Below are 144,179 nucleotides of genomic sequence, written 5' to 3'. Positions count from 1 at the left end.
TCTCTCTCTCTCCACTGTCTGTCTCTATCTCTCTCTCTCCACTGTCTGTCTCTCTCCCTCTCTCTCCACTGTCTGTCTCTCTCTCTCTCTCTCCACTGTCTGTCTCTCTCTCTCTCTCTCCACTGTCTGTCTCTCTCCCTCTCTCTCCACAATCTGTCTCTCTCTCTCTCTCAACTGTCTGTCTCTCTCTCCCTCTCTCCACAGTTTGTCTCTCCCTCTCTCTCCACAGTCTGTCTCTCTCCCTCTCTCTCCACAGTCTGTCTCTGTCCCTCTCTCTCCTCAGTCTGTCTCTCTCCCTCTCTCTCCACAGTCTGTCTCTCTCTCTCTCTCTCCACAGTCTGTCTCTCTCCCTCTCTCTCCACAGTCTGTCTCTCTCCCTCTGTCTCCACAGTCTGTCTCTCTCCCTCTCTCTCCACAGTCTGTCTCTCTCCCTCTATCTCCACAGTCTGTCTCTCTCGCTCTCTCTCCACAGTCTGTCTCTCTCCCTCTCTCTCCACAATCTGTCTCGCTCCCTCTCTCCACAGTCTGTCTCTCTCCCTCTCTCTCCACAGTCTGTCTCTCTCCCTCTCTCTCCACAGTCTGTCTCTCTCCATCTCTCTCCACAGTCTGTCTCTCTCCCTCTCTCTCCACACTCTGTCTCTCTCCCTCTCTCTCCACAGTCTGTCTCTCTCCCTCTCTCTCCACAGTCTGTCTCTCTCCCTCTCTCTCCACAGTCTGTCTCTCTCCCACTCTCTCCACAGTCTGTCTCTCTCCCTTTCTCTCCACAGTCTGTCTCTCTCCCTCTCTCTCCACAGTCTTTCTCTCTCCCTTTCTCTCCACAGTCTGTCTCTCTCCCTCTCTCTCCACTGTCTGTCTCTCTCCCTCTCTCTCCACAGTCTTTCTCTCTCCCCCTCTCTCCACAGTCTGCCTTTCTCCCTTTCTCTCCACAGTCTGTCTCTCTCCACCTCTCTCCACAGTCTGTCTCTCTCCCTCTCTCTCCACAGTCTGTCTCTCTCCCTCTCTCACCACAGTCTGTCTCTCTCCTTCTCTCTCCACAGTCTGTCTCTCTCCCTCTCTCTCCACAGTCTGCCTCTCTCCCTCTCTCCACAGTCTGTCTCTCTCCCTCTCTCTCCACAGTCTGTCTCTCTCCCTCTCTCTCCACAGTCTGTCTCTCTCCCTCTCTCTCCACAGTCTGTCTCTCTCCCTCTCTCTCCACAGTCTGTCTCTCTCCCTCTCTCTCCACATTCTGTCTCTCTCCCTCTCTCCACAGTCTGTCTCTCTCCCTCTCTCTCCACAGTCTGTCTCTCTCCCTCCCTCCACAGTCTGTCTCTCTCCCTCTCTCCACAGTCTGTCTCCCCCTCTCTCTCCACAGTCTGTCTCTCTCCCTCCCTCCACAGTCTGTCTCTCTCCCTCTCTCTCCACAGTCTGTCTCTCTCCGTCTCTCACCACAGTCTGTCTCTCTCCCTCTCTCTCCACAGTCTGTCTGTCTCCTTCTCCCTCCACAGTCTATCTCTCTCCCTCTCTCTCCACAGTCTGTCTCTCTCCCTCTCCCTCCACAGTCTGTCTCTCTCCCGCTCTCTCCACAGCCTGTCTCTCTCCCTCTCTCTCCACAGTCTGTCTCTCTCCCTCTCTCTCTTTTCCGCCTGAGTCTTTTCCGATGGACACTTTTCCGCCTGTCACTTTTCCGCCTGACACTTTTCCGCCTGACACTTTTCCGAATGACACGTTTCTGCCTGACAATTTTCCGACTGAAACTTTTTTGCCTGACACTTGCGACTGACACTTTTTTCTCTGACACTTTTCCACCTGACAATTTTCCACCTGTCAATGTTCCACCTGACACTATTCCGACTGACACTTTTCCACCTGACACTTTTCCGACTCACTTTTCCACCTGACAATTTTCCGCTTGTCACTATTCCACCTGACACTATTCCAACTGAAACGTTTCCGCCTGAAACCTTTCCAACTGACACTTTTCCACGTGACTCTTTTCCGACTGACACTTTTCTGACTGTCCCTTTTCTGACTGACACTTTTCCGACTGACACTATTCCGCCTGGCACTTTTCCACCTGACACTTTTCTGGCTGACACTTTGTCACCTGACACTTTTCCGCCTGACACTTTTCCACCTGACACTTTTCTGACGGACACTTTTCCGCCTGACAGTTTTCTGACTGACAATTTTGCTACTGACACTTGTCTGACTGACACTTTTCTGACTGACACTTAACCGCCTAACACTTTTCCGATTGACACTTTTCTGCCTGACATTTTCCCGCCTGACACGTTTCCACCTGACACTTTTCCGCCTGACAATTTCCCGCCTGACACTTTTCCGCCTGACACTTGTCCGACTGACACTCTTCCGCCTGACACTTTTCTGACTGACACATTTCCACCTGACACTTTCCCAACTGAAAAGTTCCGCCTGACACTTTTGCGCCTGTCACTTTTCCACCTGACACTTCCGCCTGACACTTTTCTGCCTGACACTTTTCCGCCTGACACTTTTCCGACTGACACATTTCCACCTGACACTTTCCCGAATGAAACTTTCCGCCTGACACTTTTCCACCTGACACTTTTCCGCCTGACACTTTTCCATCTGACAGTTTTAAGACTGACACTTTTCCGACTGACAATCTACCGCCTGACACTTTTCTGCCGGCCAATTGTCCGCCTGGCACTTTTCCGCCTGACACTTTTCCAACTGACTCTTTTCCACCTGTCACTATTCCGACTGACACGTTCCCACCTAACACTTTTCCACCTGACTCTTTTCCGCCTGACTCTTATCCGACTGACACTTTTCTGCCTGTCACTTTTCCGCCTGACACTTTTCCGCCTGACACTTTTCCGAATGACACATTTCTACCTGACAATTTTCTGACTGGCTCTTTTTTGCCTGACACTTCTGACTCAAACATTCTGTCTGACACATTTCCACCTGATTCTTTTCTGCCTGATGCTTCCGACTGACACTTTTCCGACTGACACTTTTCTGCCTGAAACTGTTGCGCCTGACACTTTCTGCCTGACACTTTTCCACATGACTCTTTTCCGACAGCACTTGTCCACCTGACACTTGTCTGACTGACAGTTTTCCGCCTTACACTTTTCTGACTGACACTTTTCCGCCTGTCACTTTTCCGACTGACACTTTTCCACCTGTCACTTTTCTGACTGTCAATTTTCCACCTGACACTTTTCCAACTGGCACATTTCCACCTGACCCTTTTCCGAATGAATCGTTTCCACCTGAAACTTTTCAGACTGAAACTTTTCCGACTGACAATTTTCTGCATGACACTTCCCACTGACACTTTTCCGACTGACACTTTTCCGCCTGACAAATTTAAGACTGACACATTTCCGACTGACAATCTTGCGCCTGACACTTTTCCGCCGGACAATTTTCCGCCTGGCACTTTTCATCCTGACACTTTTCCGCCTGACACTTCCGACTGACACTTTTCCGCCTGTCACTATTCCGACTGACACGTTCCCACCTGACACTTTTCCGCCTGACTCTTTTCCGCCTGAGTCTTTTCTGGCCGACAATTTTCCACCTGTCACTTTTCCGCCTGACACTTTTCCGCCTGACACTTTTCCGAATGACATGTTTCTGCCTAACAATTTTCCGACTGAAACTTTTTTGCCTGACACTTCCGTCTGACACTATTTTCTCTGACACTTTTCCACCTGACAATTTTCCACCTGTCAATATTCCGCCTGACAATATTCCGACTGACACTTTTCCACCTGACACTTTTCCGACTCACTTTTCCGCCTGACTCTTTTCCACTTGTCACTATTCCGCCTGACACTATTCCGACTGAAGCGTTTCTGCCTGACACCTTTCCAACTGACACTTTTCCGCATGACTCTTTTCTGACTGACACTTTTCTGACTGACACTATTCCGCCTGGCACTTTTCCACCTGACACTTTTCTGGCTGACACTTTGTCACCTGACACTTTTCCGCCTGACACTTTTCCACCTGACACTTTTCTGCCTGATGCTTCTATCTGACACTTTTCTGACTGACACTTGTCTGCCTGACACTGTTGCGCCTGACACTTTTCCACCTGTCACTTTTCCGACTGACACTTTTCTGCCTGACACTTTTCCACCTGAAACTTGTCCGACTGACACTTTTCCGACTGACACTTTTCCACCTGACACTTTTCTGACTGTCACTTTTCAGCCAGACACTTCTCCGCCTGACACTATTCCGCCTGACACTTTTCCGCCTGACACTATTCTGACGGTCACTTTTCCGCCTGACACTTTTCCGCTTGTCACTATTCCGCAAGACACTATTCCGACTGACATGTTTCCACCTGACACCTTTCCGACTGACACATTTCCGCATGACTCTTTTCCGACTGACACTTTTCCGACTGTCCCTTTTCTGACTGACACTTTTCTGACTGACACTATTCTGCCTGACACTTTGCTGCCTGATGCCATTCCGACTGACACTTGGTCACCTGTCACTTTTCCGCCTGACACTTTTCCACCTGACTCTTTTCTGCCTGATGCTTCCGACTGACACTTTTCTGACTGACACTTTTCGCCTGACACTGTTGCGCCTAACACTTTTCTGCCTGACACTTTTCGGCATGACCCTTTTCTGCCTGACACTTGTCCGCCTGACACTTGTCCGACTGACACTTTTCCGCCTGACACTTTACTGACTGACACTTTTCGCCTGTCACTTTTCCACCAGACACTTTTCCATCTGACACTTTTCCGTCTGACAAATTTAAGACTGGCACTTTTCCGAATGACAATCTTTCACCTGGCACTTTTCCGCCGGCCAATTTTCCACCTGGCACTTTTCCTCCTGACACTTTTCCGCCTGACACTTTTCCAACTGACACTTTTCCGCCTGACACTTTTCCGCCTGTCACTCTTCCGACTGACTCTTCTCCGACTGACACTTTTCCGACTGACACTTTTCCGCCTGTCACTTTTCTGCCTGACAACTTTCCGCCTGACACTTTTCTGAATGACACGTTTCTGCCTGACACTTTTCCGTCTGACAAATTTAAGACAGACACTTTTCCGAATGACAATCTTTCGCCTGACACTTTTCCGCCGGCCAATTTTCCGCCTGGCACTTTTCCTCCTGACACTTTTCCGACTGACACTTTTCCGCCTGACACTTTTCGGCCTGACTCTTTTCCGCCTGACTCTTTTCCTACTGACACATTTCCGCCTGTCACTTTTCAGCCTGACACCTTTCTGCCTGACACTTTTCTGACTGATACATTTCTGCCTGACAATTATCCGACTGACACTTTTTTGCCTGACACTTCCGACTGACACTATTCCGAATGACACTTTTCCGCCTGACACTTTTCCGACTCACTTTTCCGCCTGACACTTTTCCGAATGATTCGTTTCCACGTGACACTTTTCCGCCTGACACGTTTCTGACTGACACTTTTCCCCTATCACTTTTCCGTCTGACACTTTTATGCCTGACACTTCTCCGTCTGACACTTTTCCGCTTGTCACTATTCCGTCTGACAATATTCCGACTGACATGTTTGCGCCTGACACTTTTCCGCCTGACACATTGCCGACTGATACATTTCCGCCTGACACTTTCCCAACTGAAACTTTCCGCCTGACACTTTTCCGCCTGTCACTTTTCCACCTGACACTTCCGCCTGACACCTTTCCGCATGACACTTTTCCGCCTGACACTTTTCTAGCTGACACTTTTCCGCTTGTCACTATTCCATCTGACAATATTCCGACTGACACGTTTCCGCCTGACAACTATCCGACTGACATTTTTCCGCATGACTCTTTTCCGACTGTCACTTTTCAGACTGAAACTTTTCCGGCTGACACTATTCCGCCTGACCCTTTTCCACCTGACACTTTTCCGACTGACACTTTGCTGCCTGATACTTTTCCGACTGACACTTTTCCGCCTGTCACTTTGCCGACTGATACATTCCTGCCTGACACTTTCCCAACTGAAACTTTCCGCCTGACACTTATCCGCCTGTCACTTTTCCACCTGACACTTTTCCGCTTGACACTTTTCCGCCTGACACTTTTCCGACTGACACTTTTCCACTTGTCACTATTCCGTCTGACAATATTCCAACTGACACGTTTCCGCCTGACACCTATCCGACTGATACTTTTCCGCATGACTCTTTACCGACTGTCACTTTTCAGACTGAAACTTTTCCGGCTGACACTATTCCGCCTGACACTTGTCCGACTGACACTTTTCCGCCTGTCACTTTCCCACCTGACACTTTTCCGACTGACACTTTTCCGCCTGACAGTTTTCTTACTGACAATTTTCCGACTGACACTTGTCTGACTGACACTTGTCCGGCTGACACTTTTCCGCCTGACACATTTCCGACTGATGCATTTCTGCCTGACACTTTCCCAACTGAAACTTTCCGCCTGACACTTATCCGCCTGTCACTTTTCCACCTGACACTTTTCCGCTTGACACTTTTCCGCCTGACACTTTTCTGACTGACACTTTTCCACTTGTCACTATTCCGTCTGACAATATTCCAACTGACACGTTTCCGCCTGACACCTATCCGACTGATACCTTTCTGCATGACTCTTTACCGACTGTCACTTTGCAGACTGAAACTTTTCCGGCTGACACTCTTCCGCCTGACACTTGTCCGACTGACACTTTTCCGCCTGTCACTTTCCCACCTGACACTTTTCCGACTGACACTTTTCCGCCAGACTGTTTTCTTACTGACAATTTTCCGACTGACACTTGTCTGACTGACACTTTTCCGACTGACACTTAACCACCTGACACTTTTCCGACTGACACTTTTCTGCCTGACACTTTTCTGCCTGACACTATTCCACCTGACACTTTTCCACCTGACAATTCCCCGACTGAAACTTTTCCGCCTGACACTTGTCCGGCTGACACTTTTCCGCCTGACACATTTCCGACTGATGCATTTCTGCCTGACACTTTCCCAACTGAAACTTTCCGCCTGACACTTATCCTCCTGTCACTTTTCCACCTGACACTTTTCCGCTTGACACTTTTCCGCCTGACACTTTTCTGACTGACACTTTTCCACTTGTCACTATTCCGTCTGACAATATTCCAACTGACACGTTTCCGCCTGACACCTATCCGACTGATACTTTTCCGCATGACTCTTTACCGACTGTCACTTTTCAGACTGAAACTTTTCCGGCTGACACTATTCCGCCTGACACTTGTCCGACTGACACTTTTCCGCCTGTCACTTTCCCACCTGACACTTTTCCGACAGACACTTTTCCACCTGACAGTTTTCTTACTGATAATTTTCTGACTGACACTTGTCTGACTGACACTTTTCCGACTGACACTTAACCGCCTGACACTTTTCCGACTGACACTTTTCTGCCTGAAACTTTTCTGCGTGACACTATTCCACCTGACACTTTTCCACCTGACAATTTCCCGACGGAAACTTTTCCGCCTGACACTTGTCCGGCTGACACTTTTCCGCCTCTCACATTTCCGACTGATGCATTTCTGCCTGACACTTTCTCAACTGAAAAGTTCCGCCTGACACCTTTCCGCCTGTCACTTTACCACCGGACACTTCCAACTGACACTTTTCCGCCTGACACTTTGCCGACTGACACTTTGCCGACTGATACATTTCCGCCTGACACTTTCCCAACTGAAACTTTCCGCCTGACACTTTTCCGCCTTTCACTTTTCCACCTGACACTTCCGCCTGACACTTTTCCGCCTGACACTTTTCCACCTGACACTTTTCTGGCTGACACTTTTCCGCCTCTCACTTTTCCGCCTGACACTTTTCCGTCTGACAAATTTAAGACTGACACTTTTCCGACTGACAATCTTCTGCCTGACACTTTTCCGCCAGCCAATTTTCTGCCTGGCACTTTTCTTCGTGACACTTTTCCGCCTGGCACTTTTCCGACTGACACTTTTCCGCCTAACACTTTTCCGACTGACACTTTTCTGCCTGTCACTATTCCGACTGACACGTTCCCACCTGACACTTTTCCACCTGACTCTTTTCTGCCTGACTCTTTTCCGACTGACACTTTTCCGCCTGTCATTTTTCCACCTGGCACTTTTCCGCCTGACACTTTTCCGAATGACACGTTTCTGCCTGACAATTTTCCGACTGGCACTTTTTTGCCTGACACTTCCGACTCACTTTTCTGTCTGACACTTTTCCACCTGACGCTTATCTGCCTGTCACTATTCTGCCTGACACTATTCCGACTGACACTTTTCTGCCTGACACTTTTCTGCCTGACACTATTCCACCTGACACTTTTCCACCTGACAATTCCCCGACTGAAACTTTTCCGCCTGACACTTGTCCGGCTGACACTTTTCCGCCTGACACATTTCCGACTGATGCATTTCTGCCTGACACTTTCCCAACTGAAACTTTCCGCCTGACACTTATCCTCCTGTCACTTTTCCACCTGACACTTTTCCGCTTGACACTTTTCCGCCTGACACTTTTCTGACTGACACTTTTCCACTTGTCACTATTCCGTCTGACAATATTCCAACTGACACGTTTCCGCCTGACACCTATCCGACTGATACTTTTCCGCATGACTCTTTACCGACTGTCACTTTTCAGACTGAAACTTTTCCGGCTGACACTATTCCGCCTGACACTTGTCCGACTGACACTTTTCCGCCTGTCACTTTCCCACCTGACACTTTTCCGACAGACACTTTTCCACCTGACAGTTTTCTTACTGATAATTTTCTGACTGACACTTGTCTGACTGACACTTTTCCGACTGACACTTAACCGCCTGACACTTTTCCGACTGACACTTTTCTGCCTGAAACTTTTCTGCGTGACACTATTCCACCTGACACTTTTCCACCTGACAATTTCCCGACGGAAACTTTTCCGCCTGACACTTGTCCGGCTGACACTTTTCCGCCTCTCACATTTCCGACTGATGCATTTCTGCCTGACACTTTCTCAACTGAAAAGTTCCGCCTGACACCTTTCCGCCTGTCACTTTACCACCGGACACTTCCAACTGACACTTTTCCGCCTGACACTTTGCCGACTGACACTTTGCCGACTGATACATTTCCGCCTGACACTTTCCCAACTGAAACTTTCCGCCTGACACTTTTCCGCCTTTCACTTTTCCACCTGACACTTCCGCCTGACACTTTTCCGCCTGACACTTTTCCACCTGACACTTTTCTGGCTGACACTTTTCCGCCTCTCACTTTTCCGCCTGACACTTTTCCGTCTGACAAATTTAAGACTGACACTTTTCCGACTGACAATCTTCTGCCTGACACTTTTCCGCCAGCCAATTTTCTGCCTGGCACTTTTCTTCGTGACACTTTTCCGCCTGGCACTTTTCCGACTGACACTTTTCCGCCTAACACTTTTCCGACTGACACTTTTCTGCCTGTCACTATTCCGACTGACACGTTCCCACCTGACACTTTTCCACCTGACTCTTTTCTGCCTGACTCTTTTCCGACTGACACTTTTCCGCCTGTCATTTTTCCACCTGGCACTTTTCCGCCTGACACTTTTCCGAATGACACGTTTCTGCCTGACAATTTTCCGACTGGCACTTTTTTGCCTGACACTTCCGACTCACTTTTCTGTCTGACACTTTTCCACCTGACGCTTATCTGCCTGTCACTATTCTGCCTGACACTATTCCGACTGACACTTTTCCACCTGCCACTTTTCCGACAGTCACTTTTCCTCCTGACACTTTTCCGCTTGTCGCTATTCCGCCTGACACTATTCCGACTGACACGTTTCCGCCTGACACCTTTCCGACTGACAGTTTTCCGCATGACTCTTTCCTGACTGACACTTTTCCGCCTGCCACTATTCCGACTGACGAAACTTTTCCGCCTGTCACTATTCCGCCTGATACTATTCCGACTGACACATTCCCACCTGACACTTTTCCAACAGTCACTTTTCCGCCTGACACTTTTCTGCTTGTCGCTATTCCGCCTGACACTATTCCGACTGACATGTTTCCACCTGACACCTTTCCGACTGGCACTTTTCCGCATGACTCTTTTCCGACTGACACTTTTCTGACTGTCCCTTTTCTGACTGATACTTTTCTGACTGACACTATTCCGCCTGACAGTTTTCTGCCTGACATTTTTCCGACTGACAATTTCCCGCCTGACACTTTTCCGTCTGACACTTTTCCACCTGACACTTTTCTGCCTGATGCTTCCGACTGGCACTTTTCCGACTGACACTTTTCTGCCTGACACTGTTGCGCCTGACACTTTTCTGCCTGACACTTTTCCGCATGACCCTTTTCCGCCTGACACTTGTTCGACTGACACATTTCCGCTTGTAACTATTCCGCCTGATACTATTCCGACTGACATGTTGCCGCCTGACCCCTTTCTGACTGACACTTTTCCGCCTGACTCTTTCCTGACTGACACTTTTCCGATGGTCACTTTCCCAACTGACAGTTTTCCGACTAACAATTTTCTGCCTGACACTTTTCTGACTGACACTTTGTCGCCTGACACTTTTCCACCTGACAATTTTCCGACTGACACTTTTCCGCCTGACACTTTTCCGACTGACACATTTCCGAATGACAATCTTCCACCTGACACTTTTCCGCCTGACCCTTTTCAGAATGACATGTTTCCATCTGACACTTTTCTGAATGACTCTTTTCTGCCTGATGCTTTTCTGCCTGTCACGTATCTGCCTGACAATTGTCCGACTGACACTTTTCCAACTGTCACTTTTCCACCTGACACTTTTCTGACTGACACTTTTCCACCTGACACTTTTCCATCTGTCACTTTTCCGCCTGACACTTTTCCACCTGACACTTTTCCACCTGACAATTTCCCGCCTGACACTTTTCCGCCTGACACTTGTCCGACTGACATTTTTCCGCCTGACACTTTTCCGACTGATGCACTTCCGCCTGACAATTTTCCGCCTGACACTTTTCAGCCTGACACTTTTCTGCCTGACACTCTTCTGCCTGACACTCTTCTGCCTGACACTTGTCCAGCTGACACTTTACCACCTGCCACTTTTCCACCTGACACTTCCGCCTGACACTTTTCTGCCTGACACTTTTCCGCCTGACACTTTTCTGACTGACACTTTTCCGCCTGTCACTTTTCCGCCTGACACTTTTCTTCCTGACACTTTTCCATCTGACACTTTTCCGCTTGTCACTATTCCGCCTGACAATATTCTGACTGACACGTTTCCACCTGTCACCTATCCGACTGACACTTCTCCGCATAACTCTTTTCCGACTGACACTTTTCCGACTGTCACTTTTCAGACTGACACTTTTCCGACTGACACAATTACACCTGACACTTTTCCGCCTGAAACTTTTCCGACTGACACTTTCTTGCCTGACACTTTTCCACCTGACACTTTAATGCCTGACACTTTTCTGCCTGACACTTTTCCGACTGACACTTTTCCGCCTGACACTTTTCCACCTGCCACTTCCGCCTGACACTTTTCCACCTGATACATTTCTGCCTGACACTTTCCTAACAGAAACTTTCTGCCTGAAACTTTTCTGCCTGTCGCTTTTCCACCTGTCACTTCCACCTGACACTTTTCCGCCTGACACTTTTCGGCCTGACACTTTTCTGCCTGACAATCTTCTGCCTGACACTTGTCCAGCTGACACTTTACCGCCTGTCGCTTTTCCACCTGTCACTTCCGCCTGACACTTTTCCGCCTGACACCTTTCCGCCTGACACTTTTCTGCCCGACACTCTTCTGCCTGACACTTGTCTGACTGACACTTTTCCGCCTGCCACTTTTCCACCTGACACTTCCACCTGACACATTTCTGACTGACACATTTCCGCCTGACCCTTTCCCGAATGAATCGTTTCCACCTGACACTTTTCCGCCTGACACTTTTCTGACTGACACTTTTCCGCCTGTCACTTTTCCGCCTGACACTTTTCTGCCTGACACTTTTCCGTCTGACACTTTTCCGCTTGTCACTATTCCGCCTGACACTTTTCCGCCTGAAACATTTCCGACTGACACTTTTTTGCCTGACACTTTTCCACCTGACACTTTTCTGCCTGACACTTTTCTGCCTGACACTCTTCCGCCTGACACTTTTCCACCTGCCACTTCCGCCTGACACTTTTCTGCCTGATACATTTCCGCCTGACACTTTCCTAACTGAAACTTTCCGCCTGAAACTTTTCTGCCTGTCGCTTTTCCACCTGACACTTCCGCCTGACACATTTCCGCCTGACACTTTTCCGCCTGAAACTTTTCTTCCCGACACTCTTCTGCCTGACACTTGTCCGACTGACACTTTTCCGCCTGCCACTTTTCCACCTGACACTTCCACCTGACACATTTCTGACTGACACATTTCCGCCTGACCCTTATCCGAATGAATCGTTTCCACCTGACACTTTTCCGCCTGACACTTTTCCGCCTGACACTTTTCCGTCTGTCACTTTTCCGCCTGACCCTTTTCCACCGGACACTTTTCCACCTGACAATTTCCCGCCTGACACTTTTCCACCTGACACTTGTTCAACTGACATTTTTCCACCTGACACTTTTCCGACTGATGCATTTCCACCTGACACTTTCCCAAATGAAAAGTTCCGCCTGACACTTTTCCGCCTGTCACTTTTCCACCTGACACTTCCGCCTGACACTGTTCCGCCTGACACTGTTCTGCCTGACACTTTGCCGACTGATACATTTCTGCCTGACATGTTCCCAACGGAAACTTTCCGCCGGACACCTTTCCACCTGTCACTTTACCACCTGACACTTCCGCCTGACACTTTTCCGCCTGACACTTTTCGGCCTGACACTTTTCTGCCTGACACTTGTCCAGCTGACACTTTACCGCCTGTCACCTTTCCACCTGACACTTCCGCCTGACACTTTCCTGCCTGACACTTTTCCGCCTGACACTTTTCTGACTGACACTTTTCCGCCTGTCACTTTTCCGCCTGACACTATTCTGCCTGACACTTTTCCGCCTGACACTTTTCTGCTTGTCACTATTCCGCCTGACAATATTCTGACTGACACGTTTCCGCCTGTCACCTATCCGACTGACACTTCTCCGCATAACTCTTTTCCGACTGACACTTTTCCGACTGTCACTTTTCAGACTGACACTTTTCCGACTGACACAATTCCGCCTGACACTTTTCCGCCTGAAACTTTTCCGACTGACACTTTGTTGCCTGACAATTTTCCACCTGACACTTTTCTGCCTGACACTTTTCTGCCTGACACTTTTCCGACTGACACTTTTCCGCCTGACACTTTTCCACCTGCCACTTCCGCCTGACACTTTTCCGCCTGATACATTTCTGCCTGACACTTTCCTAACTGAAACTTTCCGCCTGAAACTTTCCTGCCTGTCGCTTTTCCACCTGTCACTTCCGCCTGACACTTTTCCACCTGACTCTTCTCCGCCTGACACTTTTCTGCCCGACACTCTTCTGCCTGACACTTGTCTGACTGACACTTTTCCGCCTGCCACTTTTCCACCTGACACTTCCACCTGACACATTTCTGACTGACACATTTCCGCCTGACCCTTTTCCGAATGAATCGTTTCCACCTGACACTTTTCCGCCTGACACTTTTCTGACTGACACTTTTCGCCTGTCACTTTTCCGCCTGACACTTTTCTGCCTGACTCTTTTCCGTCTGACACTTTTCCGCTTGTCACTATTCCACCTGACACTTTTCCGACTGACACAATTCCGCCTGACACTTTTCCGCCTGAAACATTTCCGACTGAAACTTTGTTGACTGACACTTTTCCACCTGACACTTTTCTGCCTGACACTTTTCTGCCAGACACTCTTCCGACTGACACGTTTCCGCCTGACGCTTTTCCACCTGCCACTTCCGCCTGTCACTTTGCCGCCTGATACATTTCCGCCTGACTCTTTCCTAACTGAAACTTTCCGCCTGAAACTTTTCTGCCTGTCGCTTTTCCACCTGACACTTCCGCATGACACATTTCCACCTGACACTTTTCCACCTGACACTTTTCTGCCCGACACTCTTCTGCCTGACACTTGTCCGACTGACACTTTACCGCCTGCCATTTTTCCACCTGACACTTCCACCTGACACATTTCTGACTGACACATTTCCGCCTGACCCTTTTCCGAATGAATCGTTTCCACCTGACACTTTTCCGCCTGACACTTTTCCACCTGACACTTTTCCGTCTGACACTTTTCCGCTTGTCACTATTCCGCCTGACACTTTTCCGCCTGACACTATTCCGACTGTCACTTTTCCGCCTGACACATTTCCGCTTGACACTATTCCGCGTGACACTATTCTGACTGACATGTTTCCGCCTGACACCTTTCCGACTGACACTTTTCCGCATGACTCTTTTCAGCCTGACACTTGTCCGCCTGACACTTGTCCGACTGACACTTTTCCACCTGACACTTTACTGACTGACACTTTTCCGCCTGTCACTTTTCCGCCAGACACGTTTCCGCCTGACACTTTTCCGTCTGACAAATTTAAGACTGACACTTTTCCGACTGACAATCTTTCACCTGACACTTTTCGCTGGGCAATTTTTCGCCTGGCACTTTTCCTCCTGACACTTCCGCCTGACACTTTTCCGACTGACACTTTCCCGCCTGACACTTTTCCGACAGACACTTTTCTGCCGGTCACTATTCCGACTTACATGTTCCCACCTGACACATTTCCAATTAATTTTTTCCGCCTGACTCTTTTCTGACTGACACTTTTCCACCTGCAACTTTTCTGCCTGACAATTTTCCGACTGACACTTTTTTGCCTGACACTTCCGACTTACACTATTCCGAATCACACGTTTCCGCCTGACACATTTCCGACTGACACTTTTCCGCATGACTCTTTTCCGACTGACACTTTTCCGAATGTCCCTTTTCTGACTGACACTTTTCCGACTGTCACTATTCCGCCTGACACTTATCCGCCTGACACCTTTCCGACTGACACTTTGTCACCTGACACTTTTCCGCCTGACACTTTTCCACCTGACACTTTTCTGCCTGATGCTTCTGACTGACACTTATCTGACTGACACATTTCTGCCTGACACTGTTGTGCCTGACACTTTTCTGCCTGACACTTTTCCGCATGACCCTTTTCCGCCTGACACTTGTCTGCCTGAAACTTGTCCGACTGACACCTTTCTGACTGACACTTTTCCACCTGTCACTTTTCTGACTGACAATTTTCTGCCTGACTCTTGTCTGACTGACACTTTTCCGACTGACACTTTTCCACCTGACACTTTTCTGCCTGACACTGTTCTGCCTGACACTTGTCCAACTGACACTTTTCTGCCTGTCACTTTTCCACCTGACACTTCCGCCTGACACTTTTCTGCCTGACACTTTTCCGCCTGACACTTTTCTGACTGACACATTTCCGCCTGTCACTTTTCCGACTGACACTTTTCCACCTGACACTTCTCTGCCTGACACAGTTCTGCCTGACACTTGTCCGACTGACACTTTTCTGCCTGTCACTTTTCCACCTGACACTTCCGCCTGACACTTTTCTGCCTGACACTTTTCCGCCTGACACTATTCTGACTGACACATTTCCGCCTGTCACTTTTCCGCCTGACACTTTTCTGCCTGACACTTTTCCGACTGACACTTTTCCGCTTGACACCTATCCGACTGACACTTTTCCGCATGACTCTTTTCCGACTGACACTTTACCAACTGTCACTTTTCCGCCTGACACTTTACCAACTGTCACTTTTCCGCCTGACACTTTTCCAACTGTCACTTTTCCGCCTGACACTTTTCTGCTTGTCGCTATTCCGCCTGACACTATTCCGACTGGCACTTTTCCGCATGACTCTTTTCCGACTGACACTTTTCTGACTGTCCCTTTTCTGACTGACACTTTTCCGACTGACACTATTCCGCCTGACAGTTTTCTGCCTGACATTTTTCCGACTGACAATTTCCCGCCTGACACTTTTCCGCCTGACACTTTTCCACCTGACACTTTTCTACCTGATGCTTCCGACTGGCACTTTTCCGACTGACACTTTTCTGCCTGACACTGTTGCGCCTGACACTTTTCTGCCTGACACTTTTCCGCATGACCCTTTTCCGCCTGACACTTGTCCGACTGACACATTTCCGCTTTTAATTATTCCGCCTGATACTATTCCGACTGACATGTTGCCACCTGACCCCTTTCTGACTGACACTTTTCCGCCTGACTCTTTTCTGACTGACACTTTTCCGATGGTTACTTTCCCAACTGACAGTTTTCCGACTAACAATTTTCTGCCTGACACTTTTCTGACTGACACTTTGTCGCCTGACACTTTTCCGACTGACACATTTCCGAATGACAATCTTCCACCTGACACTTTTCCGCCTGACCCTTTTCAGAATGACATGTTTCCATCTGACACTTTTCTGACTGACTCTTTTCTGCCTGATGCTTTTCTGCCTGTCACGTATCTGCCTGACACTTGTCCGACTGTCACTTTTCCAACTGTCACTTTTCCACCTGACACTTTTCTGACTGACACTTTTCCACCTGACAATTTCCCACCTGACACTTTTCCGTCTGACACTTGTCCGACTGACATTTTTCCATCTGTCACTTTTCCACCTGACACTTTTCCACCTGACACTTTTCCACCTGAAAATTTCCCGCCTGACACTTTTCCGCCTGACACTTGTCCGACTGACATTTTTCCGCCTGACACTTTTCCGACTGATGCACTTCCGCCTGACAATTTTCCGTATGACACTTTTCGGCCTGACACTTTTCTGCCTGACACTCTTCTGCCTGACACTTGTCCAGCTGACACTTTACCGCCTGTCACTTTTCCACCTGACACTTCCGCCTGACACTTTTCTGCCTGACACTTGTCCGCCTGAAACTTGTCCGACTGACACCTTTCTGACTGACACTTTTCCACCTGTCACTTTTCTGACTGACAATTTTCCACCTGACACTTTTCCGACTGACACATTTCCGCCTGACCCTTTTCCGAATGAATCGTTTCCACCTGAAACTTTTCAGACTGACACTTTTCCAAATGACAATTTTCTGCCTGACACTTCCCACTGACACTTTCCCGCCTGTCACTTTTCATCCTGAAACTTTTCAGACTGACACTTTTGAGCCTGACTCTTTTCCGTCTGACACTTTTCCGACTGACACCTTTCCGCTTGTCACATTTCCGTCTGACACTTCTCCGCCTGACACCTTTCCGCCTGACACTTTTCCCACTGATCCGTTTCCGACTGTCATTTTTCTGCCTGACTCTTGTCTGACTGACACTTTTCCGACTGACACTTTTCCACCTGACACTTTTCTGCCTGACACTGTTCTGCCTGACACTTGTCCGACTGACACTTTTCTGCCTGTCACTTTTCCACCTGACACTTCCGCCTGACACTTTTCTGCCTGACACTTTTCCGCCTGACACTTTTCTGACTGACACATTTCCGCCTGTCACTTTTCCGACTGACACTTTTCCACCTGACACTTTTCTGCCTGACACAGTTCTGCCTGACACTTGTCCGACTGACACTTTTCTGCCTGTCACTTTTCCACCTGACACTTCCGCCTGACACTTTTCTGCCTGACACTTTTCCGCCTGACACTATTCTGACTGACACATTTCCGCCTGTCACTTTTCCGCCTGACACTTTTCTGCCTGACACTTTTCCGACTGACACTTTTCCGCATGACTCTTTTCCGACTGACACTTTACCAACTGTCACTTTTCCGCCTGACACTTTACCAACTGTCACTTTTCCGCCTGACACTTTTCCAACTGTCACTTTTCCGCCTGCCACTTTTCTGCTTGTCGCTATTCCGCCTGACACTATTCCGACTGGCACTTTTCCGCATGACTCTTTTCCGACTGACACTTTTCTGACTGTCCCTTTTCTGACTGACACTATTCCGCCTGACAGTTTTCCGCCTGACATTTTTCCGACTGACAATTTCCCACCTGACACTTTTCCGCCTGACACTTTTCCACCTGACACTTTTCTACCTGATGCTTCCGACTGGCACTTTTCCGACTGACACTTTTCTGCCTGACACTGTTGCGCCTGACACTTTTCTGCCTGACACTTTTCCGCATGACCCTTTTCCGCCTGACACTTGTCCGACTGACACATTTCCGCTTTTAATTATTCCGCCTGATACTATTCCGACTGACATGTTGCCGCCTGACCCCTTTCTGACTGACACTTTTCCGCCTGACTCTTTTCTGACTGACACTTTTCCGATGGTTACTTTCCCAACTGACAGTTTTCCGACTAACAATTTTCTGCCTGACACTTTTCTGACTGACACTTTGTCGCCTGACACTTTTCCGACTGACACATTTCCGAATGACAATCTTCCACCTGACACTTTTCCGCCTGACCCTTTTCAGAATGACATGTTTCCATCTGACACTTTTCTGACTGACTCTTTTCTGCCTGATGCTTTTCTGCCTGTCACGTATCTGTCTGACACTTGTCCGACTGACACTTTTCCAACTGTCACTTTTCCACCTGACACTTTTCTGACTGACACTTTTCCACCTGACAATTTCCCACCTGACACTTTTCCGTCTGACACTTTTCCACCTGACACTTTTCCATCTGTCACTTTTCCGCCTGACACTTTTCCACCTGACACTTTTCCACCTGACAATTTCCCGCCTGACACTTTTCCGCCTGACACTTGTCCGACTGACATTTTTCCGCCTGACACTTTTCCGACTGATGCACTTCCGCCTGACAATTTTCCGCCTGACACTTTTCAGCCTGACACTTTTCTGCCTGACACTCTTCTGCCTGACACTCTTCTGCCTGACACTTGTCCAGCTGACACTTTACCACCTGCCACTTTTCCACCTGACACTTCCGCCTGACACTTTTCTGCCTGACACTTTTCCGCCTGACACTTTTCTGACTGACACTTTTCCGCCTGTCACTTTTCCGCCTGACACTTTTCTTCCTGACACTTTTCCATCTGACACTTTTCCGCTTGTCACTATTCCGCCTGACAATATTCTGACTGACACGTTTCCACCTGTCACCTATCCGACTGACACTTCTCCGCATAACTCTTTTCCGACTGACACTTTTCCGACTGTCACTTTTCAGACTGACACTTTTCCGACTGACACAATTACACCTGACACTTTTCCGCCTGAAACTTTTCCGACTGACACTTTCTTGCCTGACACTTTTCCACCTGACACTTTAATGCCTGACACTTTTCTGCCTGACACTTTTCCGACTGACACTTTTCCGCCTGACACTTTTCCACCTGCCACTTCCGCCTGACACTTTTCCACCTGATACATTTCTGCCTGACACTTTCCTAACAGAAACTTTCTGCCTGAAACTTTTCTGCCTGTCGCTTTTCCACCTGTCACTTCCACCTGACACTTTTCCGCCTGACACTTTTCGGCCTGACATTTTTCTGCCTGACAATCTTCTGCCTGACACTTGTCCAGCTGACACTTTACCGCCTGTCGCTTTTCCACCTGTCACTTCCGCCTGACACTTTTCCGCCTGACACCTTTCCGCCTGACACTTTTCTGCCCGACACTCTTCTGCCTGACACTTGTCTGACTGACACTTTTCCGCCTGCCACTTTTCCACCTGACACTTCCACCTGACACATTTCTGACTGACACATTTCCGCCTGACCCTTTCCCGAATGAATCGTTTCCACCTGACACTTTTCCGCCTGACACTTTTCTGACTGACACTTTTCCGCCTGTCACTTTTCCGCCTGACACTTTTCTGCCTGACACTTTTCCGTCTGACACTTTTCCGCTTGTCACTATTCCGCCTGACACTTTTCCGCCTGAAACATTTCCGACTGACACTTTTTTGCCTGACACTTTTCCACCTGACACTTTTCTGCCTGACACTTTTCTGCCTGACACTCTTCCGCCTGACACTTTTCCACCTGCCACTTCCGCCTGACACTTTTCTGCCTGATACATTTCTGCCTGACACTTTCCTAACTGAAACTTTCCGCCTGAAACTTTTCTGCCTGTCGCTTTTCCACCTGACACTTCCGCCTGACACATTTCCGCCTGACACTTTTCCGCCTGAAACTTTTCTTCCCGACACTCTTCTGCCTGACACTTGTCCGACTGACACTTTTCCGCCTGCCACTTTTCCACCTGACACTTCCACCTGACACATTTCTGACTGACACATTTCCGCCTGACCCTTATCCGAATGAATCGTTTCCACCTGACACTTTTCCGCCTGACACTTTTCCGCCTGACACTTTTCCGTCTGTCACTTTTCCGCCTGACCCTTTTCCACCGGACACTTTTCCACCTGACAATTTCCCGCCTGACACTTTTCCACCTGACACTTGTTCAACTGACATTTTTCCACCTGACACTTTTCCGACTGATGCATTTCCACCTGACACTTTCCCAAATGAAAAGTTCCGCCTGACACTTTTCCGCCTGTCACTTTTCCACCTGACACTTCCGCCTGACACTGTTCCGCCTGACACTGTTCTGCCTGACACTTTGCCGACTGATACATTTCTGCCTGACATGTTCCCAACGGAAACTTTCCGCCGGACACCTTTCCACCTGTCACTTTACCACCTGACACTTCCGCCTGACACTTTTCCGCCTGACACTTTTCCGCCTGACACTTTTCTGCCTGACACTTTTCCGTCTGACACTTTTCCGCTTGTCACTATTCCGCCTGACACTTTTCCGCCTGAAACATTTCCGACTGACACTTTTTTGCCTGACACTTTTCCACCTGACACTTTTCTGCCTGACACTTTTCTGCCTGACACTCTTCCGCCTGACACTTTTCCACCTGCCACTTCCGCCTGACACTTTTCTGCCTGATACATTTCCGCCTGACACTTTCCTAACTGAAACTTTCCGCCTGAAACTTTTCTGCCTGTCGCTTTTCCACCTGACACTTCCGCCTGACACATTTCCGCCTGACACTTTTCCGCCTGAAACTTTTCTTCCCGACACTCTTCTGCCTGACACTTGTCCGACTGACACTTTTCCGCCTGCCACTTTTCCACCTGACACTTCCACCTGACACATTTCTGACTGACACATTTCCGCCTGACCCTTATCCGAATGAATCGTTTCCACCTGACACTTTTCCGCCTGACACTTTTCCGCCTGACACTTTTCCGTCTGTCACTTTTCCGCCTGACCCTTTTCCACCGGACACTTTTCCACCTGACAATTTCCCGCCTGACACTTTTCCACCTGACACTTGTTCAACTGACATTTTTCCACCTGACACTTTTCCGACTGATGCATTTCCACCTGACACTTTCCCAAATGAAAAGTTCCGCCTGACACTTTTCCGCCTGTCACTTTTCCACCTGACACTTCCGCCTGACACTGTTCCGCCTGACACTGTTCTGCCTGACACTTTGCCGACTGATACATTTCTGCCTGACATGTTCCCAACGGAAACTTTCCGCCGGACACCTTTCCACCTGTCACTTTACCACCTGACACTTCCGCCTGACACTTTTCCGCCTGACACTTTTCGGCCTGACACTTTTCTGCCTGACACTTGTCCAGCTGACACTTTACCGCCTGTCACCTTTCCACCTGACACTTCCGCCTGACACTTTCCTGCCTGACACTTTTCCGCCTGACACTTTTCTGACTGACACTTTTCCGCCTGTCACTTTTCCGCCTGACACTATTCTGCCTGACACTTTTCCGCCTGACACTTTTCTGCTTGTCACTATTCCGCCTGACAATATTCTGACTGACACGTTTCCGCCTGTCACCTATCCGACTGACACTTCTCCGCATAACTCTTTTCCGACTGACACTTTTCCGACTGTCACTTTTCAGACTGACACTTTTCCGACTGACACAATTCCGCCTGACACTTTTCCGCCTGAAACTTTTCCGACTGACACTTTGTTGCCTGACAATTTTCCACCTGACACTTTTCTGCCTGACACTTTTCTGCCTGACACTTTTCCGACTGACACTTTTCCGCCTGACACTTTTCCACCTGCCACTTCCGCCTGACACTTTTCCGCCTGATACATTTCTGCCTGACACTTTCCTAACTGAAACTTTCCGCCTGAAACTTTCCTGCCTGTCGCTTTTCCACCTGTCACTTCCACCTGACACTTTTCCACCTGACTCTTCTCCGCCTGACACTTTTCTGCCCGACACTCTTCTGCCTGACACTTGTCTGACTGACACTTTTCCGCCTGCCACTTTTCCACCTGACACTTCCACCTGACACATTTCTGACTGACACATTTCCGCCTGACCCTTTTCCGAATGAATCGTTTCCACCTGACACTTTTCCGCCTGACACTTTTCTGACTGACACTTTTCGCCTGTCACTTTTCCGCCTGACACTTTTCTGCCTGACTCTTTTCCGTCTGACACTTTTCCGCTTGTCACTATTCCACCTGACACTTTTCCGACTGACACAATTCCGCCTGACACTTTTCCGCCTGAAACATTTCCGACTGAAACTTTGTTGACTGACACTTTTCCACCTGACACTTTTCTGCCTGACACTTTTCTGCCAGACACTCTTCCGACTGACACGTTTCCGCCTGACGCTTTTCCACCTGCCACTTCCGCCTGTCACTTTGCCGCCTGATACATTTCCGCCTGACTCTTTCCTAACTGAAACTTTCCGCCTGAAACTTTTCTGCCTGTCGCTTTTCCACCTGACACTTCCGCATGACCCATTTCCACCTGACACTTTTCCACCTGACACTTTTCTGCCCGACACTCTTCTGCCTGACACTTGTCCGACTGACACTTTACCGCCTGCCATTTTTCCACCTGACACTTCCACCTGACACATTTCTGACTGACACATTTCCGCCTGACCCTTTTCCGAATGAATCGTTTCCACCTGACACTTTTCCGCCTGACACTTTTCCACCTGACACTTTTCCGTCTGACACTTTTCCGCTTGTCACTATTCCGCCTGACACTTTTCCGCCTGACACTATTCCGACTGTCACTTTTCCGCCTGACACATTTCCGCTTGACACTATTCCGCGTGACACTATTCTGACTGACATGTTTCCGCCTGACACCTTTCCGACTGACACTTTTCCGCATGACTCTTTTCAGCCTGACACTTGTCCGCCTGACACTTGTCCGACTGACACTTTTCCACCTGACACTTTACTGACTGACACTTTTCCGCCTGTCACTTTTCCGCCAGACACGTTTCCGCCTGACACTTTTCCGTCTGACAAATTTAAGACTGACACTTTTCCGACTGACAATCTTTCACCTGACACTTTTCGCTGGGCAATTTTCCGCCTGGCACTTTTCCTCCTGACACTTCCGCCTGACACTTTTCCGACTGACACTTTCCCGCCTGACACTTTTCTGACAGACACTTTTCTGCCGGTCACTATTCCGACTTACATGTTCCCACCTGACACATTTCCAATTAATTTTTTCCGCCTGACTCTTTTCTGACTGACACTTTTCCACCTGCAACTTTTCTGCCTGACAATTTTCCGACTGACACTTTTTTGCCTGACACTTCCGACTTACACTATTCCGAATGACACGTTTCCGCCTGACACATTTCCGACTGACACTTTTCCGCATGACTCTTTTCCGACTGACACTTTTCCGAATGTCCCTTTTCTGACTGACACTTTTCCGACTGTCACTATTCCGCCTGACACTTATCCGCCTGACACCTTTCCGACTGACACTTTGTCACCTGACACTTTTCCGCCTGACACTTTTCCACCTGACACTTTTCTGCCTGATGCTTCTGACTGACACTTATCTGACTGACACATTTCTGCCTGACACTGTTGTGCCTGACACTTTTCTGCCTGACACTTTTCCGCATGACCCTTTTCCGCCTGACACTTGTCTGCCTGAAACTTGTCCGACTGACACCTTTCTGACTGACACTTTTCCACCTGTCACTTTTCTGACTGACAATTTTCTGCCTGACTCTTGTCTGACTGACACTTTTCCGACTGACACTTTTCCACCTGACACTTTTCTGCCTGACACTGTTCTGCCTGACACTTGTCCAACTGACACTTTTCTGCCTGTCACTTTTCCACCTGACACTTCCGCCTGACACTTTTCTGCCTGACACTTTTCCGCCTGACACTTTTCTGACTGACACATTTCCGCCTGTCACTTTTCCGACTGACACTTTTCCACCTGACACTTCTCTGCCTGACACAGTTCTGCCTGACACTTGTCCGACTGACACTTTTCTGCCTGTCACTTTTCCACCTGACACTTCCGCCTGACACTTTTCTGCCTGACACTTTTCCGCCTGACACTATTCTGACTGACACATTTCCGCCTGTCACTTTTCCGCCTGACACTTTTCTGCCTGACACTTTTCCGACTGACACTTTTCCGCTTGACACCTATCCGACTGACACTTTTCCGCATGACTCTTTTCCGACTGACACTTTACCAACTGTCACTTTTCCGCCTGACACTTTACCAACTGTCACTTTTCCGCCTGACACTTTTCCAACTGTCACTTTTCCGCCTGACACTTTTCTGCTTGTCGCTATTCCGCCTGACACTATTCCGACTGGCACTTTTCCGCATGACTCTTTTCCGACTGACACTTTTCTGACTGTCCCTTTTCTGACTGACACTTTTCCGACTGACACTATTCCGCCTGACAGTTTTCTGCCTGACATTTTTCCGACTGACAATTTCCCGCCTGACACTTTTCCGCCTGACACTTTTCCACCTGACACTTTTCTACCTGATGCTTCCGACTGGCACTTTTCCGACTGACACTTTTCTGCCTGACACTGTTGCGCCTGACACTTTTCTGCCTGACACTTTTCCGCATGACCCTTTTCCGCCTGACACTTGTCCGACTGACACATTTCCGCTTTTAATTATTCCGCCTGATACTATTCCGACTGACATGTTGCCACCTGACCCCTTTCTGACTGACACTTTTCCGCCTGACTCTTTTCTGACTGACACTTTTCCGATGGTTACTTTCCCAACTGACAGTTTTCCGACTAACAATTTTCTGCCTGACACTTTTCTGACTGACACTTTGTCGCCTGACACTTTTCCGACTGACACATTTCCGAATGACAATCTTCCACCTGACACTTTTCCGCCTGACCCTTTTCAGAATGACATGTTTCCATCTGACACTTTTCTGACTGACTCTTTTCTGCCTGATGCTTTTCTGCCTGTCACGTATCTGCCTGACACTTGTCCGACTGTCACTTTTCCAACTGTCACTTTTCCACCTGACACTTTTCTGACTGACACTTTTCCACCTGACAATTTCCCACCTGACACTTTTCCGTCTGACACTTGTCCGACTGACATTTTTCCATCTGTCACTTTTCCACCTGACACTTTTCCACCTGACACTTTTCCACCTGAAAATTTCCCGCCTGACACTTTTCCGCCTGACACTTGTCCGACTGACATTTTTCCGCCTGACACTTTTCCGACTGATGCACTTCCGCCTGACAATTTTCCGTATGACACTTTTCGGCCTGACACTTTTCTGCCTGACACTCTTCTGCCTGACACTTGTCCAGCTGACACTTTACCGCCTGTCACTTTTCCACCTGACACTTCCGCCTGACACTTTTCTGCCTGACACTTGTCCGCCTGAAACTTGTCCGACTGACACCTTTCTGACTGACACTTTTCCACCTGTCACTTTTCTGACTGACAATTTTCCACCTGACACTTTTCCGACTGACACATTTCCGCCTGACCCTTTTCCGAATGAATCGTTTCCACCTGAAACTTTTCAGACTGACACTTTTCCAAATGACAATTTTCTGCCTGACACTTCCCACTGACACTTTCCCGCCTGTCACTTTTCATCCTGAAACTTTTCAGACTGACACTTTTGAGCCTGACTCTTTTCCGTCTGACACTTTTCCGACTGACACCTTTCCGCTTGTCACATTTCCGTCTGACACTTCTCCGCCTGACACCTTTCCGCCTGACACTTTTCCCACTGATCCGTTTCCGACTGTCATTTTTCTGCCTGACTCTTGTCTGACTGACACTTTTCCGACTGACACTTTTCCACCTGACACTTTTCTGCCTGACACTGTTCTGCCTGACACTTGTCCGACTGACACTTTTCTGCCTGTCACTTTTCCACCTGACACTTCCGCCTGACACTTTTCTGCCTGACACTTTTCCGCCTGACACTTTTCTGACTGACACATTTCCGCCTGTCACTTTTCCGACTGACACTTTTCCACCTGACACTTTTCTGCCTGACACAGTTCTGCCTGACACTTGTCCGACTGACACTTTTCTGCCTGTCACTTTTCCACCTGACACTTCCGCCTGACACTTTTCTGCCTGACACTTTTCCGCCTGACACTATTCTGACTGACACATTTCCGCCTGTCACTTTTCCGCCTGACACTTTTCTGCCTGACACTTTTCCGACTGACACTTTTCCGCTTGACACCTATCCGACTGACACTTTTCCGCATGACTCTTTTCCGACTGACACTTTACCAACTGTCACTTTTCCGCCTGACACTTTACCAACTGTCACTTTTCCGCCTGACACTTTTCCAACTGTCACTTTTCCGCCTGACACTTTTCTGCTTGTCGCTATTCCGCCTGACACTATTCCGACTGGCACTTTTCCGCATGACTCTTTTCCGACTGACACTTTTCTGACTGTCCCTTTTCTGACTGACACTTTTCCGACTGACACTATTCCGCCTGACAGTTTTCTGCCTGACATTTTTCCGACTGACAATTTCCCGCCTGACACTTTTCCGCCTGACACTTTTCCACCTGACACTTTTCTACCTGATGCTTCCGACTGGCACTTTTCCGACTGACACTTTTCTGCCTGACACTTTTCCGCATGACCCTTTTCCGCCTGACACTTGTCCGACTGACACATTTCCGCTTTTAATTATTCCGCCTGATACTATTCCGACTGACATGTTGCCGCCTGACCCCTTTCTGACTGACACTTTTCCGCCTGACTCTTTTCTGACTGACACTTTTCCGATGGTTACTTTCCCAACTGACAGTTTTCCGACTAACAATTTTCTGCCTGACACTTTTCTGACTGACACTTTGTCGCCTGACACTTTTCCGACTGACACATTTCCGAATGACAATCTTCCACCTGACACTTTTCCGCCTGACCCTTTTCAGAATGACATGTTTCCATCTGACACTTTTCTGACTGACTCTTTTCTGCCTGATGCTTTTCTGCCTGTCACGTATCTGTCTGACACTTGTCCGACTGACACTTTTCCAACTGTCACTTTTCCACCTGACACTTTTCTGACTGACACTTTTCCACCTGACAATTTCCCACCTGACACTTTTCCGTCTGACACTTTTCCACCTGACACTTTTCCATCTGTCACTTTTCCGCCTGACACTTTTCCACCTGACACTTTTCCACCTGACAATTTCCCGCCTGACACTTTTCCGCCTGACACTTGTCCGACTGACATTTTTCCGCCTGACACTTTTCCGACTGATGCACTTCCGCCTGACAATTTTCCGCCTGACACTTTTCAGCCTGACACTTTTCTGCCTGACACTCTTCTGCCTGACACTCTTCTGCCTGACACTTGTCCAGCTGACACTTTACCACCTGCCACTTTTCCACCTGACACTTCCGCCTGACACTTTTCTGCCTGACACTTTTCCGCCTGACACTTTTCTGACTGACACTTTTCCGCCTGTCACTTTTCCGCCTGACACTTTTCTTCCTGACACTTTTCCATCTGACACTTTTCCGCTTGTCACTATTCCGCCTGACAATATTCTGACTGACACGTTTCCACCTGTCACCTATCCGACTGACACTTCTCCGCATAACTCTTTTCCGACTGACACTTTTCCGACTGTCACTTTTCAGACTGACACTTTTCCGACTGACACAATTACACCTGACACTTTTCCGCCTGAAACTTTTCCGACTGACACTTTCTTGCCTGACACTTTTCCACCTGACACTTTAATGCCTGACACTTTTCTGCCTGACACTTTTCCGACTGACACTTTTCCGCCTGACACTTTTCCACCTGCCACTTCCGCCTGACACTTTTCCACCTGATACATTTCTGCCTGACACTTTCCTAACAGAAACTTTCTGCCTGAAACTTTTCTGCCTGTCGCTTTTCCACCTGTCACTTCCACCTGACACTTTTCCGCCTGACACTTTTCGGCCTGACATTTTTCTGCCTGACAATCTTCTGCCTGACACTTGTCCAGCTGACACTTTACCGCCTGTCGCTTTTCCACCTGTCACTTCCGCCTGACACTTTTCCGCCTGACACCTTTCCGCCTGACACTTTTCTGCCCGACACTCTTCTGCCTGACACTTGTCTGACTGACACTTTTCCGCCTGCCACTTTTCCACCTGACACTTCCACCTGACACATTTCTGACTGACACATTTCCGCCTGACCCTTTCCCGAATGAATCGTTTCCACCTGACACTTTTCCGCCTGACACTTTTCTGACTGACACTTTTCCGCCTGTCACTTTTCCGCCTGACACTTTTCTGCCTGACACTTTTCCGTCTGACACTTTTCCGCTTGTCACTATTCCGCCTGACACTTTTCCGCCTGAAACATTTCCGACTGACACTTTTTTGCCTGACACTTTTCCACCTGACACTTTTCTGCCTGACACTTTTCTGCCTGACACTCTTCCGCCTGACACTTTTCCACCTGCCACTTCCGCCTGACACTTTTCTGCCTGATACATTTCTGCCTGACACTTTCCTAACTGAAACTTTCCGCCTGAAACTTTTCTGCCTGTCGCTTTTCCACCTGACACTTCCGCCTGACACATTTCCGCCTGACACTTTTCCGCCTGAAACTTTTCTTCCCGACACTCTTCTGCCTGACACTTGTCCGACTGACACTTTTCCGCCTGCCACTTTTCCACCTGACACTTCCACCTGACACATTTCTGACTGACACATTTCCGCCTGACCCTTATCCGAATGAATCGTTTCCACCTGACACTTTTCCGCCTGACACTTTTCCGCCTGACACTTTTCCGTCTGTCACTTTTCCGCCTGACCCTTTTCCACCGGACACTTTTCCACCTGACAATTTCCCGCCTGACACTTTTCCACCTGACACTTGTTCAACTGACATTTTTCCACCTGACACTTTTCCGACTGATGCATTTCCACCTGACACTTTCCCAAATGAAAAGTTCCGCCTGACACTTTTCCGCCTGTCACTTTTCCACCTGACACTTCCGCCTGACACTGTTCCGCCTGACACTGTTCTGCCTGACACTTTGCCGACTGATACATTTCTGCCTGACATGTTCCCAACGGAAACTTTCCGCCGGACACCTTTCCACCTGTCACTTTACCACCTGACACTTCCGCCTGACACTTTTCCGCCTGACACTTTTCCGCCTGACACTTTTCTGCCTGACACTTTTCCGTCTGACACTTTTCCGCTTGTCACTATTCCGCCTGACACTTTTCCGCCTGAAACATTTCCGACTGACACTTTTTTGCCTGACACTTTTCCACCTGACACTTTTCTGCCTGACACTTTTCTGCCTGACACTCTTCCGCCTGACACTTTTCCACCTGCCACTTCCGCCTGACACTTTTCTGCCTGATACATTTCCGCCTGACACTTTCCTAACTGAAACTTTCCGCCTGAAACTTTTCTGCCTGTCGCTTTTCCACCTGACACTTCCGCCTGACACATTTCCGCCTGACACTTTTCCGCCTGAAACTTTTCTTCCCGACACTCTTCTGCCTGACACTTGTCCGACTGACACTTTTCCGCCTGCCACTTTTCCACCTGACACTTCCACCTGACACATTTCTGACTGACACATTTCCGCCTGACCCTTATCCGAATGAATCGTTTCCACCTGACACTTTTCCGCCTGACACTTTTCCGCCTGACACTTTTCCGTCTGTCACTTTTCCGCCTGACCCTTTTCCACCGGACACTTTTCCACCTGACAATTTCCCGCCTGACACTTTTCCACCTGACACTTGTTCAACTGACATTTTTCCACCTGACACTTTTCCGACTGATGCATTTCCACCTGACACTTTCCCAAATGAAAAGTTCCGCCTGACACTTTTCCGCCTGTCACTTTTCCACCTGACACTTCCGCCTGACACTGTTCCGCCTGACACTGTTCTGCCTGACACTTTGCCGACTGATACATTTCTGCCTGACATGTTCCCAACGGAAACTTTCCGCCGGACACCTTTCCACCTGTCACTTTACCACCTGACACTTCCGCCTGACACTTTTCCGCCTGACACTTTTCGGCCTGACACTTTTCTGCCTGACACTTGTCCAGCTGACACTTTACCGCCTGTCACCTTTCCACCTGACACTTCCGCCTGACACTTTCCTGCCTGACACTTTTCCGCCTGACACTTTTCTGACTGACACTTTTCCGCCTGTCACTTTTCCGCCTGACACTATTCTGCCTGACACTTTTCCGCCTGACACTTTTCTGCTTGTCACTATTCCGCCTGACAATATTCTGACTGACACGTTTCCGCCTGTCACCTATCCGACTGACACTTCTCCGCATAACTCTTTTCCGACTGACACTTTTCCGACTGTCACTTTTCAGACTGACACTTTTCCGACTGACACAATTCCGCCTGACACTTTTCCGCCTGAAACTTTTCCGACTGACACTTTGTTGCCTGACAATTTTCCACCTGACACTTTTCTGCCTGACACTTTTCTGCCTGACACTTTTCCGACTGACACTTTTCCGCCTGACACTTTTCCACCTGCCACTTCCGCCTGACACTTTTCCGCCTGATACATTTCTGCCTGACACTTTCCTAACTGAAACTTTCCGCCTGAAACTTTCCTGCCTGTCGCTTTTCCACCTGTCACTTCCACCTGACACTTTTCCACCTGACTCTTCTCCGCCTGACACTTTTCTGCCCGACACTCTTCTGCCTGACACTTGTCTGACTGACACTTTTCCGCCTGCCACTTTTCCACCTGACACTTCCACCTGACACATTTCTGACTGACACATTTCCGCCTGACCCTTTTCCGAATGAATCGTTTCCACCTGACACTTTTCCGCCTGACACTTTTCTGACTGACACTTTTCGCCTGTCACTTTTCCGCCTGACACTTTTCTGCCTGACTCTTTTCCGTCTGACACTTTTCCGCTTGTCACTATTCCACCTGACACTTTTCCGACTGACACAATTCCGCCTGACACTTTTCCGCCTGAAACATTTCCGACTGAAACTTTGTTGACTGACACTTTTCCACCTGACACTTTTCTGCCTGACACTTTTCTGCCAGACACTCTTCCGACTGACACGTTTCCGCCTGACGCTTTTCCACCTGCCACTTCCGCCTGTCACTTTGCCGCCTGATACATTTCCGCCTGACTCTTTCCTAACTGAAACTTTCCGCCTGAAACTTTTCTGCCTGTCGCTTTTCCACCTGACACTTCCGCATGACCCATTTCCACCTGACACTTTTCCACCTGACACTTTTCTGCCCGACACTCTTCTGCCTGACACTTGTCCGACTGACACTTTACCGCCTGCCATTTTTCCACCTGACACTTCCACCTGACACATTTCTGACTGACACATTTCCGCCTGACCCTTTTCCGAATGAATCGTTTCCACCTGACACTTTTCCGCCTGACACTTTTCCACCTGACACTTTTCCGTCTGACACTTTTCCGCTTGTCACTATTCCGCCTGACACTTTTCCGCCTGACACTATTCCGACTGTCACTTTTCCGCCTGACACATTTCCGCTTGACACTATTCCGCGTGACACTATTCTGACTGACATGTTTCCGCCTGACACCTTTCCGACTGACACTTTTCCGCATGACTCTTTTCAGCCTGACACTTGTCCGCCTGACACTTGTCCGACTGACACTTTTCCACCTGACACTTTACTGACTGACACTTTTCCGCCTGTCACTTTTCCGCCAGACACGTTTCCGCCTGACACTTTTCCGTCTGACAAATTTAAGACTGACACTTTTCCGACTGACAATCTTTCACCTGACACTTTTCGCTGGGCAATTTTCCGCCTGGCACTTTTCCTCCTGACACTTCCGCCTGACACTTTTCCGACTGACACTTTCCCGCCTGACACTTTTCTGACAGACACTTTTCTGCCGGTCACTATTCCGACTTACATGTTCCCACCTGACACATTTCCAATTAATTTTTTCCGCCTGACTCTTTTCTGACTGACACTTTTCCACCTGCAACTTTTCTGCCTGACAATTTTCCGACTGACACTTTTTTGCCTGACACTTCCGACTTACACTATTCCGAATGACACGTTTCCGCCTGACACATTTCCGACTGACACTTTTCCGCATGACTCTTTTCCGACTGACACTTTTCCGAATGTCCCTTTTCTGACTGACACTTTTCCGACTGTCACTATTCCGCCTGACACTTATCCGCCTGACACCTTTCCGACTGACACTTTGTCACCTGACACTTTTCCGCCTGACACTTTTCCACCTGACACTTTTCTGCCTGATGCTTCTGACTGACACTTATCTGACTGACACATTTCTGCCTGACACTGTTGTGCCTGACACTTTTCTGCCTGACACTTTTCCGCATGACCCTTTTCCGCCTGACACTTGTCTGCCTGAAACTTGTCCGACTGACACCTTTCTGACTGACACTTTTCCACCTGTCACTTTTCTGACTGACAATTTTCTGCCTGACTCTTGTCTGACTGACACTTTTCCGACTGACACTTTTCCACCTGACACTTTTCTGCCTGACACTGTTCTGCCTGACACTTGTCCAACTGACACTTTTCTGCCTGTCACTTTTCCACCTGACACTTCCGCCTGACACTTTTCTGCCTGACACTTTTCCGCCTGACACTTTTCTGACTGACACATTTCCGCCTGTCACTTTTCCGACTGACACTTTTCCACCTGACACTTCTCTGCCTGACACAGTTCTGCCTGACACTTGTCCGACTGACACTTTTCTGCCTGTCACTTTTCCACCTGACACTTCCGCCTGACACTTTTCTGCCTGACACTTTTCCGCCTGACACTATTCTGACTGACACATTTCCGCCTGTCACTTTTCCGCCTGACACTTTTCTGCCTGACACTTTTCCGACTGACACTTTTCCGCTTGACACCTATCCGACTGACACTTTTCCGCATGACTCTTTTCCGACTGACACTTTACCAACTGTCACTTTTCCGCCTGACACTTTACCAACTGTCACTTTTCCGCCTGACACTTTTCCAACTGTCACTTTTCCGCCTGACACTTTTCTGCTTGTCGCTATTCCGCCTGACACTATTCCGACTGGCACTTTTCCGCATGACTCTTTTCCGACTGACACTTTTCTGACTGTCCCTTTTCTGACTGACACTTTTCCGACTGACACTATTCCGCCTGACAGTTTTCTGCCTGACATTTTTCCGACTGACAATTTCCCGCCTGACACTTTTCCGCCTGACACTTTTCCACCTGACACTTTTCTACCTGATGCTTCCGACTGGCACTTTTCCGACTGACACTTTTCTGCCTGACACTGTTGCGCCTGACACTTTTCTGCCTGACACTTTTCCGCATGACCCTTTTCCGCCTGACACTTGTCCGACTGACACATTTCCGCTTTTAATTATTCCGCCTGATACTATTCCGACTGACATGTTGCCACCTGACCCCTTTCTGACTGACACTTTTCCACCTGACACTTTTCTACCTGATGCTTCCGACTGGCACTTTTCCGACTGACACTTTTCTGCCTGACACTGTTGCGCCTGACACTTTTCTGCCTGACACTTTTCCGCATGACCCTTTTCCGCCTGACACTTGTCCGACTGACACATTTCCGCTTTTAATTATTCCGCCTGATACTATTCCGACTGACATGTTGCCACCTGACCCCTTTCTGACTGACACTTTTCCGCCTGACTCTTTTCTGACTGACACTTTTCCGATGGTTACTTTCCCAACTGACAGTTTTCCGACTAACAATTTTCTGCCTGACACTTTTCTGACTGACACTTTGTCGCCTGACACTTTTCCGACTGACACATTTCCGAATGACAATCTTCCACCTGACACTTTTCCGCCTGACCCTTTTCAGAATGACATGTTTCCATCTGACACTTTTCTGACTGACTCTTTTCTGCCTGATGCTTTTCTGCCTGTCACGTATCTGCCTGACACTTGTCCGACTGTCACTTTTCCAACTGTCACTTTTCCACCTGACACTTTTCTGACTGACACTTTTCCACCTGACAATTTCCCACCTGACACTTTTCCGTCTGACACTTGTCCGACTGACATTTTTCCATCTGTCACTTTTCCACCTGACACTTTTCCACCTGACACTTTTCCACCTGAAAATTTCCCGCCTGACACTTTTCCGCCTGACACTTGTCCGACTGACATTTTTCCGCCTGACACTTTTCCGACTGATGCACTTCCGCCTGACAATTTTCCGTATGACACTTTTCGGCCTGACACTTTTCTGCCTGACACTCTTCTGCCTGACACTTGTCCAGCTGACACTTTACCGCCTGTCACTTTTCCACCTGACACTTCCGCCTGACACTTTTCTGCCTGACACTTGTCCGCCTGAAACTTGTCCGACTGACACCTTTCTGACTGACACTTTTCCACCTGTCACTTTTCTGACTGACAATTTTCCACCTGACACTTTTCCGACTGACACATTTCCGCCTGACCCTTTTCCGAATGAATCGTTTCCACCTGAAACTTTTCAGACTGACACTTTTCCAAATGACAATTTTCTGCCTGACACTTCCCACTGACACTTTCCCGCCTGTCACTTTTCATCCTGAAACTTTTCAGACTGACACTTTTGAGCCTGACTCTTTTCCGTCTGACACTTTTCCGACTGACACCTTTCCGCTTGTCACATTTCCGTCTGACACTTCTCCGCCTGACACCTTTCCGCCTGACACTTTTCCCACTGATCCGTTTCCGACTGTCATTTTTCTGCCTGACTCTTGTCTGACTGACACTTTTCCGACTGACACTTTTCCACCTGACACTTTTCTGCCTGACACTGTTCTGCCTGACACTTGTCCGACTGACACTTTTCTGCCTGTCACTTTTCCACCTGACACTTCCGCCTGACACTTTTCTGCCTGACACTTTTCCGCCTGACACTTTTCAGACTGACACATTTCCGCCTGTCACTTTTCCGACTGACACTTTTCCACCTGACACTTTTCTGCCTGACACAGTTCTGCCTGACACTTGTCCGACTGACACTTTTCTGCCTGTCACTTTTCCACCTGACACTTCCGCCTGACACTTTTCTGCCTGACACTTTTCCGCCTGACACTATTCTGACTGACACATTTCCGCCTGTCACTTTTCCGCCTGACACTTTTCTGCCTGACACTTTTCCGACTGACACTTTTCCGCTTGACACCTATCCGACTGACACTTTTCCGCATGACTCTTTTCCGACTGACACTTTACCAACTGTCACTTTTCCGCCTGACACTTTACCAACTGTCACTTTTCCGCCTGACACTTTTCCAACTGTCACTTTTCCGCCTGACACTTTTCTGCTTGTCGCTATTCCGCCTGACACTATTCCGACTGGCACTTTTCCGCATGACTCTTTTCCGACTGACACTTTTCTGACTGTCCCTTTTCTGACTGACACTTTTCCGACTGACACTATTCCGCCTGACAGTTTTCTGCCTGACATTTTTCCGACTGACAATTTCCCGCCTGACACTTTTCCGCCTGACACTTTTCCACCTGACACTTTTCTACCTGATGCTTCCGACTGGCACTTTTCCGACTGACACTTTTCTGCCTGACACTGTTGCGCCTGACACTTTTCTGCCTGACACTTTTCCGCATGACCCTTTTCCGCCTGACACTTGTCCGACTGACACATTTCCGCTTTTAATTATTCCGCCTGATACTATTCCGACTGACATGTTGCCACCTGACCCCTTTCTGACTGACACTTTTCCGCCTGACTCTTTTCTGACTGACACTTTTCCGATGGTTACTTTCCCAACTGACAGTTTTCCGACTAACAATTTTCTGCCTGACACTTTTCTGACTGACACTTTGTCGCCTGACACTTTTCCGACTGACACATTTCCGAATGACAATCTTCCACCTGACACTTTTCCGCCTGACCCTTTTCAGAATGACATGTTTCCATCTGACACTTTTCTGACTGACTCTTTTCTGCCTGATGCTTTTCTGCCTGTCACGTATCTGCCTGACACTTGTCCGACTGTCACTTTTCCAACTGTCACTTTTCCACCTGACACTTTTCTGACTGACACTTTTCCACCTGACAATTTCCCACCTGACACTTTTCCGTCTGACACTTGTCCGACTGACATTTTTCCATCTGTCACTTTTCCACCTGACACTTTTCCACCTGACACTTTTCCACCTGAAAATTTCCCGCCTGACACTTTTCCGCCTGACACTTGTCCGACTGACATTTTTCCGCCTGACACTTTTCCGACTGATGCACTTCCGCCTGACAATTTTCCGTGTGACACTTTTCGGCCTGACACTTTTCTGCCTGACACTCTTCTGCCTGACACTTGTCCAGCTGACACTTTACCGCCTGTCAATTTTCCACCTGACACTTCCGCCTGACACTTTTCTGCCTGACACTTTTCCGCCTGACACTTTTCTGACTGACACATTTCCGCCTGTCATTTTTCTGCCTGACAGTTTTCTGCCTGACCCTTTTCCGACTGACACTTTTCCGCTTGACACCTATCCGACTGACACTTTTCCGCATGACGCTTTTCCGACTGACGCTTTACCAACTGTCACTTTTCCGCCTGACACTTGTCCGACTGACGCTTTGTTGCCTGACACTTTTCCACCTGACACTTTTCTGCCTGACACTTTTCTGCCTGACACTTGTCCGACTGACACGTTCCCGACTGTCAATTTTCCACCTGACACTTTTCTGACTGACACTTTTCCGACTATTAACCGCCTGACACTTTTCCGACTGACACTTTTCTGCCTGACACTTTTCCGCCTGACACTTTTCCACCTGACACTTTTCCACCTGACAATTTCCTGCCTGGCACTTTTCCGCCTGACACTTGTCCGACTGACACTTTTCCACCTGACACTTTTCCGACTGACGCATTTCCGCCTGACACTTTCCCAACTGAAAAGTTCCGCCTGACAATTTTCCGCCTGTCATTTTTCCACCTGACACTTCCGCCTGACACTTTTCCGCCTGACACTTTTCCGCCTGGCACTTTCCTGACTGATACATTTACGCCTGACACTTTCCCAACTGAACCTTTCGCCTGACACTTTTCCGCCTGTCACTTTTCCACCTGACACTTCCGCCTGACAGTTTTCCACCTGACACTTTTCCGCCTGACACTTTGCCGACTGATACATTTCAGCCTGACACTTTCCCAACTGAACATTTTGCCTGACACTTTTCCGCCTGTCACTTTTCCACCTGACACTTCCGCCTGACACTATTCCTCCAGACACTTTTCTGCCTGACACTTTTCCACCTGTCACTTTTCCGCCTGACACTTTTCCTCCTGACAAATTTAAGACTGACACTTTTCCGACTGACAATCTTCCGCCTGACATTTTTCCGCTGGCCAATTTTCTGCCTGGCACTTTTCCTCGTGATACTTTTCCGCCTGACACTTGTCCGACTGACACTTTTCCACCTAACACTTTTCCAACTGACACTTTTCCACCTGTCACTATTCCAACTGACACGTTCCAACCTGGTGTCATTCGGAAAAGTGTCAGGCGGAAAAGTGTCAGGTGGAAAAGTGACAGTCGGAAAAGTGTCAGTCGGATGCTGCCTGACAATTTTCCGGCTGGCACTTTTTTGCCTGACACTTCTGACTCACACTTTCCTGTCTGACACTTTTCCGCCTGACACTATTCCACCTGACACTATTCCGACTGACACTTTCCCACCTGACACTTTTGCGACTGTCACTTTTCCGCCTGACACGTTTCTGCTTGTCGCTATTCCGCCTGACACTATTCCGACTGACATGTTTCCACCTGACACCTTTCCAGCTGGCACTTTTCCGCATGACTCTTTTCCGACTGACACTTCTCTGACTGTCCCTTTTCCGATTGACACTTTTCCGACTGACACTATTCCGCCCGACACTTTTCTGCCTGAGAGTTTTCCGACGGACAATTTCCCGCCTGACTCTTTTCCGCCTGACACTTTTCCACCTGACACTTTTCTGCCTGATGCTTCCGACTGGCTCTTTTTCGACTGATACTTTTCTGCCTGACACTGTTGCGACTGACACTTTTCTGCCTGACACTTTTCCGCATGACCCTTTTCCGCCTGACACTTGTCCGCCTGACACTTGTCCGACTGACACTTTTCTGACTGGCACTTTTCCACCTGTCACTTTTCTGACTGACAATTTTCCACCTGACACTTTTCCGACTGACACATTTCCGCCTGACCCTTTTCCGAATGAATCGTTTCCACCTGAAACTTTTCAGACTGACACTTTTCCAACTGACAATTTTCTGCCTGACACTTCCCACTGACACTTTTCCGCCTGACACTTTTCATCCTGAAACTTTTCAGACTGACGCTTTTGAGCCTGACACTTTTCCACCTGACACTTTTCCGACTGACACCTTTCCGCTTGTCACATTTCCACCTGACACTTTTCCACCTGACACATTTCCGCCTGACACTTTTCCCACTGACACGTATCCGACTGTCACTTTTCTGCCTGACTCTTGTCTGACTGACACTTTTCCGACTGACACATTCCCACCTGACACTTTTCTGCCTGACACTTTTCTGCCTGACACTTGTCTGACTGACAGTTTTCTGCCTGTCACTTTTCCACCTGACACTTCCGCCTGACACTTTTCTGCCTGACACTTTTCCGCCTGACACTTTTCTGACTGACACATTTCTGCCTGTCACTTTTCCGCCTGACACTTTTCTGCCTGACACTTTTCCGTCTGACACTTTTCCGCTTGACACCTATCCGACTGACACTTTTCCGCATGACTCTTCTCCGACTGACACATTACCAACTGCCACTTTTCAGACTGACACTTTTCCGACTAACACTATTCCGCCTGACACTTTTCCGCCTGACACTTTTCCGACTGACACTTTGTTGCCTGACACTTTTCCACCGTACACTTTTCTGCCTGACACTTGTCCGACTGACACTTTCCCGACTGTCAATTTTCCACCTGACACTTTTCCGACTGACACTTTTCCGACTGACACTTTTCCGCCTGACACTTTTCCACCTGACAATTTCCCGCCTGACACTTTTCCGCCTGACACTTGTCCGACTGACACTTTTCCACCTGACACTTTTCCGACTGATGCATTTCCGCCTGACACTTTCCCAAATGAAATGTTCCACCTGACACTTTTCCGCCTGTCACTTTTCCACCTGACACTTCCACCTGACACTTTTCCAGCTGACACTTTTCTGCCTGATGCTTCTGACTGGCACTTTTCTGACTGACACTTTTCCGCCTGACACTTGTCCGCCTGACACTTGTCCGACTGACACTTTTCCGCTTGTAACTCTTCCACCTGATACTATTCTGACTGATATGTTGCCGCCCGACCCCTTTCCGACTGACAGTTTTCCGCCTGACTCTTTCCTGACTGACACTTTTCCGATGGTCACTTTCCCAACTGACAGTTTTCCGACCAACAATTTTCTGCCAGACACTTTTCCGACTGACACTTTGTCGCCTGACACTTTTCCACCTGACACTTTTCCACCTGATAATTTCCCGCCTGACACTTTTCCACCTGACACTTGTCCGACTGACATTTTTCCGCCTGACACTTTTCCGACTGATGCATTTCCGCCTGACACTTTCCCAAATGAAAAGTTCCGCCTGACACTTTTCCGACTGTCAATTTTCCACCTGACACTTCTGCCTGACACTTTTCCGCCTGACACTTTGCCGACTGGTACATTTCTGCCTGACAATTTCCCAACTGAAACTTTCCGCCTGACACCTTTCCGCCTGTCACTTTTCCACCTGACACTTTTCAGCCTGACACTCTTCTGCCTGACACTTGTCCAGCTGACACTTTTCCACCTGTCACTTTTCCACCTGACACTTTTGCCTGACACTTTTCCGCCTGTCACTTTTCTGCCTGACACTTTTCTGCCTGACACTTTTCCATCTGACACTTTTCCGCTTGTCACTATTCCGCCTGACAATATTCTGACTGAAACGTTTCTGCCTGACACCTATCCGACTGACACTTTTCCGCATGACTCTTTTCCGACTGACACTTTTCCGACTGTCACTTTTCAGACTGACACTTTTCCGACTGACACTATTCCGCCTGACAATTTTCCGCCTTACACTTTTCCACCTGACACTTTTCCACATGACACTTTTCCACCTGACAATTTCCCGCCTGACACTTTTCTGCCTGACACTTGTCCAACTGACACTTTTCCACCTGACACTTTTCCGACTGACGCATTTCCGCCTGACACTTTCCCAACTGAAAAGTTCCACCTGAAACTTTTCAGACTGACACTTTTCCAAATGACAATTTTCTGCCTGACACTTCCCACTGACACTTTCCCGCCTGTCACTTTTAATCCTGAAACTTTTCAGACTGACACTTTTGAGCCTGACTCTTTTCTGCCTGACACTTTTCCGACTGACACCTTTCTGCTTGTCACATTTCCGTCGGACACTTCTCCGCCTGACACCTTTCCGCCTGACACTTTTCCCACTGATCTGTTTCCGACTGTCATTTTTCTGCCTGACTCTTGTCTGACTGACACTTTTCCGACTGACACTTTTCCACCTGACACTTTTCTGCCTGACACTGTTCTGCCTGACACTTGTCCGACTGACACTTTTCTGCCTGTCACTTTTCCACCTGACACTTCCGCCTGACACTTTTCTGCCTGACACTTTTCCGCCTGACACTTTTCTGACTGACACATTTCCGCCTGTCACTTTTCCGACTGACACTTTTCCACCTGACACTTTTCTGCCTGACACAGTTCTGCCTGACACTTGTCCGACTGACACTTTTCTGCCTGTCACTTTTCCACCTGACACTTCCGCCTGACACTTTTCTGCCTGACACTTTTCCGCCTGACACTATTCTGACTGACACATTTCCGCCTGTCACTTTTCTGCCTGACACTTTTCTGCCTGACACTTTTCCGACTGACACTTTTCCGCTTGACACCTATCCGACTGACACTTTTCCGCATGACTCTTTTCCGACTGACACTTTACCAACTGTCACTTTTCCGCCTGACACTTTACCAGCTGTCACTTTTCCGCCTGACACTTTTCCAACTGTCACTTTTCTGCCTGACACTTTTCTGCTTGTCGCTATTCCGCCTGACACTATTCCGACTGGCACTTTTCCGCATGACTCTTTTCCGACTGACACTTTTCTGACTGTCCCTTTTCTGACTGACACTTTTCCGACTGACACTATTCCGCCTGACAGTTTTCTGCCTGACTTTTTTCCGACTGACAATTTCCCGCCTGACACTTTTCCGCCTGACACTTTTGCACCTGACACTTTTCTACCTGATGCTTCCGACTGGCACTTTTCTGACTGACACTTTTCTGCCTGACACTGTTGCGCCTGACACTTTTCTGCCTGACACTTTTCCGCATGACCCTTTTCCGCCTGACACTTGTCCGACTGACACATTTCCGCTTTTAATTATTCCGCCTGATACTATTCCGACTGACATGTTGCCACCTGACCCCTTTCTGACTGACACTTTTCCGCCTGACTCTTTTCTGACTGACACTTTTCCGATGGTTACTTTCCCAACTGACAGTTTTCCGACTAACAATTTTCTGCCTGACACTTTTCTGACTGACACTTTGTCGCCTGACACTTTTCCGACTGACACATTTCCGAATGACAATCTTCCACCTGACACTTTTCCGCCTGACCCTTTTCAGAATGACATGTTTCCATCTGACACTTTTCTGACTGACTCTTTTCTGCCTGATGCTTTTCTGCCTGTCACGTATCTGCCTGACACTTGTCCGACTGTCACTTTTCCAACTGTCACTTTTCCACCTGACACTTTTCTGACTGACACTTTTCCACCTGACAATTTCCCACCTGACACTTTTCCGTCTGACACTTGTCCGACTGACATTTTTCCATCTGTCACTTTTCCACCTGACACTTTTCCACCTGACACTTTTCCACCTGAAAATTTCCCGCCTGACACTTTTCCGCCTGACACTTGTCCGACTGACATTTTTCCGCCTGACACTTTTCCGACTGATGCACTTCCGCCTGACAATTTTCTGTGTGACACTTTTCGGCCTGACACTTTTCTGCCTGACACTCTTCTGCCTGACACTTGTCCAGCTGACACTTTACCGCCTGTCAATTTTCCACCTGACACTTCCGCCTGACACTTTTCTGCCTGACACTTTTCCGCCTGACACTTTTCTGACTGACACATTTCCGCCTGTCATTTTTCTGCCTGACACTTTTCTGCCTGACCCTTTTCCGACTGACACTTTTCCGCTTGACACCTATCCGACTGACACTTTTCCGCATGACGCTTTTCCGACTGACGCTTTACCAACTGTCACTTTTCCGCCTGACACTTGTCCGACTGACGCTTTGTTGCCTGACACTTTTCCAACTGACACTTTTCTGCCTGACACTTTTCTGCCTGACACTTGTCCGACTGACACTTTCCCGACTGTCAATTTTCCACCTGACACTTTTCTGACTGACACTTTTCCGACTATTAACCGCCTGACACTTTTCCGACTGACACTTTTCTGCCTGATACTTTTCCGCCTGACACTTTTCCACCTGACACTTTTCCACCTGACAATTTCCTGCCTGGCACTTTTCCGCCTGACACTTGTCCGACTGACACTTTTCCACCTGACACTTTTCCGACTGACGCATTTCCGCCTGACACTTTCCCAACTGAAAAGTTCCGCCTGACAATTTTCCGCCTGTCATTTTTCCACCTGACACTTCCGCCTGACACTTTTCCGCCTGACACTTTTCCGCCTGGCACTTTCCTGACTGATACATTTACGCCTGACACTTTCCCAACTGAACCTTTCGCCTGACACTTTTCCGCCTGTCACTTTTCCACCTGACACTTCCGCCTGACAGTTTTCCACTTGACACTTTTCCGCCTGACACTTTGCCGACTGATACATTTCAGCCTGACACTTTCCCAACTGAACATTTTGCCTGACACTTTTCCGCCTGTCACTTTTCCACCTGACACTTCCGCCTGACACTATTCCTCCAGACACTTTTCTGCCTGACACTTTTCCACCTGTCACTTTTCCGCCTGACACTTTTCCTCCTGACAAATTTAAGACTGACACTTTTCCGACTGACAATCTTCCGCCTGACATTTTTCCGCTGGCCAATTTTCTGCCTGGCACTTTTCCTCGTGATACTTTTCCGCCTGACACTTGTCCGACTGACACTTTTCCACCTAACACTTTTCCAACTGACACTTTTCCACCTGTCACTATTCCAACTGACACGTTCCAACCTGGTGTCATTCGGAAAAGTGTCAGGCGGAAAAGTGTCAGGTGGAAAAGTGACAGTCGGAAAAGTGTCAGTCGGATGCTGCCTGACAATTTTCCGGCTGGCACTTTTTTGCCTGACACTTCTGACTCACACTTTCCTGTCTGACACTTTTCCGCCTGACACTATTCCGCCTGACACTATTCCGACTGACACTTTCCCACCTGACACTTTTGCGACTGTCACTTTTCCGCCTGACACTTTTCTGCTTGTCGCTATTCCGCCTGACACTATTCCGACTGACATGTTTCCACCTGACACCTTTCCAACTGGCACTTTTCCGCATGACTCTTTTCCGACTGACACTTCTCTGACTGTCCCTTTTCTGATTGACACTTTTCCAACTGACACTATTCCACCCGACACTTTTCTGCCTGAGAGTTTTCCGACGGACAATTTCCCGCCTGACTCTTTTCCGCCTGACACTTTTCCACCTGACACTTTTCTGCCTGATGCTTCCGACTGGCTCTTTTTCGACTGACACTTTTCTGCCTGACACTGTTGCGACTGACACTTTTCTGCCTGACACTTTTCCGCATGACCCTTTTCCGCCTGACACTTGTCCGCCTGACACTTGTCCGACTGACACTTTTCTGACTGGCACTTTTCCACCTGTCACTTTTCTGACTGACAATTTTCCACCTGACACTTTTCCGACTGACACATTTCCGCCTGACCCTTTTCCGAATGAATCGTTTCCACCTGAAACTTTTCAGACTGACACTTTTCCAACTGACAATTTTCTGCCTAACACTTCCCACTGACACTTTTCCGCCTGACACTTTTCATCCTGAAACTTTTCAGACTGATGCTTTTGAGCCTGACACTTTTCCACCTGACACTTTTCTGACTGACACCTTTCCGCTTGTCACATTTCCACCTGACACTTTTCCACCTGACACATTTCCGCCTGACACTTTTCCCACTGACACGTATCCGACTGTCACTTTTCTGCCTGACTCTTGTCTGACTGACACTTTTCCGACTGACACATTCCCACCTGACACTTTTCTGCCTGACACTTTTCTGCCTGACACTTGTCTGACTGACAGTTTTCTGCCTGTCACTTTTCCACCTGACACTTCCGCCTGACACTTTTCTGCCTGACACTTTTCCGCCTGACACTTTTCTGACTGACACATTTCTGCCTGTCACTTTTCCGCCTGACACTTTTCTGCCTGACACTTTTCCGTCTGACACTTTTCCGCTTGACACCTATCCGACTGACACTTTTCCGCATGACTCTTCTCCGACTGACACATTACCAACTGCCACTTTTCAGACTGACACTTTTCCGACTGACACTATTCCGCCTGACACTTTTCCGCCTGACACTTTTCCGACTGATACTTTGTTGCCTGACACTTTTCCACCGTACACTTTTCTGCCTGACACTTGTCCGACTGACACTTTTCCGACTGACACTTTTCCGACTGACACTTTTCCGCCTGACACTTTTCCGCCTGACAATTTCCCGCCTGACACTTTTCCGCCTGACACTTGTCCGACTGACACTTTTCCGCCTGACACTTTTCCGACTGATGCATTTCCGCCTGACACTTTCCCAAATGAAAAGTTCCACCTGACACTTTTCCGCCTGTCACTTTTCCACCTGACACTTCCACCTGACACTTTTCCAGCTGACACTTTTCTGCCTGATGCTTCTGACTGGCACTTTTCCGACTGACACTTTTCCGCCTGACACTTGTCCGCCTGACACTTGTCCGACTGACACTTTTCCGCTTGTAACTCTTCCACCTGATACTATTCTGACTGATATGTTGCCGCCCGACCCCTTTCCCACTGACACTTTTCCGCCTGACTCTTTCCTGACTGACACTTTTCCGATGGTCACTTTCCCAACTGACAGTTTTCCGACTAACAATTTTCTGCCAGACACTTTTCCGACTGAGACTTTGTCGCCTGACACTTTTCCACCTGACACTTTCCCACCTGATAATTTCCCGCCTGACACTTTTCCACCTGACACTTGTCCGACTGACATTTTTCCGCCTGACACTTTTCCGACTGATGCATTTCCGCCTGACACTTTCCCAAATGAAAAGTTCCGCCTGACACTTTTCCGACTGTCAATTTTCCACCTGACACTTCTGCCTGACACTTTTCCGCCTGACACTTTGCCGACTGGTACATTTCTGCCTGACAATTTCCCAACTGAAACTTTCCGCCTGACACCTTTCCGCCTGTCACTTTTCCACCTGACACTTTTCAGCCTGACACTCTTCTGCCTGACACTTGTCCAGCTGACACTTTTCCGCCTGTCACTTTTCCACCTGACACTTTTGCCTGACACTTTTCCGCCTGTCACTTTTCTGCCTGACACTTTTCTGCCTGACACTTTTCCATCTGACACTTTTCCGCTTGTCACTATTCCGCCTGACAATATTCTGACTGAAACGTTTCTGCCTGACACCTATCCGACTGACACTTTTCCGCATGACTCTTTTCCGACTGACACTTTTCCGACTGTCACTTTTCAGACTGACACTTTTCCGACTGACACTACTCCGCCTAACAATTTTCCGCCTTACACTTTTCCACCTGACACTTTTCCACATGACACTTTTCCACCTGACAATTTCCCGCCTGACACTTTTCTGCCTGACACTTGTCCAACTGACACTTTTCCACCTGACACTTTTCCGACTGACGCATTTCCGCCTGACACTTTCCCAACTGAAAAGTTCCGCCTGACACTTTTCTGCCTGTCACTTTTCCACCTGACATTTCCGCCTGACACTTTTCCAGCTGACACTTTTCTGCCTGATGCTTCTGAATGGCACTTTTCCGACTGTCACTTTTCAGACTGACACTTTTCTGACTGACACTATTCCGCCTGACACTTTTCCACCGGAAACTTTTCCAGCTGACACTTTGTTGCCTGACACTTTTCCACCTGACACTTTTCTGCCTGACACTTTTCCGACTGACACTTTTCCACCTGCCACTTCTGCCTGACACTCTTCCGCCTGATACATTTCCGCCTGACACTTTCCCAACTGAAACTTTCCGCCTGACACTTTTCCAGCTGACACTTTTCTGCCTGATGCTTCTGAATGGCACTTTTCCGACTGTCACTTTTCAGACTGACCCTTTTCCGACTGACACTATTCCACCTGACACTTTTCCACCTGAAACTTTTCCAGCTGACACTTTGTTGCCTGACACTTTTCCACCTGACACTTTTCTGCCTGACACTTTTCCGACTTACACTTTTCTGCCTGACACTTTTCCACCTGACACTTTTCCACCTGACACTTCTGCCTGACACTTTTCCACCTGACACTATTCTGCCTGACACTTTTCTGCCCGACACTCTTCTGCCTGACACTTGTCCGACTGACACTTTTCCGCCTGCCACTTCCACCTGACACATTTCTGACTGACACAATTCCGCCTGACCCTTTTCCGAATGAATCGTTTCCACCTGACACTTTGCCGCCTGACACTTTTCTGACTGACACTTTTCCGCCTGTCACTTTTCCGCCTGACACTTTTCTGCCTGACACTATTCCGACTGTCACTTTACTGCCTGACACATTTCCGCTTGTCACTATTCCACGTGACACTATTCTGACTGACATGTTTCCGCCTGACACCTTTCCGACTGACACTTTTCCACATGACCCTTTTCCGCCTGACACTTGTCCGCCTGACACTTGTCCGACTGACACTTTTCTGCCTGACACTTTACTGACTGACACTTTTCCGACTGACACTTAACCGACTGACACTTTTCCGACTGACACTTTTCTGCCTGATGCTTCTGAATGGCACTTTTCCGACTGTCACTTTTCAGACTGACACTTTTCCGACTGACACTATTCCGCCTGACACTTTTCCACCGGAAACTTTTCCAGCTGACACTTTGTTGCCTGACACTTTTCCACCTGACACTTTTCTGCCTGACACTTTTCCGACTGACACTTTTCCACCTGCCACTTCTGCCTGACACTCTTCCGCCTGATACATTTCCGCCTGACACTTTCCCAACTGAAACTTTCCGCCTGACACTTTTCCAGCTGACACTTTTCTGCCTGATGCTTCTGAATGGCACTTTTCCGACTGTCACTTTTCAGACTGACCCTTTTCCGACTGACACTATTCCACCTGACACTTTTCCACCTGAAACTTTTCCAGCTGACACTTTGTTGCCTGACACTTTTCCACCTGACACTTTTCTGCCTGACACTTTTCCGACTTACACTTTTCTGCCTGACACTTTTCCACCTGACACTTTTCCACCTGACACTTCTGCCTGACACTTTTCCACCTGACACTATTCTGCCTGACACTTTTCTGCCCGACACTCTTCTGCCTGACACTTGTCCGACTGACACTTTTCCGCCTGCCACTTCCACCTGACACATTTCTGACTGACACAATTCCGCCTGACCCTTTTCCGAATGAATCGTTTCCACCTGACACTTTGCCGCCTGACACTTTTCTGACTGACACTTTTCCGCCTGTCACTTTTCCGCCTGACACTTTTCTGCCTGACACTATTCCGACTGTCACTTTACTGCCTGACACATTTCCGCTTGTCACTATTCCACGTGACACTATTCTGACTGACATGTTTCCGCCTGACACCTTTCCGACTGACACTTTTCCACATGACCCTTTTCCGCCTGACACTTGTCCGCCTGACACTTGTCCGACTGACACTTTTCTGCCTGACACTTTACTGACTGACACTTTTCCGACTGACACTTAACCGACTGACACTTTTCCGACTGACACTTTTCTGCCTGATGCTTCTGAATGGCACTTTTCCGACTGTCACTTTTCAGACTGACACTTTTCCGACTGACACTATTCCGCCTGACACTTTTCCACCGGAAACTTTTCCAGCTGACACTTTGTTGCCTGACACTTTTCCACCTGACACTTTTCTGCCTGACACTTTTCCGACTGACACTTTTCCACCTGCCACTTCTGCCTGACACTCTTCCGCCTGATACATTTCCGCCTGACACTTTCCCAACTGAAACTTTCCGCCTGACACTTTTCCAGCTGACACTTTTCTGCCTGATGCTTCTGAATGGCACTTTTCCGACTGTCACTTTTCAGACTGACCCTTTTCCGACTGACACTATTCCACCTGACACTTTTCCACCTGAAACTTTTCCAGCTGACACTTTGTTGCCTGACACTTTTCCACCTGACACTTTTCTGCCTGACACTTTTCCGACTTACACTTTTCTGCCTGACACTTTTCCACCTGACACTTTTCCACCTGACACTTCTGCCTGACACTTTTCCACCTGACACTATTCTGCCTGACACTTTTCTGCCCGACACTCTTCTGCCTGACACTTGTCCGACTGACACTTTTCCGCCTGCCACTTCCACCTGACACATTTCTGACTGACACAATTCCGCCTGACCCTTTTCCGAATGAATCGTTTCCACCTGACACTTTGCCGCCTGACACTTTTCTGACTGACACTTTTCCGCCTGTCACTTTTCCGCCTGACACTTTTCTGCCTGACACTATTCCGACTGTCACTTTACTGCCTGACACATTTCCGCTTGTCACTATTCCACGTGACACTATTCTGACTGACATGTTTCCGCCTGACACCTTTCCGACTGACACTTTTCCACATGACCCTTTTCCGCCTGACACTTGTCCGCCTGACACTTGTCCGACTGACACTTTTCTGCCTGACACTTTACTGACTGACACTTTTCCGACTGACACTTAACCGACTGACACTTTTCCGACTGACACTTTTCTGCCTGATGCTTCTGAATGGCACTTTTCCGACTGTCACTTTTCAGACTGACACTTTTCCGACTGACACTATTCCGCCTGACACTTTTCCACCGGAAACTTTTCCAGCTGACACTTTGTTGCCTGACACTTTTCCACCTGACACTTTTCTGCCTGACACTTTTCCGACTGACACTTTTCCACCTGCCACTTCTGCCTGACACTCTTCCGCCTGATACATTTCCGCCTGACACTTTCCCAACTGAAACTTTCCGCCTGACACTTTTCCAGCTGACACTTTTCTGCCTGATGCTTCTGAATGGCACTTTTCCGACTGTCACTTTTCAGACTGACCCTTTTCCGACTGACACTATTCCACCTGACACTTTTCCACCTGAAACTTTTCCAGCTGACACTTTGTTGCCTGACACTTTTCCACCTGACACTTTTCTGCCTGACACTTTTCCGACTTACACTTTTCTGCCTGACACTTTTCCACCTGACACTTTTCCACCTGACACTTCTGCCTGACACTTTTCCACCTGACACTATTCTGCCTGACACTTTTCTGCCCGACACTCTTCTGCCTGACACTTGTCCGACTGACACTTTTCCGCCTGCCACTTCCACCTGACACATTTCTGACTGACACAATTCCGCCTGACCCTTTTCCGAATGAATCGTTTCCACCTGACACTTTGCCGCCTGACACTTTTCTGACTGACACTTTTCCGCCTGTCACTTTTCCGCCTGACACTTTTCTGCCTGACACTATTCCGACTGTCACTTTACTGCCTGACACATTTCCGCTTGTCACTATTCCACGTGACACTATTCTGACTGACATGTTTCCGCCTGACACCTTTCCGACTGACACTTTTCCACATGACCCTTTTCCGCCTGACACTTGTCCGCCTGACACTTGTCCGACTAACACTTTTCTGCCTGACACTTTACTGACTGACACTTTTCCGACTGACACTTAACCGACTGACACTTTTCCGACTGACACTTTTCTGCCTGACACTTTTCCACCTGACACTTTTCCACCGGACAATTTCCCACCTAACACTTTTCCGCCTGACACTTGTCCGACTGACACTTTACCGCCTGACACTTTTCCGACTGACGCATTGGTGCCTGACACTTTTCTGGCTGACACATTGCCGACTGATACATTTCCGCCTGACACTTTCCCAACTGAACCTTTCGCCTGGCACTTTTCCGCCTGTCACTTTTCCACCTGACACTTCCGCCTGACACTTTTCCTCCTGACACTTTTCCGACTGTCACTTTTCAGACTGACCCTTTTCCGCTTGTCGCTATTCCGCCTGACACTATTCCGACTGTCACGTTTCCACCTGACACCTTTCCGACTGGCACTTTTCCGCCTGACACTTTTCCGGCTGACAGTTTTCCGACTGACAATTTCCCGCCTGACACTTTTCCGCCTGACACTTTTCCACCTGACACTTTTCTGCCTGATGCTTCCGACTGGCACTTTTCCGACTGATACATTTCCGCATGACCCTTTTCCACCTGACACTTGTCCGCCTGACACTTGTCCGACAGACACTTTTCCGCTTCTAACTATTCCGCCTGATACTATTCTGACTGACATGTTGCCAACTGACCACTTTCCGACTGACACTTTTGCGCCTGTCACTTTTCCACCTGACACTTCCGCCTGACACTTTTCCGACTGACACTTTGCCGACTGATACATTTCTGCCTGACACTTTCAAATCGGAAACTATCCGCCTGACACCTTTCCGCCTGTCACTTTTCCACCTGACACTTCCGCCTGACACTTTTCCGCCAGACACTTTTCGGCCTGACACTTTTCTGCCTGGCACTCTTCTGCCTGACACTTGTCCAGCTGACACTTTTCCGCCTGTCACTTTTCCACCTGACACTTCCGCCTGACACTTTTCTGCCAGACACTTTTCCGCCTGACACTTTTCTGACTGACACTTTTCTGCCTGTCACTTTTCCGCCTGACACTTTTCTGCCTGACACTTTTCCATCTGACACTTTTCCGCTTGTCACTATTCCGCCTGACAATATTCCGACTGACACGTATCCGCCTGACACCTATCCGACTGACACTTTTCCGCCTGACACTTTTCCACCTGCCACTTCCGCCTGACACTTTTCCGCCTGATACATTTCCGCCTGACATTTTCCCAACTGAAACTTTCCGCCTGACACAGACCGAGCCCTCACCATGACACTGACCGAGCCCTCGCCATGACCCAGACCGAGCCCTCGCCATGACCCTGACTGAGCCCTCACCGTGACCCTGAACGAGACCTCGCCATGATACTGTCCGAGCCCTTGCCTTTAGCCTGACCGAGCCCTCACCGTGACCCTGATTGAGCCCTCACCGTTACTCTGACCGAGCCCTCGCCGTGACACTGACCAAGACCTTGCCATGACACTGACCGAGCCCTCGCCGTGACCCTGACTGAGCACTCGCCATGAACCTGACCGAGCACTCGCCCTGACACAGACCGAGCCCTCGCCGTGACACAGAAATTGCCCTCGACGTGACACAGACCGAGCCCTCGCCATGACAGAGACAGCGCCCTCGCCATGACACAGACAGAGTCCACGCCTTGACACAGACCGAGCCCTCACCGTGAAACAGACCGGTCCCTTGCTGTGACACAGACCGAGCCCTCGCCGTGACCCTGACAGAGACCTCGCTGTGACCCAGAATGAGCCCTCGCTGTTACACAGACCGAGCCCTCGCCGTGACAGAGACCAAACCCTCGCCGTGACACAGACCGAGCCCTCGCCGTAACCCTGAGCGAGCCCTCGCCATGACCCTGACCGAGCCCTCGCCGTGACCCTGACCGAGCCCTCGCCGTGACCCTGACCGAGCCCTCGCCATGACCCTGAAAGAGCCCTCGCCGTGACACTGACCGAGCCCTCACCATGACCCTGACCGAGCACTCGCCGTGACCCTGATTGAGCCCTCTCCATGACCCTGACCAACTCCTTGCCGTGACCCTGTCCAAGCCCTCGCCTTGACCCTGACCGAGCCCTCGCCATGAACCTGACCGAACCCTCTCCGTGACCCTGATCGAGCCCTCGCCGTGACCCTGACCGAGCCTTCGCCGTGACTCTCACCGAGCCCTCGCCGTGACACTGACCGAGACCTCGTCATGGCCCTGACCAAGTCTTCGCCATGACCCTGACGGAGGACGCGCCGTGAACCTAACCGAGCCCTCGCCCTGACACAGACCGAGCCCTCGCATTGACAAAGATATAGCCCTCGCCGTGACACAGACCAAGCCCTCACCGTGACACAGTCCGAGCCCTTGCCGTGACACAGACAGAGCCCTCGCCATGACACTGACCGAGCCCTCGCCGTGACACTGACCCAGCCCTCGCCGTGACACAGTCCGAGCCTTCGCCGTGACATAAACATAGCCCTCGCCGTGACACAGACCGAGCCCTCGTCATGACACAGTCCAAGCCCTCACTGTGACACAGGCAGAGCCCTCACCGTGACACAGACCGAGCCCTCAGCGTGACCCTGATCGAGCCCTCGCCGTGACACAGGCCCAGCCTTCACCGTGACCCTGACCCTGCCCTTGCCATGACCCTGACCGAGCACTCGCCATGACCTTGACCGAGGCCTCGCCGTGGCACAGGCCGAGCCCTTGCCATGACACAGACCGAGCCCTCGCCATGACACAGACCGAGCCGTCGCTGTGACACAGACCGAGCCCTCGCCATGACACAGACTGAGCCCTCGCCGTGACACAGACCAAGCCCTCGCCGTGACGCAGACCGCGCCCTCGCCATGACCCTGACCGAGCCCACGCCGTGACACAGACCGAGCCCTCGCCGTGACAAAGACTGAGCCCTCGCCATGACACAGACCGAGCCCATGCCGTGACACAGACAGAGCCCTGGCCGTGACCCTGACTGAGCCTTCGCCGTGACACAGACTGAGCCCTCGACGTGTCTCTGACCGAGCCCTCGCCATGACACTGACCGAGCCCTCGCCATGACCCTGACAGAGCACTCTCCATGACTCTGACTGAGCCCTCGCTGTGGCCCTGACAGAGACCTCGCCGTGACACTGTGCAAGCCCTCGCTTTGACCCTGACCGAGCCCTCGCCGTGACCCTGACCGAGCCCTCGCCCTGACCCTGACCGAGGCCTTGCTGTGACCCTGACCGAGCCCTCGCCGTGACCTTGACCGAGACATCACCATCACACTGTCCAAGCCCTCACCTTGACCTTGACCGAGCCCTCGCCCTGGCCCTGACCGAGGCTTCGCCGTGACCCTGACCGAACCCTCACCGTGACCTTGACCGAGACCTCGCCGTGACCCTGTCCGAGCCCTCGCCATGACTCTGACCAAGCCCTCGCCCTGACACAGACCGAGCCCTCGCCGTGACACAGACATAGCCCTCGCCGTGACACACGGAGCCCTCACCATGACACAGTCCGAGCTCTCACCGTGGCACAGACATAGCCGTTGCCATGACTCAGACAGAGCCCTCACCATGACACAGACAGAGCCCTCGCCGTGACACAGACCGAGCCCTCGCCGTGACACAGACCGAGCCGTCGCCGTGATACTGACCAAGCCCTCGCCATGACAGTGACCCAGCCCTTGCCGTGACCCTGACCAAGCCCTCACCATGATCCTGACCGAGCTCTCGCCGTGACCCTGACCGAGCCCTCGCCATGACCGTGACCGAGCCCTCTCCGTGACCCTGACCGAGCCCTCGCCGTGACCTTGACCGAGACCTCGCCATGACACTGTCCAAGCCCTCGCCGTGACACTGTCCAAGCCCTCACCTTGACCTTGACCGAGCCCTCGCCATGAACCTGACCGAGCCCCTGTCAAGTCCCAGACCGAGCCCTCGCCGTGACACTGACAGAGCCCTCGCAGTGACACTGACCGAGCACTCGCCGTAACTCTGACCAAGCCCTCGCTGTGACCCAGAACGAGCCCTCGCCGTTACACAGAGCGAGCCCTCGCCGTGACACTGACCGAGCCCTCGCCATGACAGAGACCGAACCCTCGCCGTGACACAGACCGAGCCCTCGCCGTAACCCTGACCGAGCCCTCGCCATGACCCTGACCGAGCCCTCGCCATGACACTGGCCGAGCCCTCGCCGTTACCCTGGCCGAGCCCTCGCCGTTACCCTGACTGAGCCCTCGCCGTGACACTGACCGAGCCCTCGCCGGGACCCTGAGTGAGCCCTCTCCGTGACCCTGACCGAGCCGGCGCCATGACCCTGACCGAGCACTCGCCGTGACCCTGACCGAGCCCTCGCTGTGACACTGACCGAGCCCTCACCGTGACACTGACCGAGCCCTCACCGTGACCCTGAGTGAGCCCTCTCCATGACCCTGACCGACCCCTCGCCGTGACCCTGTCCAAGCCCTCACCTTGACCCTGACCGAGCCTTCGCCATGAACCTGACCGAGCCTTTGCCGTGACTCTGACCGAGCCCTCACCGTGACACTGACCGAGACCTCATCGTGGCCCTGACCGAGTCCTCGCCGTGACCCTGACCGAGGACGCGCCATGAACCTGACCGAGCCCTCGCCCTGACACAGACCGAGCCCTCGCATTGACACAGATATAGCCCTCGCCGTGACACAGACCAAGCCCTCACTGTGACACAGTCCGAGCCCTCGCCGTGACACAGGCAGAGATCTTGCCATGAAACTGAGCGAGCCCTCGCCGTGACACTGACCCAGCACTCGCCGTGACACAGTCCGAGCCATCGCCGTGACACAGACATAGCCCTCGCCGTGACACAGACCGAGCCCTCGCCGTGACCCTGACCGAGCTCTCGCTGTGACCCTGACCGAGCCCTCGCCATGACCGTGACCGAGCCCTCTCCGTGACCCTGACCGAGCCCTCGCCGTGACCTTGACCGAGACCTCGCCATGACACTGTCCAATCCCTCGCCGTGACACTGTCCAAGCCCTCACCTTGACCTTGACTGAGCCCTCGCCGTGACCCTGACCGAGCCCCTGTCATGACCCAGACCGAGCCCTCGCCATGCCACTGACCGAGCCCTCGCAGTGACACTGACTGAGACCTCGTCGTGGCCCTGACCGAGACCTCACCGTGACCGTGACCGAGGACGTGCCGTGAACCTGACCAAGCCCTCGCCCTGACACAGACCGAGCCCTCGCATTGACACAGATATAGCCCTCGCCGTGACACAGACCAAGCCCTCACCGTGACACAGTCCGAGCCCTCGCCGTGACACAGGCAGAGATCTTGCCATGAAACTGAGCGAGCCCTCGCCGTGACACTGACCCAGCACTCGCCGTGACACAGTCCGAGCCTTCGCCGTGACACAGACATAGCCCTCGCCATGACACTGACCGAGCCCTCGCCGTGACCCTGACCGAGCTCTCGCCGTGACCCTGACCGAGCCCTCGCCATGACCGTGACCGAGCCCTCTCCGTGACCCTGACCGAGCCCTCGCCGTGACCTTGACCGAGACCTCGCCATGACACTGTCCAAGCCCTCGCCGTGACACTGTCCAAGCCCTCACCTTGACCTTGACCGAGCCCTCGCCGTGACCCTGACCAAGCCCGTCATGACCCAGACCGAGCCCTCGCCGTGACACTGACCGAGCCCTCGCAGTGACACTGACCGAGCACTCGCCGTAACTCTGACCAAGCCCTCGCTGTGACCCAGAACGAGCCCTCGCCGTTACACAGACCGAGCCCTCGCAGTGACACTGACCGAGACCTCGTCGTGGCCCTGACCGAGACCTCACCGTGACCGTGACCGAGGACGCGCCGTGAACCTGACCGAGCCCTCGCCCTGACACAGACCGAGCCCTCGCATTGACACAGATATAGCCCTCGCCGTGACACAGACCAAGCCCTCACCGTGACACAGTCCGAGCCCTCGCCGTGACACAGGCAGAGATCTTGCCATGAAACTGAGCGAGCCCTCGCCGTGACACTGACCCAGCACTCGCCGTGACACAGTCCGAGCCTTCGCCGTGACACAGACATAGCCCTCGCCGTGACACTGACCGAGCCCTCGCCGTGACCCTGACCGAGCTCTCGCCGTGACCCTGACCGAGCCCTCGCCATGACCGTGACCGAGCCCTCTCCGTGACCCTGACCGAGCCCTCGCCGTGACCTTGACCGAGACCTCGCCATGACACTGTCCAAGCCCTCGCCGTGACACTGTCCAAGCCCTCACCTTGACCTTGACCGAGCCCTCGCCGTGACCCTGACCGAGCCCGTCATGACCCAGACCGAGCCCTCGCCGTGACACTGACCGAGCCCTCGCAGTGACACTGACCGAGCACTCGCCGTAACTCTGACCAAGCCCTCGCTGTGACCCAGAACGAGCCCTCGCCGTTACACAGACCGAGCCCTCGCCGTGACACTGACTGAGCCCTCGCCATGACAGAGACTGAACCCTCGCCGTGACACAGACGGAGCCCTCGCTGTAACCCTGACCGAGCCCTCACCATGACCCTGACCGAGCCCTCGCCATGACACTGGCCGAGCCCTCGCCGTGACCCTGGCCGAGCCCTCGCCGTTACCCTGACTGAGCCCTCGCCGTGACACTGACCGAGCCCTCACCGGGACCCTGAGTGAGCCCTCTCCGTGACCCTGGCCGAGCCGGCGCCGTGACCCTGACCGAGCACTCACCGTGACCCTGACCGAGCCCTCGCTGTGATACTGACCGAGCCCTCACCGTGACACTGACCGAGCCCTCGCCGTGACCCTGAGTGAGCCCTCTCCGTGACCCTGACCGACCCCTCGCCGTGACCCTGTCCAAGCCCTCACCTTGACCCTGACCGAGCCTTCGCCATGTACCTGACCGAGCCTTCGCCGTGACTCTGACCGAGCCCTCACCGTGACACTGACCGAGACCTCGTCGTGGCCCTGACCGAGTCCTCGCCGTGACCCTGACCGAGGACGCGCCGTGAACCTGACCGAGCCCTCGCCCTGACACAGACAGAGCCCTCGCATTGACACAAATATAGCCCTCGCCGTGACACAGACCAAGCCCTCACCGTGACACTGTCCGAGCCCTCGCCGTGACACAGGCAGAGATCTTGCCATGAAACTGAGCGAGCCCTCGCCATGACACTGACCCAGCACTCGCCGTGACACAGTCCGAGCCTTCGCCGTGACACAGACATAGCCCTCGCCATGACACAGACCGAGCCCTCGTCGTGACACAGTCCGAGCCCACACTGTGCCACAGGCAGAGCCCTCACCATGACACAGACCAAGCCCACGGCATGACACTGACCGAGCCCTCGCCGTGACACAGACCCAGCCTCACCGTGACCCTGACCCTGCCCTTGCCATGACCTTGAACCGAGCACTCGCCATGACCCTGACTGAGCCCTCACCGTGACCCTGAACGAGACCTCGCCATGATACTGTCCGAGCCCTTGCCTTTAGCCTGACCGAGCCCTCACCGTGACCCTGATTGAGCCCTCACCGTTACTCTGACCGAGCCCTCGCCGTGACACTGACCAAGACCTTGCCATGACACTGACCGAGCCCTCGCCGTGACCCTGACTGAGCCCTCGCCATGAACCTGACCGAGCACTCGCCCTGACACAGACCGAGCCCTCGCCGTGACACAGAAATTGCCCTCGACGTGACACAGACCGAGCCCTCGCCATGACAGAGACAGCGCCCTCGCCATGACACAGACAGAGTCCACGCCTTGACACAGACCGAGCCCTCACCGTGAAACAGACCGGTCCCTTGCTGTGACACAGACCGAGCCCTCGCCGTGACCCTGACAGAGACCTCGCTGTGACCCAGAATGAGCCCTCGCTGTTACACAGACCGAGCCCTCGCCGTGACAGAGACCAAACCCTCGCCGTGACACAGACCGAGCCCTCGCCGTAACCCTGAGCGAGCCCTCGCCATGACCCTGACCGAGCCCTCGCCGTGACCCTGACCGAGCCCTCGCCGTGACCCTGACCGAGCCCTCGCCATGACCCTGAAAGAGCCCTCGCCGTGACACTGACCGAGCCCTCACCATGACCCTGACCGAGCACTCGCCGTGACCCTGATTGAGCCCTCTCCATGACCCTGACCAACTCCTTGCCGTGACCCTGTCCAAGCCCTCGCCTTGACCCTGACCGAGCCCTCGCCATGAACCTGACCGAACCCTCTCCGTGACCCTGATCGAGCCCTCGCCGTGACCCTGACCGAGCCTTCGCCGTGACTCTCACCGAGCCCTCGCCGTGACACTGACCGAGACCTCGTCATGGCCCTGACCAAGTCTTCGCCATGACCCTGACGGAGGACGCGCCGTGAACCTGACCGAGCCCTCGCCCTGACACAGACCGAGCCCTCGCATTGACAAAGATATAGCCCTCGCCGTGACACAGACCAAGCCCTCACCGTGACACAGTCCGAGCCCTTGCCGTGACACAGACAGAGCCCTCGCCATGACACTGACCGAGCCCTCGCCGTGACACTGACCCAGCCCTCGCCGTGACACAGTCCGAGCCTTCGCCGTGACATAAACATAGCCCTCGCCGTGACACAGACCGAGCCCTCGTCATGACACAGTCCAAGCCCTCACTGTGACACAGGCAGAGCCCTCACCGTGACACAGACCGAGCCCTCAGCGTGACCCTGATCGAGCCCTCGCCGTGACACAGGCCCAGCCTTCACCGTGACCCTGACCCTGCCCTTGCCATGACCCTGACCGAGCACTCGCCATGACCTTGACCGAGGCCTCGCCGTGGCACAGGCCGAGCCCTTGCCATGACACAGACCGAGCCCTCGCCATGACACAGACCGAGCCGTCGCTGTGACACAGACCGAGCCCTCGCCATGACACAGACTGAGCCCTCGCCGTGACACAGACCAAGCCCTCGCCGTGACGCAGACCGCGCCCTCGCCATGACCCTGACCGAGCCCACGCCGTGACACAGACCGAGCCCTCGCCGTGACAAAGACTGAGCCCTCGCCATGACACAGACCGAGCCCATGCCGTGACACAGACAGAGCCCTGGCCGTGACCCTGACTGAGCCTTCGCCGTGACACAGACTGAGCCCTCGACGTGTCTCTGACCGAGCCCTCGCCATGACACTGACCGAGCCCTCGCCATGACCCTGACAGAGCACTCTCCATGACTCTGACTGAGCCCTCGCTGTGGCCCTGACAGAGACCTCGCCGTGACACTGTGCAAGCCCTCGCTTTGACCCTGACCGAGCCCTCGCCGTGACCCTGACCGAGCCCTCGCCCTGACCCTGACCGAGGCCTTGCTGTGACCCTGACCGAGCCCTCGCCGTGACCTTGACCGAGACATCACCATCACACTGTCCAAGCCCTCACCTTGACCTTGACCGAGCCCTCGCCCTGGCCCTGACCGAGGCTTCGCCGTGACCCTGACCGAACCCTCACCGTGACCTTGACCGAGACCTCGCCGTGACCCTGTCCGAGCCCTCGCCATGACTCTGACCAAGCCCTCGCCCTGACACAGACCGAGCCCTCGCCGTGACACAGACATAGCCCTCGCCGTGACACACGGAGCCCTCACCATGACACAGTCCGAGCTCTCACCGTGGCACAGACATAGCCGTTGCCATGACTCAGACAGAGCCCTCACCATGACACAGACAGAGCCCTCGCCGTGACACAGACCGAGCCCTCGCCGTGACACAGACCGAGCCGTCGCCGTGATACTGACCAAGCCCTCGCCATGACAGTGACCCAGCCCTTGCCGTGACCCTGACCAAGCCCTCACCATGATCCTGACCGAGCTCTCGCCGTGACCCTGACCGAGCCCTCGCCATGACCGTGACCGAGCCCTCTCCGTGACCCTGACCGAGCCCTCGCCGTGACCTTGACCGAGACCTCGCCATGACACTGTCCAAGCCCTCGCCGTGACACTGTCCAAGCCCTCACCTTGACCTTGACCGAGCCCTCGCCATGAACCTGACCGAGCCCCTGTCAAGTCCCAGACCGAGCCCTCGCCGTGACACTGACAGAGCCCTCGCAGTGACACTGACCGAGCACTCGCCGTAACTCTGACCAAGCCCTCGCTGTGACCCAGAACGAGCCCTCGCCGTTACACAGAGCGAGCCCTCGCCGTGACACTGACCGAGCCCTCGCCATGACAGAGACCGAACCCTCGCCGTGACACAGACCGAGCCCTCGCCGTAACCCTGACCGAGCCCTCGCCATGACCCTGACCGAGCCCTCGCCATGACACTGGCCGAGCCCTCGCCGTTACCCTGGCCGAGCCCTCGCCGTTACCCTGACTGAGCCCTCGCCGTGACACTGACCGAGCCCTCGCCGGGACCCTGAGTGAGCCCTCTCCGTGACCCTGACCGAGCCGGCGCCATGACCCTGACCGAGCACTCGCCGTGACCCTGACCGAGCCCTCGCTGTGACACTGACCGAGCCCTCACCGTGACACTGACCGAGCCCTCACCGTGACCCTGAGTGAGCCCTCTCCATGACCCTGACCGACCCCTCGCCGTGACCCTGTCCAAGCCCTCACCTTGACCCTGACCGAGCCTTCGCCATGAACCTGACCGAGCCTTTGCCGTGACTCTGACCGAGCCCTCACCGTGACACTGACCGAGACCTCATCGTGGCCCTGACCGAGTCCTCGCCGTGACCCTGACCGAGGACGCGCCATGAACCTGACCGAGCCCTCGCCCTGACACAGACCGAGCCCTCGCATTGACACAGATATAGCCCTCGCCGTGACACAGACCAAGCCCTCACTGTGACACAGTCCGAGCCCTCGCCGTGACACAGGCAGAGATCTTGCCATGAAACTGAGCGAGCCCTCGCCGTGACACTGACCCAGCACTCGCCGTGACACAGTCCGAGCCATCGCCGTGACACAGACATAGCCCTCGCCGTGACACAGACCGAGCCCTCGCCGTGACCCTGACCGAGCTCTCGCTGTGACCCTGACCGAGCCCTCGCCATGACCGTGACCGAGCCCTCTCCGTGACCCTGACCGAGCCCTCGCCGTGACCTTGACCGAGACCTCGCCATGACACTGTCCAATCCCTCGCCGTGACACTGTCCAAGCCCTCACCTTGACCTTGACTGAGCCCTCGCCGTGACCCTGACCGAGCCCCTGTCATGACCCAGACCGAGCCCTCGCCATGCCACTGACCGAGCCCTCGCAGTGACACTGACTGAGACCTCGTCGTGGCCCTGACCGAGACCTCACCGTGACCGTGACCGAGGACGTGCCGTGAACCTGACCAAGCCCTCGCCCTGACACAGACCGAGCCCTCGCATTGACACAGATATAGCCCTCGCCGTGACACAGACCAAGCCCTCACCGTGACACAGTCCGAGCCCTCGCCGTGACACAGGCAGAGATCTTGCCATGAAACTGAGCGAGCCCTCGCCGTGACACTGACCCAGCACTCGCCGTGACACAGTCCGAGCCTTCGCCGTGACACAGACATAGCCCTCGCCATGACACTGACCGAGCCCTCGCCGTGACCCTGACCGAGCTCTCGCCGTGACCCTGACCGAGCCCTCGCCATGACCGTGACCGAGCCCTCTCCGTGACCCTGACCGAGCCCTCGCCGTGACCTTGACCGAGACCTCGCCATGACACTGTCCAAGCCCTCGCCGTGACACTGTCCAAGCCCTCACCTTGACCTTGACCGAGCCCTCGCCGTGACCCTGACCAAGCCCGTCATGACCCAGACCGAGCCCTCGCCGTGACACTGACCGAGCCCTCGCAGTGACACTGACCGAGCACTCGCCGTAACTCTGACCAAGCCCTCGCTGTGACCCAGAACGAGCCCTCGCCGTTACACAGACCGAGCCCTCGCAGTGACACTGACCGAGACCTCGTCGTGGCCCTGACCGAGACCTCACCGTGACCGTGACCGAGGACGCGCCGTGAACCTGACCGAGCCCTCGCCCTGACACAGACCGAGCCCTCGCATTGACACAGATATAGCCCTCGCCGTGACACAGACCAAGCCCTCACCGTGACACAGTCCGAGCCCTCGCCGTGACACAGGCAGAGATCTTGCCATGAAACTGAGCGAGCCCTCGCCGTGACACTGACCCAGCACTCGCCGTGACACAGTCCGAGCCTTCGCCGTGACACAGACATAGCCCTCGCCGTGACACTGACCGAGCCCTCGCCGTGACCCTGACCGAGCTCTCGCCGTGACCCTGACCGAGCCCTCGCCATGACCGTGACCGAGCCCTCTCCGTGACCCTGACCGAGCCCTCGCCGTGACCTTGACCGAGACCTCGCCATGACACTGTCCAAGCCCTCGCCGTGACACTGTCCAAGCCCTCACCTTGACCTTGACCGAGCCCTCGCCGTGACCCTGACCGAGCCCGTCATGACCCAGACCGAGCCCTCGCCGTGACACTGACCGAGCCCTCGCAGTGACACTGACCGAGCACTCGCCGTAACTCTGACCAAGCCCTCGCTGTGACCCAGAACGAGCCCTCGCCGTTACACAGACCGAGCCCTCGCCGTGACACTGACTGAGCCCTCGCCATGACAGAGACTGAACCCTCGCCGTGACACAGACGGAGCCCTCGCTGTAACCCTGACCGAGCCCTCACCATGACCCTGACCGAGCCCTCGCCATGACACTGGCCGAGCCCTCGCCGTGACCCTGGCCGAGCCCTCGCCGTTACCCTGACTGAGCCCTCGCCGTGACACTGACCGAGCCCTCACCGGGACCCTGAGTGAGCCCTCTCCGTGACCCTGGCCGAGCCGGCGCCGTGACCCTGACCGAGCACTCACCGTGACCCTGACCGAGCCCTCGCTGTGATACTGACCGAGCCCTCACCGTGACACTGACCGAGCCCTCGCCGTGACCCTGAGTGAGCCCTCTCCGTGACCCTGACCGACCCCTCGCCGTGACCCTGTCCAAGCCCTCACCTTGACCCTGACCGAGCCTTCGCCATGTACCTGACCGAGCCTTCGCCGTGACTCTGACCGAGCCCTCACCGTGACACTGACCGAGACCTCGTCGTGGCCCTGACCGAGTCCTCGCCATGACCCTGACCGAGGACGCGCCGTGAACCTGACCGAGCCCTCGCCCTGACACAGACAGAGCCCTCGCATTGACACAAATATAGCCCTCGCTGTGACACAGACCAAGCCCTCACCGTGACACTGTCCGAGCCCTCGCCGTGACACAGGCAGAGATCTTGCCATGAAACTGAGCGAGCCCTCGCCATGACACTGACCCAGCACTCGCCGTGACACAGTCCGAGCCTTCGCCGTGACACAGACATAGCCCTCGCCATGACACAGACCGAGCCCTCGTCGTGACACAGTCCGAGCCCACACTGTGCCACAGGCAGAGCCCTCACCATGACACAGACCAAGCCCACGGCATGACACTGACCGAGCCCTCGCCGTGACACAGACCCAGCCTCACCGTGACCCTGACCCTGCCCTTGCCATGACCTTGAACCGAGCACTCGCCGTGACCCTGACCGAGCCCTCGCCGTGGCACAGACCGAGCCCTCGCCATGACACAGACCGAGCCCTCGCCGTGACACAGACCGAGACGTCGCCGTGAAACAGACCGAGCACTCGCCATGACAAAGACCGAGCCATCGCCGTGACACAAACGGAGCCCTCGCCGTGACTCTGATTGAGCCCTCGCCGTGACACTGACCGAGCCCTCGCCATGACACTGACCTAGCCATCGCCGTGACCCTGACCGAGCCATCGCCGTGACACAGACCGAGCCCTCTCCGTGACACAGACCGAGCCCTCGCCGTGACACAGACCGAGCCCTGGCCGTGACACAGACCGAGCCCTCACCGTGACCCTGACGGAGACCTCGCCGTGACACTGACCGAGCCCTCACCATGACCCTGACCGAGCCCTCGCCGTGACCCTGACCGAGCCCTCGCCGTGACACTGACCGAGCCCTCGCCGTGACCCTGACCGACCCCTCGCCGTGACCCTGACCGAGCCCTCGCCATGACTTTGACCGAGACATCGCCGTGACACTGTCCAAGTCCTCACCTTGACCTTGACCAAGCCCTTGCCCTGACCGAGGCCTCGCCGTGACTCTGACCGAGCCCTCGCCGTGACCTTGACTGAGACCTCGCCGTGACCCTGTCCGAGCCCTCGCCATGACTCTGACCAAGCCCTCGCCCTGACACAGACCGAGACCTCGCCGTGACACAGATATAGCCCTCGCCGTGACACAGACGAAGCCCTCGCCGTGACACAGTCCGAGCCCTCACCGTGACACAGACATAGCCCTCGCCGTGACACAGACAGAGCCCTCGCCATGACACAGACAGAGCCCTCGCCGTGACACAGACAGAGCCCTCGCCATGATGCTGACCGAGCCCTCGCCGTGATCCTGACCGAGCCCTCGCCATGACCCTGACCGAGCCCTCGCCGTGACACAGACCGAGCCCTCGCCGTGACACAGACCGAGCCCTTGCTGTGACAAAGACCGAGCCCTCGCCGTGACACAGACCGAGCCATCGCCGTGACACAGACCGAGCCCTCGCCGTGACACAGACCGAGCCCTCGCCGTGACACAGACCGAGCCCTCGCCGTGACACAGACCGAGCCCTCACAGTGACACTGACCGAGCCCTCGCCGTGACACAGACTGAGCCATCGCCGTGACACAGTCCAAGCCCTCGCCATGCCACAGACCGAGCCCTCGCCGTGACACAGACCGAGCACTCGCCGTGACCTTGACCGAGCCCTCGCTGTGACACTGACCGAGCCCTCGCTGTGACCCTGACCGAACCCTCGCCGTGCCCCTGACCGAGCCCTCGCCGTGACGCTGACCGAGCCCTCGCCCTGACCCTGACCGAGGCCTCGCCATGACCCTGACCGAGCCCTCGCCGTGACCCTGACCGAGTCCTCGCCGTGACCCTGACCGAGCCCTCGCTGTGACCCTGACCGAGCCCTCGCCGTGACACTGACCGAGACCTCACCATGTCCCTGACCGAGCCCTCGCCATGACCCTGACCGAGCACTCGCCGTGACACAGACCGAGCCCTCGCCGTGACTCAGACCGAGCCCTCGCCGTGACTCAGACCGAGCCCTCGCCGTGACACAGACATAGCCCTCGCCATGACACAGTCCGAGCCCACACTGTGCCACAGGCAGAGCCCTCACCATGACACAGACCAAGCCCTTGGCGTGACACTGACCGAGCCCTCGCCGTGACACAGACGCAGCCTCACCGTAACCCTGACCCTGCCCTTGCCATGACCTTGAACCGAGCACTCGCCGTGACCCTGACCGAGCCCTCGCCGTGGCACAGACCGAGCCCTCGCCGTGACACAGACCGAGCCCTCGCCGTGACACAGACCGAGACGTCACCGTGAAACAGACCGAGCACTCGCCGTGACAAAGACCGAGCCATCGCCGTGACACAAACGGAGCCCTCGCCATGACTCTGATTGAGCCCTCGCCGTGACACTGACCGAGACCTCGCCGTGACACAGACCGAGCCCTCTCCGTGACACAGACCGAGCCCTCGCCGTGACACAGACCGAGCCCTCGCCGTGACACAGACCGAGCCCTCGCCGTGACCCTGACGGAGACCTCGCCGTGACACTGACCGAGCCCTCGCCGTGACCCTGACCGAGCCCTCGCCGTGACCCTGACCGAGCCCTCGCCGTGACACTGACCGAGCCCTCGCCGTGACCCTGACTGACCCCTCGCCGTGACCCTGACCGAGCCCTCGCCATGACCTTGACGGAGACCTCGCCGTGACACTGTCCAAGTCCTCACCTTGACCTTGACCAAGCCCTTGCCCTGACCGAGGCCTCGCCGTGACTCTGACCGAGCCCTCGCCGTGACCTTGACTGAGACCTCGCCGTGACCCTGTCCGAGCCCTCGCCATGACTCTGACCAAGCCCTCGCCCTGACACAGACCGAGCCCTCGCCGTGACACAGATATAGCCCTCGCCGTGACACAGACGAAGCCCTCGCCGTGACACAGTCCGAGCCCTCACCGTGACACAGACATAGCCCTCGCCGTGACACAGACAGAGCCCTCGCCATGACACAGACAGAGCCCTCGCCGTGACACAGACAGAGCCCTCGCCATGATGCTGACCGAGCCCTCGCCGTGATCCTGACCGAGCCCTCGCCGTGACCCTGACCGAGCCCTCGCCGTGACACAGACCGAGCCCTTGCCGTGACACAGACTGAGCCCTTGCTGTGACAAAGACCGAGCCCTCGCCGTGACACAGACCGAGCCATCGCCGTGACACAGACCGAGCCCTCGCCGTGACACAGACCCAGCCCTCGCCGTGACACAGACCGAGCCCTCGCCGTGACACAGACCGAGCCCTCACAGTGACACTGACCGAGCCCTCACCGTGACACAGACTGAGCCATCGCCGTGACACAGTCCAAGCCCTCGCCATGCCACAGACCGAGCCCTCGCCGTGACACAGACCGAGCCCTCGCCGTGACCTTGACCGAGCCCTCGCTGTGACACTGACTGAGCCCTCGCTGTGACCCTGACCGAACCCTCGCCGTGCCCCTGACCGAGCCCTCGCCGTGACCCTGACCGAGCCCTCGCCCTGACCCTGACTGAGGCCTCGCCATGACCCTGACCGAGCCCTCGCCGTGACCCTGACCGAGCCCTCGCCGTGACCCTGACCGAGCCCTCGCCATGACCCTGACCGAGCCCTCGCTGTGACCCTGACCGAGCCCTCGCCGTGACACTGACCGAGACCTCACCATGACCCTGACCGAGCCCTCGCCATGACCCTGACCGAGCACTCGCCGTGACACAGACCGAGCCCTCGCCGTGACTCAGACCGAGCCCTCGCCGTGACACAGACTGAGCCCTCGCTGTGACCCTGACCGAGCCCTCGCCATGACACTGACCGAGCCCTCACCTTGAAACTGACCGAGCCCTCGCCCTGACCCTGACCGAGGCCGCGACGTGTCTCTGACCGAGCCCTCGCCATGACCCTGACTGAGCCCTCGCGGTGACACAGACCGAACCCTCGCCGTGACACTGACCGAGTCATCGCCGTGACACAGACCGAGCGCTCGCTGTGACACAGACCGAGCCCTCGCCATGACACAGACCGAGCCCTCGCCGTGACCCTGACAGAGCCCTCGCCGTGACGCCGACGGAGCCCTCACCGTGACACAGACCGAGCCCTCGGCGTGACCCTGATCGAGCCCTCGCCGTGACACAGACCGAGCCCTCGCCGTGACCCTGACAGAGCCCTCGCCGTGACGCAGACGGAGCCTTCGCCGTGACACAGACCGAGCCCTCGACGTGTCTCTGACCGAGCCCTCGCCGTGACACTGACCGAGCCCTCGCCATGACCCTGACCGAGCACTCTCCATGACTCTGACCGAGCCCTCGCTGTGGCCCTGACAGAGACCTCGCCGTGACACTGTGCAAGCCCTCGCCTTGACCCTGACCGAGCCCTCGCCGTGACCCTGACCGAGCCCTCGCCGTGTCACTGACCAAGTCCTCGCCGTGATCCTGACCGACCTCTCACCGTGACCCTGACCGAGCCCTCGCCGTGACCCTGACCGAGACCTCACCGTCACACTGTCCAAGCCCTCACCTTGACCTTGACCGAGCCCTCGCCCTGGCCCTGACCGAGGCCTCGCCGTGACCCTGACCGAACCCTCGCCGTGACCTTGACCGAGACCTCGCCGTGACCCTGACCGAGCCCTCGCCGTGACACTGACCGAGCCCTCGCCGTGACACTGACCGAGCCCTCGCCGTGACCCTGACCGAGCCCTCGCTGTGACCCTGACCGAGCCCTCGCCGTGACACTGACCGAGACCTCACCATGACCCTGACCGAGCCCTCGCCATGACCCTGACCGAGCACTCGCCGTGACACAGACCGAGCCCTCGCCGTGACTCAGACCGAGCCCTCGCCGTGACACAGACTGAGCCCTCGCTGTGACCCTGACCGAGCCCTCGCCATGACACTGACCGAGCCCTCACCTTGAAACTGACCGAGCCCTCGCCCTGACCCTGACCGAGGGCGCGACGTGTCTCTGACCGAGCCCTCGCCATGAACCTGACTGAGCCCTCGCGGTGACACAGACCGAACCCTCGCCGTGACACTGACCGAGTCATCGCCATGACACAGACCGAGCGCTCGCTGTGACACAGACCGAGCCCTCGCCATGACACAGACCGAGCCCTCGCCGTGACCCTGACAGAGCCCTCGCCGTGACAAAGACGGAGCCCTCACCGTGACACAGACCGAGCCCTCGGCGTGACCCTGATCGAGCCCTCGCCGTGACACAGGCCCAGCCTTCACCGTGACCCTGACCCTGCCCTTGCCGTGACCCTGACCGAGCACTCGCCGTGACCTTGACCGAGGCCTCGCCGTGGCACAGGCCGAGCCCTTGCCGTGACACAGACCGAGCCCTCGCCGTGACACAGACCGAGCCGTCGCTGTGACACAGACCGAGCCCTCGCCGTGACACAGACTGAGCCCTCGCCATGACACAGACCGAGCCCTCGCCGTGACGCAGACCGCACCCTCGCCATGACCCTGACCGAGCCCTCGCTGTGACACAGACCGAGCCCTCGCCATGACACAGACCGAGCCCATGCCGTGACACAGACAGAGCCCTCGCCGTGACCCTGACTGAGCCTTCGCCGTGACACAGACCGAGCCCTCGACGTGTCTCTGACCGAGCCCTCGCCGTGACACTGACCGAGCCCTCGCCATGACCCAGACCGAGCACTCTCCATGACTCTGACCGAGCCCTCGCTGTGGCCCTGACAGAGACCTCGCCGTGACACTGTGCAAGCCCTCGCCTTGACCCTGACCGAGCCCTCGCCGTGACCCTGACCGAGCCCTCGCCGTGTCACTGACCAAGCCCTCGCCGTGATCCTGACCGACCTCTCACCGTGACCCTGACCGAGCCCTTGCCGTGACCCTGACCGAGCCCTCGCCGTGTCACTGACCAAGCCCTCGCCGTGATCCTGACCGACCTCTCACCGTGACCCTGACCGAGCCCTCGCCGTGACCCTGACCGAGACCTCACCGTCACACTGTCCAAGCCCTCACCTTGACCTTGACCGAGCCCTCGCCCTGGCCCTGACCGAGGCCTCGCCGTGACCCTGACCGAACCCTCGCCGTGACCTTGACCGAGACCTCGCCGTGACCCTGACCGAGCCCTCACCGTGACTCTGACCAAGCCCTCGCCCTGACACAGACCGAGCCCTCGCCGTGACACAGACATAGCCCTCGCCGTGACACACAGAGCCCTCGCCATGACACAGTCCGAGCTCTCACCGTGGCACAGACATAGCCCTTGCCATGACTCAGACAGAGCACTCGCCATGACACAGACAGAGCCCTCGCCGTGACACAGACCGAGCCATCGCCGTGATACTGACCAAGCCCTCGCCATGACAGTGACCTAGCCCTTGCCATGACCCTGACCAAGCCCTCGCCATGATCCTGACCGAACCCTCGCCGTGACCCTGACCGAGCCCTCGCCGTGACACAGACTGAGCCCTCGCCGTGACACTGACCGAGCCCTCGCCATGACTCTGACCGAGCCCTCACTGTGACCCTGACAGAGCCCTCGCCATGACCCAGACCGAGCCCTCGGCGAGACACAGACGGAGCCCTCGCCGTGACCCTGACTGAGCCCTCGCCATGACACTGACCGAGCCCTCGCCGTGACACTGACCGAGCCCTCGCCGTGACACTGACCTAGCCCTCGCCGTGACCCTGACCGAGCCCTCGCCATGACCCTGACAGAGCCCTCGCCATGACCCAGACTGAGCCCTTGCCGAGACACAGACCGAACCCTCGCCGTGACACAGACGGAGCCCTCGCCATGACCCTGACTGAGCCCTCGCCATGGCACTGACCGAGACCTCGCCGTGACACTGACCGAGCCCTCGCCGTGACACTGACCTAGACCTCGCCGTGACCCTGACCAAGCCCTCGCCGTGACAGTGACCCAGCCCTTGCCGTGACCCTGACCGAGCCCTCACCATGATCCTGACCGAGCCCTCGCCATGACTCTGACCAAGCCCTCGCCGTGACACAGACTGAACCCTCGCCGTGACACTGACCGAGCCCTCGCCATGACTCTGACCGAGCCCTCACCGTGACACTGACCAAGCCCTCCCCGTGACACTGACCTAGCCCTCACCGTGACCTTGACCGAGCCCTCGCCGTGACCCTGACAGAGCCCTCGCCATGACCCAGACTGAGCCCTTGCCGAGACACAGACCGAACCCTCGCCGTGACACAGACGGAGCCCTCGCCATGACCCTGACCGAGCCCTCGCCATGACACTGGCCGAGCCTTCGCCGTGACCCTAGCCGAGCCCTCGCCGTTACCCTGACTGAGCCCTCGCTGTGACACTGACCGAGCCCTCGCCGGGACCCTGAGTGAGCGCTCTCCGTGACCCTGACCTAGCCGGCGCCGTGACCCTGACCGAGCACTCGCCGTGACCCTGACCGAGCCCTCGCTGTGACACTGACCGAGCCCTCACCATGACACTGACTGAGCCCTCGCCGTGACCCTGAGTGAGCCCTCTCCGTGACCCTGACCGACCCCTCGCCGTGACCCTGTCCAAGCCCTCACCTGGACCATGACCGAGCCTTCGCCATGAACCTGACCGAGCCTTCGCCGTGACTCTGACCGAGCCCTCACCGTGACACTGACCGAGACCTCGTCGTGGCCCTGACTGAGTCCTCGCCGTGACCCTGACTGAGGACGCGCCGTGAACCTGACCGAGCCCTCGCCGTGACACAGACTAAGCCCTCACCATGACACAGTCCGAGCCCTCGCCGTGACACAGGCAGAGATCTTGCCATGAAACTGAGCGAGCCCTCGCCGTGACACTGACCCAGCACTCGCCGTGACACAGTCCGAGCCTTCACCGTGACACAGACATAGCCCTCGCCATGACACAGACCGAGCCCTCGTCGTGACGCAGTCCGAGCCCACACTGTGCCACAGGCAGAGCCCTCACCGTGACACAGACCAAGCCCTCGGCGTGACACTGACCGAGCCCTCGCCGTGACACAGACCCAGCCTCACCATGACCCTGACCCTGCCCTTGCCATGACCTTGAACCGAGCACTCGCCATGACCCTGACCGAGCCCTCGCCGTGGCACAGACCGAGCCCTCGCCGTGACACAGACCGAGCCCTCGCCGTGACACAGACCGAGACGTCGCCGTGAAACAGACCGAGCACTCACCGTGACAAAGACCGAGCCCTCACCGTGACAAAGACCGAGCCCTCGCCGTGACACAAACGGAGCCATCGCCGTGACTCTGATTGAGCCCTCGCCATGACACTGACCGAGCCCTCGCCGTGACACTGACCTAGCCATCGCCGTGACCCTGACCGAGCCATCGCCGTGACACAGACCGAGCCCTCTCCGTGACACAAACGGAGCCATCGCCGTGACTCTGATTGAGCCCTCACTGTGACCCTGACCGAACCCTCGCCGTGCCCCTGACCGAGCCCTCGCCGTGACCCTGACCGAGCCCTCGCCCTGACCCTGACTGAGGCCTCGCCGTGAGCCTGACCGAGCCCTCGCCGTGACCCTGACCGAGCCCTCGCCGTGAGCCTGACCGAGCCCTCGCTGTGACCCTGACCGAGCCCTCGCCGTGACACTGACCGAGACCTCACCATGACCCTGACCGAGCCCTCGCCATGACCCTGACCGAGCACTCGCCGTGACACAGACCGAGCCCTCGCCGTGACTCAGACCGAGCCCTTGCCGTGACACAGACTGAGCCCTCGCTGTGACCCTGACCGAGCCCTCGCCATGACACTGACCGAGCCCTCACCTTGAAACTGACCGAGCCCTCGCCCTGACCCTGACCGAGGCCGCGACGTGTCTCTGACCGAGCCCTCGCCATGACCCTGACTGAGCCCTCGCGGTGACACAGACCGAACCCTTGCCGTGACTCTGACCGAGTCATCGCCGTGACACAGACCGAGCGCTCGCCGTGACACAGACCGAGCCCTCGCCGTGACACAGACCGAGCCCTCGCCGTGACCCTGACAGAGCCCTCGCCGTGACACAGACGGAGCCCTCACCGTGACACAGACCGAGCCCTCGGCGTGACCCTGATCGAGCCCTCGCCGTGACACAGGCCCAGCCTTCACCGTGACCCTGACCCTGCCCTTGCCGTGACCCTGACCGAGCACTCGCCGTGACCTTGACCGAGGCCTCGCCGTGGCACAGGCCGAGACGTCACCGTGACACAGACCGAGCACTCGCCGTGACAATGACCGAGCCCTCGCCGTGACACAAACGGAGCCATCGCCGTGACTCTGATTGAGCCCTCGCCGTGACACTGACCGAGCCCTCGCCGTGACACTGACCTAGCCATCGCCGTGACCCTGACCGAGCCATCGCCGTGACACAGACCGAGCCCTCGCCGTGACACAGACCGAGCCCTCGCCGTGACACAGAGCGAGCCCTCGCCGTGACCCTGACGGAGACCTCGCCGTGACACTGACCGAGGCCTCGCCATGACCCTGACCGAGCCCTCGCCGTGACCCTGACCGAGCCCTCGCCGTGACACTGACCGAGCCCTCGCCGTGACCCTGACCGACCCCTCGCCGTGACCCTGACCGAGCCCTCGCCATGACTTTGACCGAGACCTCGCCGTGACACTGTCCAAGTCCTCACCTTGACCTTGACCAAGCCCTTGCCCTGACCCTGACCGAGGCCTCGCTGTGACTCTGACCGAGCCCTCGCCGTGACCTTGACTGAGACCTCGCCGTGACCCTGTCCGAGCCCTCGCCGTGACTCTGACCAAGCCCTCGCCCTGACACAGACCGAGCCCTCGCCGTGACAAAGATATAGCCCTCGCCGTGACACAGACGAAGCCCTCACCGTGACACAGTCCTAGCCCTCACCGTGACACAGACATAGCCCTCGCCATGACACAGACAGAGCCCTCACCATGACACAGACAGAGCCCTCGCCGTGACACAGACAGAGCCCTCGCCGTGATGCTGACCGAGCCCTCGCCGTGATCCTGACCGAGCCCTCGCCGTGACCCTGACCGAGCCCTCGCCGTGACACAGACCGAGCCCTCGCCGTGACACAGACCGAGCCCTTGCTGTGACAAAGACCGAGCCCTCGCCGTGACACAGACCGAGCCATCGCTGTGAGACAGACCGAGTCCTCGCCGTGACACAGACCGAGCCCTCGCCGTGACACAGACCGAGCCCTCGCCGTGACACAGACCGAGCCCTCACAGTGACACTGACCGAGCCCTCACCGTGACACAGACTGAGCCATCGCCGTGACACAGTCCAAGACCTCGCCATGCCACAGACCGAGCCCTCGCCGTGACACAGACCGAGCCCTCGCCGTGACCTTGACCGAGCCCTCGCCGTGACACTGACCGAGCCCTCGCCGTGACACACGCTGAGCACTCGCCATGACACAGACAGAGCCCTCACCATGACACTGACCTAGCCCTCACCATGACACAGACCGAGCCCTCGGCATGACCCTGACCGAGCCCTCATCGTGACACTGACCAAGTTCTCGCCGTGACCCTGACCGAACCCTCGCCATGCCCCTGACTGAGCCCTCGCCGTGACCCTGACCGAGCCCTCGCCCTGACCCTAACCGAGGCCTCGCCGTGACCCTGACCGAGCCCTCGCCGTGACCCTGACCGAGCCCTCGCTGTGACCCTGACCGAGAACTCACCGTGACCCTGACTGAGCCCTCGCCATGACACTGACCGAGCCCTCGCCATGACACTGACCGAGCCCCCACTGTGACCCTGACCGAGCCCTCGCCGTGACACTGACCGAGACCTCACCATGACCCTGACCGAGCCCTCGCCATGACCCTGACCGAGCACTCACCGTGACACAGACCGAGCCCTCGCCGTGACTCAGACCGAGCCCTCGCCGTGACACAGACTGAGCCTTCGCTGTGACCCTGACCGAGCCCTCGCCATGACACTGACCGAGCCCTCGCCTTGAAACTGACCGAGCCCTCGCCCTGACCCTGACCGAGGCCTTGACGTGTCTCTGACCGAGCCCTTGCCATGACACTGACTGAGCCCTCGCGGTGACACAGACCGAACCCTCGCCGTGACACTGACCGAGTCATCGCCGTGACACAGACCGAGCCCTCGCCGTGACACAGACCGAGCCCTCGCCGTGACCCTGACCGAGCCCTCGCCGTGACACAGACGGAGCCCTCGCCATGACACAGACCGAGCCCTCACCATGACACAGACAGAGCCCTCGCTGTGACACAGACTGAGCCCTCGCCGTGACACAGACCGAACCCTCGCCGTGACACTGACCGAGCCCTCACCGTGACACAGACCGAGCCCTCGCTGTGACATAGACCGAGCCCTCGCCGTGACACAGACCGAGCCGTCTCCGTGACACAGACCGAGCCCTCGCCGTGACACAGACTGAGCCCTCGCCGTGACACAGACTGAGCACTCGCTGTGACACAGACCGAGCCCTCGCCGTGACACAGACAGAGCCCTCGCCGTGACCCTGACCGAGCCCTCGCCGTGACACAGACCGTGCCCTCGCCAGGACACTTGACCGAGCCCTCGCCATGACCGTGACTGAGCCCTCGCCATGACACTGACCAAGGTCTCGCCGTGACCCAGACGGAGCCCTCGCCGTGACCCTGACCGAGCCCTCGCCGTGACCCAGACCGAGCCCTCGCTGTGACCCAGAACGAGCCCTCGCTGTGACACTGCCCGAGCCCGCACCATGACCCAGAACGAGACCTCGCCGTGACACAGACCGAGCCCTCGCCGTGACACTGAACGAGCACTCGCCGAGACACAAACTGAACCCTTGCCATGACACAGACCGAGCCCTCGCCGTGACCCTGACTGAGCCCTCGCCGTGACCATGACCGAGCCCTCGCCGTGATACTGACCGAGCCCTCGCCGTGACCCTGACCATGCCCTCACCGTGACCCTGACTGAGCACTCGCCGTGACACAGACCGCGCCCTCGCCATGACACAGACCGCGCCCTCGCCGTGACACAGACCGAGCCCTCACCGTGACACAGACCGAGTCCTCGCCGTGATCCAGACCAAGCCCTTGCCGTGACCCAGACCGAGCCCTCGCCATGACCCTGACCGAGCCATCGCCGTGACACTGACCGAGCCCTCGCCGTGACCCTGACCGAGCCCTCGCCGTGACCCTGACTGAGCCCTCACCATGACACAGACTGAGCCCTCGCCATGACACTTTCCGAGCCGTCACCGTGACACAGACCGAGCCCTCGCCGTGACACAGACCGAGCCCTCGCCGTGATCCAGGCCGAGTCCTCGCCGTGACACTGACCGAGCTGTCGCCGTGACACATACCGAGCCCTCGCCGTGACCCTGACCGAGCCGTCGCCGTGACACAGACCGAGCGCTCGCCGTGACACAGACCGAGCCCTCGCCGTGACACAGACCGAGCCCTCGCCGTGACCCTGACAGAGCCCTCGCCGTAACACAGACGGAGCCCTCACCGTGACACAGACCGAGCCCTCGGCGTGACCCTGATCGAGCCCTCGCCTTGAGACAGGCCCAGCCTTCACCGTGACCCTGACCCTGCCCTTGCCGTGACCCTGACCGAGCACTCGCCGTGACCTTGACCGAGGCCTCGCCGTGGCACAGGCCGAGACGTCACCGTGACACAGACCGAGCACTCGCCGTGACAATGACCGAGCACTCGCCGTGACACAAACGGAGCCATCGCCATGACTCTGATTGAGCCCTCGCCGTGACACTGACCGAGCCCTCGCCGTGACACTGACCTAGCCATCGCCGTGACCCTGACCGAGCCATCGCCGTGACACAGACCGAGCCCTCGCCGTGACACAGACCGAGCCCTCGCCGTGACACAGAGCGAGCCCTCGCCGTGACCCTGACGGAGACCTCGCCGTGACACTGACCGAGGCCTCGCCGTGACCCTGACCGAGCCCTCGCCATGACCCTGACCGAGCCCTCGCCGTGACACTGACCGAGCCCTCGCCGTGACCCTGACTGACCCCTCGCCGTGACCCTGACCGAGCCCTCGCCATGACTTTGACCGAGACCTCGCCGTGACACTGTCCAAGTCCTCACCTTGACCTTGACCAAGCCCTTGCCCTGACCCTGACCGAGGCCTCGCCGTGACTCTGACCGAGCCCTCGCCGTGACCTTGACTGAGACCTCGCTGTGACCCTGTCCGAGCCCTCGCCGTGACTCTGACCAAGCCCTCGCCCTGACACAGACCGAGCCCTCGCCGTGACAAAGATATAGCCCTCGCCGTGACACAGACGAAGCCCTCGCCGTGACACAGTCCTAGCCCTCACCGTGACACAGACATAGCCCTCGCCATGACACAGACAGAGCCCTCGCCATGACACAGACAGAGCCCTCGCCGTGACACAGACAGAGCCCTCGCCGTGATGCTGACCGAGCCCTCGCCGTGATCCTGACCGAGCCCTCGCCGTGACCCTGACCGAGCCCTCGCCGTGACACAGACCGAGCCCTCGCCGTGACACAGACCGAGCCCTTGCTGTGACAAAGACCGAGCCCTCGCCGTGACACAGACCGAGCCATCGCCGTGAGACAGACCGAGTCCTCGCCGTGACACAGACCGAGCCCTCGCCGTGACACAGACCGAGCCCTCGCCGTGACACAGACCGAGCCCTCACAGTGACACTGACCGAGCCCTCACCGTGACACAGACTGAGCCATCGCCGTGACACAGTCCAAGACCTCGCCATGCCACAGACCGAGCCCTCGCCGTGACACAGACCGAGCCCTCGCCGTGACACTGACCGCGCCCTCGCCGTGACACACGCTGAGCACTCGCCATGACACAGACAGAGCCCTCACCATGACACTGACCTAGCCCTCACCATGACACAGACCGAGCCCTCGGCATGACCCTGACCGAGCCCTCATCGTGACACTGACCAAGTTCTCGCCGTGACCCTGACCGAACCCTCGCCATGCCCCTGACTGAGCCCTCGCCGTGACCCTGACCGAGCCCTCGCCCTGACCCTAACCGAGGCCTCGCCGTGACCCTGACCGAGCCCTCGCCGTGACCCTGACCGAGCCCTCGCTGTGACCCTGACCGAGAACTCACCGTGACCCTGACTGAGCCCTCGCCATGACACTGACCGAGCCCTCGCCATGACACTGACCGAGCCCCCACTGTGACCCTGACCGAGCCCTCGCCGTGACACTGACCGAGACCTCACCATGACCCTGACCGAGCCCTCGCCATGACCCTGACCGAGCACTCACCGTGACACAGACCGAGCCCTCGCCGTGACTCAGACCGAGCCCTCGCCATGACACAGACTGAGCCTTCGCTGTGACCCTGACCGAGCCCTCGCCATGACACTGACCGAGCCCTCGCCTTGAAACTGACTGAGCCCTCGCCCTGACCCTGACCGAGGCCTCGACGTGTCTCTGACCGAGCCCTTGCCATGACACTGACTGAGCCCTCGCGGTGACACAGACCGAACCCTCGCCGTGACACTGACCGAGTCATCGCCGTGACACAGACCGAGCCCTCGCCGTGACACAGACCGAGCCCTCGCCGTGACCCTGACCGAGCCCTCGCCGTGACACAGACGGAGCCCTCGCCATGACACAGACCGAGCCCTCACCATGACACAGACAGAGCCCTCGCTGTGACACAGACTGAGCCCTCGCCGTGACACAGACCGAACCCTCGCCGTGACACTGACCGAGCCCTCACCGTGACACAGACCGAGCCCTCGCTGTGACATAGACCGAGCCCTCGCCGTGACACAGACCGAGCCGTCTCCGTGACACAGACCGAGCCCTCGCCGTGACACAGACTGAGCCCTCGCCGTGACACAGACTGAGCACTCGCTGTGACACAGACCGAGCCCTCGCCGTGACACAGACAGAGCCCTCGGCGTGACCCTGACCGAGCCCTCGCCGTGACACAGACCGTGCCCTCGCCAGGACACTTGACCGAGCCCTCGCCATGACCGTGACTGAGCCCTCGCCATGACACTGACCAAGGTCTCGCCGTGACCCAGACGGAGCCCTCGCCGTGACCCTGACCGAGCCCTCGCCGTGACCCAGACCGAGCCCTCGCTGTGACCCAGAACGAGCCCTCGCTGTGACACTGTCCGAGCCCGCACCATGACCCAGAACGAGACCTCGCCGTGACACAGACCGAGCCCTCGCCGTGACACTGAACGAGCACTCGCCGAGACACAAACTGAACCCTTGCCATGACACAGACCGAGCCCTCGCCGTGACCCTGACTGAGCCCTCGCCGTGACCATGACCGAGCCCTCGCCGTGATACTGACCGAGCCCTCGCCGTGACCCTGACCATGCCCTCACCGTGACCCTGACTGAGCACTCGCCGTGACACAGACCGCGCCCTCGCCATGACACAGACCGCGCCCTCGCCGTGACACAGACCGAGCCCTCACCGTGACACAGACCGAGTCCTCGCCGTGATCCAGACCAAGCCCTTGCCGTGACCCAGACCGAGCCCTCGCCATGACCCTGACCGAGCCATCGCCGTGACACTGACCGAGCCCTCGCCGTGACCCTGACCGAGCCCTCGCCGTGACCCTGACTGAGCCCTCACCATGACACAGACTGAGCCCTCGCCATGACACTTTCCGAGCCGTCACCGTGACACAGACCGAGCCCTCGCCGTGACACAGACCGAGCCCTCGCCGTGATCCAGACCGAGTCCTCGCCGTGACACTGACCGAGCTGTCGCCGTGACACATACCGAGCCCTCGCCGTGACCCTGACCGAGCCGTCGCTGTGACCCAGACTGAGCCCTCGCTGTGACCCATACCGAGCCCTCGCTGTGACACTGACCGAGCCGTCGCCGTGACCCTGACCGAGCCCGTGCCGTTACCCTGACCGAGCCCTCGTCATGACACTGTCCGAGCCCTCGCCGTGACCCAGAACAAGCCCTCGCCGTGACACAGACCGAGCACTCGCCATGACACAGACCGAGCCCTCGACGTGACTCAGACCGAGCCCTCGCCGTGACACAGACTGAGCCCTCGCTGTGACCCTGACCGAGCCCTCGCCATGACACTGATCGAGCCCTCGCCTTGAAACTGACCGAGCCCTCGCCCTGATCCTGACCGAGGCCTCGACGTGTCTCTGACCGAGCCCTCGCCATGACCCTGACTGAGCCCTCGCCATGACCCTGACCGAGCCCTCGCGGTGACACAGACTGAGCCCTCGCGGTGTCACAGACCGAACCCTCGCCGTGACACTGACCGAGCCCTCGCCGTGACACAGACCGAGCCCTCACTGTGACACAGACCGAGCCCTCGCCGTGACACAGACTGAGCCCTCGCGGTGACACAGACCGAACCCTCGCCGTGACACTGACCGAGCCCTCGCCGTGACACAGACCGAGCCCTCACCGTGACACAGACCGAGCCCTCGCCGTGACACAGACCGAGCCCTCGCCGTGACCCTGACCGAGCCCTCACCGTGACACAGACGGAGCCCTTGCCGTGTCACAGACCGAGCCCTCGCCATGACACAGACATAGCCCTCGCCGTGACACAGACCGAGCCCTCTCCGTGACACAGACAGAGCCCTCGCTGTGACACAGACTGAGCCGTTGCCATGACACAGACCGAACCCTCGCCGTGACATTGACCGAGCCCTCGCCATGACACCAACCGAGCCCTCGCCGTGACACAGACATAGCCCTCACTGTGACACAGACCGAGCCCTCTCCGTGACACAGACAGAGCCCTCGCTGTGACACAGACTGAACCCTCGTTGTGACACAGACCGAACCCTCGCCGTGACACTGACCGAGCCCTCACCGTGAAACAGACGGAGCCCTCGCCGTGACATAGACCGAGCCCTCGCCGTGACACAGACCGAGCCGTCTCCGTGACACAGACCGAGCCCTCGCCATGACACAGACCGAGCCCTCGCCGTGACACAGACTGAGCACTCGCTGTGACACAGACCGAGCCCTCGCCGTGACACAGACAGAGCCCTCGCCGTGACCCTGACCGAGCCCTCGCCGTGACACAGACCGTGCCCTCGCCAGGACACTTGACCGAGCCCTCGCCATGACCCTGACCGAGCCCTCGCCATGACACTGACCAAGGTCACGCCATGACCCAGACGGAGCCCTCGCCGTGACCCTGACCGAGCCCTCGCCGTGACCCAGACCGAGCGCTCGCTGTGACCCAGACCGAGCCCTCGCTGTGACACTGTCCGAGCCCGCGCCGCGACCCAGAACGAGCCCTCGCCGTGACACAGACCGAGCCCTCACCGTGACACTGAACGAGCACTCGCCGAGACACAAACTGAACCTTCGCCATGACACAGACCGAGCCCTCGCCATGACCCTGACTGAGCCGTCGCCGTGACCATGACCGAGCCCTCGCCGTGACACTGACCGAGCCCTCGCCGTGACCCTGACCATGCCCTCACCGTGACCCTGACTGAGCACTCGCCGTGACACAGACCGTGCCCTCGCCGTGACACAGACCGAGCCCTCGCCATGACACAGACCGAGTCCTCGCTGTGACACAGACCAAGCCCTTGCCGTGACCCAGACCGAGCCCTCGCCATGACCCTGACCGAGCCATCGCCGTGACACTGACTGAGCCCTCGCCGTGACCCTGACCGAGCCCTCGCCGTGAGCCTGACCGAGCCCTCACCATGACACAGACTGAGCCCTCGCCGTGACACTTTCCGAGCCGTCACCGTGACACAGACCGAGCCCTCGCTGTGACACAGACCGAGCCCTCGCCATGACACAGACCGAGCCCTCGCCGTGACACAGACCGAGCCCTCGCCGTGACACTGACCGTGCCCTCGCCGTGACACAGACCGAGCCCTCGCCGTGATCCAGACCGAGTCCTCGCCGTGACACTGACCGAGCTGTCGCCGTGACACAGACCGAGCCCTCGCCGTGACCCTGACCGAGCCCTCGCTGTGACCCAGACTGAGCCCTCGCTGTGACCCAGACCGAGCCATCGTCATGACACTGTCCGAGCCCTCGCCGTGACCCAGAACAAGCACTCGCCATGACACAGACCGAGCCCTCGCCGTGACACTGACCGAGCACTCGCCGAGACACATACCGAACCCTCGCCATGACACAGACCGAGCCCTCGCCGTGACCCTGACTGAGCCCTCGCCGTGACACTGACCGAGCCCTCGCCGTGACACTGACCGAGCCCTCGCCGTGACCCTGACCGATCCCGCGCCGTGACCCTGACCGAGCACTCACTGTGACACAGACCGAGCCCTCGCCGTGACACAGACCGAGCACACGCCGTGACACAGACCGAGCCCTCGCCATGACTCAGACCGAGCCCTCGCCGTGACACAGACTGAGCCCTCGCTGTGGCACTGACCGAGCCCTCGCCATGACACTGACCGAGCCCTCACCTTGAAACTGACCGAGCCCTCGCACTGACCCTGACCGAGGCCTCGACGTGTCTCTGACCGAGCCCTCGCCATGACCCTGACCGAGTATTCGCCATGACCCTGACTGAGCCCTCACGGTGACACAGACCGAACCCTCGCCGTGACACTGACCGAGCCCTCGCCGTGACACAGACCGTGCCCTCGCCGTGACACAGGCCGAGCCCTCGCCGTGACACAGACCGAGCCCTCGCCGTGACCCTGACCGAGCCCTCGCCGTGACACAGACGGAGCCCTTGCCGTGTCACAGACCAAGCCCTCGCCATGACACAGACATAGCCCTCGCCGTGACACAGACCGAGCCCTCTCCGTGACACAGACAGAGCCCTCGCTGTGACACAGACTGAGCCGTCTCCATGACACAGACCGAACCCTCGCCGTGACACTGACCGAGCCCTCGCCATGACACCGACCGAGCCCTCGCCATGACACCGACCGAGCCCTCGCCATGACACCGACCGAGCCCTCGCCGTGACACAGACCGAGCCATCTCCGTGACACAGACCAAGCCCTCGCCGTGACACAGTCCAAGCCCTCGCCATGACCCTGACCGAGCCCTCGCCATGACACTGACCAAGGTCTCGCTGTGACCCAGACGGAGCCCTCGCCGTGACCCTGACCGAGCCCTCGCCGTGACACAGACCGAGCCCTTGCTGTGACCGAGACCGAGCCCTCGTTGTGACACTGACCGAGCCTTCGCTGTGACCCTGACCGAGCCCGCGCCGTTACCCTGACTGAGCCCTCATCATGACACTGTCCGAGCCCTCGCTGTGACCCAGAACAAGCCCTAGCCGTGACACAGACCGAGCCCTCGCCGTGACACAGACGGAGCCCTTGCCGTGACACAGACCGAGCCCTCGCCGTGACACTGACCGAGCCCTCGCCGTGACACAGAACAAGCCTTCGCCGTGACACAGACTGAGTCCTCGCCGTGACACAGACCGAGCCCTTGCCGTGACCCAGACCGAGCCCTCGCCGTGACACTGACCGAGCCCTCGCCATGACACTGACTGAGCCCTCGCCGTGACCCTGACTGAGCACTCGCCGTGACCCTGACCGAGCCCTCGCCATGACACAGACCGAGCCCTCGCCGTGACACTTTCCGAGCCGGCGCCGTGACACAGACCGAGCCCTCACCGTGACACAGACCGAGCCCTCGTCGTGACACAGACAGAGCCCTCGCCGTGACCCTGACCGAGCCCTCGCCGTGACACAGACCGTGCCCTCGCCAGGACACTTGACCGAGCCCTCGCCATGACCGTGACTGAGCCCTCGCCATGACACTGACCAAGGTCTCGCCGTGACCCAGACGGAGCCCTCGCCGTGACCCTGACCGAGCCCTCGCCGTGACCCAGACCGAGCCCTCGCTGTGACCCAGAACGAGCCCTCGCTGTGACACTGTCCGAGCCCGCACCATGACCCAGAACGAGACCTCGCCGTGACACAGACCGAGCCCTCGCCGTGACACTGAACGAGCACTCGCCGAGACACAAACTGAACCCTTGCCATGACACAGACCGAGCCCTCGCCGTGACCCTGACTGAGCCCTCGCCGTGACCATGACCGAGCCCTCGCCGTGATACTGACCGAGCCCTCGCCGTGACCCTGACCATGCCCTCACCGTGACCCTGACTGAGCACTCGCCGTGACACAGACCGCGCCCTCGCCATGACACAGACCGCGCCCTCGCCGTGACACAGACCGAGCCCTCACCGTGACACAGACCGAGTCCTCGCCGTGATCCAGACCAAGCCCTTGCCGTGACCCAGACCGAGCCCTCGCCATGACCCTGACCGAGCCATCGCCGTGACACTGACCGAGCCCTCGCCGTGACCCTGACCGAGCCCTCGCCGTGACCCTGACTGAGCCCTCACCATGACACAGACTGAGCCCTCGCCATGACACTTTCCGAGCCGTCACCGTGACACAGACCGAGCCCTCGCCGTGACACAGACCGAGCCCTCGCCGTGATCCAGACCGAGTCCTCGCCGTGACACTGACCGAGCTGTCGCCGTGACACATACCGAGCCCTCGCCGTGACCCTGACCGAGCCGTCGCTGTGACCCAGACTGAGCCCTCGCTGTGACCCATACCGAGCCCTCGCTGTGACACTGACCGAGCCGTCGCCGTGACCCTGACCGAGCCCGTGCCGTTACCCTGACCGAGCCCTCGTCATGACACTGACCGAGCACTCGCCATGACACAGACCGAGCCCTCGACGTGACTCAGACCGAGCCCTCGCCGTGACACAGACTGAGCCCTCGCTGTGACCCTGACCGAGCCCTCGCCATGACACTGATCGAGCCCTCGCCTTGAAACTGACCGAGCCCTCGCCCTGATCCTGACCGAGGCCTCGACGTGTCTCTGACCGAGCCCTCGCCATGACCCTGACTGAGCCCTCGCCATGACCCTGACCGAGCCCTCGCGGTGACACAGACTGAGCCCTCGCGGTGTCACAGACCGAACCCTCGCCGTGACACTGACCGAGCCCTCGCCGTGACACAGACCGAGCCCTCACTGTGACACAGACCGAGCCCTCGCCGTGACACAGACTGAGCCCTCGCGGTGACACAGACCGAACCCTCGCCGTGACACTGACCGAGCCCTCGCCGTGACACAGACCGAGCCCTCACCGTGACACAGACCGAGCCCTCGCCGTGACACAGACCGAGCCCTCGCCGTGACCCTGACCGAGCCCTCACCGTGACACAGACGGAGCCCTTGCCGTGTCACAGACCGAGCCCTCGCCATGACACAGACATAGCCCTCGCCGTGACACAGACCGAGCCCTCTCCGTGACACAGACAGAGCCCTCGCTGTGACACAGACTGAGCCGTTGCCATGACACAGACCGAACCCTCGCCGTGACATTGACCGAGCCCTCGCCATGACACCAACCGAGCCCTCGCCGTGACACAGACATAGCCCTCACTGTGACACAGACCGAGCCCTCTCCGTGACACAGACAGAGCCCTCGCTGTGACACAGACTGAACCCTCGTTGTGACACAGACCGAACCCTCGCCGTGACACTGACCGAGCCCTCACCGTGAAACAGACGGAGCCCTCGCCGTGACATAGACCGAGCCCTCGCCGTGACACAGACCGAGCCGTCTCCGTGACACAGACCGAGCCCTCGCCATGACTCAGACCGAGCCCTCGCCGTGACACAGACTGAGCCCTCGCTGTGGCACTGACCGAGCCCTCGCCATGACACTGACCGAGCCCTCACCTTGAAACTGACCGAGCCCTCGCACTGACCCTGACCGAGGCCTCGACGTGTCTCTGACCGAGCCCTCGCCATGACCCTGACCGAGTATTCGCCATGACCCTGACTGAGCCCTCACGGTGACACAGACCGAACCCTCGCCGTGACACTGACCGAGCCCTCGCCGTGACACAGACCGTGCCCTCGCCGTGACACAGGCCGAGCCCTCGCCGTGACACAGACCGAGCCCTCGCCGTGACCCTGACCGAGCCCTCGCCGTGACACAGACGGAGCCCTTGCCGTGTCACAGACCAAGCCCTCGCCATGACACAGACATAGCCCTCGCCGTGACACAGACCGAGCCCTCTCCGTGACACAGACAGAGCCCTCGCTGTGACACAGACTGAGCCGTCTCCATGACACAGACCGAACCCTCGCCGTGACACTGACCGAGCCCTCGCCATGACACCGACCGAGCCCTCGCCATGACACCGACCGAGCCCTCGCCGTGACACAGACCGAGCCATCTCCGTGACACAGACCAAGCCCTCGCCGTGACACAGTCCAAGCCCTCGCCATGACCCTGACCGAGCCCTCGCCATGACACTGACCAAGGTCTCGCTGTGACCCAGACGGAGCCCTCGCCGTGACCCTGACCGAGCCCTCGCCGTGACACAGACCGAGCCCTTGCTGTGACCGAGACCGAGCCCTCGTTGTGACACTGACCGAGCCTTCGCTGTGACCCTGACCGAGCCCGCGCCGTTACCCTGACTGAGCCCTCATCATGACACTGTCCGAGCCCTCGCTGTGACCCAGAACAAGCCCTAGCCGTGACACAGACCGAGCCCTCGCCGTGACACAGACGGAGCCCTTGCCGTGACACAGACCGAGCCCTCGCCGTGACACTGACCGAGCCCTCGCCGTGACACAGAACAAGCCTTCGCCGTGACACAGACTGAGTCCTCGCCGTGACACAGACCGAGCCCTCGCCGTGACACAGACCGAGCCCTCGCCGTGACACAGACGGAGCCCTTGCCGTGACACAGACCGAGCCCTCGCCGTGACACTGACCGAGCCCTCGCCGTGACACAGAACAAGCCTTCGCCGTGACACAGACTGAGTCCTCGCCGTGACACAGACCGAGCCCTTGCCGTGACCCAGACCGAGCCCTCGCCGTGACACTGACCGAGCCCTCGCCATGACACTGACTGAGCCCTCGCCGTGACCCTGACTGAGCACTCGCCGTGACCCTGACCGAGCCCTCGCCATGACACAGACCGAGCCCTCGCCGTGACACTTTCCGAGCCGGCGCCGTGACACAGACCGAGCCCTCACCGTGACACAGACCGAGCCCTCGCCGTGACACAGACTGTGCCCTTGCCGTGACACAGACCGAGCCCTCGCCGTGACACTGACCGAGCCCTCGCCATGACACAGACCGAGCCCTCGCCGTGACCCTGACTGAGCCCTCGCCGTGACACTGACCGAGCCCTCGCCGTGACACTGACCGAGCCCTCGCCGTGACCCTGACCGATCCCGCGCCGTGACCCTGACCGAGCACTCACTGTGACACAGACCGAGCCCTCGCCGTGACACAGACCGAGCACACGCCGTGACACAGACCGAGCCCTCGCCATGACTCAGACCGAGCCCTCGCCGTGACACAGACTGAGCCCTCGCTGTGGCACTGACCGAGCCCTCGCCATGACACTGACCGAGCCCTCACCTTGAAACTGACCGAGCCCTCGCACTGACCCTGACCGAGGCCTCGACGTGTCTCTGACCGAGCCCTCGCCATGACCCTGACCGAGTATTCGCCATGACCCTGACTGAGCCCTCACGGTGACACAGACCGAACCCTCGCCGTGACACTGACCGAGCCCTCGCCGTGACACAGGCCGAGCCCTCGCCGTGACACAGACCGAGCCCTCGCCGTGACCCTGACCGAGCCCTCGCCGTGACACAGACGGAGCCCTTGCCGTGTCACAGACCAAGCCCTCGCCATGACACAGACATAGCCCTCGCCGTGACACAGACCGAGCCCTCTCCGTGACACAGACAGAGCCCTCGCTGTGACACAGACTGAGCCGTCTCCATGACACAGACCGAACCCTCGCCGTGACACTGACCGAGCCCTCGCCATGACACCGACCGAGCCCTCGCCATGACACCGACCGAGCCCTCGCCGTGACACAGACCGAGCCATCTCCGTGACACAGACCAAGCCCTCGCCGTGACACAGTCCAAGCCCTCGCCATGACCCTGACCGAGCCCTCGCCATGACACTGACCAAGGTCTCGCTGTGACCCAGACGGAGCCCTCGCCGTGACCCTGACCGAGCCCTCGCCGTGACACAGACCGAGCCCTTGCTGTGACCGAGACCGAGCCCTCGTTGTGACACTGACCGAGCCTTCGCTGTGACCCTGACCGAGCCCGCGCCGTTACCCTGACTGAGCCCTCATCATGACACTGTCCGAGCCCTCGCTGTGACCCAGAACAAGCCCTAGCCGTGACACAGACCGAGCCCTCGCCGTGACACAGACGGAGCCCTTGCCGTGACACAGACCGAGCCCTCGCCGTGACACTGACCGAGCCCTCGCCGTGACACAGAACAAGCCTTCGCCGTGACACAGACTGAGTCCTCGCCGTGACACAGACCGAGCCCTCGCCGTGACACAGACCGAGCCCTCGCCGTGACACAGACGGAGCCCTTGCCGTGACACAGACCGAGCCCTCGCCGTGACACTGACCGAGCCCTCGCCGTGACACAGAACAAGCCTTCGCCGTGACACAGACTGAGTCCTCGCCGTGACACAGACCGAGCCCTTGCCGTGACCCAGACCGAGCCCTCGCCGTGACACTGACCGAGCCCTCGCCATGACACTGACTGAGCCCTCGCCGTGACCCTGACTGAGCACTCGCCGTGACCCTGACCGAGCCCTCGCCATGACACAGACCGAGCCCTCGCCGTGACACTTTCCGAGCCGGCGCCGTGACACAGACCGAGCCCTCACCGTGACACAGACCGAGCCCTCGCCGTGACACAGACTGTGCCCTTGCCGTGACACAGACCGAGCCCTCGCCGTGACACTGACCGAGCCCTCGCCGTGACACAGACCGAGCCCTCGCCGTGACACAGACCGAGCCCCCGCCTTTACACTGACTGAGCCGTCGCTGTGACACAGACCGAGCCCTCGCCGTGACCCTGACTGAGCCCTCGCCGTGACCCAGAGCGAGCCCTCGCTGTGACCCGACCGAGCCCTCGCTGTGACACTGACCGAGCCCTCGCCGTGACCCTGACTGAGCCCGTGCCGTTACTCTGACCGAGCCCTCGTCATGACACTGTCCGAGCCCTCGCCGTGAAACAGAACAAGCCCTCGCCGTGACACAGACCGAGCCATCGCCATGACACTGACCGAGCACGCGCCAAGACACAAACTGAAACCTCGCCATGACACAGACCGAGCCCTCGCCGTGACCCTGACTGAGCCCTCGCCGTGACCCTGACCGGGCCCTCGCCGTGACACTGACCGAGCCCTCGCCATGACCCTGACCGAGCACTCGCCGTGACACAGACCGAGCCCTCGCCGTGACACAGACTGAGCCCTCGCCGTGACACAGACCGAGCCATCTCCGTGACACAGACCAAGCCCTCGCCGTGACACAGTCCAAGCCCTCGCCATGACCCTGACCGAGCCCTCGCCATGACACTGACCAAGGTCTCGCTGTGACCCAGACGGAGCCCTCGCCGTGACCCTGACCGAGCCCTCGCCATGACACAGACCGAGCCCTTGCTGTGACCAAGACCGAGCCCTCGTTGTGACACTGACCGAGCCCTCGCTGTGACCCTGACCGAGCCCGCGCCGTTACCCTGACTGAGCCCTCATCATGACACTGTCCGAGCCCTCGCTGTGACCCAGAACAAGCCCTAGCCGTGACACAGACCGAGCCCTCGCCGTGACACAGACGGAGCCCTTGCCGTGACACAGACCGAGCCCTCGCCGTGACACTGACCGAGCCCTCGCCGTGACACAGAACAAGCCTTCGCCGTGACACAGACTGAGTCCTCGCCGTGACACAGACCGAGCCCTTGCCGTGACCCAGACCGAGCCCTCGCCGTGACACTGACCGAGCCCTCGCCATGACACTGACTGAGCCCTCGCCGTGACCCTGACCGAGCACTCGCCGTGACCCTGACCGAGCCTTCGCCATGACACAGACCGAGCCCTCGCCGTGACACTTTCCGAGCCGGCGCCGTGACACAGACCGAGCCCTCACCGTGACACAGACCGAGCCCTCGCCGTGACACAGACTGTGCCCTTGCCGTGACACAGACCGAGCCCTCGCCGTGACACTGACCGAGCCCTCGCCGTGACACAGACCGAGCCCTCGCCGTGACACAGACCGAGCCCCCGCCTTTACACTGACCGAGCCGTCGCTGTGACACAGACCGAGCCCTCGCCGTGACCCTGACCGAGCCCTCGCCGTGACCCAGAGCGAGCCCTCGCTGTGACCCGACCGAGCCTTCGCTGTGACACTGACCGAGCCCTCGCCGTGACCCTGACTGAGCCCACGCCGTTACTCTGACCGAGCCCTCGTCATGACACTGTCCGAGCCCTCGCCGTGACCCAGAACAAGCCCTCGCCGTGACACAGACCGAGCCATCACCATGACACTGACCGAGCACGCGCCAAGACACAAACTGAAACCTCGCCATGACACAGACCGAGCCCTCGCCGTGACCCTGACTGAGCCCTCGCCGTGACCCTGACCGGGCCCTCGCCGTGACACTGACCGAGCCCTCGCCGTGACCCTGACCGAGCACTCGCCGTGACACAGACCGAGCCCTCGCCGTGACACAGACCGAGCCCTCGCCATGACACAGACCGATCCCTCGCCGTGACACAGACCGAGCCCTTGCCGTGACCCAGACCGAGCCCTAGCCGTGACCCTGACCGAGCCCTCGCCGTGACACTGACTGAGCCCTCGCCATGACCCTGACCGAGCCCTTGCCGTGACCCTGACCGAGCCCTCGCCTTGACACAGACCGAGCCCTCGCCATGACACTGACTGAGCCGTCGCCTTGACACAGACCGAGCCCTCACCGTGACACAGACCGAGCCCTCGCCGTGACACAGACCGAGCCCTCGCCGTGACACTGACCGAGCACTCGCCATGACACAGACCGAGCCCTCTCCGTGACACTGACCGAGCCCTCGCCGTGACCCAGACCGAGCCCTCGCCGTGACACTGACCGAGCCCTCGCCGTGACCCTGACCGAGCCCGCGCCATTACCCTGACCGAGCCCTCGTCGTGACACTGTCCGAGCCCTCGCTGTGACACAGACCGAGCCCTCACCGTGACACTGACTGAGCACTCGCCATGACACAGACCGAGCCCTCGCCGTGACACAGACCGAACACTCGCCGTGACACAGACCGAGCCCTCGCCGTGACACAGACTGAGCCCTCGCTGTGACCCTGACCAAGCCCGCGCCGTGACACTGACCGAGCCCTCGCCTTGAAACTGACCGATCCCTCGCCCTGACCCTGACCGAGGCCTCGACGTGTCTCTGACCGAGCCCTCGCCATGACCCTGACCGAGCACTCGCCATGACCCTGACTGAGCCCCCGCGGTGACACAGACCGAACCCTCGCCGTGACACTGACCGAGCCCTCGCCGTGACACAGACCGAGCCCTCGCCGTGACACTGACCGAGCCCTCGCCGTGACCCTGACCGAGCCCTCGCCGTGACACAGACGGAGCCCTTGCCATGTCACAGACCGAGCCCTCGCCATGACACAGACATAGCCCTCGCTGTGACACAGACTGAGCCGTCTCCGTGACACAGACCGAACCCTCGCCGTGACACTGACCGAGCCCTCGCCGTGACACCGACCGAGCCCTCGCCATGACACCGACCGAACCCTCGCTGTGACACAGACCGAGCCGTCTCCGTGACACAGACCGAGCCCTTGCCGTGACACAGTCCAAGCCCTCGCCATGACCCTGACCGAGCCCTCGCCGTGACCCAGAGCGAGCCCTCGCTGTGACCCGACCGAGCCCTCGCTGTGACACTGACCGAGCCCTCGCCGTGACCCTGACTGAGCCCGCGCCGTTACTCTGACCGAGCCCTCGTCATGACACTGTCCGAGCCCTCGCCGTGACCCAGAACAAGCCCTCGCCGTGACACAGACCGAGCCATCGCCATGACACTGACCGAGCACGCGCCAAGACACAAACTGAACCCTCGCCATGACACAGACCGAGCCCTCGCCGTGACCCTGACTGAGCCCTCGCCGTGACCCTGACCGGGCCCTCGCCGTGACACTGACCGAGCCCTTGCCGTGACCCTGACCGAGCCCTCGCCGTGACCCTGACCGAGCACTCGCCGTGACACAGACTGAGCCAACGCCGTGACACTGACTGAGCCCTCGCCGTGACACAGACCGATCCCTCGCCGTGACACAGACCGAGCCCTTGCCGTGACCCAGACCGAGCCCTAGCCGTGACCCTGACCGAGCCCTCGCCGTGACACTGACTGAGCCCTCGCCATGACCCTGACCGAGCCCTTGCCGTGATCCTGACCGAGCCCTCGCCTTGACACAGACTGAGCCCTCGCCGTGACACAGACCGAGCCCTCGCCGTGACACTGACTGAGCACTCGCCATGACACAGACCGAGCCCTCTCCGTGACACTGACCGAGCCCTCGCCGTGACCCAGACCGAGCCCTCGCCGTGACCCTGACCGAGCCCTCGCCGTGACCCAGACCGAGCTCTCGCTGTGACCCAGACCGAGCCCTCGCTATGACACTGACCGAGCCCTCGCCGTGACCCTGACTGAGCCCGCGCCATTACCCTGACCGAGCCCTCGTCGTGACACTGTCCGAGCCCTCGCCATGACACAGACCGAGCCCTCGCCGTGACACTGACTGAGCACTCGCCATGACACAGACCGAGCCCTCGCCGTGACACAGACCGAACACTCGCCGTGACACAGACCGAGCCCTCGCCGTGACACAGACTGAGCCCTCGCTGTGACCCTGACCGAGCCCGCGCCGTGACACTGACCGAGCCCTCGCCTTGAAACTGACCGATCCCTCGCCCTGACCCTGACCGAGGCCTCGACGTGTCTCTGACCGAGCCCTCGCCATGACCCTGACCGAGCACTCGCCATGACCCTGACTGAGCCCCCGCGGTGACACAGACCGAACCCTCGCCGTGACACTGACCGATCCCTCGCCATGACACAGACCGAGCCCTCGCCGTGACACAGACCGAGCCCTCGCCGTGACACAGACCGAGCCCTCGCCGTGACCCTGACCGAGCCCTCGCCGTGACACAGACGGAGCCCTTGCTGTGTCACAGACCGAGCCCTCGCCATGACACAGACATAGCCCTCGCCGTGACACAGACTGAGCCCTCTCCGTGACACAGACCGAGCCCTCGCCGTGACAGAGACCGAGCCCTCGCCGTGACCCTGACCGAGCCCTCGCCGTGACACAGACGGAGCCCTTGCTGTGTCACAGACCGAGCCCTCGCCATGACACAGACATAGCCCTCGCCGTGACACAGACCGAGCCCTCTCCGTGACACAGACAGAGCCCTCGCTGTGACACAGACTGAGCCGTCTCCATGACACAGACCGAACCCTCGCCGTGACACTGACCGAGCTCTCGCCGTAACACCGACCGAGCCCTCGCCGTGACACCGACCGAGCCCTCGCCGTGACACAGACTGAGCCGTCTCTGTGACACAGACCGAGCCCTCGCCGTGACCCAGTCCGAGCCCTCGCCATGACCCTGACCGAGACCTCGCCATGACACTGACCAAGGTCTCGCTGTGACCCAGATGGAGCCCTTGCCGTGACCCTGACCGAGCCCTCGCCGTGTCCCAGACCGAGCCCTTGCAGTGACCCAGACCGAGCCCTCGCTGTGACACTGACCGAGCCCTCGCTGTGACCCTGACCGAGCCCTCGCCGTGACACTGACCGAGCCCTCACCGTGACACAGACCGAGCCCTCGCCGTGACACAGACCGAGTCCTCGCCGTGACACAGACCAAGCCCTTGCCGTGACCCAGACCGAGCCCTCGCCGTGACACTGACCGAGCCCTCGCCATGACACTGACCAAGGTCTCGCTGTGACCCAGACGGAGCCCTCGCCGTGACCCTGACTGAGCCCTCGCCATGACACAGACCGAGCCCTTACTGTGACCCAGACCGAGCCCTCGTTGTGACACTGACCGAGCCCTCGCCGTGACCCTGACCGAGCCCGCGCCGTTACCCTGACCGAGCCCTCATCATGACACTGTCCGAGCCCTCGCTGTGACCCTGAACAAGCCCTAGCCGTGACACAGACCGAGCCCTCGCCGTGACACAGACGGAGCCCGTGCCGTGACACAGACCGAGCCCTCGCCGTGACACTGACCGAGCCCTCGCCGTGACACAGACCGAGCCCTCGCCGTGACACAGACCGAGCCCTCGCCTTTACACTGACCGAGCCGTCGCTGTGGCACAGACCGAGCCCTCGCCGTGACCCTGACCGAGCCCTCGCCGTGACCCAGAGCGAGCCCTCACTGTGACCCAGACCGAGCCCTCGCTGTGACACTGATCGAGCCCTCGCCGTGACCCTGACCGAGCCCGCGCCATTACCCTGACCGAGCCCTCGTCATGACACTGTCCGAGCCCTCGCCATGACCCAGAACAAGCCCTCGCCGTGACACAGACCGAGCCATCGCCGTGACACTGACCGAGCACGCGCCAAGACACAAACCGAACCCTCGCCATGACACAGACCGAGCCCTCGCCATGACCCTGACCGAGCCCTCGCCGTGACCCTGACCGGGCCCTCGCCGTGACCCTGACCGGGCCCTCGCCGTGACACTGACCGAGCCCTCGCCGTGACACTGACCGAGCCCTCACAATGACACTGACCGAGCCCTCGCCTTGAAACTGACCGATCCCTCGCCCTGACCCTGACCGAGGCCTCGACGTGTCTCTGACCGAGCCCTCGCCATGACCCTGACCGAGCACTCGCCATGACCCTGACTGAGCCCCAGTGGTGACACAGACCGAACCCTCGCCGTGACACTGACCGAGCCCTCGCCGTGACACAGACCGAGCCCTCGCCGTGACACAGACCGAGCCCTCGCCGTGACACAGACCGAGCCCTCGCCGTGACCCTGACCGAGCCCTCGCCATGACACAGACGGAGCCCTTGCTGTGTCACAGACCGAGCCCTCGCCATGACACAGACATAGCCCTCACCGTGACACAGACCGAGCCCTCTCCGTGACAGAGACAGAGCCCTCGCTGTGACACAGACTGAGCCGTCTCCATGACACAGACCGAGCCGTCTCCATGACACAGACCGAACCCTCGCCGTGACACTGACCGAGCTCTCGCCGTGACACCGACCGAGCCCTCGCCGTGACACCGACCGAGCCCTCGCCATGACACAGACCGAGCCGTTTCTGTGACACAGACCGAGCCCTCTCCATGACCCAGTCCGAGCCCTCGCCATGACCCTGACCGAGCCCTCGCCATGACACTGACCAAGGTCTCGCAGTGACCCAGACCGAGCCCTCGCTGTGACACTGACCGAGCCCTCGCTGTGACCCTGGCCGAGCCCTCGCCGTGACACTGACCGAGCCCTCACCGTGACACAGACCGAGCCCTCGCCGTGACACAGACCGAGTCCTCGCTGTGACACAGACCAAGCCCTTGCCATGACCCAGACCGAGCCCTCGCCGTGACACTGACCGAGCCCTCGCCATGACACTGACCAAGGTCTCGCTGTGACCCAGACGGAGCCCTCGCCGTGACCCTGACTGAGCCCTCGCCATGACACAGACCGAGCCCTTACTGTGACCCAGACCGAGCCCTCGTTGTGACACTGACCGAGCCCTCGCCGTGATCCAGGCCGAGTCCTCGCCGTGACACTGACCGAGCTGTCGCCGTGACACATACCGAGCCCTCGCCGTGACCCTGACCGAGCCGTCGCCGTGACACAGACCGAGCGCTCGCCGTGACACAGACCGAGCCCTCGCCGTGACACAGACCGAGCCCTCGCCGTGACCCTGACAGAGCCCTCGCCGTGACACAGACGGAGCCCTCACCGTGACACAGACCGAGCCCTCGGCGTGACCCTGATCGAGCCCTCGCCTTGAGACAGGCCCAGCCTTCACCGTGACCCTGACCCTGCCCTTGCCGTGACCCTGACCGAGCACTCGCCGTGACCTTGACCGAGGCCTCGCCGTGGCACAGGCCGAGACGTCACCGTGACACAGACCGAGCACTCGCCGTGACAATGACCGAGCACTCGCCGTGACACAAACGGAGCCATCGCCGTGACTCTGATTGAGCCCTCGCCGTGACACTGACCGAGCCCTCGCCGTGACACTGACCTAGCCATCGCCGTGACCCTGACCGAGCCATCGCCGTGACACAGACCGAGCCCTCGCCGTGACACAGACCGAGCCCTCGCCGTGACACAGAGCGAGCCCTCGCCGTGACCCTGACGGAGACCTCGCCGTGACACTGACCGAGGCCTCGCCGTGACCCTGACCGAGCCCTCGCCGTGACCCTGACCGAGCCCTCGCCGTGACACTGACCGAGCCCTCGCCGTGACCCTGACTGACCCCTCGCCGTGACCCTGACCGAGCCCTCGCCATGACTTTGACCGAGACCTCGCCGTGACACTGTCCAAGTCCTCACCTTGACCTTGACCAAGCCCTTGCCCTGACCCTGACCGAGGCCTCGCCGTGACTCTGACCGAGCCCTCGCCGTGACCTTGACTGAGACCTCGCCGTGACCCTGTCCGAGCCCTCGCCGTGACTCTGACCAAGCCCTCGCCCTGACACAGACCGAGCCCTCGCCGTGACAAAGATATAGCCCTCGCCGTGACACAGACGAAGCCCTCGCCGTGACACAGTCCTAGCCCTCACCGTGACACAGACATAGCCCTTGCCATGACACAGACAGAGCCCTCGCCATGACACAGACAGAGCCCTCGCCGTGACACAGACAGAGCCCTCGCCGTGATGCTGACCGAGCCCTCGCCGTGATCCTGACCGAGCCCTCGCCGTGACCCTGACCGAGCCCTCGCCGTGACACAGACCGAGCCCTCGCCGTGACACAGACCGAGCCCTTGCTGTGACAAAGACCGAGCCCTCGCCGTGACACAGACCGAGCCATCGCCGTGAGACAGACCGAGTCCTCGCCGTGACACAGACCGAGCCCTCGCCGTGACACAGACCGAGCCCTCGCCGTGACACAGACCGAGCCCTCACAGTGACACTGACCGAGCCCTCACCGTGACACAGACTGAGCCATCGCCGTGACACAGTCCAAGACCTCGCCATGCCACAGACCGAGCCCTCGCCGTGACACAGACCGAGCCCTCGCCGTGACCTTGACCGAGCCCTCGCCGTGACACTGACCGAGCCCTCGCCGTGACACACGCTGAGCACTCGCCATGACACAGACAGAGCCCTCACCATGACACTGACCTAGCCCTCACCATGACACAGACCGAGCCCTCGGCATGACCCTGACCGAGCCCTCATCGTGACACTGACCAAGTTCTCGCCGTGACCCTGACCGAACCCTCGCCATGCCCCTGACTGAGCCCTCGCCGTGACCCTGACCGAGCCCTCGCCCTGACCCTAACCGAGGCCTCGCCGTGACCCTGACCGAGCCCTCGCCGTGACCCTGACCGAGCCCTCGCTGTGACCCTGACTGAGAACTCACCGTGACCCTGACTGAGCCCTCGCCATGACACTGACCGAGCCCTCGCCATGACACTGACCGAGCCCCCACTGTGACCCTGACCGAGCCCTCGCCGTGACACTGACCGAGACCTCACCATGACCCTGACCGAGCCCTCGCCATGACCCTGACCGAGCACTCACCGTGACACAGACCGAGCCCTCGCCGTGACTCAGACCGAGCCCTCGCCATGACACAGACTGAGCCTTCGCTGTGACCCTGACCGAGCCCTCGCCATGACACTGACCGAGCCCTCGCCTTGAAACTGACTGAGCCCTCGCCCTGACCCTGACCGAGGCCTCGACGTGTCTCTGACCGAGCCCTTGCCATGACAATGACTGAGCCCTCGCGGTGACACAGACCGAACCCTCGCCGTGACACTGACCGAGTCATCGCCGTGACACAGACCGAGCCCTCGCCGTGACACAGACCGAGCCCTCGCCGTGACCCTGACCGAGCCCTCGCCGTGACACAGACGGAGCCCTCGCCATGACACAGACCGAGCCCTCACCATGACACAGACAGAGCCCTCGCTGTGACACAGACTGAGCCCTCGCCGTGACACAGACCGAACCCTCGCCGTGACACTGACCGAGCCCTCACCGTGACACAGACCGAGCCCTCGCTGTGACATAGACCGAGCCCTCGCCGTGACACAGACCGAGCCGTCTCCGTGACACAGACCGAGCCCTCGCCGTGACACAGACTGAGCCCTCGCCGTGACACAGACTGAGCACTCGCTGTGACACAGACCGAGCCCTCGCCGTGACACAGACAGAGCCCTCGCCGTGACCCTGACCGAGCCCTCGCCGTGACACAGACCGTGCCCTCGCCAGGACACTTGACCGAGCCCTCGCCATGACCGTGACTGAGCCCTCGCCATGACACTGACCAAGGTCTCGCCGTGACCCAGACGGAGCCCTCGCCGTGACCCTGACCGAGCCCTCGCTATGACCCAGACCGAGCCCTCGCTGTGACCCAGAACGAGCCCTCGCTGTGACACTGTCCGAGCCTGCACCATGACCCAGAACGAGACCTCGCCGTGACACAGACCGAGCCCTCGCCGTGACACTGAACGAGCACTCGCCGAGACACAAACTGAACCCTTGCCATGACACAGACCGAGCCCTCGCCGTGACCCTGACTGAGCCCTCGCCGTGACCATGACCGAGCCCTCGCCGTGATACTGACCGAGCCCTCGCCGTGACCCTGACCATGCCCTCACCGTGACCCTGACTGAGCACTCGCCGTGACACAGACCGCGCCCTCGCCATGACACAGACCGCGCCCTCGCCGTGACACAGACCGAGCCCTCACCGTGACACAGACCGAGTCCTCGCCGTGATCCAGACCGAGCCCTCGCCATGACCCTGACCGAGCCATCGCCGTGACACTGACCGAGCCCTCGCTGTGACCCAGAACGAGCCCTCGCTGTGACACTGTCCGAGCCCGCACCATGACCCAGAACGAGACCTCGCCGTGACACAGACCGAGCCCTCGCCGTGACACTGAACGAGCACTCGCCGAGACACAAACTGAACCCTTGCCATGACACAGACCGAGCCCTCGCCGTGACCCTGACTGAGCCCTCGCCGTGACCATGACCGAGCCCTCGCCGTGATACTGACCGAGCCCTCGCCGTGACCCTGACCATGCCCTCACCGTGACCCTGACTGAGCACTCGCCGTGACACAGACCGCGCCCTCGCCATGACACAGACCGCGCCCTCGCCGTGACACAGACCGAGCCCTCACCGTGACACAGACCGAGTCCTCGCCGTGATCCAGACCAAGCCCTTGCCGTGACCCAGACCGAGCCCTCGCCATGACCCTGACCGAGCCATCGCCGTGACACTGACCGAGCCCTCGCCGTGACCCTGACCGAGCCCTCGCCGTGACCCTGACTGAGCCCTCACCATGACACAGACTGAGCCCTCGCCATGACACTTTCCGAGCCGTCACCGTGACACAGACCGAGCCCTCGCCGTGACACAGACCGAGCCCTCGCCGTGATCCAGACCGAGTCCTCGCCGTGACACTGACCGAGCTGTCGCCGTGACACATACCGAGCCCTCGCCGTGACCCTGACCGAGCCGTCGCTGTGACCCAGACTGAGCCCTCGCTGTGACCCATACCGAGCCCTCGCTGTGACACTGACCGAGCCGTCGCCGTGACCCTGACCGAGCCCGTGCCGTTACCCTGACCGAGCCCTCGTCATGACACTGTCCGAGCCCTCGCCGTGACCCAGAACAAGCCCTCGCTGTGACACAGACCGAGCACTCGCCATGACACAGACCGAGCCCTCGACGTGACTCAGACCGAGCCCTCGCCGTGACACAGACTGAGCCCTCGCTGTGACCCTGACCGAGCCCTCGCCATGACACTGATCGAGCCCTCGCCTTGAAACTGACCGAGCCCTCGCCCTGATCCTGACCGAGGCCTCGACGTGTCTCTGACCGAGCCCTCGCCATGACCCTGACTGAGCCCTCGCCATGACCCTGACCGAGCCCTCGCGGTGACACAGACTGAGCCCTCGCGGTGTCACAGACCGAACCCTCGCCGTGACACTGACCGAGCCCTCGCCGTGACACAGACCGAGCCCTCACTGTGACACAGACCGAGCCCTCGCCGTGACACAGACTGAGCCCTCGCGGTGACACAGACCGAACCCTCGCCGTGACACTGACCGAGCCCTCGCCGTGACACAGACCGAGCCCTCACCGTGACACAGACCGAGCCCTCGCCGTGACACAGACCGAGCCCTCGCCGTGACCCTGACCGAGCCCTCACCGTGACACAGACGGAGCCCTTGCCGTGTCACAGACCGAGCCCTCGCCATGACACAGACATAGCCCTCGCCGTGACACAGACCGAGCCCTCTCCGTGACACAGACAGAGCCCTCGCTGTGACACAGACTGAGCCGTTGCCATGACACAGACCGAACCCTCGCCGTGACATTGACCGAGCCCTCGCCATGACACCAACCGAGCCCTCGCCGTGACACAGACATAGCCCTCACTGTGACACAGACCGAGCCCTCTCCGTGACACAGACAGAGCCCTCGCTGTGACACAGACTGAACCCTCGTTGTGACACAGACCGAACCCTCGCCGTGACACTGACCGAGCCCTCACCGTGAAACAGACGGAGCCCTCGCCGTGACATAGACCGAGCCCTCGCCGTGACACAGACCGAGCCGTCTCCGTGACACAGACCGAGCCCTCGCCATGACACAGACCGAGCCCTCGCCGTGACACAGACTGAGCACTCGCTGTGACACAGACTGAGCCCTCGCCGTGACACAGACAGAGCCCTCGCCGTGACCCTGACCGAGCCCTCGCCGTGACACAGACCGTGCCCTCGCCAGGACACTTGACCGAGCCCTCGCCATGACCCTGACCGAGCCCTCGCCATGACACTGACCAAGGTCACGCCATGACCCAGACGGAGCCCTCGCCGTGACCCTGACCGAGCCCTCGCCGTGACCCAGACCGAGCGCTCGCTGTGACCCAGACCGAGCCCTCGCTGTGACACTGTCCGAGCCCGCGCCGCGACCCAGAACGAGCCCTCGCCGTGACACAGACCGAGCCCTCACCGTGACACTGAACGAGCACTCGCCGAGACACAAACTGAACCTTCGCCATGACACAGACCGAGCCCTCGCCATGACCCTGACTGAGCCGTCGCCGTGACCATGACCGAGCCCTCGCCGTGACACTGACCGAGCCCTCGCCGTGACCCTGACCATGCCCTCACCGTGACCCTGACTGAGCACTCGCCGTGACACAGACCGTGCCCTAACCGCGACACAGACCGAGCCCTCGCCATGACACAGACCGAGTCCTCGCTGTGACACAGACCAAGCCCTTGCCGTGACCCAGACCGAGCCCTCGCCATGACCCTGACCGAGCCATCGCCGTGACACTGACTGAGCCCTCGCCGTGACCCTGACCGAGCCCTCGCCGTGAGCCTGACCGAGCCCTCACCATGACACAGACTGAGCCCTCGCCGTGACACTTTCCGAGCCGTCACCGTGACACAGACCGAGCCCTCGCTGTGACACAGACCGAGCCCTCGCCATGACACAGACCGAGCCCTCGCCGTGACACAGACCGAGCCCTCGCCGTGACACTGACCGTGCCCTCGCCGTGACACAGACCGAGCCCTCGCCGTGATCCAGACCGAGTCCTCGCCGTGACACTGACCGAGCTGTCGCCGTGACACAGACCGAGCCCTCGCCGTGACCCTGACCGAGCCCTCGCTGTGACCCAGACTGAGCCCTCGCTGTGACCCAGACCGAGCCATCGTCATGACACTGTCCGAGCCCTCGCCGTGACCCAGAACAAGCACTCGCCATGACACAGACCGAGCCCTCGCCGTGACACTGACCGAGCACTCGCCGAGACACATACCGAACCCTCGCCATGACACAGACCGAGCCCTCGCCGTGACCCTGACTGAGCCCTCGCCGTGACACTGACCGAGCCCTCGCCGTGACACTGACCGAGCCCTCGCCGTGACCCTGACCGATCCCGCGCCGTGACCCTGACCGAGCACTCACTGTGACACAGACCGAGCCCTCGCCGTGACACAGACCGAGCACACGCCGTGACACAGACCGAGCCCTCGCCATGACTCAGACCGAGCCCTCGCCGTGACACAGACTGAGCCCTCGCTGTGGCACTGACCGAGCCCTCGCCATGACACTGACCGAGCCCTCACCTTGAAACTGACCGAGCCCTCGCACTGACCCTGACCGAGGCCTCGACGTGTCTCTGACCGAGCCCTCGCCATGACCCTGACCGAGTATTCGCCATGACCCTGACTGAGCCCTCACGGTGACACAGACCGAACCCTCGCCGTGACACTGACCGAGCCCTCGCCGTGACACAGACCGTGCCCTCGCCGTGACACAGGCCGAGCCCTCGCCGTGACACAGACCGAGCCCTCGCCGTGACCCTGACCGAGCCCTCGCCGTGACACAGACGGAGCCCTTGCCGTGTCACAGACCAAGCCCTCGCCATGACACAGACATAGCCCTCGCCGTGACACAGACCGAGCCCTCTCCGTGACACAGACAGAGCCCTCGCTGTGACACAGACTGAGCCGTCTCCATGACACAGACCGAACCCTCGCCGTGACACTGACCGAGCCCTCGCCATGACACCGACCGAGCCCTCGCCATGACACCGACCGAGCCCTCGCCATGACACCGACCGAGCCCTCGCCGTGACACAGACCGAGCCATCTCCGTGACACAGACCAAGCCCTCGCCGTGACACAGTCCAAGCCCTCGCCATGACCCTGACCGAGCCCTCGCCATGACACTGACCAAGGTCTCGCTGTGACCCAGACGGAGCCCTCGCCATGACCCTGACCGAGCCCTCGCCGTGACACAGACCGAGCCCTTGCTGTGACCGAGACCGAGCCCTCGTTGTGACACTGACCGAGCCTTCGCTGTGACCCTGACCGAGCCCGCGCCGTTACCCTGACTGAGCCCTCATCATGACACTGTCCGAGCCCTCGCTGTGACCCAGAACAAGCCCTAGCCGTGACACAGACCGAGCCCTCGCCGTGACACAGACGGAGCCCTTGCCGTGACACAGACCGAGCCCTCGCCGTGACACTGACCGAGCCCTCGCCGTGACACAGAACAAGCCTTCGCCGTGACACAGACTGAGTCCTCGCCGTGACACAGACCGAGCCCTTGCCGTGACCCAGACCGAGCCCTCACCGTGACACTGACCGAGCCCTCGCCATGACACTGACTGAGCCCTCGCCGTGACCCTGACTGAGCACTCGCCGTGACCCTGACCGAGCCCTCGCCATGACACAGACCGAGCCCTCGCCGTGACACTTTCCGAGCCGGCGCCGTGACACAGACCGAGCCCTCACCGTGACACAGACCGAGCCCTCGCCGTGACACAGACAGAGCCCTCGCCGTGACCCTGACCGAGCCCTCGCCGTGACACAGACCGTGCCCTCGCCAGGACACTTGACCGAGCCCTCGCCATGACCGTGACTGAGCCCTCGCCATGACACTGACCAAGGTCTCGCCGTGACCCAGACGGAGCCCTCGCCGTGACCCTGACCGAGCCCTCGCCGTGACCCAGACCGAGCCCTCGCTGTGACCCAGAACGAGCCCTCGCTGTGACACTGTCCGAGCCCGCACCATGACCCAGAACGAGACCTCGCCGTGACACAGACCGAGCCCTCGCCGTGACACTGAACGAGCACTCGCCGAGACACAAACTGAACCCTTGCCATGACACAGACCGAGCCCTCGCCGTGACCCTGACTGAGCCCTCGCCGTGACCATGACCGAGCCCTCGCCGTGATACTGACCGAGCCCTCGCCGTGACCCTGACCATGCCCTCACCGTGACCCTGACTGAGCACTCGCCGTGACACAGACCGCGCCCTCGCCATGACACAGACCGCGCCCTCGCCGTGACACAGACCGAGCCCTCACCGTGACACAGACCGAGTCCTCGCCGTGATCCAGACCAAGCCCTTGCCGTGACCCAGACCGAGCCCTCGCCATGACCCTGACCGAGCCATCGCCGTGACACTGACCGAGCCCTCGCCGTGACCCTGACCGAGCCCTCGCCGTGACCCTGACTGAGCCCTCACCATGACACAGACTGAGCCCTCGCCATGACACTTTCCGAGCCGTCACCGTGACACAGACCGAGCCCTCGCCGTGACACAGACCGAGCCCTCGCCGTGATCCAGACCGAGTCCTCGCCGTGACACTGACCGAGCTGTCGCCGTGACACATACCGAGCCCTCGCCGTGACCCTGACCGAGCCGTCGCTGTGACCCAGACTGAGCCCTCGCTGTGACCCATACCGAGCCCTCGCTGTGACACTGACCGAGCCGTCGCCGTGACCCTGACCGAGCCCGTGCCGTTACCCTGACCGAGCCCTCGTCATGACACTGTCCGAGCCCTCGCCGTGACCCAGAACAAGCCCTCGCCGTGACACAGACCGAGCACTCGCCATGACACAGACCGAGCCCTCGACGTGACTCAGACCGAGCCCTCGCCGTGACACAGACTGAGCCCTCGCTGTGACCCTGACCGAGCCCTCGCCATGACACTGATCGAGCCCTCGCCTTGAAACTGACCGAGCCCTCGCCCTGATCCTGACCGAGGCCTCGACGTGTCTCTGACCGAGCCCTCGCCATGACCCTGACTGAGCCCTCGCCATGACCCTGACCGAGCCCTCGCGGTGACACAGACCGAGCCCTCGCGGTGTCACAGACCGAACCCTCGCCGTGACACTGACCGAGCCCTCGCCGTGACACAGACCGAGCCCTCACTGTGACACAGACCGAGCCCTCGCCGTGACACAGACTGAGCCCTCGCGGTGACACAGACCGAACCCTCGCCGTGACACTGACCGAGCCCTCGCCGTGACACAGACCGAGCCCTCACCGTGACACAGACCGAGCCCTCGCCGTGACACAGACCGAGCCCTCGCCGTGACCCTGACCGAGCCCTCACCGTGACACAGACGGAGCCCTTGCCGTGTCACAGACCGAGCCCTCGCCATGACACAGACATAGCCCTCGCCGTGACACAGACCGAGCCCTCTCCGTGACACAGACAGAGCCCTCGCTGTGACACAGACTGAGCCGTTGCCATGACACAGACCGAACCCTCGCCGTGACATTGACCGAGCCCTCGCCATGACACCAACCGAGCCCTCGCCGTGACACAGACATAGCCCTCACTGTGACACAGACCGAGCCCTCTCCGTGACACAGACAGAGCCCTCGCTGTGACACAGACTGAACCCTCGTTGTGACACAGACCGAACCCTCGCCGTGACACTGACCGAGCCCTCACCGTGAAACAGACGGAGCCCTCGCCGTGACATAGACCGAGCCCTCGCCGTGACACAGACCGAGCCGTCTCCGTGACACAGACCGAGCCCTCGCCATGACACAGACCGAGCCCTCGCCGTGACACAGACTGAGCACTCGCTGTGACACAGACCGAGCCCTCGCCGTGACACAGACAGAGCCCTCGCCGTGACCCTGACCGAGCCCTCGCCGTGACACAGACCGTGCCCTCGCCAGGACACTTGACCGAGCCCTCGCCATGACCCTGACCGAGCCCTCGCCATGACACTGACCAAGGTCACGCCATGACCCAGACGGAGCCCTCGCCGTGACCCTGACCGAGCCCTCGCCGTGACCCAGACCGAGCGCTCGCTGTGACCCAGACCGAGCCCTCGCTGTGACACTGTCCGAGCCCGCGCCGCGACCCAGAACGAGCCCTCGCCGTGACACAGACCGAGCCCTCACCGTGACACTGAACGAGCACTCGCCGAGACACAAACTGAACCTTCGCCATGACACAGACCGAGCCCTCGCCATGACCCTGACTGAGCCCTCGCCATGACCCTGACCGAGCCATCGCCGTGACACTGACCGAGCCCTCGCCGTGACCCTGACCGAGCCCTCGCCGTGACCCTGACTGAGCCCTCACCATGACACAGACTGAGCCCTCGCCATGACACTTTCCGAGCCGTCACCGTGACACAGACCGAGCCCTCGCCGTGACACAGACCGAGCCCTCGCCGTGATCCAGACCGAGTCCTCGCCGTGACACTGACCGAGCTGTCGCCGTGACACATACCGAGCCCTCGCCGTGACCCTGACCGAGCCGTCGCTGTGACCCAGACTGAGCCCTCGCTGTGACCCATACCGAGCCCTCGCTGTGACACTGACCGAGCCGTCGCCGTGACCCTGACCGAGCCCGTGCCGTTACCCTGACCGAGCCCTCGTCATGACACTGTCCGAGCCCTCGCCGTGACCCAGAACAAGCCCTCGCCGTGACACAGACCGAGCACTCGCCATGACACAGACCGAGCCCTCGACGTGACTCAGACCGAGCCCTCGCCGTGACACAGACTGAGCCCTCGCTGTGACCCTGACCGAGCCCTCGCCATGACACTGATCGAGCCCTCGCCTTGAAACTGACCGAGCCCTCGCCCTGATCCTGACCGAGGCCTCGACGTGTCTCTGACCGAGCCCTCGCCATGACCCTGACTGAGCCCTCGCCATGACCCTGACCGAGCCCTCGCGGTGACACAGACCGAGCCCTCGCGGTGTCACAGACCGAACCCTCGCCGTGACACTGACCGAGCCCTCGCCGTGACACAGACCGAGCCCTCACTGTGACACAGACCGAGCCCTCGCCGTGACACAGACTGAGCCCTCGCGGTGACACAGACCGAACCCTCGCCGTGACACTGACCGAGCCCTCGCCGTGACACAGACCGAGCCCTCACCGTGACACAGACCGAGCCCTCGCCGTGACACAGACCGAGCCCTCGCCGTGACCCTGACCGAGCCCTCACCGTGACACAGACGGAGCCCTTGCCGTGTCACAGACCGAGCCCTCGCCATGACACAGACATAGCCCTCGCCGTGACACAGACCGAGCCCTCTCCGTGACACAGACAGAGCCCTCGCTGTGACACAGACTGAGCCGTTGCCATGACACAGACCGAACCCTCGCCGTGACATTGACCGAGCCCTCGCCATGACACCAACCGAGCCCTCGCCGTGACACAGACATAGCCCTCACTGTGACACAGACCGAGCCCTCTCCGTGACACAGACAGAGCCCTCGCTGTGACACAGACTGAACCCTCGTTGTGACACAGACCGAACCCTCGCCGTGACACTGACCGAGCCCTCACCGTGAAACAGACGGAGCCCTCGCCGTGACATAGACCGAGCCCTCGCCGTGACACAGACCGAGCCGTCTCCGTGACACAGACCGAGCCCTCGCCATGACACAGACCGAGCCCTCGCCGTGACACAGACTGAGCACTCGCTGTGACACAGACCGAGCCCTCGCCGTGACACAGACAGAGCCCTCGCCGTGACCCTGACCGAGCCCTCGCCGTGACACAGACCGTGCCCTCGCCAGGACACTTGACCGAGCCCTCGCCATGACCCTGACCGAGCCCTCGCCATGACACTGACCAAGGTCACGCCATGACCCAGACGGAGCCCTCGCCGTGACCCTGACCGAGCCCTCGCCGTGACCCAGACCGAGCGCTCGCTGTGACCCAGACCGAGCCCTCGCTGTGACACTGTCCGAGCCCGCGCCGCGACCCAGAACGAGCCCTCGCCGTGACACAGACCGAGCCCTCACCGTGACACTGAACGAGCACTCGCCGAGACACAAACTGAACCTTCGCCATGACACAGACCGAGCCCTCGCCATGACCCTGACTGAGCCGTCGCCGTGACCATGACCGAGCCCTCGCCGTGACACTGACCGAGCCCTCGCCGTGACCCTGACCATGCCCTCACCGTGACCCTGACTGAGCACTCGCCGTGACACAGACCGTGCCCTCGCCGTGACACAGACCGAGCCCTCGCCATGACACAGACCGAGTCCTCGCTGTGACACAGACCAAGCCCTTGCCGTGACCCAGACCGAGCCCTCGCCATGACCCTGACCGAGCCATCGCCGTGACACTGACTGAGCCCTCGCCGTGACCCTGACCGAGCCCTCGCCGTGAGCCTGACCGAGCCCTCACCATGACACAGACTGAGCCCTCGCCGTGACACTTTCCGAGCCGTCACCGTGACACAGACCGAGCCCTCGCTGTGACACAGACCGAGCCCTCGCCATGACACAGACCGAGCCCTCGCCGTGACACAGACCGAGCCCTCGCCGTGACACTGACCGTGCCCTCGCCGTGACACAGACCGAGCCCTCGCCGTGATCCAGACCGAGTCCTCGCCGTGACACTGACCGAGCTGTCGCCGTGACACAGACCGAGCCCTCGCCGTGACCCTGACCGAGCCCTCGCTGTGACCCAGACTGAGCCCTCGCTGTGACCCAGACCGAGCCATCATCATGACACTGTCCGAGCCCTCGCCGTGACCCAGAACAAGCACTCGCCATGACACAGACCGAGCCCTCGCCGTGACACTGACCGAGCACTCGCCGAGACACATACCGAACCCTCGCCATGACACAGACCGAGCCCTCGCCGTGACCCTGACTGAGCCCTCGCCGTGACACTGACCGAGCCCTCGCCGTGACACTGACCGAGCCCTCGCCGTGACCCTGACCGATCCCGCGCCGTGACCCTGACCGAGCACTCACTGTGACACAGACCGAGCCCTCGCCGTGACACAGACCGAGCACACGCCGTGACACAGACCGAGCCCTCGCCATGACTCAGACCGAGCCCTCGCCGTGACACAGACTGAGCCCTCGCTGTGGCACTGACCGAGCCCTCGCCATGACACTGACCGAGCCCTCACCTTGAAACTGACCGAGCCCTCGCACTGACCCTGACCGAGGCCTCGACGTGTCTCTGACCGAGCCCTCGCCATGACCCTGACCGAGTCGTCGCTGTGACCCAGACTGAGCCCTCGCTGTGACCCATACCGAGCCCTCGCTGTGACACTGACCGAGCCGTCGCCGTGACCCTGACCGAGCCCGTGCCGTTACCCTGACCGAGCCCTCGTCATGACACTGTCCGAGCCCTCGCCGTGACCCAGAACAAGCCCTCGCCGTGACACAGACCGAGCACTCGCCATGACACAGACCGAGCCCTCGACGTGACTCAGACCGAGCCCTCGCCGTGACACAGACTGAGCCCTCGCTGTGACCCTGACCGAGCCCTCGCCATGACACTGATCGAGCCCTCGCCTTGAAACTGACCGAGCCCTCGCCCTGATCCTGACCGAGGCCTCGACGTGTCTCTGACCGAGCCCTCGCCATGACCCTGACTGAGCCCTCGCCATGACCCTGACCGAGCCCTCGCGGTGACACAGACCGAGCCCTCGCGGTGTCACAGACCGAACCCTCGCCGTGACACTGACCGAGCCCTCGCCGTGACACAGACCGAGCCCTCACTGTGACACAGACCGAGCCCTCGCCGTGACACAGACTGAGCCCTCGCGGTGACACAGACCGAACCCTCGCCGTGACACTGACCGAGCCCTCGCCGTGACACAGACCGAGCCCTCACCGTGACACAGACCGAGCCCTCGCCGTGACACAGACCGAGCCCTCGCCGTGACCCTGACCGAGCCCTCACCGTGACACAGACGGAGCCCTTGCCGTGTCACAGACCGAGCCCTCGCCATGACACAGACATAGCCCTCGCCGTGACACAGACCGAGCCCTCTCCGTGACACAGACAGAGCCCTCGCTGTGACACAGACTGAGCCGTTGCCATGACACAGACCGAACCCTCGCCGTGACATTGACCGAGCCCTCGCCATGACACCAACCGAGCCCTCGCCGTGACACAGACATAGCCCTCACTGTGACACAGACCGAGCCCTCTCCGTGACACAGACAGAGCCCTCGCTGTGACACAGACTGAACCCTCGTTGTGACACAGACCGAACCCTCGCCGTGACACTGACCGAGCCCTCACCGTGAAACAGACGGAGCCCTCGCCGTGACATAGACCGAGCCCTCGCCGTGACACAGACCGAGCCGTCTCCGTGACACAGACCGAGCCCTCGCCATGACACAGACCGAGCCCTCGCCGTGACACAGACTGAGCACTCGCTGTGACACAGACCGAGCCCTCGCCGTGACACAGACAGAGCCCTCGCCGTGACCCTGACCGAGCCCTCGCCGTGACACAGACCGTGCCCTCGCCAGGACACTTGACCGAGCCCTCGCCATGACCCTGACCGAGCCCTCGCCATGACACTGACCAAGGTCACGCCATGACCCAGACGGAGCCCTCGCCGTGACCCTGACCGAGCCCTCGCCGTGACCCAGACCGAGCGCTCGCTGTGACCCAGACCGAGCCCTCGCTGTGACACTGTCCGAGCCCGCGCCGCGACCCAGAACGAGCCCTCGCCGTGACACAGACCGAGCCCTCACCGTGACACTGAACGAGCACTCGCCGAGACACAAACTGAACCTTCGCCATGACACAGACCGAGCCCTCGCCATGACCCTGACTGAGCCCTCGCCATGACCCTGACCGAGCCATCGCCGTGACACTGACCGAGCCCTCGCCGTGACCCTGACCGAGCCCTCGCCGTGACCCTGACTGAGCCCTCACCATGACACAGACTGAGCCCTCGCCATGACACTTTCCGAGCCGTCACCGTGACACAGACCGAGCCCTCGCCGTGACACAGACCGAGCCCTCGCCGTGATCCAGACCGAGTCCTCGCCGTGACACTGACCGAGCTGTCGCCGTGACACATACCGAGCCCTCGCCGTGACCCTGACCGAGCCGTCGCTGTGACCCAGACTGAGCCCTCGCTGTGACCCATACCGAGCCCTCGCTGTGACACTGACCGAGCCGTCGCCGTGACCCTGACCGAGCCCGTGCCGTTACCCTGACCGAGCCCTCGTCATGACACTGTCCGAGCCCTCGCCGTGACCCAGAACAAGCCCTCGCCGTGACACAGACCGAGCACTCGCCATGACACAGACCGAGCCCTCGACGTGACTCAGACCGAGCCCTCGCCGTGACACAGACTGAGCCCTCGCTGTGACCCTGACCGAGCCCTCGCCATGACACTGATCGAGCCCTCGCCTTGAAACTGACCGAGCCCTCGCCCTGATCCTGACCGAGGCCTCGACGTGTCTCTGACCGAGCCCTCGCCATGACCCTGACTGAGCCCTCGCCATGACCCTGACCGAGCCCTCGCGGTGACACAGACCGAGCCCTCGCGGTGTCACAGACCGAACCCTCGCCGTGACACTGACCGAGCCCTCGCCGTGACACAGACCGAGCCCTCACTGTGACACAGACCGAGCCCTCGCCGTGACACAGACTGAGCCCTCGCGGTGACACAGACCGAACCCTCGCCGTGACACTGACCGAGCCCTCGCCGTGACACAGACCGAGCCCTCACCGTGACACAGACCGAGCCCTCGCCGTGACACAGACCGAGCCCTCGCCGTGACCCTGACCGAGCCCTCACCGTGACACAGACGGAGCCCTTGCCGTGTCACAGACCGAGCCCTCGCCATGACACAGACATAGCCCTCGCCGTGACACAGACCGAGCCCTCTCCGTGACACAGACAGAGCCCTCGCTGTGACACAGACTGAGCCGTTGCCATGACACAGACCGAACCCTCGCCGTGACATTGACCGAGCCCTCGCCATGACACCAACCGAGCCCTCGCCGTGACACAGACATAGCCCTCACTGTGACACAGACCGAGCCCTCTCCGTGACACAGACAGAGCCCTCGCTGTGACACAGACTGAACCCTCGTTGTGACACAGACCGAACCCTCGCCGTGACACTGACCGAGCCCTCACCGTGAAACAGACGGAGCCCTCGCCGTGACATAGACCGAGCCCTCGCCGTGACACAGACCGAGCCGTCTCCGTGACACAGACCGAGCCCTCGCCATGACACAGACCGAGCCCTCGCCGTGACACAGACTGAGCACTCGCTGTGACACAGACCGAGCCCTCGCCGTGACACAGACAGAGCCCTCGCCGTGACCCTGACCGAGCCCTCGCCGTGACACAGACCGTGCCCTCGCCAGGACACTTGACCGAGCCCTCGCCATGACCCTGACCGAGCCCTCGCCATGACACTGACCAAGGTCACGCCATGACCCAGACGGAGCCCTCGCCGTGACCCTGACCGAGCCCTCGCCGTGACCCAGACCGAGCGCTCGCTGTGACCCAGACCGAGCCCTCGCTGTGACACTGTCCGAGCCCGCGCCGCGACCCAGAACGAGCCCTCGCCGTGACACAGACCGAGCCCTCACCGTGACACTGAACGAGCACTCGCCGAGACACAAACTGAACCTTCGCCATGACACAGACCGAGCCCTCGCCATGACCCTGACTGAGCCGTCGCCGTGACCATGACCGAGCCCTCGCCGTGACACTGACCGAGCCCTCGCCGTGACCCTGACCATGCCCTCACCGTGACCCTGACTGAGCACTCGCCGTGACACAGACCGTGCCCTCGCCGTGACACAGACCGAGCCCTCGCCATGACACAGACCGAGTCCTCGCTGTGACACAGACCAAGCCCTTGCCGTGACCCAGACCGAGCCCTCGCCATGACCCTGACCGAGCCATCGCCGTGACACTGACTGAGCCCTCGCCGTGACCCTGACCGAGCCCTCGCCGTGAGCCTGACCGAGCCCTCACCATGACACAGACTGAGCCCTCGCCGTGACACTTTCCGAGCCGTCACCGTGACACAGACCGAGCCCTCGCTGTGACACAGACCGAGCCCTCGCCATGACACAGACCGAGCCCTCGCCGTGACACAGACCGAGCCCTCGCCGTGACACTGACCGTGCCCTCGCCGTGACACAGACCGAGCCCTCGCCGTGATCCAGACCGAGTCCTCGCCGTGACACTGACCGAGCTGTCGCCGTGACACAGACCGAGCCCTCGCCGTGACCCTGACCGAGCCCTCGCTGTGACCCAGACTGAGCCCTCGCTGTGACCCAGACCGAGCCATCATCATGACACTGTCCGAGCCCTCGCCGTGACCCAGAACAAGCACTCGCCATGACACAGACCGAGCCCTCGCCGTGACACTGACCGAGCACTCGCCGAGACACATACCGAACCCTCGCCATGACACAGACCGAGCCCTCGCCGTGACCCTGACTGAGCCCTCGCCGTGACACTGACCGAGCCCTCGCCGTGACACTGACCGAGCCCTCGCCGTGACCCTGACCGATCCCGCGCCGTGACCCTGACCGAGCACTCACTGTGACACAGACCGAGCCCTCGCCGTGACACAGACCGAGCACACGCCGTGACACAGACCGAGCCCTCGCCATGACTCAGACCGAGCCCTCGCCGTGACACAGACTGAGCCCTCGCTGTGGCACTGACCGAGCCCTCGCCATGACACTGACCGAGCCCTCACCTTGAAACTGACCGAGCCCTCGCACTGACCCTGACCGAGGCCTCGACGTGTCTCTGACCGAGCCCTCGCCATGACCCTGACCGAGTATTCGCCATGACCCTGACTGAGCCCTCACGGTGACACAGACCGAACCCTCGCCGTGACACTGACCGAGCCCTCGCCGTGACACAGACCGTGCCCTCGCCGTGACACAGGCCGAGCCCTCGCCGTGACACAGACCGAGCCCTCGCCGTGACCCTGACCGAGCCCTCGCCGTGACACAGACGGAGCCCTTGCCGTGTCACAGACCAAGCCCTCGCCATGACACAGACATAGCCCTCGCCGTGACACAGACCGAGCCCTCTCCGTGACACAGACAGAGCCCTCGCTGTGACACAGACTGAGCCGTCTCCATGACACAGACCGAACCCTCGCCGTGACACTGACCGAGCCCTCGCCATGACACCGACCGAGCCCTCGCCATGACACCGACCGAGCCCTCGCCATGACACAGACCGAGCCATCTCCGTGACACAGACCAAGCCCTCGCCGTGACACAGTCCAAGCCCTCGCCATGACCCTGACCGAGCCCTCGCCATGACACTGACCAAGGTCTCGCTGTGACCCAGACGGAGCCCTCGCCGTGACCCTGACCGAGCCCTCGCCGTGACACAGACCGAGCCCTTGCTGTGACCGAGACCGAGCCCTCGTTGTGACACTGACCGAGCCTTCGCTGTGACCCTGACCGAGCCAGCGCCGTTACCCTGACTGAGCCCTCATCATGACACTGTCCGAGCCCTCGCTGTGACCCAGAACAAGCCCTAGCCGTGACACAGACCGAGCCCTCGCCGTGACACAGACGGAGCCCTTGCCGTGACACAGACCGAGCCCTCGCCGTGACACTGACCGAGCCCTCGCCGTGACACAGAACAAGCCTTCGCCGTGACACAGACTGAGTCCTCGCCGTGACACAGACCGAGCCCTTGCCGTGACCCAGACCGAGCCCTCGCCGTGACACTGACCGAGCCCTCGCCATGACACTGACTGAGCCCTCGCCGTGACCCTGACTGAGCACTCGCCGTGACCCTGACCGAGCCCTCGCCATGACACAGACCGAGCCCTCGCCGTGACACTTTCCGAGCCGGCGCCGTGACACAGACCGAGCCCTCACCGTGACACAGACCGAGCCCTCGCCGTGACACAGACTGTGCCCTTGCCGTGACACAGACCGAGCCCTCGCCGTGACACTGACCGAGCCCTCGCCATGACACAGACCGAGCCCTCGCCGTGACACAGACCGAGCCCCCGCCTTTACACTGACTGAGCCGTCGCTGTGACACAGACCGAGCCCTCGCCGTGACCCTGACTGAGCCCTCGCCGTGACCCAGAGCGAGCCCTCGCTGTGACCCGACCGAGCCCTCGCTGTGACACTGACCGAGCCCTCGCCGTGACCCTGACTGAGCCCGCGCCGTTACTCTGACCGAGCCCTCGTCATGACACTGTCCGAGCCCTCGCCGTGAAACAGAACAAGCCCTCGCCGTGACACAGACCGAGCCATCGCCATGACACTGACCGAGCACGCGCCAAGACACAAACTGAAACCTCGCCATGACACAGACCGAGCCCTCGCCGTGACCCTGACTGAGCCCTCGCCGTGACCCTGACCGGGCCCTCGCCGTGACACTGACCGAGCCCTCGCCATGACCCTGACCGAGCACTCGCCGTGACACAGACCGAGCCCTCGCCGTGACACAGACTGAGCCCTCGCCGTGACACAGACCGAGCCATCTCCGTGACACAGACCAAGCCCTCGCCGTGACACAGTCCAAGCCCTCGCCATGACCCTGACCGAGCCCTCGCCATGACACTGACCAAGGTCTCGCTGTGACCCAGACGGAGCCCTCGCCGTGACCCTGACCGAGCCCTCGCCATGACACAGACCGAGCCCTTGCTGTGACCAAGACCGAGCCCTCGTTGTGACACTGACCGAGCCCTCGCTGTGACCCTGACCGAGCCCGCGCCGTTACCCTGACTGAGCCCTCATCATGACACTGTCCGAGCCCTCGCTGTGACCCAGAACAAGCCCTAGCCGTGACACAGACCGAGCCCTCGCCGTGACACAGACGGAGCCCTTGCCGTGACACAGACCGAGCCCTCGCCGTGACACTGACCGAGCCCTCGCCGTGACACAGACTGAGTCCTCGCCGTGACACAGACCGAGCCCTTGCCGTGACCCAGACCGAGCCCTCGCCGTGACACTGACCGAGCCCTCGCCATGACACTGACCGAGCCCTCGCCGTGACCCTGACCGAGCACTCGCCGTGACCCTGACCGAGCCCTCGCCATGACACAGACCGAGCCCTCGCCGTGACACTTTCCGAGCCGGCGCCGTGACACAGACCGAGCCCTCACCGTGACACAGACCGAGCCCTCGCCGTGACACAGACTGTGCCCTTGCCGTGACACAGACCGAGCCCTCGCCGTGACACTGACCGAGCCCTCGCCGTGACACAGACCGAGCCCTCGCCGTGACACAGACCGAGCCCCCGCCTTTACACTGACCGAGCCGTCGCTGTGACACAGACCGAGCCCTCGCCGTGACCCTGACCGAGCCCTCGCCGTGACCCAGAGCGAGCCCTCGCTGTGACCCGACCGAGCCTTCGCTGTGACACTGACCGAGCCCTCGCCGTGACCCTGACTGAGCCCGCGCCGTTACTCTGACCGAGCCCTCGTCATGACACTGTCCGAGCCCTCGCCGTGACCCAGAACAAGCCCTCGCCGTGACACAGACCGAGCCATCGCCATGACACTGACCGAGCACGCGCCAAGACACAAACTGAAACCTCGCCATGACACAGACCGAGCCCTCGCCGTGACCCTGACTGAGCCCTCGCCGTGACCCTGACCGGGCCCTCGCCGTGACACTGACCGAGCCCTCGTCGTGACCCTGACCGAGCACTCGCCGTGACACAGACCGAGCCCTCGCCGTGACACAGACCGAGCCCTCGCCATGACACAGACCGATCCCTCGCCGTGACACAGACCGAGCCCTTGCCGTGACCCAGACCGAGCCCTAGCCGTGACCCTGACCGAGCCCTCGCCGTGACACTGACTGAGCCCTCGCCATGACCCTGACCGAGCCCTTGCCGTGACCCTGACCGAGCCCTCGCCTTGACACAGACCGAGCCCTCGCCATGACACTGACTGAGCCGTCGCCTTGACACAGACCGAGCCCTCACCGTGACACAGACCGAGCCCTCGCCGTGACACAGACCGAGCCCTCGCCGTGACACTGACCGAGCACTCGCCATGACACAGACCGAGCCCTCTCCGTGACACTGACCGAGCCCTCGCCGTGACCCAGACCGAGCCCTCGCCGTGACACTGACCGAGCCCTCGCCGTGACCCTGACCGAGCCCGCGCCATTACCCTGACCGAGCCCTCGTCGTGACACTGTCCGAGCCCTCGCTGTGACACAGACCGAGCCCTCGCCGTGACACTGACTGAGCACTCGCCATGACACAGACCGAGCCCTCGCCGTGACACAGACCGAACACTCGCCGTGACACAGACCGAGCCCTCGCCGTGACACAGACCGAGCCCTCGCCGTGACACAGACTGAGCCCTCGCTGTGACCCTGACCGAGCCCGCGCCGTGACACTGACCGAGCCCTCGCCTTGAAACTGACCGATCCCTCGCCCTGACCCTGACCGAGGCCTCAACGTGTCTCTGACCGAGCCCTCGCCATGACCCTGACCGAGCACTCGCCATGACCCTGACTGAGCCCCCGCGGTGACACAGACCGAACCCTCGCCGTGACACTGACCGAGCCCTCGCCGTGACACAGACCGAGCCCTCGCCGTGACACTGACCGAGCCCTCGCCGTGACCCTGACCGAGCCCTCGCCGTGACACAGACGGAGCCCTTGCCATGTCACAGACCGAGCCCTCGCCATGACACAGACATAGCCCTCGCTGTGACACAGACTGAGCCGTCTCCGTGACACAGACCGAACCCTCGCCGTGACACTGACCGAGCCCTCGCCGTGACACCGACCGAGCCCTCGCCATGACACCGACCGAGCCCTCGCTGTGACACAGACCGAGCCGTCTCCGTGACACAGACCGAGCCCTCGCCATGACACAGACCGAGCCCTCGCCGTGACACAGACTGAGCACTCGCTGTGACACAGACCGAGCCCTCGCCGTGACACAGACAGAGCCCTCGCCGTGACCCTGACCGAGCCCTCGCCGTGACACAGACCGTGCCCTCGCCAGGACACTTCACCGAGCCCTCGCCATGACCCTGACCGAGCCCTCGCCATGACACTGACCAAGGTCACGCCATGACCCAGACGGAGCCCTCGCCGTGACCCTGACCGAGCCCTCGCCGTGACCCAGACCGAGCGCTCGCTGTGACCCAGACCGAGCCCTCGCTGTGACACTGTCCGAGCCCGCGCCGCGACCCAGAACGAGCCCTCGCCGTGACACAGACCGAGCCCTCACCGTGACACTGAACGAGCACTCGCCGAGACACAAACTGAACCTTCGCCATGACACAGACCGAGCCCTCGCCATGACCCTGACTGAGCCGTCGCCGTGACCATGACCGAGCCCTCGCCGTGACACTGACCGAGCCCTCGCCGTGACCCTGACCATGCCCTCACCGTGACCCTGACTGAGCACTCGCCGTGACACAGACCGTGCCCTCGCCGCGACACAGACCGAGCCCTCGCCATGACACAGACCGAGTCCTCGCTGTGACACAGACCAAGCCCTTGCCGTGACCCAGACCGAGCCCTCGCCATGACCCTGACCGAGCCATCGCCGTGACACTGACTGAGCCCTCGCCGTGACCCTGACCGAGCCCTCGCCGTGAGCCTGACCGAGCCCTCACCATGACACAGACTGAGCCCTCGCCGTGACACTTTCCGAGCCGTCACCGTGACACAGACCGAGCCCTCGCTGTGACACAGACCGAGCCCTCGCCATGACACAGACCGAGCCCTCGCCGTGACACAGACCGAGCCCTCGCCGTGACACTGACCATGCCCTCGCCGTGACACAGACCGAGCCCTCGCCGTGATCCAGACCGAGTCCTCGCCGTGACACTGACCGAGCTGTCGCCGTGACACAGACCGAGCCCTCGCCGTGACCCTGACCGAGCCCTCGCTGTGACCCAGACTGAGCCCTCGCTGTGACCCAGACCGAGCCATCGTCATGACACTGTCCGAGCCCTCGCCGTGACCCAGAACAAGCACTCGCCATGACACAGACCGAGCCCTCGCCGTGACACTGACCGAGCACTCGCCGAGACACATACCGAACCCTCGCCATGACACAGACCGAGCCCTCGCCGTGACCCTGACTGAGCCCTCGCCGTGACACTGACCGAGCCCTCGCCGTGACACTGACCGAGCCCTCGCCGTGACCCTGACCGATCCCGCGCCGTGACCCTGACCGAGCACTCACTGTGACACAGACCGAGCCCTCGCCGTGACACAGACCGAGCACACGCCGTGACACAGACCGAGCCCTCGCCATGACTCAGACCGAGCCCTCGCCGTGACACAGACTGAGCCCTCGCTGTGGCACTGACCGAGCCCTCGCCATGACACTGACCGAGCCCTCACCTTGAAACTGACCGAGCCCTCGCACTGACCCTGACCGAGGCCTCGACGTGTCTCTGACCGAGCCCTCGCCATGACCCTGACCGAGTATTCGCCATGACCCTGACTGAGCCCTCACGGTGACACAGACCGAACCCTCGCCGTGACACTGACCGAGCCCTCGCCATGACACAGACCGTGCCCTCGCCGTGACACAGGCCGAGCCCTCGCCGTGACACAGACCGAGCCCTCGCCGTGACCCTGACCGAGCCCTCGCCGTGACACAGACGGAGCCCTTGCCGTGTCACAGACCAAGCCCTCGCCATGACACAGACATAGCCCTCGCCGTGACACAGACCGAGCCCTCTCCGTGACACAGACAGAGCCCTCGCTGTGACACAGACTGAGCCGTCTCCATGACACAGACCGAACCCTCGCCGTGACACTGACCGAGCCCTCGCCATGACACCGACCGAGCCCTCGCCATGACACCGACCGAGCCCTCGCCATGACACCGACCGAGCCCTCGCCGTGACACAGACCGAGCCATCTCCGTGACACAGACCAAGCCCTCGCCGTGACACAGTCCAAGCCCTCGCCATGACCCTGACCGAGCCCTCGCCATGACACTGACCAAGGTCTCGCTGTGACCCAGACGGAGCCCTCGCCATGACCCTGACCGAGCCCTCGCCGTGACACAGACCGAGCCCTTGCTGTGACCGAGACCGAGCCCTCGTTGTGACACTGACCGAGCCTTCGCTGTGACCCTGACCGAGCCCGCGCCGTTACCCTGACTGAGCCCTCATCATGACACTGTCCGAGCCCTCGCTGTGACCCAGAACAAGCCCTAGCCGTGACACAGACCGAGCCCTCGCCGTGACACAGACGGAGCCCTTGCCGTGACACAGACCGAGCCCTCGCCGTGACACTGACCGAGCCCTCGCCGTGACACAGAACAAGCCTTCGCCGTGACACAGACTGAGTCCTCGCCGTGACACAGACCGAGCCCTTGCCGTGACCCAGACCGAGCCCTCGCCGTGACACTGACCGAGCCCTCGCCATGACACTGACTGAGCCCTCGCCGTGACCCTGACTGAGCACTCGCCGTGACCCTGACCGAGCCCTCGCCATGACACAGACCGAGCCCTCGCCGTGACACTTTCCGAGCCGGCGCCGTGACACAGACCGAGCCCTCACCGTGACACAGACCGAGCCCTCGCCGTGACACAGACAGAGCCCTCGCCGTGACCCTGACCGAGCCCTCGCCGTGACACAGACCGTGCCCTCGCCAGGACACTTGACCGAGCCCTCGCCATGACCGTGACTGAGCCCTCGCCATGACACTGACCAAGGTCTCGCCGTGACCCAGACGGAGCCCTCGCCGTGACCCTGACCGAGCCCTCGCCGTGACCCAGACCGAGCCCTCGCTGTGACCCAGAACGAGCCCTCGCTGTGACACTGTCCGAGCCCGCACCATGACCCAGAACGAGACCTCGCCGTGACACAGACCGAGCCCTCGCCGTGACACTGAACGAGCACTCGCCGAGACACAAACTGAACCCTTGCCATGACACAGACCGAGCCCTCGCCGTGACCCTGACTGAGCCCTCGCCGTGACCATGACCGAGCCCTCGCCGTGATACTGACCGAGCCCTCGCCGTGACCCTGACCATGCCCTCACCGTGACCCTGACTGAGCACTCGCCGTGACACAGACCGCGCCCTCGCCATGACACAGACCGCGCCCTCGCCGTGACACAGACCGAGCCCTCACCGTGACACAGACCGAGTCCTCGCCGTGATCCAGACCAAGCCCTTGCCGTGACCCAGACCGAGCCCTCGCCATGACCCTGACCGAGCCATCGCCGTGACACTGACCGAGCCCTCGCCGTGACCCTGACCGAGCCCTCGCCGTGACCCTGACTGAGCCCTCACCATGACACAGACTGAACCCTCGCCGTGACACTGACCGAACCCTCGCCGTGACACTGACCGAGCCCTCGCCATGACACCGACCGAGCCCTCGCCATGACACCGACCGAGCCCTCGCCATGACACCGACCGAGCCCTCGCCGTGACACAGACCGAGCCATCTCCGTGACACAGACCAAGCCCTCGCCGTGACACAGTCCAAGCCCTCGCCATGACCCTGACCGAGCCCTCGCCATGACACTGACCAAGGTCTCGCTGTGACCCAGACGGAGCCCTCGCCATGACCCTGACCGAGCCCTCGCCGTGACACAGACCGAGCCCTTGCTGTGACCGAGACCGAGCCCTCGTTGTGACACTGACCGAGCCTTCGCTGTGACCCTGACCGAGCCCGCGCCGTTACCCTGACTGAGCCCTCATCATGACACTGTCCGAGCCCTCGCTGTGACCCAGAACAAGCCCTAGCCGTGACACAGACCGAGCCCTCGCCGTGACACAGACGGAGCCCTTGCCGTGACACAGACCGAGCCCTCGCCGTGACACTGACCGAGCCCTCGCCGTGACACAGAACAAGCCTTCGCCGTGACACAGACTGAGTCCTCGCCGTGACACAGACCGAGCCCTTGCCGTGACCCAGACCGAGCCCTCACCGTGACACTGACCGAGCCCTCGCCATGACACTGACTGAGCCCTCGCCGTGACCCTGACTGAGCACTCGCCGTGACCCTGACCGAGCCCTCGCCATGACACAGACCGAGCCCTCGCCGTGACACTTTCCGAGCCGGCGCCGTGACACAGACCGAGCCCTCACCGTGACACAGACCGAGCCCTCGCCGTGACACAGACAGAGCCCTCGCCGTGACCCTGACCGAGCCCTCGCCGTGACACAGACCGTGCCCTCGCCAGGACACTTGACCGAGCCCTCGCCATGACCGTGACTGAGCCCTCGCCATGACACTGACCAAGGTCTCGCCGTGACCCAGACGGAGCCCTCGCCGTGACCCTGACCGAGCCCTCGCCGTGACCCAGACCGAGCCCTCGCTGTGACCCAGAACGAGCCCTCGCTGTGACACTGTCCGAGCCCGCACCATGACCCAGAACGAGACCTCGCCGTGACACAGACCGAGCCCTCGCCGTGACACTGAACGAGCACTCGCCGAGACACAAACTGAACCCTTGCCATGACACAGACCGAGCCCTCGCCGTGACCCTGACTGAGCCCTCGCCGTGACCATGACCGAGCCCTCGCCGTGATACTGACCGAGCCCTCGCCGTGACCCTGACCATGCCCTCACCGTGACCCTGACTGAGCACTCGCCGTGACACAGACCGCGCCCTCGCCATGACACAGACCGCGCCCTCGCCGTGACACAGACCGAGCCCTCACCGTGACACAGACCGAGTCCTCGCCGTGATCCAGACCAAGCCCTTGCCGTGACCCAGACCGAGCCCTCGCCATGACCCTGACCGAGCCATCGCCGTGACACTGACCGAGCCCTCGCCGTGACCCTGACCGAGCCCTCGCCGTGACCCTGACTGAGCCCTCACCATGACACAGACTGAGCCCTCGCCATGACACTTTCCGAGCCGTCACCGTGACACAGACCGAGCCCTCGCCGTGACACAGACCGAGCCCTCGCCGTGATCCAGACCGAGTCCTCGCCGTGACACTGACCGAGCTGTCGCCGTGACACATACCGAGCCCTCGCCGTGACCCTGACCGAGCCGTCGCTGTGACCCAGACTGAGCCCTCGCTGTGACCCATACCGAGCCCTCGCTGTGACACTGACCGAGCCGTCGCCGTGACCCTGACCGAGCCCGTGCCGTTACCCTGACCGAGCCCTCGTCATGACACTGTCCGAGCCCTCGCCGTGACCCAGAACAAGCCCTCGCCGTGACACAGACCGAGCACTCGCCATGACACAGACCGAGCCCTCGACGTGACTCAGACCGAGCCCTCGCCGTGACACAGACTGAGCCCTCGCTGTGACCCTGACCGAGCCCTCGCCATGACACTGATCGAGCCCTCGCCTTGAAACTGACCGAGCCCTCGCCCTGATCCTGACCGAGGCCTCGACGTGTCTCTGACCGAGCCCTCGCCATGACCCTGACTGAGCCCTCGCCATGACCCTGACCGAGCCCTCGCGGTGACACAGACCGAGCCCTCGCGGTGTCACAGACCGAACCCTCGCCGTGACACTGACCGAGCCCTCGCCGTGACACAGACCGAGCCCTCACTGTGACACAGACCGAGCCCTCGCCGTGACACAGACTGAGCCCTCGCGGTGACACAGACCGAACCCTCGCCGTGACACTGACCGAGCCCTCGCCGTGACACAGACCGAGCCCTCACCGTGACACAGACCGAGCCCTCGCCGTGACACAGACCGAGCCCTCGCCGTGACCCTGACCGAGCCCTCACCGTGACACAGACGGAGCCCTTGCCGTGTCACAGACCGAGCCCTCGCCATGACACAGACATAGCCCTCGCCGTGACACAGACCGAGCCCTCTCCGTGACACAGACAGAGCCCTCGCTGTGACACAGACTGAGCCGTTGCCATGACACAGACCGAACCCTCGCCGTGACATTGACCGAGCCCTCGCCATGACACCAACCGAGCCCTCGCCGTGACACAGACATAGCCCTCACTGTGACACAGACCGAGCCCTCTCCGTGACACAGACAGAGCCCTCGCTGTGACACAGACTGAACCCTCGTTGTGACACAGACCGAACCCTCGCCGTGACACTGACCGAGCCCTCACCGTGAAACAGACGGAGCCCTCGCCGTGACATAGACCGAGCCCTCGCCGTGACACAGACCGAGCCGTCTCCGTGACACAGACCGAGCCCTCGCCATGACACAGACCGAGCCCTCGCCGTGACACAGACTGAGCACTCGCTGTGACACAGACCGAGCCCTCGCCGTGACACAGACAGAGCCCTCGCCGTGACCCTGACCGAGCCCTCGCCGTGACACAGACCGTGCCCTCGCCAGGACACTTGACCGAGCCCTCGCCATGACCCTGACCGAGCCCTCGCCATGACACTGACCAAGGTCACGCCATGACCCAGACGGAGCCCTCGCCGTGACCCTGACCGAGCCCTCGCCGTGACCCAGACCGAGCGCTCGCTGTGACCCAGACCGAGCCCTCGCTGTGACACTGTCCGAGCCCGCGCCGCGACCCAGAACGAGCCCTCGCCGTGACACAGACCGAGCCCTCACCGTGACACTGAACGAGCACTCGCCGAGACACAAACTGAACCTTCGCCATGACACAGACCGAGCCCTCGCCATGACCCTGACTGAGCCCTCGCCATGACCCTGACCGAGCCATCGCCGTGACACTGACCGAGCCCTCGCCGTGACCCTGACCGAGCCCTCGCCGTGACCCTGACTGAGCCCTCACCATGACACAGACTGAGCCCTCGCCATGACACTTTCCGAGCCGTCACCGTGACACAGACCGAGCCCTCGCCGTGACACAGACCGAGCCCTCGCCGTGATCCAGACCGAGTCCTCGCCGTGACACTGACCGAGCTGTCGCCGTGACACATACCGAGCCCTCGCCGTGACCCTGACCGAGCCGTCGCTGTGACCCAGACTGAGCCCTCGCTGTGACCCATACCGAGCCCTCGCTGTGACACTGACCGAGCCGTCGCCGTGACCCTGACCGAGCCCGTGCCGTTACCCTGACCGAGCCCTCGTCATGACACTGTCCGAGCCCTCGCCGTGACCCAGAACAAGCCCTCGCCGTGACACAGACCGAGCACTCGCCATGACACAGACCGAGCCCTCGACGTGACTCAGACCGAGCCCTCGCCGTGACACAGACTGAGCCCTCGCTGTGACCCTGACCGAGCCCTCGCCATGACACTGATCGAGCCCTCGCCTTGAAACTGACCGAGCCCTCGCCCTGATCCTGACCGAGGCCTCGACGTGTCTCTGACCGAGCCCTCGCCATGACCCTGACTGAGCCCTCGCCATGACCCTGACCGAGCCCTCGCGGTGACACAGACCGAGCCCTCGCGGTGTCACAGACCGAACCCTCGCCGTGACACTGACCGAGCCCTCGCCGTGACACAGACCGAGCCCTCACTGTGACACAGACCGAGCCCTCGCCGTGACACAGACTGAGCCCTCGCGGTGACACAGACCGAACCCTCGCCGTGACACTGACCGAGCCCTCGCCGTGACACAGACCGAGCCCTCACCGTGACACAGACCGAGCCCTCGCCGTGACACAGACCGAGCCCTCGCCGTGACCCTGACCGAGCCCTCACCGTGACACAGACGGAGCCCTTGCCGTGTCACAGACCGAGCCCTCGCCATGACACAGACATAGCCCTCGCCGTGACACAGACCGAGCCCTCTCCGTGACACAGACAGAGCCCTCGCTGTGACACAGACTGAGCCGTTGCCATGACACAGACCGAACCCTCGCCGTGACATTGACCGAGCCCTCGCCATGACACCAACCGAGCCCTCGCCGTGACACAGACATAGCCCTCACTGTGACACAGACCGAGCCCTCTCCGTGACACAGACAGAGCCCTCGCTGTGACACAGACTGAACCCTCGTTGTGACACAGACCGAACCCTCGCCGTGACACTGACCGAGCCCTCACCGTGAAACAGACGGAGCCCTCGCCGTGACATAGACCGAGCCCTCGCCGTGACACAGACCGAGCCGTCTCCGTGACACAGACCGAGCCCTCGCCATGACACAGACCGAGCCCTCGCCGTGACACAGACTGAGCACTCGCTGTGACACAGACCGAGCCCTCGCCGTGACACAGACAGAGCCCTCGCCGTGACCCTGACCGAGCCCTCGCCGTGACACAGACCGTGCCCTCGCCAGGACACTTGACCGAGCCCTCGCCATGACCCTGACCGAGCCCTCGCCATGACACTGACCAAGGTCACGCCATGACCCAGACGGAGCCCTCGCCGTGACCCTGACCGAGCCCTCGCCGTGACCCAGACCGAGCGCTCGCTGTGACCCAGACCGAGCCCTCGCTGTGACACTGTCCGAGCCCGCGCCGCGACCCAGAACGAGCCCTCGCCGTGACACAGACCGAGCCCTCACCGTGACACTGAACGAGCACTCGCCGAGACACAAACTGAACCTTCGCCATGACACAGACCGAGCCCTCGCCATGACCCTGACTGAGCCGTCGCCGTGACCATGACCGAGCCCTCGCCGTGACACTGACCGAGCCCTCGCCGTGACCCTGACCATGCCCTCACCGTGACCCTGACTGAGCACTCGCCGTGACACAGACCGTGCCCTCGCCGTGACACAGACCGAGCCCTCGCCATGACACAGACCGAGTCCTCGCTGTGACACAGACCAAGCCCTTGCCGTGACCCAGACCGAGCCCTCGCCATGACCCTGACCGAGCCATCGCCGTGACACTGACTGAGCCCTCGCCGTGACCCTGACCGAGCCCTCGCCGTGAGCCTGACCGAGCCCTCACCATGACACAGACTGAGCCCTCGCCGTGACACTTTCCGAGCCGTCACCGTGACACAGACCGAGCCCTCGCTGTGACACAGACCGAGCCCTCGCCATGACACAGACCGAGCCCTCGCCGTGACACAGACCGAGCCCTCGCCGTGACACTGACCGTGCCCTCGCCGTGACACAGACCGAGCCCTCGCCGTGATCCAGACCGAGTCCTCGCCGTGACACTGACCGAGCTGTCGCCGTGACACAGACCGAGCCCTCGCCGTGACCCTGACCGAGCCCTCGCTGTGACCCAGACTGAGCCCTCGCTGTGACCCAGACCGAGCCATCATCATGACACTGTCCGAGCCCTCGCCGTGACCCAGAACAAGCACTCGCCATGACACAGACCGAGCCCTCGCCGTGACACTGACCGAGCACTCGCCGAGACACATACCGAACCCTCGCCATGACACAGACCGAGCCCTCGCCGTGACCCTGACTGAGCCCTCGCCGTGACACTGACCGAGCCCTCGCCGTGACACTGACCGAGCCCTCGCCGTGACCCTGACCGATCCCGCGCCGTGACCCTGACCGAGCACTCACTGTGACACAGACCGAGCCCTCGCCGTGACACAGACCGAGCACACGCCGTGACACAGACCGAGCCCTCGCCATGACTCAGACCGAGCCCTCGCCGTGACACAGACTGAGCCCTCGCTGTGGCACTGACCGAGCCCTCGCCATGACACTGACCGAGCCCTCACCTTGAAACTGACCGAGCCCTCGCACTGACCCTGACCGAGGCCTCGACGTGTCTCTGACCGAGCCCTCGCCATGACCCTGACCGAGTCGTCGCTGTGACCCAGACTGAGCCCTCGCTGTGACCCATACCGAGCCCTCGCTGTGACACTGACCGAGCCGTCGCCGTGACCCTGACCGAGCCCGTGCCGTTACCCTGACCGAGCCCTCGTCATGACACTGTCCGAGCCCTCGCCGTGACCCAGAACAAGCCCTCGCCGTGACACAGACCGAGCACTCGCCATGACACAGACCGAGCCCTCGACGTGACTCAGACCGAGCCCTCGCCGTGACACAGACTGAGCCCTCGCTGTGACCCTGACCGAGCCCTCGCCATGACACTGATCGAGCCCTCGCCTTGAAACTGACCGAGCCCTCGCCCTGATCCTGACCGAGGCCTCGACGTGTCTCTGACCGAGCCCTCGCCATGACCCTGACTGAGCCCTCGCCATGACCCTGACCGAGCCCTCGCGGTGACACAGACCGAGCCCTCGCGGTGTCACAGACCGAACCCTCGCCGTGACACTGACCGAGCCCTCGCCGTGACACAGACCGAGCCCTCACTGTGACACAGACCGAGCCCTCGCCGTGACACAGACTGAGCCCTCGCGGTGACACAGACCGAACCCTCGCCGTGACACTGACCGAGCCCTCGCCGTGACACAGACCGAGCCCTCACCGTGACACAGACCGAGCCCTCGCCGTGACACAGACCGAGCCCTCGCCGTGACCCTGACCGAGCCCTCACCGTGACACAGACGGAGCCCTTGCCGTGTCACAGACCGAGCCCTCGCCATGACACAGACATAGCCCTCGCCGTGACACAGACCGAGCCCTCTCCGTGACACAGACAGAGCCCTCGCTGTGACACAGACTGAGCCGTTGCCATGACACAGACCGAACCCTCGCCGTGACATTGACCGAGCCCTCGCCATGACACCAACCGAGCCCTCGCCGTGACACAGACATAGCCCTCACTGTGACACAGACCGAGCCCTCTCCGTGACACAGACAGAGCCCTCGCTGTGACACAGACTGAACCCTCGTTGTGACACAGACCGAACCCTCGCCGTGACACTGACCGAGCCCTCACCGTGAAACAGACGGAGCCCTCGCCGTGACATAGACCGAGCCCTCGCCGTGACACAGACCGAGCCGTCTCCGTGACACAGACCGAGCCCTCGCCATGACACAGACCGAGCCCTCGCCGTGACACAGACTGAGCACTCGCTGTGACACAGACCGAGCCCTCGCCGTGACACAGACAGAGCCCTCGCCGTGACCCTGACCGAGCCCTCGCCGTGACACAGACCGTGCCCTCGCCAGGACACTTGACCGAGCCCTCGCCATGACCCTGACCGAGCCCTCGCCATGACACTGACCAAGGTCACGCCATGACCCAGACGGAGCCCTCGCCGTGACCCTGACCGAGCCCTCGCCGTGACCCAGACCGAGCGCTCGCTGTGACCCAGACCGAGCCCTCGCTGTGACACTGTCCGAGCCCGCGCCGCGACCCAGAACGAGCCCTCGCCGTGACACAGACCGAGCCCTCACCGTGACACTGAACGAGCACTCGCCGAGACACAAACTGAACCTTCGCCATGACACAGACCGAGCCCTCGCCATGACCCTGACTGAGCCCTCGCCATGACCCTGACCGAGCCATCGCCGTGACACTGACCGAGCCCTCGCCGTGACCCTGACCGAGCCCTCGCCGTGACCCTGACTGAGCCCTCACCATGACACAGACTGAGCCCTCGCCATGACACTTTCCGAGCCGTCACCGTGACACAGACCGAGCCCTCGCCGTGACACAGACCGAGCCCTCGCCGTGATCCAGACCGAGTCCTCGCCGTGACACTGACCGAGCTGTCGCCGTGACACATACCGAGCCCTCGCCGTGACCCTGACCGAGCCGTCGCTGTGACCCAGACTGAGCCCTCGCTGTGACCCATACCGAGCCCTCGCTGTGACACTGACCGAGCCGTCGCCGTGACCCTGACCGAGCCCGTGCCGTTACCCTGACCGAGCCCTCGTCATGACACTGTCCGAGCCCTCGCCGTGACCCAGAACAAGCCCTCGCCGTGACACAGACCGAGCACTCGCCATGACACAGACCGAGCCCTCGACGTGACTCAGACCGAGCCCTCGCCGTGACACAGACTGAGCCCTCGCTGTGACCCTGACCGAGCCCTCGCCATGACACTGATCGAGCCCTCGCCTTGAAACTGACCGAGCCCTCGCCCTGATCCTGACCGAGGCCTCGACGTGTCTCTGACCGAGCCCTCGCCATGACCCTGACTGAGCCCTCGCCATGACCCTGACCGAGCCCTCGCGGTGACACAGACCGAGCCCTCGCGGTGTCACAGACCGAACCCTCGCCGTGACACTGACCGAGCCCTCGCCGTGACACAGACCGAGCCCTCACTGTGACACAGACCGAGCCCTCGCCGTGACACAGACTGAGCCCTCGCGGTGACACAGACCGAACCCTCGCCGTGACACTGACCGAGCCCTCGCCGTGACACAGACCGAGCCCTCACCGTGACACAGACCGAGCCCTCGCCGTGACACAGACCGAGCCCTCGCCGTGACCCTGACCGAGCCCTCACCGTGACACAGACGGAGCCCTTGCCGTGTCACAGACCGAGCCCTCGCCATGACACAGACATAGCCCTCGCCGTGACACAGACCGAGCCCTCTCCGTGACACAGACAGAGCCCTCGCTGTGACACAGACTGAGCCGTTGCCATGACACAGACCGAACCCTCGCCGTGACATTGACCGAGCCCTCGCCATGACACCAACCGAGCCCTCGCCGTGACACAGACATAGCCCTCACTGTGACACAGACCGAGCCCTCTCCGTGACACAGACAGAGCCCTCGCTGTGACACAGACTGAACCCTCGTTGTGACACAGACCGAACCCTCGCCGTGACACTGACCGAGCCCTCACCGTGAAACAGACGGAGCCCTCGCCGTGACATAGACCGAGCCCTCGCCGTGACACAGACCGAGCCGTCTCCGTGACACAGACCGAGCCCTCGCCATGACACAGACCGAGCCCTCGCCGTGACACAGACTGAGCACTCGCTGTGACACAGACCGAGCCCTCGCCGTGACACAGACAGAGCCCTCGCCGTGACCCTGACCGAGCCCTCGCCGTGACACAGACCGTGCCCTCGCCAGGACACTTGACCGAGCCCTCGCCATGACCCTGACCGAGCCCTCGCCATGACACTGACCAAGGTCACGCCATGACCCAGACGGAGCCCTCGCCGTGACCCTGACCGAGCCCTCGCCGTGACCCAGACCGAGCGCTCGCTGTGACCCAGACCGAGCCCTCGCTGTGACACTGTCCGAGCCCGCGCCGCGACCCAGAACGAGCCCTCGCCGTGACACAGACCGAGCCCTCACCGTGACACTGAACGAGCACTCGCCGAGACACAAACTGAACCTTCGCCATGACACAGACCGAGCCCTCGCCATGACCCTGACTGAGCCGTCGCCGTGACCATGACCGAGCCCTCGCCGTGACACTGACCGAGCCCTCGCCGTGACCCTGACCATGCCCTCACCGTGACCCTGACTGAGCACTCGCCGTGACACAGACCGTGCCCTCGCCGTGACACAGACCGAGCCCTCGCCATGACACAGACCGAGTCCTCGCTGTGACACAGACCAAGCCCTTGCCGTGACCCAGACCGAGCCCTCGCCATGACCCTGACCGAGCCATCGCCGTGACACTGACTGAGCCCTCGCCGTGACCCTGACCGAGCCCTCGCCGTGAGCCTGACCGAGCCCTCACCATGACACAGACTGAGCCCTCGCCGTGACACTTTCCGAGCCGTCACCGTGACACAGACCGAGCCCTCGCTGTGACACAGACCGAGCCCTCGCCATGACACAGACCGAGCCCTCGCCGTGACACAGACCGAGCCCTCGCCGTGACACTGACCGTGCCCTCGCCGTGACACAGACCGAGCCCTCGCCGTGATCCAGACCGAGTCCTCGCCGTGACACTGACCGAGCTGTCGCCGTGACACAGACCGAGCCCTCGCCGTGACCCTGACCGAGCCCTCGCTGTGACCCAGACTGAGCCCTCGCTGTGACCCAGACCGAGCCATCATCATGACACTGTCCGAGCCCTCGCCGTGACCCAGAACAAGCACTCGCCATGACACAGACCGAGCCCTCGCCGTGACACTGACCGAGCACTCGCCGAGACACATACCGAACCCTCGCCATGACACAGACCGAGCCCTCGCCGTGACCCTGACTGAGCCCTCGCCGTGACACTGACCGAGCCCTCGCCGTGACACTGACCGAGCCCTCGCCGTGACCCTGACCGATCCCGCGCCGTGACCCTGACCGAGCACTCACTGTGACACAGACCGAGCCCTCGCCGTGACACAGACCGAGCACACGCCGTGACACAGACCGAGCCCTCGCCATGACTCAGACCGAGCCCTCGCCGTGACACAGACTGAGCCCTCGCTGTGGCACTGACCGAGCCCTCGCCATGACACTGACCGAGCCCTCACCTTGAAACTGACCGAGCCCTCGCACTGACCCTGACCGAGGCCTCGACGTGTCTCTGACCGAGCCCTCGCCATGACCCTGACCGAGTATTCGCCATGACCCTGACTGAGCCCTCACGGTGACACAGACCGAACCCTCGCCGTGACACTGACCGAGCCCTCGCCGTGACACAGACCGTGCCCTCGCCGTGACACAGGCCGAGCCCTCGCCGTGACACAGACCGAGCCCTCGCCGTGACCCTGACCGAGCCCTCGCCGTGACACAGACGGAGCCCTTGCCGTGTCACAGACCAAGCCCTCGCCATGACACAGACATAGCCCTCGCCGTGACACAGACCGAGCCCTCTCCGTGACACAGACAGAGCCCTCGCTGTGACACAGACTGAGCCGTCTCCATGACACAGACCGAACCCTCGCCGTGACACTGACCGAGCCCTCGCCATGACACCGACCGAGCCCTCGCCATGACACCGACCGAGCCCTCGCCATGACACAGACCGAGCCATCTCCGTGACACAGACCAAGCCCTCGCCGTGACACAGTCCAAGCCCTCGCCATGACCCTGACCGAGCCCTCGCCATGACACTGACCAAGGTCTCGCTGTGACCCAGACGGAGCCCTCGCCGTGACCCTGACCGAGCCCTCGCCGTGACACAGACCGAGCCCTTGCTGTGACCGAGACCGAGCCCTCGTTGTGACACTGACCGAGCCTTCGCTGTGACCCTGACCGAGCCAGCGCCGTTACCCTGACTGAGCCCTCATCATGACACTGTCCGAGCCCTCGCTGTGACCCAGAACAAGCCCTAGCCGTGACACAGACCGAGCCCTCGCCGTGACACAGACGGAGCCCTTGCCGTGACACAGACCGAGCCCTCGCCGTGACACTGACCGAGCCCTCGCCGTGACACAGAACAAGCCTTCGCCGTGACACAGACTGAGTCCTCGCCGTGACACAGACCGAGCCCTTGCCGTGACCCAGACCGAGCCCTCGCCGTGACACTGACCGAGCCCTCGCCATGACACTGACTGAGCCCTCGCCGTGACCCTGACTGAGCACTCGCCGTGACCCTGACCGAGCCCTCGCCATGACACAGACCGAGCCCTCGCCGTGACACTTTCCGAGCCGGCGCCGTGACACAGACCGAGCCCTCACCGTGACACAGACCGAGCCCTCGCCGTGACACAGACTGTGCCCTTGCCGTGACACAGACCGAGCCCTCGCCGTGACACTGACCGAGCCCTCGCCATGACACAGACCGAGCCCTCGCCGTGACACAGACCGAGCCCCCGCCTTTACACTGACTGAGCCGTCGCTGTGACACAGACCGAGCCCTCGCCGTGACCCTGACTGAGCCCTCGCCGTGACCCAGAGCGAGCCCTCGCTGTGACCCGACCGAGCCCTCGCTGTGACACTGACCGAGCCCTCGCCGTGACCCTGACTGAGCCCGCGCCGTTACTCTGACCGAGCCCTCGTCATGACACTGTCCGAGCCCTCGCCGTGAAACAGAACAAGCCCTCGCCGTGACACAGACCGAGCCATCGCCATGACACTGACCGAGCACGCGCCAAGACACAAACTGAAACCTCGCCATGACACAGACCGAGCCCTCGCCGTGACCCTGACTGAGCCCTCGCCGTGACCCTGACCGGGCCCTCGCCGTGACACTGACCGAGCCCTCGCCATGACCCTGACCGAGCACTCGCCGTGACACAGACCGAGCCCTCGCCGTGACACAGACTGAGCCCTCGCCGTGACACAGACCGAGCCATCTCCGTGACACAGACCAAGCCCTCGCCGTGACACAGTCCAAGCCCTCGCCATGACCCTGACCGAGCCCTCGCCATGACACTGACCAAGGTCTCGCTGTGACCCAGACGGAGCCCTCGCCGTGACCCTGACCGAGCCCTCGCCATGACACAGACCGAGCCCTTGCTGTGACCAAGACCGAGCCCTCGTTGTGACACTGACCGAGCCCTCGCTGTGACCCTGACCGAGCCCGCGCCGTTACCCTGACTGAGCCCTCATCATGACACTGTCCGAGCCCTCGCTGTGACCCAGAACAAGCCCTAGCCGTGACACAGACCGAGCCCTCGCCGTGACACAGACGGAGCCCTTGCCGTGACACAGACCGAGCCCTCGCCGTGACACTGACCGAGCCCTCGCCGTGACACAGACTGAGTCCTCGCCGTGACACAGACCGAGCCCTTGCCGTGACCCAGACCGAGCCCTCGCCGTGACACTGACCGAGCCCTCGCCATGACACTGACCGAGCCCTCGCCGTGACCCTGACCGAGCACTCGCCGTGACCCTGACCGAGCCCTCGCCATGACACAGACCGAGCCCTCGCCGTGACACTTTCCGAGCCGGCGCCGTGACACAGACCGAGCCCTCACCGTGACACAGACCGAGCCCTCGCCGTGACACAGACTGTGCCCTTGCCGTGACACAGACCGAGCCCTCGCCGTGACACTGACCGAGCCCTCGCCGTGACACAGACCGAGCCCTCGCCGTGACACAGACCGAGCCCCCGCCTTTACACTGACCGAGCCGTCGCTGTGACACAGACCGAGCCCTCGCCGTGACCCTGACCGAGCCCTCGCCGTGACCCAGAGCGAGCCCTCGCTGTGACCCGACCGAGCCTTCGCTGTGACACTGACCGAGCCCTCGCCGTGACCCTGACTGAGCCCGCGCCGTTACTCTGACCGAGCCCTCGTCATGACACTGTCCGAGCCCTCGCCGTGACCCAGAACAAGCCCTCGCCGTGACACAGACCGAGCCATCGCCATGACACTGACCGAGCACGCGCCAAGACACAAACTGAAACCTCGCCATGACACAGACCGAGCCCTCGCCGTGACCCTGACTGAGCCCTCGCCGTGACCCTGACCGGGCCCTCGCCGTGACACTGACCGAGCCCTCGTCGTGACCCTGACCGAGCACTCGCCGTGACACAGACCGAGCCCTCGCCGTGACACAGACCGAGCCCTCGCCATGACACAGACCGATCCCTCGCCGTGACACAGACCGAGCCCTTGCCGTGACCCAGACCGAGCCCTAGCCGTGACCCTGACCGAGCCCTCGCCGTGACACTGACTGAGCCCTCGCCATGACCCTGACCGAGCCCTTGCCGTGACCCTGACCGAGCCCTCGCCTTGACACAGACCGAGCCCTCGCCATGACACTGACTGAGCCGTCGCCTTGACACAGACCGAGCCCTCACCGTGACACAGACCGAGCCCTCGCCGTGACACAGACCGAGCCCTCGCCGTGACACTGACCGAGCACTCGCCATGACACAGACCGAGCCCTCTCCGTGACACTGACCGAGCCCTCGCCGTGACCCAGACCGAGCCCTCGCCGTGACACTGACCGAGCCCTCGCCGTGACCCTGACCGAGCCCGCGCCATTACCCTGACCGAGCCCTCGTCGTGACACTGTCCGAGCCCTCGCTGTGACACAGACCGAGCCCTCGCCGTGACACTGACTGAGCACTCGCCATGACACAGACCGAGCCCTCGCCGTGACACAGACCGAACACTCGCCGTGACACAGACCGAGCCCTCGCCGTGACACAGACCGAGCCCTCGCCGTGACACAGACTGAGCCCTCGCTGTGACCCTGACCGAGCCCGCGCCGTGACACTGACCGAGCCCTCGCCTTGAAACTGACCGATCCCTCGCCCTGACCCTGACCGAGGCCTCAACGTGTCTCTGACCGAGCCCTCGCCATGACCCTGACCGAGCACTCGCCATGACCCTGACTGAGCCCCCGCGGTGACACAGACCGAACCCTCGCCGTGACACTGACCGAGCCCTCGCCGTGACACAGACCGAGCCCTCGCCGTGACACTGACCGAGCCCTCGCCGTGACCCTGACCGAGCCCTCGCCGTGACACAGACGGAGCCCTTGCCATGTCACAGACCGAGCCCTCGCCATGACACAGACATAGCCCTCGCTGTGACACAGACTGAGCCGTCTCCGTGACACAGACCGAACCCTCGCCGTGACACTGACCGAGCCCTCGCCGTGACACCGACCGAGCCCTCGCCATGACACCGACCGAGCCCTCGCTGTGACACAGACCGAGCCGTCTCCGTGACACAGACCGAGCCCTCGCCATGACACAGACCGAGCCCTCGCCGTGACACAGACTGAGCACTCGCTGTGACACAGACCGAGCCCTCGCCGTGACACAGACAGAGCCCTCGCCGTGACCCTGACCGAGCCCTCGCCGTGACACAGACCGTGCCCTCGCCAGGACACTTCACCGAGCCCTCGCCATGACCCTGACCGAGCCCTCGCCATGACACTGACCAAGGTCACGCCATGACCCAGACGGAGCCCTCGCCGTGACCCTGACCGAGCCCTCGCCGTGACCCAGACCGAGCGCTCGCTGTGACCCAGACCGAGCCCTCGCTGTGACACTGTCCGAGCCCGCGCCGCGACCCAGAACGAGCCCTCGCCGTGACACAGACCGAGCCCTCACCGTGACACTGAACGAGCACTCGCCGAGACACAAACTGAACCTTCGCCATGACACAGACCGAGCCCTCGCCATGACCCTGACTGAGCCGTCGCCGTGACCATGACCGAGCCCTCGCCGTGACACTGACCGAGCCCTCGCCGTGACCCTGACCATGCCCTCACCGTGACCCTGACTGAGCACTCGCCGTGACACAGACCGTGCCCTCGCCGCGACACAGACCGAGCCCTCGCCATGACACAGACCGAGTCCTCGCTGTGACACAGACCAAGCCCTTGCCGTGACCCAGACCGAGCCCTCGCCATGACCCTGACCGAGCCATCGCCGTGACACTGACTGAGCCCTCGCCGTGACCCTGACCGAGCCCTCGCCGTGAGCCTGACCGAGCCCTCACCATGACACAGACTGAGCCCTCGCCGTGACACTTTCCGAGCCGTCACCGTGACACAGACCGAGCCCTCGCTGTGACACAGACCGAGCCCTCGCCATGACACAGACCGAGCCCTCGCCGTGACACAGACCGAGCCCTCGCCGTGACACTGACCATGCCCTCGCCGTGACACAGACCGAGCCCTCGCCGTGATCCAGACCGAGTCCTCGCCGTGACACTGACCGAGCTGTCGCCGTGACACAGACCGAGCCCTCGCCGTGACCCTGACCGAGCCCTCGCTGTGACCCAGACTGAGCCCTCGCTGTGACCCAGACCGAGCCATCGTCATGACACTGTCCGAGCCCTCGCCGTGACCCAGAACAAGCACTCGCCATGACACAGACCGAGCCCTCGCCGTGACACTGACCGAGCACTCGCCGAGACACATACCGAACCCTCGCCATGACACAGACCGAGCCCTCGCCGTGACCCTGACTGAGCCCTCGCCGTGACACTGACCGAGCCCTCGCCGTGACACTGACCGAGCCCTCGCCGTGACCCTGACCGATCCCGCGCCGTGACCCTGACCGAGCACTCACTGTGACACAGACCGAGCCCTCGCCGTGACACAGACCGAGCACACGCCGTGACACAGACCGAGCCCTCGCCATGACTCAGACCGAGCCCTCGCCGTGACACAGACTGAGCCCTCGCTGTGGCACTGACCGAGCCCTCGCCATGACACTGACCGAGCCCTCACCTTGAAACTGACCGAGCCCTCGCACTGACCCTGACCGAGGCCTCGACGTGTCTCTGACCGAGCCCTCGCCATGACCCTGACCGAGTATTCGCCATGACCCTGACTGAGCCCTCACGGTGACACAGACCGAACCCTCGCCGTGACACTGACCGAGCCCTCGCCATGACACAGACCGTGCCCTCGCCGTGACACAGGCCGAGCCCTCGCCGTGACACAGACCGAGCCCTCGCCGTGACCCTGACCGAGCCCTCGCCGTGACACAGACGGAGCCCTTGCCGTGTCACAGACCAAGCCCTCGCCATGACACAGACATAGCCCTCGCCGTGACACAGACCGAGCCCTCTCCGTGACACAGACAGAGCCCTCGCTGTGACACAGACTGAGCCGTCTCCATGACACAGACCGAACCCTCGCCGTGACACTGACCGAGCCCTCGCCATGACACCGACCGAGCCCTCGCCATGACACCGACCGAGCCCTCGCCATGACACCGACCGAGCCCTCGCCGTGACACAGACCGAGCCATCTCCGTGACACAGACCAAGCCCTCGCCGTGACACAGTCCAAGCCCTCGCCATGACCCTGACCGAGCCCTCGCCATGACACTGACCAAGGTCTCGCTGTGACCCAGACGGAGCCCTCGCCATGACCCTGACCGAGCCCTCGCCGTGACACAGACCGAGCCCTTGCTGTGACCGAGACCGAGCCCTCGTTGTGACACTGACCGAGCCTTCGCTGTGACCCTGACCGAGCCCGCGCCGTTACCCTGACTGAGCCCTCATCATGACACTGTCCGAGCCCTCGCTGTGACCCAGAACAAGCCCTAGCCGTGACACAGACCGAGCCCTCGCCGTGACACAGACGGAGCCCTTGCCGTGACACAGACCGAGCCCTCGCCGTGACACTGACCGAGCCCTCGCCGTGACACAGAACAAGCCTTCGCCGTGACACAGACTGAGTCCTCGCCGTGACACAGACCGAGCCCTTGCCGTGACCCAGACCGAGCCCTCGCCGTGACACTGACCGAGCCCTCGCCATGACACTGACTGAGCCCTCGCCGTGACCCTGACTGAGCACTCGCCGTGACCCTGACCGAGCCCTCGCCATGACACAGACCGAGCCCTCGCCGTGACACTTTCCGAGCCGGCGCCGTGACACAGACCGAGCCCTCACCGTGACACAGACCGAGCCCTCGCCGTGACACAGACAGAGCCCTCGCCGTGACCCTGACCGAGCCCTCGCCGTGACACAGACCGTGCCCTCGCCAGGACACTTGACCGAGCCCTCGCCATGACCGTGACTGAGCCCTCGCCATGACACTGACCAAGGTCTCGCCGTGACCCAGACGGAGCCCTCGCCGTGACCCTGACCGAGCCCTCGCCGTGACCCAGACCGAGCCCTCGCTGTGACCCAGAACGAGCCCTCGCTGTGACACTGTCCGAGCCCGCACCATGACCCAGAACGAGACCTCGCCGTGACACAGACCGAGCCCTCGCCGTGACACTGAACGAGCACTCGCCGAGACACAAACTGAACCCTTGCCATGACACAGACCGAGCCCTCGCCGTGACCCTGACTGAGCCCTCGCCGTGACCATGACCGAGCCCTCGCCGTGATACTGACCGAGCCCTCGCCGTGACCCTGACCATGCCCTCACCGTGACCCTGACTGAGCACTCGCCGTGACACAGACCGCGCCCTCGCCATGACACAGACCGCGCCCTCGCCGTGACACAGACCGAGCCCTCACCGTGACACAGACCGAGTCCTCGCCGTGATCCAGACCAAGCCCTTGCCGTGACCCAGACCGAGCCCTCGCCATGACCCTGACCGAGCCATCGCCGTGACACTGACCGAGCCCTCGCCGTGACCCTGACCGAGCCCTCGCCGTGACCCTGACTGAGCCCTCACCATGACACAGACTGAGCCCTCGCCATGACACTTTCCGAGCCGTCACCGTGACACAGACCGAGCCCTCGCCGTGACACAGACCGAGCCCTCGCCGTGATCCAGACCGAGTCCTCGCCGTGACACTGACCGAGCTGTCGCCGTGACACATACCGAGCCCTCGCCGTGACCCTGACCGAGCCGTCGCTGTGACCCAGACTGAGCCCTCGCTGTGACCCATACCGAGCCCTCGCTGTGACACTGACCGAGCCGTCGCCGTGACCCTGACCGAGCCCGTGCCGTTACCCTGACCGAGCCCTCGTCATGACACTGTCCGAGCCCTCGCCGTGACCCAGAACAAGCCCTCGCCGTGACACAGACCGAGCACTCGCCATGACACAGACCGAGCCCTCGACGTGACTCAGACCGAGCCCTCGCCGTGACACAGACTGAGCCCTCGCTGTGACCCTGACCGAGCCCTCGCCATGACACTGATCGAGCCCTCGCCTTGAAACTGACCGAGCCCTCGCCCTGATCCTGACCGAGGCCTCGACGTGTCTCTGACCGAGCCCTCGCCATGACCCTGACTGAGCCCTCGCCATGACCCTGACCGAGCCCTCGCGGTGACACAGACTGAGCCCTCGCAGTGTCACAGACCGAACCCTCGCCGTGACACTGACCGAGCCCTCGCCGTGACACAGACCGAGCCCTCACTGTGACACAGACCGAGCCCTCGCCGTGACACAGACTGAGCCCTCGCGGTGACACAGACCGAACCCTCGCCGTGACACTGACCGAGCCCTCGCCGTGACACAGACCGAGCCCTCACCGTGACACAGACCGAGCCCTCGCCGTGACACAGACCGAGCCCTCGCCGTGACCCTGACCGAGCCCTCACCGTGACACAGACGGAGCCCTTGCCGTGTCACAGACCGAGCCCTCGCCATGACACAGACATAGCCCTCGCCGTGACACAGACCGAGCCCTCTCCGTGACACAGACAGAGCCCTCGCTGTGACACAGACTGAGCCGTTGCCATGACACAGACCGAACCCTCGCCGTGACATTGACCGAGCCCTCGCCATGACACCAACCGAGCCCTCGCCGTGACACAGACATAGCCCTCACTGTGACACAGACCGAGCCCTCTCCGTGACACAGACAGAGCCCTCGCTGTGACACAGACTGAACCCTCGTTGTGACACAGACCGAACCCTCGCCGTGACACTGACCGAGCCCTCACCGTGAAACAGACGGAGCCCTCGCCGTGACATAGACCGAGCCCTCGCCGTGACACAGACCGAGCCGTCTCCGTGACACAGACCGAGCCCTCGCCATGACACAGACCGAGCCCTCGCCGTGACACAGACTGAGCACTCGCTGTGACACAGACCGAGCCCTCGCCGTGACACAGACAGAGCCCTCGCCGTGACCCTGACCGAGCCCTCGCCGTGACACAGACCGTGCCCTCGCCAGGACACTTGACCGAGCCCTCGCCATGACCCTGACCGAGCCCTCGCCATGACACTGACCAAGGTCACGCCATGACCCAGACGGAGCCCTCGCCGTGACCCTGACCGAGCCCTCGCCGTGACCCAGACCGAGCGCTCGCTGTGACCCAGACCGAGCCCTCGCTGTGACACTGTCCGAGCCCGCGCCGCGACCCAGAACGAGCCCTCGCCGTGACACAGACCGAGCCCTCACCGTGACACTGAACGAGCACTCGCCGAGACACAAACTGAACCTTCGCCATGACACAGACCGAGCCCTCGCCATGACCCTGACTGAGCCGTCGCCGTGACCATGACCGAGCCCTCGCCGTGACACTGACCGAGCCCTCGCCGTGACCCTGACCATGCCCTCACCGTGACCCTGACTGAGCACTCGCCGTGACACAGACCGTGCCCTCGCCGTGACACAGACCGAGCCCTCGCCATGACACAGACCGAGTCCTCGCTGTGACACAGACCAAGCCCTTGCCGTGACCCAGACCGAGCCCTCGCCATGACCCTGACCGAGCCATCGCCGTGACACTGACTGAGCCCTCGCCGTGACCCTGACCGAGCCCTCGCCGTGAGCCTGACCGAGCCCTCACCATGACACAGACTGAGCCCTCGCCGTGACACTTTCCGAGCCGTCACCGTGACACAGACCGAGCCCTCGCTGTGACACAGACCGAGCCCTCGCCATGACACAGACCGAGCCCTCGCCGTGACACAGACCGAGCCCTCGCCGTGACACTGACCGTGCCCTCGCCGTGACACAGACCGAGCCCTCGCCGTGATCCAGACCGAGTCCTCGCCGTGACACTGACCGAGCTGTCGCCGTGACACAGACCGAGCCCTCGCCGTGACCCTGACCGAGCCCTCGCTGTGACCCAGACTGAGCCCTCGCTGTGACCCAGACCGAGCCATCATCATGACACTGTCCGAGCCCTCGCCGTGACCCAGAACAAGCACTCGCCATGACACAGACCGAGCCCTCGCCGTGACACTGACCGAGCACTCGCCGAGACACATACCGAACCCTCGCCATGACACAGACCGAGCCCTCGCCGTGACCCTGACTGAGCCCTCGCCGTGACACTGACCGAGCCCTCGCCGTGACACTGACCGAGCCCTCGCCGTGACCCTGACCGATCCCGCGCCGTGACCCTGACCGAGCACTCACTGTGACACAGACCGAGCCCTCGCCGTGACACAGACCGAGCACACGCCGTGACACAGACCGAGCCCTCGCCATGACTCAGACCGAGCCCTCGCCGTGACACAGACTGAGCCCTCGCTGTGGCACTGACCGAGCCCTCGCCATGACACTGACCGAGCCCTCACCTTGAAACTGACCGAGCCCTCGCACTGACCCTGACCGAGGCCTCGACGTGTCTCTGACCGAGCCCTCGCCATGACCCTGACCGAGTATTCGCCATGACCCTGACTGAGCCCTCACGGTGACACAGACCGAACCCTCGCCGTGACACTGACCGAGCCCTCGCCGTGACACAGACCGTGCCCTCGCCGTGACACAGGCCGAGCCCTCGCCGTGACACAGACCGAGCCCTCGCCGTGACCCTGACCGAGCCCTCGCCGTGACACAGACGGAGCCCTTGCCGTGTCACAGACCAAGCCCTCGCCATGACACAGACATAGCCCTCGCCGTGACACAGACCGAGCCCTCTCCGTGACACAGACAGAGCCCTCGCTGTGACACAGACTGAGCCGTCTCCATGACACAGACCGAACCCTCGCCGTGACACTGACTGAGCCCTCGCCATGACACCGACCGAGCCCTCGCCATGACACCGACCGAGCCCTCGCCGTGACACAGACCGAGCCATCTCCGTGACACAGACCAAGCCCTCGCCGTGACACAGTCCAAGCCCTCGCCATGACCCTGACCGAGCCCTCGCCATGACACTGACCAAGGTCTCGCTGTGACCCAGACGGAGCCCTCGCCGTGACCCTGACCGAGCCCTCGCCGTGACACAGACCGAGCCCTTGCTGTGACCGAGACCGAGCCCTCGTTGTGACACTGACCGAGCCTTCGCTGTGACCCTGACCGAGCCAGCGCCGTTACCCTGACTGAGCCCTCATCATGACACTGTCCGAGCCCTCGCTGTGACCCAGAACAAGCCCTAGCCGTGACACAGACCGAGCCCTCGCCGTGACACAGACGGAGCCCTTGCCGTGACACAGACCGAGCCCTCGCCGTGACACTGACCGAGCCCTCGCCGTGACACAGAACAAGCCTTCGCCGTGACACAGACTGAGTCCTCGCCGTGACACAGACCGAGCCCTTGCCGTGACCCAGACCGAGCCCTCGCCGTGACACTGACCGAGCCCTCGCCATGACACTGACTGAGCCCTCGCCGTGACCCTGACTGAGCACTCGCCGTGACCCTGACCGAGCCCTCGCCATGACACAGACCGAGCCCTCGCCGTGACACTTTCCGAGCCGGCGCCGTGACACAGACCGAGCCCTCACCGTGACACAGACCGAGCCCTCGCCGTGACACAGACTGTGCCCTTGCCGTGACACAGACCGAGCCCTCGCCGTGACACTGACCGAGCCCTCGCCGTGACACAGACCGAGCCCTCGCCGTGACACAGACCGAGCCCCCGCCTTTACACTGACTGAGCCGTCGCTGTGACACAGACCGAGCCCTCGCCGTGACCCTGACTGAGCCCTCGCCGTGACCCAGAGCGAGCCCTCGCTGTGACCCGACCGAGCCCTCGCTGTGACACTGACCGAGCCCTCGCCGTGACCCTGACTGAGCCCGCGCCGTTACTCTGACCGAGCCCTCGTCATGACACTGTCCGAGCCCTCGCCGTGAAACAGAACAAGCCCTCGCCGTGACACAGACCGAGCCATCGCCATGACACTGACCGAGCACGCGCCAAGACACAAACTGAAACCTCGCCATGACACAGACCGAGCCCTCGCCGTGACCCTGACTGAGCCCTCGCCGTGACCCTGACCGGGCCCTCGCCGTGACACTGACCGAGCCCTCGCCATGACCCTGACCGAGCACTCGCCGTGACACAGACCGAGCCCTCGCCGTGACACAGACTGAGCCCTCGCCGTGACACAGACCGAGCCATCTCCGTGACACAGACCAAGCCCTCGCCGTGACACAGTCCAAGCCCTCGCCATGACCCTGACCGAGCCCTCGCCATGACACAGACCGAGCCCTCGCCGTGACACTGACCGAGCCCTCGCCGTGACCCTGACCGAGCCCTCGCCGTGACACAGACGGAGCCCTTGCCATGTCACAGACCGAGCCCTCGCCATGACACAGACATAGCCCTCGCTGTGACACAGACTGAGCCGTCTCCGTGACACAGACCGAACCCTCGCCGTGACACTGACCGAGCCCTCGCCGTGACACCGACCGAGCCCTCGCCATGACACCGACCGAGCCCTCGCTGTGACACAGACCGAGCCGTCTCCGTGACACAGACCGAGCCCTCGCCATGACACAGACCGAGCCCTCGCCGTGACACAGACTGAGCACTCGCTGTGACACAGACCGAGCCCTCGCCGTGACACAGACAGAGCCCTCGCCGTGACCCTGACCGAGCCCTCGCCGTGACACAGACCGTGCCCTCGCCAGGACACTTGACCGAGCCCTCGCCATGACCCTGACCGAGCCCTCGCCATGACACTGACCAAGGTCACGCCATGACCCAGACGGAGCCCTCGCCGTGACCCTGACCGAGCCCTCGCCGTGACCCAGACCGAGCGCTCGCTGTGACCCAGACCGAGCCCTCGCTGTGACACTGTCCGAGCCCGCGCCGCGACCCAGAACGAGCCCTCGCCGTGACACAGACCGAGCCCTCACCGTGACACTGAACGAGCACTCGCCGAGACACAAACTGAACCTTCGCCATGACACAGACCGAGCCCTCGCCATGACCCTGACTGAGCCGTCGCCGTGACCATGACCGAGCCCTCGCCGTGACACTGACCGAGCCCTCGCCGTGACCCTGACCATGCCCTCACCGTGACCCTGACTGAGCACTCGCCGTGACACAGACCGTGCCCTCGCCGCGACACAGACCGAGCCCTCGCCATGACACAGACCGAGTCCTCGCTGTGACACAGACCAAGCCCTTGCCGTGACCCAGACCGAGCCCTCGCCATGACCCTGACCGAGCCATCGCCGTGACACTGACTGAGCCCTCGCCGTGACCCTG

Source organism: Somniosus microcephalus, unplaced genomic scaffold (assembly GCF_052327205.1).
Source record: "Somniosus microcephalus isolate GS21.2 unplaced genomic scaffold, FLI_Smic_1.0 unresolved_chr5, whole genome shotgun sequence".
NCBI lineage: Eukaryota > Metazoa > Chordata > Chondrichthyes > Squaliformes > Somniosidae > Somniosus > Somniosus microcephalus.
This window is presented reverse-complemented; position numbering follows the sequence as displayed.